This window comes from Mixophyes fleayi, chromosome 2 (genome assembly GCF_038048845.1).
Source record: "Mixophyes fleayi isolate aMixFle1 chromosome 2, aMixFle1.hap1, whole genome shotgun sequence".
Lineage (NCBI taxonomy): Eukaryota > Metazoa > Chordata > Amphibia > Anura > Limnodynastidae > Mixophyes > Mixophyes fleayi.
The window spans coordinates 328,597,321-328,741,315 of record NC_134403.1 but is presented as its reverse complement, the minus strand read 5'-3'; the positions used below and the strand labels follow the sequence as shown (position 1 = coordinate 328,741,315).

The following is a 143,995-nucleotide window of genomic DNA, read 5'->3' as shown; positions in this document are numbered from 1 at the left end:
CCCCACTGTAAAGCTGGGTACACACTGCAGGAAATTTTTCCCTATGTGATTAACAATTTCACACTGAAAGTCCCGATCTACACACTGTGCAAGTTTTACACAATTTACCTTCAGATCTGTGCTCTCCATCTGTCAAAACCATCGGCTGAAAAAATCATGACTCTGTAAACTCTATGGAGATCTGCCTACACTGCTGGTAGTGAGTGCGTACACACTGCAGAATGTGCCTTACATCGTTCCATCGTTTATCAAATCAAACGATACTAAAACATGAACGCTGCAGCGTACACATTAATGTAATACTGGACCTAACAGTTGTTTATTGTGTGATTGTCATGATAATCAGGTGAAAAACCTGTATTGTGTACCTAGCTTAAGACTACTACCCCCAACTGTCAGGATTGGATGGGTCCCATGACTGGGACACACTTGGTCAGGAGATGAGCTAAGTGGCAGGGATGTGGCTAGCCATTCTGCTGTCTCAAATGACGACCTTCTCACCCTTTATACAGAGTACTAAAAAAGTTTATATGGGTCGTGCACTTTAAAAGATATTGTTATTTAGAAACATTATTATCTTTACCAACAAGATAATTACCACAAAGTTATAGAGAACATTTGCATCAAGTAAAGTGCTATTTTCTTAGTTCATTCCCTTCATTACCAAACAGCTCATTTTTAATAATGTCAGCAGAAGTAGCAGATGGAGAGCTTTCTACAGTAGCCTATTTCATCATGGATGGGATGTGTGCTGTTGGGCTTTTGGACAGGCTGCAACGTTGCTAAAAGATTTTTCAAAACTGCATGAAAAGTCCACTTTAATTGCAGGATTTGACAGTAAATTACTCCAAAGTAACTGCCACCCCCCAAAGATAGAAGGTACTCAGGGGAGGACTGGCAAACTTTAGCCTGGGGGGCAAGACTTGAATTAGCAGCCTTTTAGGAACATTTAAAAGGGAAAAAAAATGCAGGTGGCCCAGTGACTCAGCCCAAGGTAACTCTGAGAGCCCACTGTGGGACCAGCCCGGGGGGGCAAATGCCCCCCTGCCCCCAAGCCCAGCCTGCCCCTACTCACAATGTAACAGCACTCTATGAAGAATAATTAATTAAATCATTTTCTTGAGCATTCCTATGATTCTGCTCTAATTCTGGGGTCTTCTGAGTACCAGAGTATGTCCTGTGTTCTGCAACGGTGGTATGTGGCTAAGTGCCCTAACTGCTGCTGTAAGTGCAGGAGTCTCTCAGAGTTATCATTGTCTGAGAGCGCCCCATTTCTTGTTTCACAGTAAACTTTGAACAGCTGAAAGAGATCACTCTAGAACAGTGGTTCCCAAACTGTGCGCCTAGGCTCCCTGCGGTGCCTCGGCGATCTCACAGGGGTGCCTCGGTCAGGCCTAGTGGTAAGCAAGACGGGGGACTACTTGGTAATTATTTTGGCTTAGGGGTGCCTTGACAAAATTAGTGAGACCCTAAGGGTGCCTTGAACTGAAAAAGTTTGGGATCCACTGCTCTAGAACAATATAAGGGGTACTCTCTGCCAATGACAACCCAGGATGAGAGATTCTTGTCCTGGCAGGCTTAATATTTTTACAGCTGAAGCCAGGGACAGTATGTAATATATTCAGACAGCCAAAAACCAGGTTTATTCTATGTATAGGTTGTCTGATAGTGGTTTTGTTTAGTGGCCACAAGAGATGTATTTTCATGGTATACTAGTCTAGAAATTACCAAATAAGAAACTACTTATTTCAGTTTTCTTAAGCAGTTGCTGTTTTATGCCAACATAAAAACAGCATAACACAAACCTTATATATTTCAGTGGCTGTTGTTAGTGGCTTCCTGACACTAACAACACCCACAAGTCCTAGCTATCACCCGGCTGCTTGTCAGCATCGGAAGCCCCGCCCATCAGATCCCACAATCCTTTTATTTGGGCGGTCTTAACAGTTTTATAGGCCCCCAGGCAAAGCAGTGCACTGGAGGCTTATAATACTTACTTATAACACTTAGTAATTGTACAGTACATTTAGTAAGTGTACGTTGTTTTCGTTAAAGTCAAGATATGTATTTGCAACAGCCATATCACATGTACAGATAACAGCTGAAACTGAGGTGAGTAGTCCACCTAAACGTTTAAAGAGAGTTTGAAGGTTTTGAATAAATCTTCCAGAATAATATACTGAAAAATTGAAAAGCCTACATGTGCCATGAATTACTGCATCAACTCATGAATACAGGTGTTGCTAATAAATACCATTTATTTATTATGGCAAAGTATATATAAGGCAATCCTTGTGCATACATCATCAACATTTATTTATATAGCGCCATCAAATTCCATAGCGTTTTACAATTAGGAACCAACAGTAATAAAACAATACTATGGTAATACAGACAGAGAGGTAAGAGGGCCCAGCTCGCAACTTACAATCTATGGGACATACACAGTATAACCCTCTGGTGAAGTTATCTAACGAAACATGATACTGAGGATCCTGACTTCATTCTACATTCCAAGAGGAGTTTGGCCAGTACCCAGTTTGGAATTCCTTTTTCATCTCCTTCCAAAACGAGTCATGCACCCACCAGAGTTTGCCCACAGACTATTGTGCTAGTGAGCAGCAGTGTAATTTTATGTGATCTGAAGACTATATTGGACATTCAAATAGAGGAGATCTCAAGTTGACATTGCACAGTAATACTGCTAAATGAATGTTATTTTTCCCCCATATTAATGTGTTACTCCATAGCTCTATTGGGCTATATATATTATTTCTGATTGTGAAGGTGTTGTTCTGAATAGATTGGTTTTATTATCATCCTGGTGATTGCAATGATTTTAGAGTTGTTGTTTTTTTTTTAATAATATACTACGAATCAATTTATATATATATATATATATATATATATATATATATATATATATATATATATATATATACACATACATACATACATACATACATACATACATACATACATACATACACACACACTCTATCTCTATACACTGGCAGTGTTCTATCTGTAATGTCAGTTTTTATATATTAGCTAAGACCAAAAATACTATTTAGAAAATAAGACAAATAAGATTTGTTGCTTTGACGTGTTGTGGTGAGGTTTCCTTCCAGCAGTCAAACAATTGTTTACAACCCAGAAATTATGTTTTCAATTTTCGTCGATTGTCGCCTTATCGCTATGTGGTCTAAGAGGTTACTTTTTTTGATACTAAATAACTATGTAAGAATTGGCAGCTTCACCTTGAGAGCTGTCTGTAGAACATTTTCGCCATCAAACTTCTTCTCTCTCTCTCTCTCTCTCTATAGATAGATATAGAGAGAAGAAGTTTGTTTTATAGAGATATATAGAATATATATATATATATATATATATATATATATATATATATATATATATATATCTCTACTGGGCAAATTAGCCACCAGAAAGTGATCTATTTTGTATACTAGCCAACACAAAGGTCTGTTTTATACATTAGCCTTAACAACGGTATATTAGGCTGCTTCGTATACTTATCACCAGCATGGGATCTGCTTTATATACTGTCCCTCATTCTGGACACTCTCAGCACCTCTCTGTCTCTCTTCAGCCTCCTGTCTGGCTGGACTCAGGCTGGCACCCTCTCCAGGACCCCCCTCTTTCTTGCTCCAATATGCCTCTCCTCACAGATGTCCTGCCTTCTATTTATGACCTCCTCTCTCCCAATTGTCGCTTGTGGGGTCCTCAGCTCCTCTCCACCCTCCTCCCAGCAGCCTACACTGTTGGGAAATGCAGGCAGTAAAGCAACCTCAGCGCCACCATTTTGGTAAAGCCCTGCAACATAAAGCAATAATATCCAATGCACAGCAAAACAGTGTCTCATCCCTGAGCAATACACATAATCAACTCTGCCTAATGATATAAACAGTGTTCAAGGTGGGTCGGTATACAATAGTATGAGAAACTGGTACTTCCCACTGCTGAGTCTAACTCACCACTTACTGATCAACTGTCTCCAATGCAGAAGCCACAGTGAGTGAGCTATTCACATAGGCTTCAGTGCCATTTGGTCTACAGCAGGGTTTCCCAACTCCAGTCCTCAAGGAGCATGTTTACCATATCTCCTTGCTGAATACCGGTGTATTCAGTACTGACTGACACATTCATTTGGATTTGAATACAGTCAGCAGGGGCAAACGCAGGATTCGTGGAGGGGTGTTTCCACGCCACGATATCAGTGGGCGCGTCAAGTATGTGTAGGGGCGTGGCTACAAACACACACCGGGTCAAACACACAGACATGTAAACTGTCCCATACACAGACAAGCACAGACTCACATATACAAAACACGCAGACATGTAAACTGCCACATACACAGACACACACAAACACACAGGATCAAACACACAGATATGTAAACTGCCATATACACAGATACGCACAGATACACCCAAACACACAGGATCAAACACACAGACATGTAAGCTGTCATATACACAGGTAAGCACAGACACACACCTACACGAACACACAGATATGTAAACTGCCATATACACAGATACGCACAGACACACACAAACACACAGGATCAAACGCACAGACATGTAAACTGCCATATACACAGATACGCACAGACACACACAAACACACAGGATCAAACACACAGACATGTAAACTGCCATATACACAGACTCACACATAAACACATTCATACCTCCTGCTGCTGCCTCCTGCATAACACCCATGCTGGCCGTGTGGGAGGAAGGGGCGGGGCCACACTGCCGGCAGAGAGCTGTGGGGTCTGGGGTCTGACTGGGAGACGATCCCAAGCTACAAGCAGTAGTGGCTGGTCCCGGGAGAGGGGTCAGCCACTGTAATCATACGACACCCCAGGTAGGAGAGGGGTTTCTGGGGACTAGGATTCCCACCTGGGTGCTCCCCTGGTCAGAACTACGCTCAAGTTATGTGCTATTTTTTAAAGCACTTGAAAGAAAATTACTTTCAATTTGAATCAGGCCCAATGTATCTATGATTTAATTGGTGTTTTGAAGGAGGAGGAATTGTGTTTTGGATAAACTGTATCTATGTATTCAGCTATTTGTGGTCACAACAGACATTGGATACAACACTATGAATTTTTTTCTGTTCTCTCCTTAATAATCATGCTTGGCAGCATGTAAGGATATTTCTAAATCTCCAAAGGCAGAGCTCTGACCCTTAAAATATTTAAATGTCCCATCTATAGCTGTCTGTCTGCGTGTCCGTGTCCCGTGTGTATGTGTGTATGTATGTATGTATGTATGTATGTATGTATGTATGTGTGTGACACGGGTCAGATGGATGACACAGAGCCCTAATTTTAGATGCTTTTTAACACTATTTAGTAAAAAGACTTAGTGCTAGCACTTAATATAACTTTGTATTTTACTAAATCGTGTTAATTTAAACCTATCAAAAACACTAAAGCTTTAACGGTCAAGAAGCCCCCAGGCCATTTAGTTACATTTACCATATCGCCACTTCTAAATTTCCATGCTTTGACTACAATAAAAAACGTTTAATAAATAATAAAACGTTTGCACAATATATCCAAAAAGATGTTTACACGCCAAACAGACACACACTAGATATGATAACAAACATAGCACCAAAATAGAGACATAACTACTACATAAAACTTCAGCTTGTACAATCATTCTGCTGAGCACGGTTGAGGATTATACCATGATTGATTACCAGTTGAGATATAATAAAATACATAGTCGCTAACTGACATTGTATGGTCCCTGCAATGTTTTGTCCCTGGTAGATTTCTGTTTTTCAATATTAAATTATCTACTAACTGCATGATAACATACCTATCAATCTGCATTTTATATGCAATTCTTACCATATATTCTTATTACCTTATTATACTATTATTGAGATCACTAGGTGTAATGATCTGCAACACTATTGACAAACCAGTGCTGCATCGGTACTGTGACGCCACCTCCCAGGGGCGCACGCAGGATTTTTAAGGTGGGGTTTACCCCCTGAAAAAAATATAGAGAGAGAGCTGCAGCGTATGCGGCCGCGCATGCGCAGTAGCTCCATTTCGGCGGCACTGTATTGTACAGCAGCCGCGGCGCTGTCAAAGCGCCTGCGGTGGTGCTGTACAATACAGCACCGCCGCGGACGCTTCTTTGACAGCGCCGCGTTGGCTGTACAGTACAGTGCTGCTATGTAGGGGCACTGTTTAGCCCCCGTTCTTCGCGGAGGGGTTTCTGGAGAACCAGAACACCCCATGCGTGCGCCCCTGCCTCCATTAGCTTTTAAAAAAACATCACTTTAAACACCCTCTGAAAACAGTCTTGGTCCCATTTTATGGGTACTTGTTAATTATATGGGCACCACAATTGACATAAGCGCTACTTGACACAGGGGATGAGCTCTACCCTGTGTCCTCTGTTGCTCTCTGGTATTTTTTTTTTCTGCATACATATGGTCAACATGAACCAGAGGCGGATCTAGGAAATTTTTGTACCCGGGGCGATTTAGGGGGGGGATTTAGGCCCCGCTCCCTTTCTGACTTCTGAGGCTGCCGGCGGCTGCACACTATGTGCAGGTCCGCTCAGCAGGGAGAGTGTGCTGCCTGGCCGCTCTGATTGTGTTTAAAACACAATCAGAGCGGCCGGGCAGCACACTGTCACTGCTGAACGAACCTGCACATAGTGTGCAGCCGTCAGCAGCAAGCCCCTGTTAGGGGGGGCGATCGCCCCGATCGCCCCCCCCCCCCTGGATCCGCCACTGACATGAACTCTGTACAGCTTCCATACCAGTGATTCTCCTTGCTCTCTCATGAAGCGGATCCTGTAGAGCTCATGCTCCATTTCAATGGCGCACTGATCAAGAGTGTGGTGCGCATATAACTAACAAACACCATTCTACGCATTTATAGTCTATATTCATGTCCTATCCAAATTGCATGTAAGCTAAACCTCCAGAATGTATCACCTAATATAAATCCTTTAGTACATAGTAAGCTAGATGAGGCAGCTATAGAGCAAAGTCTAATGTCATTACTGAACATAATAAAAGCAGTTAGTATCACGTTTATAACCAGTATATAATAACCTTCATTCTAATTTACATAACCACTCTATAATCACCATCATAATCATTCAGCCTCCACTATCACTTCTACACTGAAGACACCCAAATTGATATATCTTCCCCTGACTTCTCCCCTTCTGTTCTAATTTGTAGAACCAACTGTCTATCTGCTATCTCCATACGGATGTCCCAACGCTACCTAAAGCGCAGTGTCGAAGTCAGCAAATTGGATAAAGTCATTTCAATTAAAGTCTAGCAAACTTGGTTGTCTTTGTCTGAAAAGATGCGTACGGTTCGCATCGACGTACAAGGGCACGCTACGGCGTGAAAGGGCGTACGCATCCACTACACGTGGCAGCAACAGTAATTGGTCTTTTACCATACATTCGCACAAACACGCATACTTATAAAATAGTACACATTATTGGTAGTTGCAACACATAGTCAGTTATGTCGAAATATAGTAGTATTTATATGTTATATCAGAGTTACATGCATATTAGTGAAATACACAGAACGGGTTAAAGGAATAACATCATGAGTGGTATCATAATGAACCTTGTTATATATCCTACTGTTTGGTGCGCTCTGCGAGGGAATCGCAGAGTGCATACGCAAGTTATGAATGATAGGGAATTATGAACTACTTAAGACTAAGGAATTCTGGCGGGAAGAGCAGAGCATACCCCCTGCAGAGATGACCCCCTCCTTTGGATTCCTTAGGATGAACCAGCCAATGATTTACGACCCCTTGGACATTCCTGAGACCCGGACCAATAAATGCAAGCCATACCATCTTCATTGTATTACTGTATTTGATTGTGTATAAAAGCAGCAGCTTGTGATCCAGAGTGCAGACTTCTTGTCCCCAGACTTCAGGATTGAATGACTGCACTGGATCCAGAGCGCCTGCGATAAGTAACGGCTGTATTTACTATTACTTCGCTTAAGCATATTATTCTACTTATTGCGAATAAATCTTTGTGCGTTGGAAACACAAATCGAGGTTCGACAATCGTTATTGGTTAGCGACAATACGCACATAACAATTGGGGGCTCGTGAGCTTTGGAGGTTTCGTTGCCGATGATACGCAAGACCAACGGATTTCGGTTCCTCAACAAAGGGTGGAGACGCGTCATAAACGGGTAAGAACGCATGGTGTTCAAAACCTGAATTTTACTCTGTGTTGTGAAACCGAATGTCCGTTTTGCATTATCTAGGGCACGCTAACTAGAACCTAGGGACAAAAGAGAAAACTGTTTCTTTTTTCTGTCATTGTGCGTTTTAACTGTATTGCATTGTTTAGCGTATGTGTACTTCCTGCTGTGCGTACGCGAACTTCCGGTAAACTTGCCACGTGGTTAAACAATCGTTTTGATAGTTATTATACATGCATAGTATAATTACTTGTGAAAGCCTCTGAGACATTATTACTATTGTTGGGAACTTTTGATTTTCTGCGCAGAAAAGGTGTATAGTGTGTGATGTTGTAACGTAAATACACTGTTTTATTGTTGAGGTGCTCAGTTGCTGTCTGACGAGGCGGATTGCCCAACTGAAGGACGGTATACAGGGCAGGTATACCGAATGCGAAAACGAAGTTTTCGCAAAAGCGCTACCAATAGATCGCAAAGTTTGCTAATAATTAGTATTGGTAGGCAGTGCGATCCGGTCGCACCGTTAGTGCGAATTGGTGAAGCAGCTAGGAGGAATTATACTGGAAAGGCAGGTTGATTGTATCGACTTTGCGCTCCCAGCGATAATAAACTCAGCAGATTTTGTGGTTTAGCCAGGGTATTGAGGAGCTGATAGCCCTTGGGGCCCACAGTGATATTTCTGTATTAGGGAAAAGCGAGTGAACGCGGCTAAAGGAAATACGTTCACCGAGGATTATAGATCTCTAGCGGTGAGTATAGCAACAGAGTTGAAATTATTAGGTGGAAAGAACAGAGCATTGCGGTGTGTCTGTATTTCACATTTGGCCGGAAGGAACAGAGCATTGCGGTGTGTCTGTGTTCCGGGTAGAAGGTATATTGTTCAACATGGGTGCTAAGCATACGCTAGAGATGGTCAGTGTACTGCCTAAGGAAGGCCCTATTGGTTCAGCGAGGTTTCTCATGTGTAAGAAATATGGTGCATATGCAACTGTGTATTGTGACACGTGGGTCGGGATGACCAAAGCTTGTGATAGGCCTTTCCCAACAATAGGGAGTTTTAATGCAGAGGTACTGAATACTGTAAAAGATAAAATATGGTTGATCAAGTCAACGAAAAAGAGAAATAGACATAATGATTGTTTAAAATTGTGGCAAATGGAAGGTAACACGTGGCAGAGCAGCGAATACAAACCGGAAATAGGCGTGGCGAAAAGCGCGCGCAAGGCGGATGTAACCATTGAGAAGCGTGGCGAACTCAGCGCAAGCGCGCCCCCGCCACCTTATGTGGCGGGAGGGGTAAGTACAGCCGTTGTTAAAACTGAAAATAGAAAAATTACTAAGTTGTACCCTGTTTTAAATCAGTTTCAATCAAGTGTATCTGAAAACGAAGATGAACCCACTGTGATTTCGGCCATTGCCCATGCCGTTAATGTACTAGAGGCTCAGCGCAAGTATGAGAAAATGGCTGAGATAGGTGAGAGTAGCGTGATCACTAGGAGTGAAAGTGTTCTAAATCTAGGGCCTGTAAATCCTGTAGCGTCCCCTGAAGTTAGTGTACCAGAGGGTGTGTTCCCGGTCCGCACAATATCAGTTCCCAATGGGAAACCGGATAAGGATGGTGTAGTTCCTTTAAGAAATGTTACAATGCATTGTCCCTGGACTAGATCAGAATTACGTTCCATTATGACTGAATTCCCAGATCCTAGAAAAGAGTTAGCTAAATGTCAGAAATTTGTTAAAGACTTAGGGAATGCTCATGAACCAACCAGTAAGGATTGGCGGGTAGTGTTGAGGGCGTGTCTTCCTCCCAATACTAACATACAAAAATTTATTGGAGATTGTTTGTTGGAGGAAGATGACACCCTGACTGATGAGATTAACCAACGGAATATAGAACAAATTGTCAAACACTTAGCCATCTGTTTTCCAGTAGTGGTAAATTGGAGTAAGATTTTCACCATTAAACAAAAGGATAGTGAAACTGCCTCAGATTACTTTGCTAGAGCTATAACAGCGATTGCACGATTTACTGGGATATCCAACATAAGTGAGGACCCACATCACAGAGAGGTAGCTGTAGGGGTACTGATGGATGGCCTTAGGGAAAATTTAAAGACGAGAGTACAAACCACATTACCTAATTGGAGAGGCGTCACGGTAGACTTCCTTAGGGAGTCTGCTGTGGAGCATGACAAGAACCTTTTTAGAAAAAGGGAAGAGAAAAGTGATAGGTTAATGACGGTAAGTATACAGGCTCTAGAAGGGGTGCATACACGACCACCAGCATACAACCCATATAACAGGAAACCTAAAGTGATCAGGTGTTTCAACTGTAACGAGGAAGGACATTACAGGAGAGATTGTAATAAAGAAAGACTCAATACACATAGGGGTGGGTCACATAGATATCCTCCAAGAAAGGATTCACATAGACTAGAAGACTCACATCTACCCGCGCATATTACGGCAGCAAATGCTGCGCGGGAAATCAATAGTCAGCGCTAGGGGTCAGGTCATACCTGTAGTCTACAGCCAGTGAGGTTAACTGAGAGTCAGAGTGAAGAACCAACAATGATAGTTGACATAGCTGGCAGGAAACAAACTTTTCTTGTAGATACAGGGGCGGCCCGATCTGTGATAACCTCTCCTTTCAATCTACAGGTGACCAGCAAAACTATTCCAGCTATGGGGGTGACGGGAAAAGTGTTACATTATCCTCTAACTAAACCCGCCGAAGTTACTATCGGGCCTCTGCATACTAAGCATTCGTTTCTCTTGGCTGCAGCGGCTCCTACTAACTTGCTAGGGAGAGACTTGTTATGTAAAATGGGATGTGTCATATACTGTACTTCAGATGGTATGTTCCTAGATATACCCGAGAGGGTTGCACGTGAGGTACAGGACATATTGGACACCCCTCCAAGGTTAATGTTACACTCTCCTGTTATAGAACAAAGTCCATCTCAAGTAAAGGGGATGTTGCTGGAAATACCAGGTTCCCTATGGACCAGAGATGGACAGGACACTGGACTGATGGCAAACGTAGCCCCTGTCATGGTCAATCTAAAAAGTGGTAGGATAGCTCCAAAAATCCCACAGTATCCATTAAAACCGGAGGTGGAACTAGGGGTATATCCTGTTATTGAGAGGCTGTTACAACAAGGGATTTTAATTCGTACAGCCAGTACAGCAAATAGTCCCATTTTCCCTGTGAAGAAGAGTGGGGGGAGGGGCTATAGATTAGTCCAGGACTTAAGGGGAATTAACAAAGTTGTTGAGAGCCAATTCCCCGTAGTGCCGAATCCAGCTGTCATCCTCATGCAGATTCCACCGTCTGCCAGTCATTTTACTGTCATTGATCTATGTTCTGCTTTCTTTTCAGTCCCTCTTCACCCTGACTGCCAATACCTTTTTGCATTCTCCTACAGGGGAGTGCAATACACATGGACCAGACTACCCCAGGGGTTCATTGACAGCCCCAGTATTTTCTCCCAAGCCTTACATGACTGTTTGCAATCCTTTCAACCCCACAATGGGTCTGTTCTAATTCAATATGTGGACGATTTGTTGTTGTGCTCTGATTCTTTTATGTCATGTTTACATGATACTAAATTGTTGTTGCTTCATCTTTCACAAACAGGGCACAAGGTGGCAAAGGATAAATTACAGCCATGTCAGACTAAGGTCAAATACTTAGGACACTGCCTCACTAAGGGGCTAAGACACCTGACAACCGACAGAATTGAGGCCATACAACACATGACCCTGCCGCAGAGCCAGAAGCAGATTCGTACTTTCTTGGGGATGTGTGGATACTGTAGGTCCTGGATCCCAGGTTTTTCTATTCTGGCATTACCATTGCAGGAGCTAGTCTCTTCCTCAAAACCAGAACGTGTCGTACACACAGAAGAGTCGGAGCAAGCGTTCTTTAATCTTAAAGATAGTCTGACAAAAGCACCTGCATTGGGAATACCTGATTATGAAAAGCCTTTTGAGCTATTTTGTACAGAAGCTGATGGCTGTGCAGCAGGTGTCCTCACACAGAAACATGGTGACGCTAGCAGACCGGTAGCATACTACAGTGCACAATTAGACAATGTGGCAAGGTCACTCCCAACATGTCTCAGAAGTGTAGCAGCAACGGCCCTTCTAGTAAGTAAGAGTGAGGATGTAGTATTAGGACATAATTCAACCATCTATACACCCCATGCTGTATCAGCTCTGTTAAATTCAGCCCAAACCAGACATGTTTCTTCAGCTAGATTCACAAAGTGGGAACTAGCCCTGATGGCCCCCTCAAACATCACCATCAAACGATGTAGCACCCTAAATCCAGCTACATACCTTCCGTATGTGTCTCAAGAGACACAAAGGGTGGGAGGTGAGGAGACCCTGGTTGATGATGAGTTAGGCAAGAATACTGACACGCATGACTGTATGGAACACCTGAATCAGACCTTTACTGCAAGGCCCGACATACGTGACACCCCCTTAGAAAATGTAGATTTTATACAGACGGAAGTTGCCATAGACAGACAGAGACAGGAGAGCTATGTACTGGTTACGCTGTTGTAGACGATCAGGATGTGGTAGAAGCTGAACCCCTTGGTCCACCTCACTCAGCCCAGGTGGCGGAACTAGTAGCACTAAGGAGAGCGTGTGAATTGGCAGAGGGTAAATCAGCCAACATATATACTGACTCTAGGTACGCCTTCGGGGTAGTGCATGATTTTGGGGCCCTTTGGCGTCTTAGAAACTTTACGACAGCAGCAGGTACACCAGTGGCACACTCACAACACATAAAAGGACTTCTGACAGCGATACAGTTACCCAGAACAGTAGCCGTCATAAAGTGCAAAGCCCATACCTTTGAAGAAGACCCAGTGTCATTGGGCAACAACAGGGCAGACGAAGCTGCTAAATGGGCAGCAGGGCAACCTATGACTGTATCGACCGAGACTATGATGGTTTTTCAGACATTAGACACGCAGAAATTAATTGAAATGCAAGATTTGTGTTCCCTGCAGGAGAAGGCGGTCTGGAAGGCGAAGGGATGTGGTCAAGAGTCCTCAGGACTCTGGAGGGATGGACAAGGTAAGCCTGTAGCTCCCCGAACATACTATCCAAGCCTGGCTGAAGCAGCACACGGCCTGACTCACCTGGGTAAAGAAGGTATGTGCAAACTGGTGAGAGCATACTGGTGTGCTCCCGGATTTTCCTCTCAAGCTGGTAAGAAAGCAATGTCATGTCTTACTTGTTTGAGGAAAAATGTTGGGAAAACTGTTCCAACTGAGCCATCCCACATCCCTCCTACAGACGGACCTTTTCAGGTAATACAAATTGACTATATCCAACTACCACCGTGCAGGAATCTAAAGTATGTGTTAGTGTGTATTGATTTGTTTTCCGGTTGGGTAGAAGCATATCCGGCAGCCACTAATACTGCTGTGTTCACTGCAAAGAAAATTGTACAAGACTTTGTGTGTAGGTTCGGTATCCCTAGAATCATTGAAAGTGATAGGGGTACCCATTTTACTGGTGATGTCTTCCAAAATATGTGTAAACTCATGGGAATCAGTAGCAGACTTCACACCCCTTACCGACCACAAGCCAGTGGTAAGGTGGAGAGAGTAAACGGTACTATCAAGAACAAACTAGGTAAGATAATGGCTGAAACTGGGTTGGCATGGCCTGAGGCTTTGCCGTTGGTCCTCCACAGCATTCGAACCACTCCTAGACCTCCTCTTAATCTGTCCCCCTTTGAGATACTGTTCGGACGACAACCTCATTTGATCGTGAGTCCACAAGACGACTTAAAGTGTAATAATGAAGTGACTGTACAATATCTTATAAGAATGAGTAGACAGCTGAAACAACAACAACAAAAACTAAAAATGCTGTCACCTGGTATGCCAGAGACGAACTGTCATGATGTTGAACCTGGAGACTATGTTATGATCCGCAATTTCTTACGTTCAGGTTGTTTAACAGACCGTTGGGAAGGCCCGTACCAAGTGCTGCTGACCAGTACTACATCACTGAAGGTTGCAGAGAGAGACACTTGGGTCCATTCCACCCACTGCAGGAGAGTCCATAATCCGGAGAAAGTGCAAGACAAGGCTCAGACCGACGACATAGAGCTGTCACTTGTGAGCCTGTTCCGGGAGACCTAAAGCCTGCAGCTGAGACACCTGAACCAGAGACGTTGCCTCAGAACTATCTTTCCAGCGATGGAGTGGCGGTTTTTGTTTTTCTTTTGTTCCAGGATTTTCCTTGTTTTTACTTTTTCTAGGACATTCTATTTTTGTGAAGGAGGATGGAGGACGAAGGAGAGTTCTGGGAGTGATACGGATGAAATAGAGGCCGAAGAAAAGTTAATAGGATATCCTGAGCAGCCCATTATCAAACTTGGTCCAGGGGTTATGAAAAGGTCTGCTAGCTCAGGAACTCGGAGGCAGTGTGAGGGGCTATTGTCTGATGAGTATTGTATCTGCAAGTTCTGCAACTCCCTAGTTGACGAGAGATGCATCCAACGATGCCAGTCCCCCAGTACTCTGAATATAGGCGGGCATCCTTTGGAGGATTATCACTCCCTGGTGGGTAAGGTGCTAAACCAAACTGAGTGTTGGGTGTGCTCTCACGTGCCTCAAGGGCAGCATAACATAGGACTAGTGCCATTCCCGCTAAACATATCCGAAGTACTCGAATTAAGGGGTGGGAGGCCCATAGAAGGGAGGTACAATAACACTAGGTCCCCTAGTCTGACGCTTCGACAATACTCCATAGGCAGATCGTTGCTGTGCCTAAACATATCTCATGCAAAGCGCCTGGAGAATTGGGAGGCTGACCTATCAGATCAGACAATGGCTCGCCACACTCATTTTAGAGAGAGACTCACAAGGTCACTACTAGGCAGGAATGCTGATGGAAGTCACAAGTTAGGGCGTATAACCAAACATAAGAAGGTATCTATTGGAAAAGTCTCTACAGATAAATGTGAAAATATCATTAATGCCGACACGTGTCTAGAGCAGATGGAGACACTAGGCATGGGTAGTTTTATCAAAACTCTGTGTGATATAATTCATGGGCATACTGTTCCTTATGTTCTCCCTGATGATGTGTATTTTGTTTGTGGGAGGAAAGCTTATTCCTGGGTGACTCTGAGTTCCAAGGGCTTGTGTTTCTTAGCCAAACTGGTTCCTGAAATCATGACTATTACTCATGAAGAAATGGTAGATATTCACAAGACTACATCACCACCATACATACACACACAGTATGAACACCGTGGCAAGAGAAATATGATTCCTGGTGAGGAACCCATAGCTACAAAATTGATTAGTGAAACTGCTGGTTTCCAAGTTATGGTTGCTCTAGATCTCACCAGGACCGCTCGGGGAACATTAAACTTTAAATATATCCAAGACCTAGCTAAATTAATAGATAATATCACCGAGATGTATGATGACACTTTCAGGTATACTGGAAGGGAGCTACAAGCGTACAAGAAGGAGTTGGTGCAACATAGACTGGTACTAAATTATCTCACCTCTATTACTGGTGGGTACTGTGTGACACTGGCCACCCAGTTCGGTGTCAAATGTTGCACGTACATTACTAATAATACGGAAGACCCTAAAGAGGTTATAGACCGGAAGATGGATGAAATTTTGCAGCTGAAATGGGAATTTCGAAAGAGCCATAATTCTTCGTTATATGAGGTCGGGGAAAAGGTGGCGGGTTGGTTCTCATGGTTGAACCCAGCAAAATGGTTCTCCGGTCTGGGGGAGTGGGTACAGGAAATGGTTGCTAGTGTAGGTAAGCTCCTTCTCCTTATACTGGGTGTCATCTTAGCAATTGGTTTAGTTGTCAAATGTGTTCCTACTGTGTTGAAGTGTGGAAAACGGTCTCATGGGAGTAACACTGAGAAAGAGACTGAAAGGGTGGTACCAGATACCGAGATCATGGTCTGTGAAGAAGTATTATATAATCCTGAACTTGAAACGGTGATTGGGTGATAGTTTATTACACTATCAAAGGGTGGAACTGTCGAAGTCAGCAAATTGGATAAAGTCATTTCAATTAAAGTCTAGCAAACTTGGTTGTCTTTGTCTGAAAAGATGCGTACGGTTCGCATCGACGTACAAGGGCACGCTACGGCGTGAAAGGGCGTACGCATCCACTACACGTGGCAGCAACAGTAATTGGTCTTTTACCATACATTCGCACAAACACGCATACTTATAAAATAGTACACATTATTGGTAGTTGCAACACATAGTCAGTTATGTCGAAATATAGTAGTATTTATATGTTATATCAGAGTTACATGCATATTAGTGAAATACACAGAACGGGTTAAAGGAATAACATCATGAGTGGTATCATAATGAACCTTGTTATATATCCTACTGTTTGGTGCGCTCTGCGAGGGAATCGCAGAGTGCATACGCAAGTTATGAATGATAGGGAATTATGAACTACTTAAGACTAAGGAATTCTGGCGGGAAGAGCAGAGCATACCCCCTGCAGAGATGACCCCCTCCTTTGGATTCCTTAGGATGAACCAGCCAATGATTGACGACCCCTTGGACATTCCTGAGACCCGGACCAATAGATGCAAGCCATACCATCTTCATTGTATTACTGTATTTGATTGTGTATAAAAGCAGCAGCTTGTGATCCAGAGTGCAGACTTCTTGTCCCCAGACTTCAGGATTGAATGACTGCACTGGATCCAGAGCGCCTGCGATAAGTAACGGCTGTATTTACTATTACTTCGCTTAAGCATATTATTCTACTTATTGCGAATAAATCTTTGTGCGTTGGAAACACAAATCGAGGTTCGACAATCGTTATTGGTTAGCGACAATACGCACATAACAGCAGCATGTCCAAAACAGAGCTTATTATCTTCCCTGCTGCCAGTGTCACCACCTGTCATCAAATCTCCGTCAATAACATCACAATTCCCTCAGTCTTCCAAGCCCGCTGCCTTAGGGTCACACTTGACTCTGCCCTCACATCCAGACTCTCTCCCAGTTTGGTCGACTCCACCTTAAAAACATTGCTAGAATACACCCTTTTTTACTCAACATGCTACCAAAACTCGTATCCATTCCCTCATCTCCCGTCTTGACTATTGCAACCTCCGGCTATCTGACATTCCCGACACACATATATCTCCACATCAATCCATCCTAAACACTGCTGCAAGACTGATCAACCTCTCACTGCTCCACATCTGCTGCACCACTTTGCAAATCCCTTCACTGGCTCCCTGTGTCCTCCAGAATCCAATTCAAATTACTCACCCTTACCTACAAAGCCCTCAACAACACTACCCCATAATATCAAAATACTCTCCCTCCCGTCCTCTTAGATCTACCTCTGACCTTCACCTTCTCTTGTCTCTGGTTACCACCTCTCACTCCCGCCTACAAGACTTCTCCCCACTTATGGAATTCCCAACCAAGCCCAATCAGACTTTCCCACAGCCTTCAAATCTTTAGACGCTCTCTGAAAACCCATCTTGTTTTTATAGCTTGCCTTATTCGGGTGTGATACATATGTTCGATAGTTACATGATCGACACTTATATGTTCGACACCATAATATATTATTATTATCATTTATTTGTTAGGCGCCACAAGATTTCCGCAGCGCCGTACACAAAGCAAACAGTAGACTATACAGGGTATAACAGTTCAGAACAATAAACAAAAATACCAATGCTTCAGAAACTCCAGTTAGGTTAATGCAGTAGAGGCGGAGTAGAAGAACAGGTGTGGAGACAAGAGGGAAGAGGGCCCTGCTCATTCGAACTTACATCCTAATGGTGGGTGAACGAAACAAACACAATTGGAGGAAGTTGAAGTGTGGGGAGAGGGACCGGGAGGAGAGAGGGTAGAACGTTTGGAGGAGATGCAGGTTAGGTAGAAGGTTGGTAGGCTTTAAGGAACAGGTGAGTTTTGAGTGCTCGTTTGAAGGAGCACAGATTAGGAGAGAGACGGATGGAGCGCGGGAGGTCATTCCAGTGGAGGGGGGCGGCACGGGAGAAGTCTTGGATTCTGGAGTGGGAAGTGGTGATAAGAGTGGAGGAGAGGCGGCGGTCATTAGCTGAGCGTAGGGAGCGGGCAGGAGTGTGAATGGAGATGAGGTTAGAGATGTAAGGGGCCGTAGACTGAGAGAGAGCCTTGTACGTGGTGATAATATATAGATAGGGTTAGATGGTTAACAATAATAATAGACAATATTATTAGGTTGTCAGTTTGAATGTAGACAGTATTATTAGGTCGACAACAATATCCCTAACCCTAACCATATAATACTGTCTACATTTCAATTGTTAACCTAATAATATCTATTTGATTTGTCTCTACAATTTTTTACATGCTAGTAGGAATTAAAAGTCTTATGTATTTTAAAACAAGTCTGATTGGAAGCGACAGACCTAAATACCACACAATCCCCCGCTAATCACTATTTCTTTTGAATCCATAACATATGGGGAAACGCGTCATGTGGCTTATTCAGTGGGACTCTGATCTAACTCTGCAGTGCCTACACGCTATGAAAAGTAAAACTTCTGGGTTGCAATTGTATTAATTATTGACACGTATGTTTGTTTTCTTCAATCTGGAATCACCTGTAAATTGATGCACTCTCTCCTATATCACAGCACCCAGTTTACCGTAAGCAGGTGAGCCAACTTCCAGGCACAGAATATGCTGTACGGAGATCCCTGCCTCTCAATTCAGATGCAATAGGATTATTTTAATTTTCAATAGTTGCTGATTTTACGGAAACATTTACATCAGGTGCAGTTATTACATTGAAAACAGTGAACAAACTTTTATACAACGTGCAGAGATTTCTGCCTTTGAATTTGAAAGCAGTAGGAGGAAATCCTTATAGAGATATTTTAGACAGATATCAAATTTATGGAAACTCCTATATTGGGTGGTAAGCAATCTTCTAAAATACATGCAATCCACCCGTAGACTTTGCTCTGTTAGACTGAGCTAAATATTCTAACAAGGATCAGGATTACACTGTTAGCCAACATGTGATACGTGTGGACTTTAAGACACTGTTCACTTTATGATTATTTCAGTGATATATTTTTAAGTGTCAGTTACAACCATGTATATTTAATTGAAGGTGTGCACATATATCTATATATTCTTGCATTGTGAGACATATCTGGTTAGCAATTCTGCCTCACAGCGCTAGGGTCATGAGTTCAATTCCCGACCATGGCCTTATCTGTGTGGAGTTTGTATGTTCTCCCCGTGTTTGCGTGGGTTTCCTCTGGGTGCTCTGGTTTCCTCCCACACTCCAAAAACATACTAGTAGGTTCATTGGCTGCTATCAAAATTGACCCTAGTCTGTCTCTGTGTTAGGGAATTTAGACTGTAAGCTCCAATAGAGCAGGGACTGATGTGAGTGAGTTCACTGTACAGCGCTGCGTAACTAGTGGCGCTATATAAATAAATGGTGATGATGATGATATCTTTAATTTTATGAATAAACCAGTATTTGGATTTTAATTTTTTTTTTTCTCTCATTAGTGAATAAATGTTTAAGAGTCTTTAAACACCTCTTAATAATTATTTTAATATTGTTGACGTAATGAATGTATAACCGTCAACCGCATACCGCCTTATCCCCAGAATGACACTACTTGCACTAATACACCTTCACAACTGTCCCAATCTCCACTCTGAGCCACAAACGCTCCTCCTGTTTCAGCTGTGCCCTCTTCCACTTAGAATGTAAGCTCTCTAATGAGCAGGGTCCTCCATACCCTTTGTTTTCATGTCTGCATTTATTTTGTCTACGTTGTTTGTTCTTGTTTTATGTATGTCCTAATTTGCCTACTGTACGGTGCTGTGGAGCACTGTGGGTCCTTACAAATCTACGATAATAATATACCTCAGTCTTACTTCATTTTGAACTATTGCATCATCATCATTTATTTATATAGCTCCAGCAAATTCCGTAGCGTTTTACAGTTGGGAACAAACAGTAATAAAACAATACTGGGTAATACAGACAGACATAGAGGTAAGAGGGCCGTGCTCGCACGCTTACAATCGTTGGGACAATGGGAGTTTGATACACAAGGGTAAGTGCTACAGCATATTTTCTCTCTCACCACTCGCTGCAAGAGTGCAGTGGTCGTGAAGCTCTCTCTTTAACCACAACCATGAACATCATTAACAAACCTTTCTGAGATGATCTCCACCCACCTGTCATTCCAAGGTTTCGGTCATCCTTTGTGTCAAGAAAAAAATAGAAAATGTAGGGCTGCAGTGCAAATGCAGGCTATTTTACTACTGATCCCGGTACCGCAACATGGGGTGCGCATAGAAATTCGCGATATTGCGCTACCGTAATGACGCTTTATATGTGCAGCTGCGCGGAATCGCGGCCGCGAATCGTAATTGAATATGCCCCCATATGCGTAATTTTGTGAATTTATACCTGTTTTTATGGATATGCACATGATTTAGCTGTCAAGATGGCATCTATTGCTTGCTGAATGCGGTGCTAGCTGCAATATTGTGCCTGATTTTTCACCACGTTATAAAACAAGTTTTAAAGGAGAGAACTGACAGAAACGGAAGTTAAATTACCTGGTACTGTTAATAAAAACACAATTCTATATACTCCAGCTGTCATTTCAATTATTTGCAGTTGAATGAGAATTTGGTTTAGTGCAGCAAAAACCATATTATTAATTATATAAGTGCTACTAGAAACATTTACTCTGCCCACCTGTCATTCCAAGGATTCAGGTTATCTTGAGCAAATGGGAAACTGTCACTGACTACCGAATGCCCTTACTGCAGCCCCAGAGGCCCACCACTGCCTACCAGCTGATTAAGGACATGATTGATGAGGAAGGCAGTGCTTGGGGTGATGGAGAACACCGCGGAGCTGCATCGGACGAGCTCATCCTCTTTGTTAAATGCAGCAGTGGTCATACTCAAGATCAGTGTTACTCAAACCCAGTCCTCGGGACCCCACACTGTGCATGATTTCCAGGTGACAATGGAAATAGTTATACCACCTGTGGATCTGTGTTAGTCAGCAATGAATACACCATACTTCTTGCCAACTTTATGTTGGTCACATCCAGGAGTTCCTGGAGGGCAGGAGGGGCGGGGATTTGCACATTGCACCATTTTGGCCATGCCCCCAGTGACGTAATACTTGTTTTGGGTTTTTACAGCTGTAAAAAGACCCAAAACAGGCATTAGTCGCGTCGGGGCCAAAATGACGCAATTTCCAGAGAATTGCGTCATGCTGACTCTAACCTGCCCACTTCATTAGTGACATTGGCAGATGTGGGAGAATTACCAGCTCTCCCAGGATTCCTACCTGGAATTCGGGAGAATCCCAGACATTCCAGGAGAGTTGGCATGTATGGAATACACCTGCGCTAAAGCAAGGAGATATGGAAAACATACACTGTTACGGGTCCCGAGGACCAGGTTTAAGAAACGCTGCACAAGATAACCGAATTGACAGACAGATGGAGTTCATGTTTCAATTGGTGCCTGCATAATTAACAAGTGCATATATGTCATCTGTTCTTTTCTTCTGGTTTAACGGGTTAACTAATATCTAATAAGTCATGCAGAATTCACATTATAACAAAATTTAGTAAACATGTAAATGTTTGGATTTGGGGCCCTAATATCTGCTTGCTGTGTGCTCAGATGCCCAACAGCAAAGTATCACTGGAAAATATATTCCAATATTGTCAGCCATGCAATAAAACAGGGTTCGTGTAGTGCTGTGTTATTTAATCGAGAAGAGTGCACCTGTTACCACTGAGCCATTATGTGACACCACCGAGCAAGAAATGACCAGAAATAATCATATAATTGAATTCAATATGGCGACCACAAGTAGGAGCTGTGAGACCCATGAACTGTGAAACCCGACCCAGCCCGGCGCTGAGAGGGAATCGGTGCCCTCCTTACCTCCCACCAGGCGGTGAGAGATGGGGAGCGGGCAGTGGGCAGCGGAGGGCGGGGAGCGAGGGCTGCGCTGTGCGACATAACAGTTATTACCGTTATTGCTTATTGCCGCTTTCCTCCTACTCTCATTGGTCAGCTGCTCGTCCCGAAAGACACGCCCCTTTACGTTCTCTCGCTAGCGCTCCACACTGTACGGATTTGGGAATCATTCATGTCCTGGCCCCGCCCACTCGCTGTCTGCAGCCTGTAGCTGGGGGCCGCTCATTGACCATCCTGGCCCCGCCCCCCCTCTGGTGTCTGCGCCTTGTCCGTACGGCTTGTTGTTTGGGGGGAAGGGAGAGAGCGAGAAGGAAGCAGCCGACTTCTTACTAAACGTCTGCGATCATGGGGAACTGTCACACGGTGGGGCCCAATGAGGCGCTGGTGGTATCGGGTAAGTGCACGGCCTGATGGTTTGGTAAACATGTCATGATGGGAAGACTGTTATTTCCAGCCTTCCCTCCTGGAGCCACCCACCTCCCTAAGGAGTGACATTTACAGTGTGCTGGTGCTAAATGTCAATGTAAATACACCTATAGTGTCACGTGGTGCTGTCCAAACCATGACTTACGCTCATTAGTTCTCACTGATCCAAGTCTTGTGTATATATAGTGTATTTGTTTGTTTAGTACACACTCATTAATATTATTTGTGGCTCCATGTGTTGCAATACTGAAAGCCTGGGGACGGGAGAGGTGGTTTAATGGCTCCTCTTACATTACTCCCACTATCTGCATCCTAGGCTTTTTCATGCAATCGCTTTTAAATGTCTGCAGCATCCTGTGATGTGTATTTTTTTGGGTTTAAATTCCCACATGGATCAATGATGTGGTGGTTTATTTACACCTTAGACAGCTGTGTGTGTGTGTGTGTGTATGTATCAGGATTGCAGGGAGTGGCAGTCCTTAGGGCTGGTTCATTGCAGAATAATCAACATATTCCCAAGTAGATCCAAGGATTGACCCTTCCAATGCTGGGCTATATTTGCTTCCAGTTTGTATTGTAGCTCCACCTAGTACTAATATGGGTAAAATAGGGTTGTGTGATCTCAGAGGCGTTGTCAGGGAGGAAAATAAGCAGATGGGATGGAGATGCATTATTGTCATCTTTAAATCAGAATTTGTAATCTGTAAAGGGCTGCACAGTGTGCTGGTATAAACAACTTGGTTCTATAGCTTTTTCAACATTTATATTAAATTGAAAACCCTGGTTCTCAACTTGGCGTATGTAAGACCATTTCAAGGGGTGCGTTAATTTGTTAAACATAACCCAAAATAAATATATTTGTAGAGAATACTACAGATAGAAAACTAATCGGGAGAGGATATTTCTATAACATTTACATTAATAAAGAGTGACTTGGAATAAATTTGCTCTGATTGTATAAATGTACAAAGTTATGGGTTACTTAGAATAAACAAACCCCCTTTTTTAGGTGGTGGTTGGTAATCATTTACCATCACACAGATTTACATGTTAAAAATAAGTGAGAAGCCGTTATGTAGTTGTTTTAGCATATTCTGTTAGTCACAATTGGAACACCAATAACTGTTATTATAGTGTTAGCAAAGTAAGAGCATGATTTATATTCAAATGTAGATTACTCTGTAGTAACAGATAAGCATTTATCTCAGTAATGCATTGTGACACCTAGCTATGGTGATATTACTTGGGGTGTGGCATGGCAGATTTCTGAAGATATGTCCTTTAATTCTCTTAGCCGTGGTGATGTCACTAGTGTTCTATACCATCGTCACATTGAAGAGGAGCCATGATTTTCTTTCATAATTGTCCATTCTCGATCCTACAAAATACCCCAAAAAAATATGTTTGTTTTTATAGTGAGGATTTGTCACAAAAGTTATTTGCCACAATCTTTTTGTTTCTTTTGTTAAGTCGCCTTGTAACAAACTGCTTGGCTTGGGCTACAGTCAGTTTTGTGTCTTGATTACCATGAACCCTCCTGGCATTTGCAAATATGTTATTTTGTACCATGGTCATTCTCTGAAATGTGTGTTTTGTAACCAAATTTGAGATTCGCTATGCTCAATGTCAGTCATGGACTTGTCCTTGGTTTTTACATCTTCACTCAGCTGCAACTGGATATAGTTATGTATTATTTAGTCAACAAAAGGTGGTTTCCATTTAACTATTTAAATGGGTTAGAAAGTAGTTACCTGTGGTCTAAGTATTCTAGTTGACTGTGCAGCCTATGTGGCTTCAGTGCTTGTTTTTGTTTTTATACAAATGTACATCTAATGATTTGCCAGATCAATGGACATGTAAAACATTGTTTTCATGTGAGGATATAATGGGTGCATGACATTGAAAGACAGTCCACCCATGAACACCTTATATTACATAATGCTTTGTCCCTTCTTGCATTGAAAAACATATTTAGTTTGCGTGTCTGACCCTGGTGAGCACATCCGCTCCCGCTATATCATCATCATCATTATCACCATCATCATGACCATTTATTTATATAGCGCCACTGATTCCGCAGCGCTGTACAGAGAACTCATTCACATCAGTCCCTGCCCCATTGGAGCTTACTGTCTAAATTCCCTAACATACACACACAGAAAGAAAATATTGAAGTTAGCCACACTTTGTTTTGCCATTGTGATAAACTTCCATACCTCTAAATTGCCAATTGATTCTGTCACTCAGTACTCTGACCAGAAGACAGGATCGGTCCATCTATGGCTGGTCATGTGAAGCTGAATGACCATGCCACTTCTAGCTGCCACTGGGACCTGTTGGTGCGGGCTGATGGCACTCCTCTTCTGACTTCATTTTCCAAAGTTCCTCTAAGGATTTCAACAGCTTTCAATCAGATTTATATTTGCTTTGGGCCCACACATAATATATGATCTGGCCTTTTGACCGTGTGTCTCCAACATTACTTAGAAACCTATTTCCACAGAAAAAATATATAAATCAAGGACGGCTTTTATCTTGTAACTCCTACCGGTCCTTGTTGATTACTAGAGCTGAAATCATTCAACCAGTGTAAAGGAAATGGCAGTTTCCATCTAGAGCCCTCTGTAGGTGTCATATGGTAACTACAGTCCTCTGTAAACTGTCCCTACAAGTCTCTCTAGATTTCTGTAACTGCATTTACTGTGCCAGTGTAGGGGTAAGCGGATATATCCCCAACTGGGCATAATTATTCCTATACCTCTATATACCTCAAGGGATATATCACTGGCCACTTGTAATAATTATTTTGATATGATAGATTTCACAAGAGTTTGTCAGACTAGTTCACTTCATTCATAGTCCTGTCTGGATTTAAGATTGCTGATGCTTTAGCTAGTATTTTCCACTTCATTTTCATATTTCAATTTAAATTAATAGGTGCATCTCTAGACTATTGTATTAGTAGCATAACAGAGTGTGGTGGTAACAGAGCAACAACACATTTCGCTAGTTGTAGCTTTTTAAGGCAAGCCTTCTATATGTGTGGGTGCGCCTCTCGGGCTATGTAATATATGAATATACTGAGCAACCAAAGATTTAGGGGATGACATACTTTGTGCGGTTGTATAAACTTTGTCTAAATGAATGTTCCATTTAATCCCTAGCACCATGGTTTCCCCAAAGTTAATAGTTAAGGATTGTAAGTTATATGCTGGAAACATAATGGTGTACGTGATGCATTTTCTCTCATTTGAATTTTGATGAGATTGAAAGGTTTCCCCTTCTCCTGCACCTTCATTGTGGAGTCAAGGCAAAATCAATGTTGTTCGGATGTGTTTTATTTTTGTTTTTTTATTCCCATTTTTTCCGATTTATAAATCGCAGTTTATCTTTATCCTGGTAGTTTACCTGATCATTCTGTGTTTAAGTAGTGCTACAGGGAACAACATAGTACGAATTCTGTTGATGTGCTGTCATGATACAAAGAGATACTTCATTAGGAGTTACGACTCTGCAGCAATGCCACAGTGATCGTGTCTTTCAGCACATTCTACAAAGTTCAGACTATAGATATTGTTGCACTTTTTCCTGTTTTCTGTATCAGTGCCCTGTGTCTGCAAAGCTTACTAGTGCTAAAGGAATTCTAAAGACCCCTACAGGAAAGCCGGCAAGTTTTCCCCACTCCAGTCTGCTTAATGTGGATACTGATTACAGTCATGGCTAACGGTTTTGAGACTGACACAAATATTATTTTTCACAAAGTCTGCTGCCTCAGTTTTTATGATGGCAATTTGCATATACTCCAGAATGTGATGAAGAGTGATCAAATGAATTGCAATTAATTTCAAAGTCCCTTATTGCTATGACAATGAACTTTATCCCAAAAACAACATTTCCACTGCATTTCAGCCCTGTCACAAAAGGACCAGCTGACATTAGGTCAGTGATTCTCTCGTTAACACAGGTGAGAGTGTTGATGAGGACAAGGCTGGAGATCATTCTGACATTGTGATTGATTCAGAATAACAGACTGGAAGCTTTAAAAGGAGGGTGTTGTTTGAAATCCATGTTCTTCGTCTGTCAACCATGGTTATCTGCATGGAAACACGTGCAGTCATCATTACTTTGCACAAAAGGGCTTCACAGGTATTGCTGCTAGTAAGATTGCACCTAAATCAACCATTTATCGGATCATCAAGAACTTCAAGGAGAAAGATTCAATAGTTGTGAAGAAGGCTTCATGGCGCCCAAGAACATCCAGCAAGCGCCAGGACTGTCTCCTAAAGTTGATTCAGCTGCGGTATTGGGACACCACCAGTGCAGAGCTTGCTCAGGAATGGCAGCAGGCAGGTGTGAGTGCATCTGTACACACAGTGAGACAAAGACTTTTGGAGGATGGCCTGGTGTCAAGAAGGCCAGCAAAGAAGCACACTTCTCTCCAGGAAAAACATCAGGGACAGACTCATATTCTGCAAAAAGTACATGGATTGGACTGCTGAGGACTGGGGTAAAGTCATTTTCTCTGATGAATCCTATTTCAGATTGTTTGGGGTATCTGGAAAAACGCTTGTCCGGAGAAGGAAAGGTGAGCGCTACCATCCGTTCTGTGTCATGCCAACAGTAAAGTATCCTAAGACTATTCATGTGTGGGGCTGCTTCTCAGCCAAGGGAGTGGGCTTACTCACAATTTTGCCTAAGAACACAGCCATAAATTAAGAATGGTAAAAAAAAAATCCTCTAAGAGCAACTTCTCCCAACCATCTGAGAAGTTTGGTGATGAACAATGCCTTTTCCAGCATGATTGAGCACCTTGCCATAAGGCAAAAGTGGTAACTAAGTGGCTCGGGGATCAAAACATTGAAATTTTGGGTCCATGGCCAGGAAAATCCCAAGACCTTAACCCCATTGAGAACTTGTGGTCAATCTTCAAGAGGCAGGTGGACAAACACAAACCCACAAATTCTGACAAACTTCAAGCATTGATTAGGCAAGAATAAGCGGCCATCAGTCAGTATGTGGCCCAGAAGGTGATTGACAGCATGCCAGGGCGAATTGCAGAGGTCTTCAAAAAGAAGGGTCAACACTGCAAATATTGACTCTTTGCATAAACTTAATGTAATTGTCAATAAAAGCCTTTGACACTTATGAAACGCTTGTAATATTACTTCAGTATACCATAGCAACATGTGACAAAAAGGTCTAAAAACACTGAAGCAGCAACCTTTGTGAAAACCAATACTTGTGTCATTCTTAAAACTTTTGACCACGACCGTAGATCTTGTTTTATTGTGTTTACTTCTAAATGAATGGTATTAGTTTTGATAACTAGTAAAGATGGCAACCTTTGCCATAGGGGAGTGTAACAGAGTTCTACCAATTTCTAGGCAAGCTAGCACCAAATACATCCGTATTACCTGCTTTCTAGCGGAAGATTGGTCATCTCCACTCTAATTCTTGTCAACCCTTACAGACAATTAGGCATCGGTCCCATGTCTGTAAGTTCTATCTGCTAATGTGTTGATGTAGTAATTTCAGCTGTGCCTTGCAGAGGGGTCAACGCTTACTGTACCAGAGTTCATTGTTCCATTTCAAATTTGGCTTTTCATTTTTTTTCTGCCCATATGTGAAATACTTTTGTAAAGGTTTGGCTATCTTTTATATAATCTATTGTTTGCATCATATATAGCCATAATTTGCCCTGTGTGCCTCAATTGTGTGTGTGTATGTGTATGTGTATATATATATATATATATATATATATATATATATATATATATATATATATATATATATATATATATATATATTATATTATATTATACCTTTTATGTAGCACCTTTTTGTTTTTATGTTTATATATGCTATAGTTAGCAGAACATAAACATGTGACTTGTTCTGTGAGTTAACGTAAGCCTTGCCACATCGGTTCTTGCATATATTACAGGAAAATAAGTCATGTGCTCCAGTGGTTTTTCTGAGTCCACTTCCTTTATTAAGAATCTCTTTCATAAATATGTTTTGCTTGTAAACACAAATGTAGGTATATTTATTTTCAGTACTTCCTTGTTCATTGTTTGAGGTTTCAAACACTAGCTCTTGCAGGTCTGAAATACTGATTGGAATGTCACATTTCTTCATTTTATTGGGTATAATTCATTTTCTTAAAACAACAATTACACTTTTATTTTTTAAGTAATTCCTCTAATAGTTCTGCAGAATAAGACCTCAGGGATGCAAACAATCAACGTCTCTTCTTGTGTTACAGGACCACCTAACCTAAAATATATTTTACCTTATGTTAAAAAGAGCTACTGAAATATATATATATATATATATATATATATATATATATATATATATATATATATATATATATAATAAATTTATTTTAATGTAATATTTGTATTTTTTGTTCCGGGGGGATGGGATTTGTAAGATCTTGTGGAGACAAGAGAAATATGATCTAACATATGCTACAATGGGTGAATGAACCTAGTATACAGCAATCTCCAGCTCTCTACACTTGTAGTTCCAGCAGGCTGGCGCTGGGTTCTGCATGCTTCCAGTGTCTGTGGTACCTGTTATTCCAGTTGAAAGGTTAGCGTCCTCTGATCGCAGTTACCAGCATGCTTGATGAACTGGTAAAAACAAATCCGTTGATTATTAGGCTTGTTTTGGGGTAAAAACTAAAAATTCTTTTATTCTATGTAGTGACGCTGCAGGACTGCTCGGGACAACGGCATGCTAAATGTGCTACATTGCGCACTCTGTTAGCTAGCTCCTGCTTTGTGTAACTAGTTTGAAATTGCGCAGCGTTAAAACAGGACATTTAGAATGGTAACGTTGGGCGCAGGGCGTTTCAGGAGTTGAATGTTATGATCCTGGTGGATACTAACCTTTCTACTTGTGTCGATGATTAAAGGATGTCTCCAACCAATTGTAAAAATGTAGTTTAGCATGAAATTGTAAGATAAAGAACATGTATCTCCTCTAATCTGACAGATCCCGCATGGCCTGTATCAGGCAGGCTTTGATCTCTTTCAAAATACTAGTGACACGACAAAGCATTTTTTCATGTGAGTACTTAATTTCTCTAGCATCAACCAGCGCTCAGCGCCAAAAGGGTTAACTCCCGGTGCTAGGCGCCGGGAGGGTAACTATGTGTACCAAATGTAAATATATACTATTTATATAAAATAAAAACACATTTAAAATAAAATTTTGCACAAGGCACACTTTGCTGACCATATATATGCGCTCCCCCAATAGATGAACAATGAACTAGTCACATTGTGCTACCTGTAAACTCCACCTTAGATTAACCCTAATATATTGAATATTAATTTAATCTGTGATGTGCCAGTTTTATTGTAAAACTGTAAAAAAAATTATTTTATGAGTAACCTACATAAAGGCAACTTTCGCAATATCAATAACCAATTCTTGCAAGGCATTTTAAATCGAAGTTGTTTTCCTTTGTCCAAGCTCTTATATTCTCTCTGTTAAAATGTAGACAACAAACCTTTTAGCTTAGGTTAGAAGAAGGATATTCATACCTATGGTAATGCAATATTTCTGCACACTTTTATGTTTCTTTGTGTGTGTTTCTGTAACTTAATGGATGATGGACACTGGCTGGGGACAACAACAGAAGGTTGAGTCATATAGACCGGTCAGCCTCAACATTAACACAATCTGCCTAATGTTGTGTAGGTTCCCCTCATGCCCCCAAGCTAGCTCTGACCCATCAAGGCATGGACAAGACCTCTTAAGGTGTCCTCTGGTATCTGGCACCAAAACGTTAGCAGAAGATCCTTTAAGTTCTGTAAGTTGCGAGATGGGTTCTCCATTACTCGGACTTGTTATTCCAGCACATCCCACAGATGCTCGATCGGATTGAATTCTGGGGAATTTGGAGGCCAAGTCAACATCTTCAACTCTCTTGTCATATTCCTCAATCCATTTCTAAACAATTTGTGCAGTCTTGCAGGGCGCATTATTCTGCTGAAAGAGGCCATTGACCTCAAGGAATACCGTTGAAACCTAGGGGTGTACTTGGTCTGCAACAATGTTTCGGTAGGTGGTACATGTCAAAGTAACATCCACCGCCTTCTTCCCATAGTGCATCTTGATGACGTCTCTTCCCCAAGTAAATGACGCACACGCACAAGGCCGTGCACATGATGTAAAAGCAAACGTGGTTCATTAGACCAGGCTATCTACTTTCATTGCTCCATGGTCCCTATCTGGCGCTCACGTGCACATTAAGGTGCTTTCAGTGGTGGACAGGAGCCAGCGCAGGCACACTGACCGGTCTGCGGCTATGCAGCAAGCTGCAATGTGTGTTCTGACACCTTTCTGTCATAGACAGCATTAGCTTTTTGGCATTTTGTGCTACAGTAGCTCTTCTGTGGGATTGTATCACACTGGCTAGCCGTCGCTCCCCATATGCATCAATGTGTCTTGGGCACTCATGACCCTGTCGCCGATTCACCGGCTGTCCTTCTTTGGGCCACTTTTTGTGGGTACTAACCAGTGCATACCGGGAACATTCCAAAAGATCTGCCGTATTGGAGATGCTCTGACTCAGTGTAGCCATCATAATTTGGCCCTTGTCAAGGTCGCTCAGATCCATACACTTGCCCATATTTTCTGCTTCCAACGCATCAACTTCAAGAACTGACTGTTCACTTGCTGCCTAAAATATCCCACCCCTAGACAGGTGCCATTGTAACAAGACAATCAATGTTATCACTTCACTTGTCAGTGGTTTTAATGTGGTGGCTGATCAGTGTACATATTTCAATTTAAATAGTGATATTTGATCAATTTGGAACACCCTTAACAATGACATATCCTATAGGTATTGGCAAACTTATCAGTTACATAACAAAATGTAAACTTTATACATTTTGTGGAAAAAAGTGGAATTCATGAAGTACTGTATTTGCTTAGCAGACCTTTACAGATCTAATTTTGATATTTCTGCTGTAAGGACATGACATTTATATAGAACTCTGGTTTTATTTGGTAAACCAATTAAATTGGATATATTTAGAAACCATTACAAAATTACTACTTTTTACATCAGTGGTTTTGATGTTTTACAAATGGAGCTTCAAGTTGCCCAATAAACCATTATTGATGTTGTAAGTCCGTTATTGGGTAAATAAAGTGTTGTAAGTGTCTCATTAAATAAAATCATTGCCACATTTGAAACTTTCTGAGCTACCATTATTGCCAGTTGCTTCTCCATTTTCACTACCTTCATGAACTTCTGAATAAAGAAGGTTTGCCCAGACTGAGACAAGCTTGTTTACTTTCATGTCAGTCTGTGTATTGGTTGGGTGTGGGTATTTATAAACATAGTATACAAAAATTCAAAGGCTCCTAAGCATTTGAGTGATACAATCTCCCTAAGTAGTAGTTCATTTCATGGTTTTAAAAGACCTAGCAATGCATTTCCAAACATAGATCACTTTCTTGCAGATGTTTGAGGAAGAAGAGTCTTGCCGCCATGTTTAAGGCGAGGTGTTATGCTTGTCAGATTTATTATTAATAACGAAAGTTATTAATATTATTATAGTACCTTTCAAACATCAAGGGGTATATTGGCTAAATTGCGGTTTTGGAAAAGTGGAGATGTTGCCTATAGCAACCTATCAGATTCTAGCTGTCATTTTGTAGAATGCACTAAATGATATCTAGAATCTGGTTGCTAAAGTGGAGATGTTGCCTATTTCAAACCCGCAGTTTAGTAAATATACCTCCAAGTCTTTAGGTGTTGCTTGTTTTGTAATAGATGCAGAAGCCACATTGTCATCACTAACATTTCTTCCCTTGAATTGTGGATGAAGGAGACTTGCAGCAGCATGAATTGATTAACTGACAGATAATTTTGTTGCCAAACACCTTCATTTTCCTTCATTTATACTTGTAAGGGGAGATTCTCAACAACATCTGATTTTATCTAATAAGCAATAATTGACATAATATTCTCTAGCCCTTCCCATATATTGGTCTCTGCAGGATGCTACTTTTGTTTGAATGTATCTGTTTACATGTATTGCAGTACACAATGCTTTGTTGTACTTTTCTTTTCCACAAATTGCATTACACATCCATATTCTGATTGTAAATGATGACTCAAACAGTATTTGGTTGGCAACTGGTATGACGATCATGTAAAGGTAGACTTATTGGGTAGAAAGGGTCTTCTCGGCCATCAAATTCTATATTTTAAAGCTTTCTGCCAATATGCATTTTGAGTTACTGACAATAGCCTTCCAGAATATTTATATTGCTCTAGCAAGAGCTTGGTCAATTTTCCACTCTTAGAAGCAATGTTTCAGTGTTATGTCTGTAAAGGTTGAAATGAGGACAGGAGGTTAATTTACTTGCTGTTATGTTAACTGTATGCCACTTCCGGTGTGTGCTAGGTAATGGTGCTGTGGTTTCCTCTTCTCTGCCCAGATGCACACAATGAAAGTTTGGAGAGAAAAAAAATAGATCATAATTATAAACCCGTTTTTTAATAGCCATAATCAGATTATGCTTTTTTTTCAGTCAGGAAATACATTTTATTTCCTCTTTTTATAGAATACAGTGATTAATGAAGTGATTTGATTTATGGTTTGCATGGTTGAGTGAGAAACCACACTCTTCCTTTTTAGACTATTTAATTTTAATGCAGGTTTCATTTAAAAGGCTGATGGTGAGCAGGCTGCTTATTGAACATATATGGACCAATAGGTTATACTGGGTGAAAGTTGAGATCATTAATATTTCTAAGCCTTCAACTGCTTATGGGTTTTGTAGATGTGAGTGTAGGAAGACTGAAGTGACAACTGTGAGGAGTGAAACATAACGTGTTTACACAGTGTAATATACATAGCAAGAATGCAGAACGGAGAACAGGAACTTCCCAGCATGCCTAGCCCCATGACCTCACTTCCTGCCAGGCTCTGGCAGGACATACATTTACAGGTTTGAATAGATATCATTCGTTATACCAGACTAATTATAGAAGAGTTCTCTGTCAAATTTTTCATTTTAAGGTGTTTGACTATGGTTTGAGAACCTTATTGTATTAAATCTTCCTCTGCTACATGTTGGGGGTGTCCTCTATATTGAAATGGGTTGGTAAAGAATAACCAAGAGCTCAGGTCATCAGAATGGGCAGGGGATGTGCTGGTCTTGTTGGAGGCTGTCGCCTGTCCACAATTCTGTCTTATGTTAGTGAGGACCTGGCTGCATGTGACACGGACAATGTCATGATCAATGGAGGCAAGCTGAGAATCCTAGACTGAGCGTTATAGGAGGCAATTCAATTAGAGGGAAGTTACAACTTATTTTTTCGCGTGTGCCAAGCTGTAACGAGCCCTGCTGTAATCTTGCGTAAAATTAATGGGGCCCCAACATCACAGAGTAGTAGGTTCCTGTTAAACTAATCACAGAGTTCATAAATCCAATTTGGGTTTTTTTCCAAATGATTTTTTACAAAAAAAACATTAAATGTATCCAAGAATATATATCTGCTCTATTGTAAATCTTTCTTCCCTCTTCAATAATCAAATGGCAGCATCCTGCAGCTATGTCTGACCTTCTTGAGAAGTTGGCTTAAAGGTCATCAGAGATGGACCTCCCCTTTTATATAAACCAGTGTATCCCAAACCTGGTCCTCAGGACCCCTAACAGTGCATGTTTTCCATATCTCCTTGCTGGAGCACAGGTGTAATCATTGCTGACTGACACATTGTAACAGATCCACATGTGTTATAATTATTTTACTTGTGATGCTGTTAGACCTGGAAAACCTGCAGTTATGTGTCCCTGAGGACTGGATTTGTAAACACGGATATAAACCAGTTCAGGACTGATGTGAATAAACCGAGCAGAGGAGTAGAATTGGAGCTCTATTCTCTAATCCATGGGACTTTGGTTGCCTGCCTTTATCGGCTGTGCCCACACGTCATTCCCCCTGTACAGCAGAACCCCTACTAAATAGCCACTGCCTAGTGTAGTGTTTTCTTGCATTTGACAGAGGACAGAGCCATGGTGGTGACTGGGACACTAAAATGAAGGTTACTTCGTAGTTCATGATTGAAGACATAATGGGAACAATTGAGACGTCACCTATGCTATGTTCCATATTCCTCCTCCAGTTGAGTCAGCTGGTCAGCATAAGGGACCCTTAGCAATAATCTAGCTTGTCTTGCTGGTAAACTAGCCCTGCTAAATAGTGCATTGTTACAATAAAGAATTGACAAAATAAACATTTTGATTGGCAGACTTGGATTTGGCATTGTAATACTCTACCTACTGATACTCTTCCAGGCTAAGCAAGACATATTGTTTGGTCTTCTAAATTCCCTATACATGTACATTTTATTTTCATTTATTTTGTTTCTTCCAGTTAAAAGCTTATAGAAATGCCCTAGTTTGCAAATGGCTTTGTTATTTTATGTCTGATGGGCTATACTTTGTATCCATCCTCGAACGCTTATTTGCATGGCTCTTGCTGGGTAAATTACATTTGAGCATTAGTAAAAGTCCATTTTGTATAGAGCACTAAGTGATATTGGTTACACGCAATATAGTTTAGCAGATGCACTGCTGTACCTGCAGTTCCTATATTAATTAAAACATTTCTGCAGGACTAAACTCAAATTATAAAAGGTTGCTAAATTTTTTATTTTTTTTTTATAACTTTATTTATAAAGTACCAACACATATGTATGCATACAATGTAGAAAGCCAAAGTAGGTCAAAATAGGTGACAGTAATTACATCTGGGAGGGCTGTTTGTCAATTTTTTTTAATGTCCTTTCCATAGATGGCAAAACATGTATTTTTTTTTTTTTTTTTTAAAAAGGCAACTTCACTTTGTGAAAAACTATATCCCATACGTTCTCACCGTGCCATATGAATCTGGTTGTATTTATTTATTTTTGTTATCTTTAGGGAGAGGACACTTCCCTATTTCAATGATCCTTACAGCCAGTCAAATATTTAATTTACTACAGGAAATAGTTACTGATACAGTGTAACATGGCTGTTTTACCTTGGTGGGGGGAGGGCTGTACTTTCCCCCGATCTCTGTTCCTGACACCTTGTACCCACAGGTGTTATCCAGAGCGGATGTAAATGATGCTATGCACCATTATTGGTAGTGTCACCGTGTTGGTATCTCTTGGCGCTAGTCATGTCATTCAGAAAAACCGATTAGTGAATAAACTAAAAGCAGCCCATGTGCTGGAAATCACAAAAGTGGTAACGACACCCACCCCCCTTAATGTTAAATGTAGATAGTTCAAACTTTTAGCATTTGTGAATTTCAGATTTAAAAAGTAAATTTTAAGAGGATGAGGTCAGTTTAGCTAGAACAAAAATCAACTAATGTTTTGTAGGACTCTAAAATTCAAAGAATTTTCAAAAGAGATGTAAATATTGAAACTTTACCTTTGTTAACGAGTGTCTGTAAATTTTCCCTATTATTGACAGCATATAGGTCATGGAATCTCTGGTTAATGAGTATTTGTAACTGTGTAATTACATTTTTTGTTTAAAAGTAATATCGCTATCTAATATCTAATCTCACACCCTATAAACCCAATTGTGTATTGGAAATGAAAGTATGCCTTTTCTTATTGACAGTGTATCCACAAATGAACAAGCCCATAGTATTTGAGGATGTACTGATTCTGTGGCACAGGAGCAGATTTTAGAAGGGAAATAAAGTTAGACAGGAAGCCAAGGACTTAACCTAGTCCCGTATATTGTGATTCTGTGACTGCCCAAGAGACGAGCAAAGGATCACTGTCCAGTTTGTGTGTGGCAAAGTTGGACGAGATCTTGCTGTTCACTTGTAGGGGCAGCAGCAAATTGTTTCTGGCGTTAGTGGGTCCTATTAGTATGGACAGAAGATAACCACTTACTTAGGCCAATGGCAATCATCTTCTACCTGCATTCATAGTGCCTGACAAACCAATACTAGAAGATTGTCCATACATCCAATTTGTTTCTCTGTGGTCAAACTCAATTAAAGCATCCATTCAGGTTCCATTGATTTCTTAGTACTTAATGTATTAATGTATAGTACTTAGTTATCACTTCGAGGAGTTGAAGAGTTGGTCATCTGCTTCTCTTGTAAAAGTAGGAATGCAAAGGAGATAAAGGGATTTGTTTTAGTGCAGTTGTATATGTTTATATTACTCGTGTTACTCCTTTAACAGTATGAAGCGTTCTATTGGATTGCCAATAGGAAATGTTTTTTTTTATTTTGGGGGGTTCTTTTAATGATGTGGAATTTGTAACGGTAACAACTGAACTTTATTTGTCATTCTGAAATGCAAAGCAAGTTACAACATAATGTAAAACTGGTAAGTGGAATACCCAAAGAGCAATTATTAACTTAGTGCTTAATAACGTTCAACAGCAGTTGGGGGTAGAAACCAAACCAGTGTTGGTCTTTCTAAACACATGTGACGTCCAAACAAAATGAATGGCCACAAATGTAAATCGGGTAATTGATGAAAGCCAATCAGCTCGGGTGTTATTTTTCCAAGAAGCAATAAACTAAATGTGTTTTCTGAATGGTGTTTCTGGCTTCTTAGTGGGGAAATGTACATTGGGGATTAGCCTTTTGGCAGGTTCATGGCAGTTGGGTATTTTGAGTCTAGTTTGCTTGGTTCTGTAAAGTAGACTTGGCAATATTTATTATCATTCTATCCTGACCAACAACATAAAATACCAACAACATAAAATAAACAATCCATTCTTATCTCTGAGAGCGCACCGTTTAATAATCATGGGGAAAATAAAGCCCTGTGTGACATGGCCATTATAAATACATTGTACAGATGGCTAGATCATATGTAGGAAGAGCTAAAAATAATGTATTTACCAATGTCATCAAGTCTTTTTTACTTTTTGGTTTTATTTTAATATTTTTATGCGGTAACTTTGCATAGTACACCTTGAGGACAGGTATGTTTTGGCATGCATTTATTATAAGCATGTGGAGGTCACTGTTGGCTTCCCCAGTGCATTAATTGTGGTAAACGCATGTGGATAGAGTAAGAAGCATTCAGAAACATGCAATGCATCTGAAAGCTAGTAGTAATGTCAGTGGGTATGATAACATTGGAAGCAATGGGTTCTATTTTCTAACCCATTTACATGCATTGTACTAGCAAAATAATAATAATAATTGAAAATAATGCAGGAAATTACTGAGTATGAGCCCTTAATGTGATTTATTTTGTATTTGTGTTTCTCATTTTGCTTGTTCCATTTTGCAGGTGGCTGCTGTGGCTCTGATTCTAAGCAGTATGTGTACGGAGGATGGGCCTGGGCATGGTGGTGCATTTCTGACACTAAACGGTAAGTGACCTTCATCTACCTATATGAAGTATAGAGATGTATAGTTGTGTGTTTGTGTGTAGTTTCTTGCACGCCATTCAAGCTGCCTAATTGTCATTGTTAATCACTTTAATGGTGCAGACGTCATACAGTTGACTTGATAATGCACAAGAGAGTATTGTATAAAAAGTTACTTCTCCTTAAGGCTGAATTCTTACAGTATAAATAAATGCTATAGTCTCTTCACAAAAGGCCATGACTCTTTTCAAAATCTGTTTTATTGCACCATTAAAATGATTTTCCCAAATGTCACTGCATGTGTTGGTCCATTTCCTCACCAAATGGAATATGTTGCTGTATGTTTCATTTATGTACATGAACAGCTTAGTCCATTGCTCTGTAAGGGCTCCGTACAGTTGAGCAGTAAACTAATTGAAAGCATAGCCAAAACTACACTGAATGTGAGTTCATTTAACGTCTCCAGGCTTCTCTGCAGCAGTCTATGTACTTAGTGACCATTCCCAAGCCTTAGCACTCTGCTCATCAGTCAGAATTGACGTCAAGCAAATACGACGTCCATTAGCCTATGGTGTTGTAATAACAAAACATTAGGACATTCAGTGCATAAAAGTTCCCATGGAAAACAAATAATTAACAGTCCATAATCACAGTTCTGTTCTTATAATAGGGTGATTATTTCTGTGCCATAGATGTAATCTCCTTCAAAGTGATTGAACCCTTCCCATCACCATCCGTGGGAAATAGTACAAATGGATTCCTACCAGAGATCCTGATGTTCTCAGCATATAGGATATCCAGCGGAATCCTCTGGATGTCAGGCAAATCTTTGGAATATCCCCACTTTTCCACCTTATTCAAGTCCTCCAAAAGTTAAGGCTCTGCGGAGTCTCCTGTGTGTGTGTGTCTGTCTCTGCGCTGTCACTCCTCTGTCTCTGCGCTGTCACTCCTCTGTCTCTGCGCTGTCACTCCTCTGTCTCTGCGCTGTCACTCCTCTGTCTCTGCGCTGTCACTCCTCTGTCTCTGCGCTGTCACTCCTCTGTCTCTGCGCTGTCACTCCTCTGTCTCTGCTCTGTGACACCTCGAGCTGCGTCAATACGACGTTCATTAGCCTATGGTGTTGGACTTTTCACGCCAAAGAATGTTAAATGCTCAAAATAAGCGCCCATGTGTGTAAGGACTAAAGGAGTTATTAAGGCTGTAGATGATAGAGCAACCAGTTTATTATTGACCTTTTAGAATATATAAGTTCAGTGCAACCAGTTTCTCGTGTTAACAGATTTAAATAAAAAGTTTTCATTCATAAGCTAGGTCAGGGATGGATAAAACTGTCCTATCTGTTGCTGAAGAACACCATGGTAGATGTGCCATTTAAGCGCCAATGCTTGCCCACTTGTGACCAAGTGCTTCATTACAAGGATACACTCCAATACACAGCTCATCTAATGGCATCTAAATTGGCATACAACTTTTCAATAGTAACTGATTTGTAGGAGTATTAAACCCTTAATTTGCCTGTTCTGTCTGATTACTAAAGAAGCGGACAGAGCCAACTACTGTGGGAAATCCTATTTTGAATGTGGTCCACAGTGGAAGGTACAGTAACCCTTGATTATCTGTGCTGTTGTCTGGTTAAAGAATAAATCAGCGGTTGACTTCTCCTTTAATCAGAAAGCTACATGTTGAGTATGCAAGAAATGGCCATTGCCCAAACTTAAGGGGGAAAAATTGTAAGAACTGGTGAATTTTAAACGAGCATAGTTGATCTATATATGATGCTCAGTGTATATATCTAATTTCATACAGTAAAGTTATTTTGAATCTTTAGCACGCTGGGGCAATTGGGAAAACTAGTGCACAGAAACATGGTGTTTGTAACCCATAGCAACCGATTGGTATCTTTTCTTCTGCAGTTTTCTGATTGATGTGGGTTACATCACCTTTTTTCCTTTTGAGACCGTTTTCCATTAATTGTAACCTTTTCAGTAGAGGTAAAAAATTACTGCTACCAAACCAATTATTTGTAGGCAAATTTATGTCATTAGAAAAATTCCGCCACAAAACATGAGTGCAGCATTTGCACAGTTGAGATTTGCTGGTGTTGGAGTAATCCTCTGTTTTCCTATTAACTTCCTGCATGCTATGAATTATTCTGCTTCATTTTGGTGCCTAGTTGTCTAGCTTCTGTATTTCTAATGTGTGTACCTCTACTCTGCTCAGTTGTGTCGTAATCTTCCTTTCTGTTGTCTACATGCAGTGGAGGCACCCATTTTGTGGGCTGAACATCACCGAGGTACAAAATGGCTGACTCCGCTTTGTGTTGACGATAGTACACCTCATGAGATCCTTTCTACAACACTTATATATTACATAGCCATGAATGAATATTAATAGCTGAACATGGCATGTGTAGTCTTAAGGGGGATTTATAGAGCAATATTGCGTGTGGTTCAGTGGATCAACACTGGAGCCTGCAAGACCTAATCACTCAATTACATCATCACACCTATACATACCCATTCAGATTTATTCACCCTATGCTATGCATTTGGATTTATCTATTTTACTTATTTACTGCTTGTATATAAGTGCTCTATAAACTTGACCGACCCTGAATTGTTAAGTATAGGTTATAGAGCTACTTATCAGTGTACACAGTTTATAGGGGTTTATTCTTTCTTTAAAACCTCCTCCACTGATGTATCTATACTCTGTGGTAGATTTTGTCTTCCATTAATTGAAGTACCAAAGGCAAAATCTCTTCAAATAAGATGTAATATTAGGGTACCGCTTTTTCTAATAGCTACGACAATGCAACATCTTTCCCCCCAAAGTGGTACAATGCAATTTTAGATTTAAATGGGGATAATGGAAGCAGGCCTTGATGATCCGAGATGGGAATTTTCGACTTCAGAATCCAGTAGTAATAGTTTCAACCAGTGAGGTTGAGGCGTATCCTGAGAAGAGGTTGTATTATATTGGGCATGTAAGCTCTGTCCCACCCAACTAATTAAACCTATACAGTTTCTAAAGAGAAAGTAAATCCACTCTTTTCTGTTAATATCTAACTGGATTATTTATATTTCACAGCATATACCCACCAAGCTCTTTCCCCTCTTCTGCAGCAGGTTGTATGTGAGGAGGGAAGGGACTTCTCTGACTAAATAAGCAGACAGTGACTGACAGCCAGGCAGACTTGCTCTGCAGAAATACAGTGCGGAATGGTTCATTCATTCACCAGTGCATCGCAAGCCAGCTATCGCACAGCAACTTATTTTCAGCTTTTTGACCTGTATAAGATCCCATCAGGACATTGTCTAAAAAATGTAGGAGAAATTGCAGTTAACAGATATGAATCATAAAGGTTCATGGTAATTTCTGGGGGGTTTAGTCCTTTAATAGTGCAGCTTGGTTAAAGAAGCAGTCCCATATAGGTTTATTTTTTTTCTCTTTAAATAACGAGGTAAGTAACTTTTGAGGATGCATCTACTAGTCTTTTATTTTTATTTTTTTTGCAGTCGTTTTATAAATTGTCTCCTTTTCAAAATCTCTCTGGAAGTTGCAAAGTATGACGGCCAGTTACACAAGCGGATACAGGTTATCCGCATGTTATGTGAAGGCAGCAGTAGGAGGAGAAAGATTTTACATTTCACAGAGGGCAGTGGCAAAGCCTCTCTGCTCACTACATCATGTGACTGTGGTTGCCTTGGTAGTCGCATGACACTGTACAGAATTGTGAATCATCGAGAGCAGCCTGACGAAACAAACCAAGGATACATAGGAAATACCAAGATTCTTATAGCCTGCCATAGTGATTTTTGTTTAATTTTTCATGTGATTGCTGCTTTATGGAATGTTCCATAATAAGTTAAAATCTAGAACAAGAGGCGACTCTTAAAAATAGCTTATTGGAGCAACAGCAGCAAAGGCACATACATAGGTGCTTGGAGTAAACTGTTCTGGCAAGAAACCATTTATGAGCATAATAAGTAAACTAGTCTGGTTACTCCACCATCAACGCATTGTTTCTGTAGGGTTAGAGTATTTGTGTTTAAGCAGTAAATGGGAGACATGTGTATATGGAACACGCTGTCCAAAAAACAAACTAAGCCTTCAATTGATAAAGGATAGTACCTATGTATCGTATGGAATATAAAATCACCAAAATCCTCCAGCAAATCTGGGTAATCCACAGAAACCAAATGTAGCCATATTCCCACAGCTATATGTTTTTATAGCCCCTCTTTCTGCATCAAGCAAAATAGGGAACACGTGTAAAGGAAGAGAGTTTGCATTATCAGAAATTAAATTAACATACCATTACAATATCGATACAAATAATTATAAGGAAAATAAAATAAAAACATAAAATAGTTTGTGTGTCCTGTGAAAATACGCTATGTCATATATTGAACACAAATGTAACCAAAGTCTGTTATTCCCTTTTTAAGTAACAGAAAGTAGTTAAACAGTGTATGGATAGAGAAAGTGCAGTTATATTACGTAGTATGAAAACAGGCTGCCAGGATCAATATCGAATATATAAATCTTTAATATAGTTTTTATTTTTGAAATCTATCTACTAAATTAAAGTCAATCAAAACAAAGGTTATAGAATAGAAGTTTAAGGAATAATCTTTAAATCCTTTTGTTGCGTGGGGATACAGACGGTATCCTTGTTTGTGTGTGTGTGTATGTGTATATATATATATATATATATATATATATATATATATACTATTATACTCACCCATGCCGTTTGTAAGAAGCGCACCAGCGTCTTTGAAGAAAAGTGTATGTGTAACCCAGTATTTTGCAAGCATTAAATCTCAAAGAAAGGCTGATGTTGCACCATGTCCCAATAACTGTTTTAATCCCATATGGGACAACTCCCTCATCTGGCAACATCTGTGGCTTTCAAATATATGATGCATTGATCATTATTATTAACATTGCTCAGAATGTCAGAAGTTTACCAGTGTGCACATGCAATGTGTGTTTTTGTAAACTCGCTGGTTTACTGTAAGAAGACATACTACGTTTCCTTCATACTGCTATTAATAATTTCCAGTGTGCGAAGTGTCGTACAATTGCCATGACAACCACAGTCACATGACATGATGTATTGCGTAGTAAGGTTTTGGATTGCTCCTCTTCTCAACATGCAGTCTGTCCCCTCTCTCCATCACGAACATTGAATCGGAGCTCTCGGGTATCCCTCTCTCTGCTTCAGGGTCGAAATCCAAATGTGTTCCAGCTCTGTGAATCTTGAAACTGGACTATATACTGTGCTAAATATAGCATGTGGCCAAATGGTGAGGTGTGCTGGAGGACATTGAGACAGTCACTTTCATCAATATTATGATGGACAAAACCAGAATGTATCTGCACAAACGCTAATACATCAGCATTCCTGGCCAACCTGTGGCTCTCCAGGTGTTGTCAAACTACAAACCCCAGCATGCTTTGTCAGTAGATAGACTGTCAATAGCTGGCAAGGTATGCTGGGATTTGAAGTTTCACAATATCTGGAGAACCACAGGTTGACCAAACCTGCATCAGTGTGATCCAACAGCCTTCCCCGTTTAGTGTGTTGTAATTAGCATAGTATACTTTGTTTGCAGTCTGTCAGAGTAAGTCAATGGTTGTCACATTCATTCTTCTCAATGGTAGCATGGAACCGTATATGAAGAGGTCACTGTGAAGTGGTACAGGGCAATTCCATCGGTAACGAAACTTGATGTGAACAAATCATAACCCAAGAGCCCACAATGAAGCCCATGTAAAATTGTATTATTTTATGAATTATCCTTAATAAATCGGCCTTCTTTCAAAATCGGAAACGGAATCGCCATATGTGAGACATGTCGTTACGAGTTCGTGTACAAACATTCTATATTCAATTAATTCCTATATTTGCGCCATTTTATAGCTTGATGGTGGCATTTGAGGGATACATGTGTATTCTTTTTCTAGGTATAACAACTTGTCTAATCTGGACACATTTTTAATACAGTAACAATCACCATGCTGTGGTAACGGAAACATCAAGTTGTTATAGGTAGAGTGTATTGATTATAATTTATTTTCTGCTCTTTTACAAAATTAGTTGAGCACAATTTTGCAAACAAATGTTTTGGAACTGATAAACATGTACTTGTAACGCTTATGAATACAAATTAGACCTATGATACAAATTTGGATTTAAATAGACAATCGTATACAAAAGTTTTTTTCTGTTCGACATGCGATTGATTGTCACACAGAAGGCGTAATATATGTGCTTGAATGTCCCTGTCACCTTTCGTATATTGGACGGATCAAACGAGCACTGAAAGGTCGCATTGCAGAACACATCAACAACCTAAAGACAACATGAAGGGGATTAAAGACCCTCAGTGTGTCTAACCCCCTCTCCTCACTAACCACAGTGGAAATCCTAAAGACCTGAAATTCATGGACGTTCAACGTAGGAAACTATATGGAAAATATTTCATGAGCCGAGGCCAGGTGGATATACCAACTGAAAAGTTTGGCACCATATGGCTTAAATGTAGACTTTGATTTGTACTCATTTTTAGCTCTCTAGCCCGGTTCCATTCCCTTATCATATATACTTCTACAAGCAGTCATACACAGGAATTTTTTACCTGTATGACATCAAATTATATGTGGCTTATTTGTATCTGTTTATATTTATTTATTTTTATCTCTAAAAATAAAATAAGGAAAATTAAAAATATGTAAATAAAATTAAATACCTTTTACCTTCCCACGTTATTAATCTTATGGCTATCAGATGCACTGGCCACATTTTAAGTTTCTTTTTAACTTCTTTTATCCATATTTAATAAAGACAATATTGTTCCACTAATAGCTTGCGGAGAGATGCTATACATAGCCACTCCATTACTACACTGTTATCCTTGACAAAATCCCTAGTGGTCAAAACGTGTAAGAGCATTATCTCATCACTACAATCTATTGCCCATCGGCAGCTTCTGTGTTCCAGACACGTGGTCAAAACACTGAGGTAGCACAGAGAATTGCTGACTGAGCTGCAAGATCAGTAGGGACACCAAGAAGTCGTCTATCCTCTTCACCAACGGGAAGTGGTAGGGCGATGTTGGGGTAAGATCTGTTGCACGTTTCAGTATGGTATTTGATGTCCAGTCCAGAGCTGCTCCGCACTTATACTCCGCAAAGAGCTATTAGCATCCAAAGTACCAGTTTTGTGGAATGTCTGCTTCTTTTGTTTTGGTTTATTGAATTAACATTTTATCCACATTTCCTTCTTTCCCATATTGCTTGTTCTTCTTATTTTTATTTTCATTATATTTTTGTTTTTATTGCCACACTGCTTGTTATCCAATACATGCACAGCCTCACATTATATAAAACATTTCATTTTATCTTCATGTCGCTTGCGCTCCCTATACATTATCTATTGCAACTTTTCTTAAGAGGAGCAGCATAATATCAAGAGTGCTTATTCCTTCACTCTAAATCGTATACAAAAGTCCAAAGCAATAGTACTGTGACAGGATGCACCGCCTACGCCACCCTGCGACCGGGCTTACTTTGCCACCGCTCCCTTTCGTTATCCCAAATGCGCCCTCTTGCTGCATTAGGAGGGGCTTACAAAGGCTGCCACCCATGGACTCCTTACCGGCATCCAGAACCTGGTTTCTTCTGGGTAACTGATGCTGCTAGCGTATCTCGTTGCTGGTGTACCTGGGCTGGTACTCCTGACCTCTTACTATTGATCAGGGAAGCTGTGGATGGAATCCCCATGGCCCATCGCACTGACCAGGGCAGCATGTGTAGCAGGCAGAGTGGTGGTACTGGAAAGCTTGGGTCCAAACCTCAGAGACAGCCGGAGAACGGATTAGATTTAGGGTCTAATCTGCAGGTCACAGGAATACAGCAATACTGAAGATGTTTTCAAGCAGGTCTTTGAAGCAAGTGATGTTTATTTGCTATCACACTGGTTGGAGGTACCAATGATCAGGTCAGATGAAACAAGAAGAAGAACAAGTTTCCAATACAAGCTAGTGCCTTTTATACAGCTCAGACACAGGCTATTTTTCGCTTCAGGATATAACCTGTTTACACAAACTTGGATTTACATGCATTGCAAAGCTAATAATATTTACACTTCGCTATGAAATTCTTAAAAACCTTGCTGTGATATCCTGCGTATTATTTCAGAGCCAGGATATATACTAGCAAGTCAAACAGAACAACAAAAACCCAAAACAAGCCACTTCCCCACATCACAATACACCAAAGGCTTGGTAAACAAATGCTAATTGTATCAGATATAAACAGCAGACATAATGCATTTCCTCTAGAGAGGCTAAACACATTTTCTACCCTGGTCTCAGAAATGACGATTTCCTATCTCAAAATATACACAATATTAAAAATAAGCGCATTGCCAATTTTATATAAATCAGTGCCCCACATTTTTTCCTTTAAAATAAATTCATACCATAAGTTATTTATATGTGATCCAGTCACAAGTACGTACTACAAATGGGTTCATTCAAAACAAAATGTAGAGTAATCAAAAAGGTGTAATCATTCATGAAAATATTTTTGTTCTCCTGTTCCAGAGGCTTAGTATCAATGTTCCCCAATATTGGGATGTTGCAAAAACTTCAACACTTGAGTTGCATTCACCTATTCATCCTCTGTTTATTTCCCAATAAACTTCCCCCAGTATCTTGCTTTCTAACTCATTCACTGGTAAGCACCTGAGATAAAACTTCCACACAGACCATTAGCTCCATACTCAAATGAAAACAAATTCACAGGGACTCTTGTTATAAGATTTGTTTCCTTTCTCTTATCCTTGTACGTCCATAGTTTCATTGTGCTTGTCCAAAAATTAGTGTATTTTCACAGCAAGTGATGAGGAATATGGTCTGTAGACCAACAGTGGGTTTGATCTGTTTGTGGTAAGGAAAATATTCCTTCCCCTCTCTCATTCAACATGGCACAGTTTTCATCACTCTGCTCTAACAAATATCTGTGAGATTCCGTTACCGGCGCATATGGCAATTCCGTTACCGGCGCATATGGCGATTCCGTTACCACAAATTACAGCCTAAGGAGAAATCTTAAAACCATCTCCTTTTAAAAATGAGTTTTCATTTAGAAACCTTTGAGATTTCTAAAACATTGAGGTAATATGTCAACATTTTAATGAATCATTTTTGTACCTTTTTTGGTAACTAAATCATTTTTACTGTTTGTATGTTTTTATTCAATCATATCATGTAAAGCGAATTATTTTCAGCTGCCTAACCCCATATCCTTTATAGGAATGTTTATATAAGCCTAAGGTGTTAATTTTGATAAAACACATTTTCTTTGCTTGATATGCAAACAAATAAAAGCGATTATATATATTTTTTTTTTTCTGTGCACATTGGTAGTTTAAAGAGCCGTGATATGAAGTACTTTACACAAATCCAAAATTAATTTCCTCTATTAGCAAAATATAGCACTTCCACTGATTAACAAGGCCGAATTCTAGTATCTTCTTTTTTAGTTTTTGTGTTCATGTTTTCATGGAATTGCCTTATATGGGCTTAAACACTTTGATCAAACTGTTAAATGAGAACAAAATTTGTTTTTCAAATGGTGACCCAGTTTAGTGGTATTTGTGGTATTGTTGCATTTCCTTAGTTTTACCTTTTTATATGCACGTTTTCAGTTATCGGCAGTGTAGCAGTTTGTGTTTGTAGGTTTACTGTAAAATAGAGTTGGAACACTATTGGGCGTATTGCTCATTTTGGTATAAAAAATTTAATCACACAAGCAAAACTTGATTAAAAAGCAAGCTGTGCATTTTAATGAAATCCCCACCTCATACACATTTAGTTACTGTAGAGCGTTTTTACATGTATGTGTGGGATATTAAAGCACATGGCAACAATTGCTTAAAGTAACATTTGTAACTTCAGTTATGCATTGAGATAGAATTTGAAGGCAGATAAGAACCACTTGGCCCATCTAGGCTGCCCATTGTTCTCAGAGCCACCAACCTGTAGCCTCAGTTTATACCATGGACAATGAATAGATTCACAAGGTGTCACTAAGTGAAAGAGGGAAGTGACACTTTGTGGTTTCACACATGCTATATAGATATGATTTTCCACTTCCTGCACTTCATATATTTTGCTTCTCTCCTTTCATTCCTGTCTTACCCGTTACTTTCAGCAACTGCAGTGGCCATATATTCTTATTAGAATAACTCCTCTCAAAAAAATGTAATTTTGTTTGAGGATGGCGTTAAATTAAAAACAGAAGCATACTAACCATGTAGGAGCTGTTCTGTGGATCCACCAGCGTCCCTGATGCCAGTGACAGGACCATACCCCACACCTCTCGCTGCTGCCTCAAGCAGGTTAATGGGAGTCCATGCACCTTCCCTTCCAGCTTCCCATGTATAAATGTGGGGCAGACAGAGAAGGGGTGGTAACACCAGCCCGGCCTGGTTTATGTCAGGCCACGCAGTAAGTGTAGCAAACATTGCAGCATAGCTCTGTTACAACCATTAAGGGCCCCTGTGGATCCCACGGATGACACCAGCATGGTAAGAATATTTTGGGAAGAGATAAAGGTAAAAGCAAAAGCATAGATTTCCAACGTTAGTCATTGCACACACTTTTATTACTTAGAAGTGTGTGACACTTGGCGCTGAGGGTAGTATTAATAAAGAAATTGTTGATTACACCTTTGTGACCAATGCCTGTGATAACACACCTTCCAGCTACAATCTGACACCTTGCATGCCTGCTCCTACAGCAGCATAATCAGACTAACTTCACTACACCCCTCTTTTTCCTTTTGGTGAAATTGGTTTGTGTGTTGCTCTCTGGTAACTGCTCTGTGTATTTGCTGTCCTCCTACCCTCATTTAATGCTGCTCAGACTGTCATTGGAGGTTATGACCATCCTATGTCGCTGCGAGAATATTGAGACATCGGAGGGGGTCCCTCTGTACGTAACAGGGGTTGCACAGGTAATAAACTTCCAGCTTCCTAACTCTGCTCCTCAGTTTCTTTATTTGTTTTGTTGTAAGCAGCAACAGCGGCCAGAGGACTCTCCACTAACACCTCTAATGACCATACTATTTCTCCCAGTTTTAAGCTTCCAACTTTCCTTCCCATGTGATCTTCCCCCTCTTCCTGTACAGCCAGCCGTCACATTTGGGCGTAATGTGAAGCTCTAGCAATAAAAATAAAATATTTAAAGATTTGTTAAACCCTAGAACCATTGACGTAGAGATGCCAACAACCTGAAATGTTTCCAAAGGTTTATGCTGACTGGAGGGTTTTGTTTTTACAACGGATTTTCCATTAAAGGACAACTAAACCAAGAAATTGAAATGCTTGTATATGAAACATGAAGGTAAGAAGCCTTGTTCAGTCAAATGGTGGCTGTTCACTGCGCTGTGTTAGTGTGATGGAGTAGTCTCTCCCTCTTCCATCATCAACCACCAAAGCCATTACTCTCTCATTTATTTCTGTCACATTCTTTAGCTCTATAATAGACAGGATTTAATACTTAATGATGTCCAAAGGTGGGATTATTTGTTCTTTAATTTGCATGTCCCGGACAGGATGTTGTGAGAGAATCTTGGTCATGATTGGTCATCACTTTAACCAATTAGAACCATTTTTCAACTATGTTGGCAACATTTACTGAGGCTTACATACCTCATAGATACTACCAAAACCAGTGTAATTAGGATTCTCATTTGTCTCCCTTTATTGCTACTTTGAATTCTCTTCTTTTATTGATCAAAAATGAAAAAAAAAACCTATATGATTTTCTCTAATATGTTATATGTTATTTCTCTCTGATTTATAGGTTTTATAGTAAAAATTACAATGAATTGTACCAGCTTTTTAGTCAGTTTGTTGCTGGTGTATTTAATTGTAGAATGAGGAAACGGGTTGTTTTATGAGAACTGATGGACACAATCTGAGCTGAGCATTGCGTACCATGTGACTATGGCATTGAAGGGGGAGGATATATATGGGAAGTATAAAGTTGATGTTGACCAACTGGAAAATGTGCAAATGTTTTACCTTTTTTGACAGGATTTCCCTAGAGATAATGACGCTACAGCCCAGGTGCGAGGACGTAGAGACTGCCGAGGGGGTAGCTTTAACTGTCACTGGTGTGGCCCAGGTACTGTAACTCACAGCACATGATTTTGGAAATGCATGTCTTCGGGATTTGGATACCAACTGATGCCATGACAAGTTGGCATATCAGGTCTGTGTTTACAGACTCTTCCAGAGCATTCATAGCGTGTACACTAAAACTTGTCACAGAAATGTTGCTGACCTCTTTCAGAACTGATCTTGCTAAAACTGCATTGGACATAGGAGCATTATTGGAAAGCTTTAACCATGAAATGTAATTAAAGTTGCTCCATTCAAAATGCATCTTACATGTGTGTTTACCGCGTGTCTATGTATCGGTGAGCCTACAGTGGGCGCTAGAACACTGGTAAAAATAATCAGATGAGTTTTGCATTTGTTATGTATTTTTACTAGTGTATATAAGAATAACCACTTGCAGGACAGCAGAACGGACCATCTGTTTTCCTAAATAGAATGGTACTGTTTAATATAAAAAAAAAAAATACAAAGTGGGTAGTATAGGTAAAATATGTTTTTTGGGTTCTTTTTACATTTTTCTTTTTTTTTTTTTAAATTTAAGATGGAGAACTCCCATCATGCTAGAAAGTAAACTGATCCCACTCAACTAGTTCAGGGAAATTTTTATTTTACAACCACTTGCGGAAACTTTAATGGCCTAAATTTTAATCATTGTTCTTGGGCAAAAACAAGTCCTTTCATATGACCTTGTCACTAACTTGTCCTTAAACAGATCATATTTGAATAATCTATTATTTGTTCTTACCCCAAGTCTTTTAGTGTTTTAATTGTTCTTGATGTCCATTAACCTAAAGTCAAAACTATACGTAAATGATCTGTTACTGAAGAATATTGTTCTGTACTATATCTTACTTGTGTTTATATTTACTGTTGGATGGTTTGAGAGGTTAAGGAATAGAAGCAGAGTGCCTTTTAATTATTCTGAGCAGAAAGAGTGCTCCTTTTTTACCCTGGTTCTAAAAATTGTAAAATAAGTAAATGAATGTTCTATACCTACATTGCTGCACACAGTGGGTGCAGCTATTTTGAGAATGTAGCTTCCACCATGTCCTTTTTGTTGAAGTTTATGTGGACATCTAAATATGTACTTTACAGCCATGTCTTTTCCTGATCGTTCTCTGGAAATAATGTAACAAATATGTGCAGTGACGGAGAATCTTGAAGTCTTCAATAGACTTTATCAGTAACAAGAAAAAAAAAAATCTAGCTTTTTTTTATCTTAAATTTTATTTTAGATACATGTTTTCCACTGAACAAAGTTGTATGCAAATGACTGACACAATGTACTATTTAAAGGTGCCCTCTATCTCTTAACCTTGAAATGTGCCCATTAGTAAATGTACAGCATATGTGTGTGTGTTCATCTCATAATGGTCTGTCTTTTTCATTCCACAGGATTCCTATGTACAGATTTTCTGTGTCAAAGCCTGTTTATATTTACATGTTACACTACATAAATAATATGTACAATAACATGTTATCTTTGTATGGTGGAGAACTTAAAGGAGATGCATGCTGCTTTTTTTTTTTTTAAAAAAAGAATATATTTTAATTCAAAGCATCCAATTGATAAGATGTTTTGTTATCTTTTATGATGTTGTTTTTCTACCACCTTGCATGTAATTTGATCAGCTAGCCTGCAGCCTTACAATCACAGGGCGACGGAGGCTAGTACAGCAGCTCTGGCCACACGTTTCTGCCCGAAGACAGCAGACAAGTTGATGATAAATTGCATCTTGTTAAAATGAATGTTTTCCCGTGAAAAAGGAATCCCTTTTTTTTTTTCCCAAGGGCTGCTATACTTAAAATATACATTGGTCCAATATTTTTATTCTTTATTATCCTTTAATTTACTACAACACCATGTTACTCAGCACTATATAATACAGGGGAGTATAATACAATTAAAGAACATAAAATGACACGGAACAGACGGTAAGGCTGGCCCTGCCCAAATGAGCTTGCAATCTAAAAGGCGTTTTGGAACCTTCATGTAAATGTTTTCATGCTATGATAAACCTTTTAGAGGTCAAACAGGCTCTTTATTCTCAGACCTTGTTCAGACCTGATGGGGAAATTGTGTAAACGAATGCAAGCTTTAAGCTGGGTACACACTACAGAAATTTCGACCAACTTTTTATCCCGAGCGATTTTACATGCAATCGATGTTCCGAGCGCTCGGTCCATGGACTGCATACACACTAGCCTTGTTTAGGACGATAAAGGGAAGAGCAGACGTCCCTTTAGCGACTATTTACAGCCATGTTGTCGCGAGCAATGACTAATTTTGTACTCACTGTTGTGGATCGGTCGGAAGTTTATACACACTACACAGCGGAAACGAGATTGGACCGAAAATATTAAACGGTACGACCAACCAAATGAGGCGATAATCGTCCATTTGGGCAGACTTTCGACCACCCGACTTTTGAAAGAGCGGTCGTATGTCGGCTGATTTAGCCGATTATTGGTTGAAAACTGTTTAGTGTGTACCCAGCTTTAGACATGTTTTAGTGATATGTCCTTATGTGTGCCGTAATTTTACCAATTCCATCTGTGGTACTGGTAGCTGGTGTTACTATACGAGATATTGGTTGTGCCACGTTCTAGACTTTCAGATGCTACATTGAATTTTTTAGCATGCAGTTATGGGATCAAGGCTGTAAAGGTTATTAATGTGCTTTTTAGACAGAGCACTTACAATGTGCAAACAGCCCTTAGCTTTTTAAAGGCTTCCTGTAGTGCCCTTCAATAGGTTTATAGGGAAGATTTCCTTACAGATACTGAAAATGTCACACATAGATTTGTGAATGCAATTAGTAGAGCCTTTATGTACAATAATCATTTTTTTTTATATTTATATTGCATCTTTCTCCCAATAAGACTCAAAACACTTTACATTGTTGCAGAGGGAGAGGCAGAGATCTCAAGCTCGCTCAGCTGCTATTGTATGGAATCTCTGACATCAGTCCCTGCCTCATCGGAGCTTACAAGCCAAGTTCCCTATATCTCACACACACTGGGGTCCAGTTTTGATGGAAGCCAATTAAGTTACCAGTATATGTTTGGACTTTTAAAACCATGCAAACATGGGGATAACATACAAACGCCACACAACAATGTATATTCTAAGTTTAGTGGTCCTTAAGAAAACTTTATTACTGGGCTTTCCTATGTGCTTTGCACTAGTTTTTACTTTCACATCATTTCTTTCCATGCATGTACAGTTTGTGTTTTGGTATTATTATTATTATTATTATTATTATTATTATTATTGTTATTATGATTGTAGATTTGTAAGGAGTCCTAATGCTCCGCAGCGCTGTACATTATGGAAAACAGTACAAACATAAAACAAGGAAATGCATAAATCAGAGCCATACAAGGCAGACAAAATAAATGCAGACATGACAACAAATGCTATGGGGGACTCTGCTCATTACTGAGCTTACAGGGGAGATTGGGAAAATTGTGAGGGTGTATTAGTGTGAATAGTATCATCAGGGATAAGGTAAGCTTAAAAAAAAAAGAGATGGGTTTTTAGAGAACGTCGAAAGATTTGAAGGCTGTGGGGAAAACTGGGCATGGGGAGCAACACAGGAGAAGTTTTGTAGGTGGGAGTGACAGGTGGTTACCAGAGATGAGACAAGGCGCAGGTCAAAGGTAGATCTAAGAGGGTGGGAGGGAGAGTATTTTGATAGGGGATTTGAGATGGATGAAGGGGCGGTGGTGTTGAGAGCTCTGTAGGTAAGGGTGAGTAATTTGAGTTGGTTTCTGCAGGATACAGGGAGCCAGTGTACAGATTTGCAAAGTGCTGCTTTATCTTCTATATGTGAGGGTGTGGCCTATTTTCATACTGCAAGGGAAGCCCAAATCCGTGTATATATTCACTATATTGTACATTAGTGTTGTAAAATGTTCAAAATGATTTGCATACATTGAGGTTTTAATAAGTGATGTTGCTCATCTATTTACTACAAGTACATACAAGAGAAGTGTGCCCTACAGATCAGAAGTACAAATCTAGTTATGGGATTCATGAGGAAGTTATATATTCCATTAAAAATAAATTGTTCCTTTAAGCTTTGAATTAAATTTAATGAATTTTGATTATGAAATTGTTAAAATGTGAAGCGCAGAAGCAACCATGCGAGCGCTCTTCTCTTTTATGCACTATCAGAGTTCTGCCGCGTTTTTTCCATTGTATAAAAAACAAAACCTTTCACTGACTAGATGATTCCATGGGAAAATGTACATTGAGAATGCTGCCTGCATTTATCAGGAATGAACCTCCACGGAATGGCTGCAGCCATTTTGTGTTCTGAACCAATATTCAGGAGAATGAAGCCTGTCTGGTTACTAGGACCCAGTGACATCACTCCATGCCTCACTGATATCTTTAGTCCTTATATAACTGATAGGGTGACTATATTGCTCAAGCCCATAAAATGGCTGCCACCACTTTGTGTAGGTGACAGGCTCTCTTTATTGCCCCACAGACTTTAGACAACCCTATTGAAATAGACATTGGTAAATCATTTTAATACTGAAGTGAACAATACAATTCTGTTCCGTTTTGAAATGTCCATTGTAAATGTCTCCCTCACCACCTGTAGGTATGTGAAGGGTTTATTATACTGGCAGATTATTTTGTGCTATTTTACTGCTTTATTACTTCATATCCTAAGATTTATTAAAAAGTATTGTGTTCTGTTAGCTGCTGATTATAGTATGAATATTTTATATTCTTCTCAGTAGTTATTATTTTTTTTATTTTTTTAGGTTAAAATCATGACTGAAAGGGAGCTCTTGGCTGTGGCATGTGAACAGTTTCTTGGAAAAAATGCCCATGAGATTAAGAATGTTGTCCTTCAAACCCTGGAGGGGCATTTGCGATCTATTCTCGGTACATGATGCAGAATATTGTTTTGTGGTTTGTTTGGTGTTTTTTTTGTATTGGTTTTTTGTTAAATACAGAACTGCAGACACAGAAAAGAAATAAATTCAAGTTTTAAGCATACTGGTCCGCTCTCCCAGAAGGGTAGATGTTCTCCTGGGTTCCATGCGGAGGCGGGGCTTGATGTGATTTGTGTCACCGGTCATTGTAGTGAATCGCAGCAGGGGGCGTGGCCAACGTGACACAATTGCGTTACTACTTCCTTCTCCCATACTAGCAACCTGACCTCCCCTCCATGATCTCCCAGTGGGGTGGTACTAAAATTTGCCATGTATGCTTTTAAATTGTACATAGGGGGGCATGATTAGAAGTAAATCTTAAAGAGCTACTACCAAGATTTGCATCTCGAAAGGACTAAGGAAATTGACTAGGTTGATGTATTGCCGCTATTGTTATGGAATATTTATGGCGCACATGTTCTAAGTATAAAGCTCCTGTAGCTGCCATGGGGTTCTCAAACGTAAGATTGGTGAGAGGGGATGTGTACAATGACAGTTTATTACATGGAGTACAGTATTTTGCAGGTGTGGTAAACGGGTTTGTTTATGGAGTAGTCAGTTATGATTTGATTTAAGGTTTTATTTAATTTAGGTAATCCTGAGCCTCTTCTTGTGTCTGTGTTTGTGTCTCTTCCCCGCTCATGTCTTATTTATAACCCGCCTTTAATGAGGTTTTAATAAATCACACTTGACACATACGAAGCACAGAGCAATTTCAATTTTCTTAATTTGTATGTGCTGTGACTTCACACAGCCTCTGGCAAATATATATATATATATATCTAAAAGTAAATGAGAGGAGGCGCACAATAGTGTAATATGGCAAGTCAATGGAGCCAGGTGAACCAAACCAGAAAAAGAACTAAACCACCAGAAATGAGTGAGAGCTTCCCACCAAGTGGGTATCGCCTATATCTGAGATGGATAAATAAAACTCATAGACTAGAGAGTCACACACGGCCAAATGGCATTCAGAAGGTAGAAAAACAGGTCACACCAATATAGATGTACTCGTACCGGAAGCCAATGGTTTAATGGCTTATCTGCAGGATGTCACGTAGGCTGTGAGGATGTATTCAATCTTCAGCCACCCTTGGCTATCCCATAGGTTACCTGTTCTTGCAGCTTTCACTACCTGAGGTTGCTGGTGGCTTACTTACAGATCATTTGGATCCTGGAATATTGGTGCCCTTCCTTAGCACCATATGCAGCCTTGGAAACAATTTGTTAGTTGCACCGTTTCTATGTGTCAGCAACTGAACCAGCAGGTTCAGTTGCTGACACATAGAAACGGTGCAACTAACAAATTGTTTCCAAGGCTGCATATGGTGCTAAGGAAGGGCACCAATATTCCAGGATCCAAATGATCTGTAAGTAAGCCACCAGCAACCTCAGGTAGTGAAAGCTGCAAGAACAGGTAACCTATGGGATAGCCAAGGGTGGCTGAAGATTGAATACATCCTCACAGCCTACGTGACATCCTGCAGATAAGCCATTAAACCATTGGCTTCCGGTACGAGTACATCTATATTGGTGTGACCTGTTTTTCTACCTTCTGAATGCCATTTGGCCGTGTGTGACTCTCTAGTCTATGAGTTTTATTTATCCATCTCAGATATAGGCGATACCCACTTGGTGGGAAGCTCTCACTCATTTCTGGTGGTTTAGTTCTTTTTCTGGTTTGGTTCACCTGGCTCCATTGACTTGCCATATTACACTATTGTGCGCCTCCTCTCATTTACTTTTAGATTTTTTCCTGCTACACCGCTTGCTACGGAGGATTGGCAGCCGCCCGCACGGGGGAAGTGTTACATAAGAAGGAACAATTACAAGATTTTGGACTATAATATTTACATACTGGTGTTAGTATCTTAGCGCCTTCTGTATCAAATCTGTGATATATATATATATATATATATATATATATATATATATATATATATATATATATATAATGATTTTCATCTCTTTTAATAATGGTCTTTTTTGTGTAGGTTATCTGACTTCAGTTTGTTGTATCTAGATGGGCTATTGGCCATTGGTTGTGCTATTGGCTAGCCCTCTCCTAGATCTGCCATATATAGCGAGGCACTATAGTAGAGGACTCCTTTCTCTCTGTGTCAGGTGTTGCACTGTGTTGTTTGATGTACAGTACTATAATGTGTGTGTTTCATCCAGGTACCCTGACTGTGGAACAGATTTATCAGGACAGAGATCAGTTTGCGAAATTGGTACGGGAAGTAGCAGCTCCTGATGTTGGACGCATGGGTATTGAAATTTTAAGCTTTACCATCAAGGTAAATGGTGATGGAATGATGCATAAAACATGAATAAAAAGTTTACTTTTCCATACAAACCCAGTGCATAATCTATTTGTATTAAGACATCATATACAGGATTCTCACTATGCACTGGTATATTGTTGTTCATTTAGGATGTGTACGACAAGGTTGAGTACTTGAGCTCCCTGGGTAAGACACAAACTGCTGTCGTTCAGAGAGATGCTGATATTGGCGTCGCTGAAGCAGAACGAGATGCGGGCATTAGGGTAGGTAATGCAGCAGAGAACAGAAAGTACTATCCTACTTTGTTGTGTACAAGTTACATGTAACGATTCATTGTGATTCCCCTCACAGGAAGCTTTGTGCAAGAGAGAAATGCTAGATACCAAGTATTTAGCTGACACTAAAATGGCAGATTCCAAACGTGAATTTGAGATGCAGAAGGCATCTTATACCCAGGAAGTAAATACTAAGGTGAGTATGGAAACTGGTTACTATATTTTATTATCTTCCCAGTATGCTCTGGTTCATCCAAACTATGGGTCAAAAGCAGGACTATGTTATATCTAATTAGAACTATGCTGGTCTGAGTTGTGGGACTATGAATAAGTTAGAAGGGCCATTATTCTTTTTATAATACTGTAAGTCCCCTTATAAAGGTAGACTAACATTGAATGATGTATTTGCGTAAGGATGTCTGGTACATGGCAAGTCAGTGCTAGCTCCTCCCACATGGCCATACCGCTCCGATCAATGGGCCATACCGCTCCGATCAATGGGCCATACCGCTCCTCCCACATGGCCATACCGCTCCGATCAATGGGCCATACCGCAAAGTTGGTGAATTGTGAGAGGATTATTACACCTGGATAAAGGTGCCCATAGATGTATGGCCAAAAAATTGTCCGTGTATGTACTCTAGCTGGCTCTTTCTATAGGTGAGGAGAGTTTTAAGGGACATGAACAAAAACAATGATTCTGTAGCCAGCCTAAACAGCACATTGACTTATTTTTCCGTTTAGTAACAGCAGGGCCAGTGCAAGGTTTCGTGGTACCCTAAGCAAAGCTTCAGTCTGCCACCCCTCCTCCCCCAAAGCCCACTTCCTAGCCTCTCACACACTTTTTTTGTACAATGAAAATAGTAGTTCTTCCCTCCCCCTGGCTGGGCAGGCTGCAGTCCATGGAAATCAAGACTGTGTTGGTACAGAAATCACTTTTCAATAATTCTAACCATTGCTAAATATATTTTTGGTATTTCAGGTCAAAAGCTAATTAGGCAGTTATCCCATGTCCAACCTTGTCCTTCCTGCTTTGTGTCAGATTTCTTTTTGTTTTTATCATCATGCGCTATTTATATAGCGCCACTAATTCCGCAGCACCGTACAGAGAACTCGCTCACACCAGTCCCTGCCCCAATAGCTGGTAACACTCGTTTTAAATGTCTGCCGATATGTAATTAGATAGGTGTCCCTTTCTTTGATTAAATGTGTTGCTTTAACTTATTACTAAGATTAAGGGCAATGTGCGGCCCTTTGAAGGCTAGAGGGTCATCATTACAGCCCCTGAAGTATTTGGTTTCCCATCACTGCTTTTAAGCCTTTCTGGAAAGAACCGCAAGCATTGGTGTATAGCAGTTTAAGTATAGATTCAGAACATTGTAATTAGATTGACAAATGCACTTTAAGGACTTAAGTAAAGTAAAGAAATGTTAAGTACTATTAAATTTGTAGACTAGGTCAACTGGTTGTTTCTTTTTCAACTGCCAAATACTTTGTTTCTGCAATATACCCTTTCTTGAGGGCACAAATGACCTTTGTATAACCCAATTTTATTTGGGAATTCTGTATGGGTTAGTACAGCATCTGCAGTGGATTTTTTTTCTTATTAATATTTGTATTGTGTGTTTTATACTCTGAGACTTATGCATTTCCCCTCTTGTAGAAAGCAGAGGCTCAGCTGGCTTATGAGTTGCAGGCAGCTAAAGAGCAGCAGAAGATTCGTCAGGAGGAGATTGAGATAGAGGTGGTACAACGTAAGAAGCAGATTGATATTGAGGAGAAAGAGATTCTCCGTATGGACAAGGAGCTGATTGCCACGGTCAGGAGGCCAGCAGAAGCTGAGGCTTACCGGATGCAGCAGATCGCTGAAGGAGAGAAGTAAGCGCTCGTGTCACAAAACAGACTTTCCATAAACAGCCTGGGTTTGTTTACTTAGAACATTGCTGGATTCAATTGACAAAGATCCAAGTTGTTGTATTTCAGAGCAGAGTCAGAATGAACTGCCTTTCTGTGGAGTCATCACAGCTTTCTACACAGATGGGGCACATTAGATGCTCTGTGCAGTACATTTGTTGCTGGAATTTGACAATGTATTTATACAGTGTTCTGCTTAGATGCATCTATTGAACAGATGTCTTATTGGCCTCATATAGAAGGTGCAATTTTGCACTCTGGCAAGACCATGTTGCGTTGCAGGGGGTCAAATATAAAATGTGCAGACAGAATTCGAGTTGGGAGGGCTGTGCCTTCTAGCTCACTCTCTGCGTGAAAATAAAGCTGACCAGTATTTGTGTGCTACATGCAAACACAGTATTTTGCCTGTATGCAAGAAAAGGGGACATCTGCGCCCCCTGTATAGCTATATGGTTTGTCCCAGGTACAAATTTGCACCCTTTGGTTGGAATTATTCTAAGTTGGGCCCTATATGCTCCATTTACAGTGTACATGTCACCAAACTTAGTACCTCAGGTCTCAATGATGTCAGTAGCTTCTTAATATAATAATATATAGATGACAGGCTGTGATCTTGTGAATATTGATTCTGTCCGCAAAATGGCCGCCTCTGCGTTTAGGTGACAAATGCACTTTAAACAGCGGCTCAATAACCTGATGAAACTTAAATAAGTAATTTTGCTCGATAGTATCAGACCTCATCATATACTCCATTTATGCATCTCATTTACTCCCGTTTCTCCATCTGTGACACCCCCTGTCCAGCTCTCTGGATCACTGGAGTAAAATAACTATTACTCAATGGTCAAGTTCAGCTTACTGTGGTCTATATACAAAGAATGGTACATTTTAAGGTCATGCATATTTCAAGGAGACACATACCCTGAAACTGATTTGCACATATGTCATTTTTGTTTGTTTGTGTGATCAATATATAGGGTGAAGCAAGTGTTGATTGCTCAAGCGGAGGCTGAGAAAATTCGTAAAGTGGGAGAGGCAGAAGCGTTGGTCATTGAAGCTATTGGCAAAGCAGAAGCTGAGAGAATGAAGTTGAAAGCAGGAGCCTACCAACATTACGGGGAAGCTGCTAAAATTGCTCTGGTTTTGGAGTGTCTGCCTGAGGTAATCCGTTATTAAATGCTTAACGGTTTTTTTTTCCCACCATGTGTTAATACAATCCACATTAAGCAAATAGCCAAATACTGTCTAAGAGCATATTGTACATTAGAGGTTCTTGCAGAGGAACTCTACCCATTATATGTATTGAGCCTAATGCGAGATCATTTAGTTTTGTGGATAGGGCAGCTGGTCATTCCCAGCACTAATGTCCAGACAACTTCTAAAGCTGGAGCAGGTATCTGTACCCGACCCATGAGCTTGATTTATTTGCCTGCATGAAGTGTCTGTCAGAGCAGTATTGCCAGGCTGGGGAGCAAGGCATGATGGGAGGAGTCGTTGTTTCATTGAGAGCAGCCTGCAGAGCTCAGTGATGAAAGTGTTATTATTGGCGTAGATTTGTGAGGTGCCACACTGTGTGTAGCGTGAAATACACACTTTCCAGCTTCAGCATTCTGCATTCTATGTGTGGCAGCAGACCACACATAGAATGCAGGTCACTGGAAAAGATCTGGGGGTAAATTTGTCAAACTGCAGGTTTGAAACAGTGAAGATGTTGCCTACAGCAACCAATCAGATTCTAGTTATTTATTTAGTACATTCTACAAAATGACAGCTAGAATCTGATTGGTTGCTATAGGCAACATCTCCGCAACTTGATGAATTTACTCCCTGGATTCCAACAGTCCAGTGTAAATGATTTTTTATGCAATGGTCATCTTGATTGGAGTTATTTAACCCTTTTTACTGTTTTTGGGTTTTTTTTCTTTTAATTTTTTTGGGGAAAACTCTTGTCCATTTTGAATCATTAATATAAGTATATTACAGATTAGACATTTAACGGTTAAGCAATTAATAATAAAATAATAAGGTTAACCTAGTTTGAACTCACTGCATTATTAATCTATAACGTAATGTGTAGGAAACACAATCAGTCATAAATGTAGGTCATGGAGAGCCATAATTTTACTGTACACAACATATTGCATAATGTTTAATTTGTTGACGTAGTACCCTCATTTGTAAATGTCTTATTTTGTCCTCAGATTGCTTCTAAAGTGTCTGCACCCCTGGCCAAAGTAGATGAAATTCTCATTCTCAGCGGGGACAACCATAAAGTAACTGGGGAAATGAACCGATTGCTTGCTGAAATTCCTGCTTCTGTTCAAACCCTCACTGGTGTGGATCTGAGCAAGGTTAGTGTCCCCAGAGGTCTCTGTCTGCCGCTACAAACAGACGCAGTAATGACATTTAGTCTTACCACAGTGATGTGATCAGCTCTGATGTTGACTTGCTGTTTTGAATCACTGTTGTTAGGATGCGGTAATAACACCATGTGACTTTTTTATTGGCTTATTTAATAACACTGAAAGACATTTATAAAATAAAGGTTATCTGTCAAAACATGAGTAAATTTTCCAGCCGAATTCTGTCCGCTCAAGGTCCTATTTTTGTCTTTACTTTCTCTTTGTGCGTGTCTGACTTAAATAAACAATGGAGGAAGACTATATAAAATGTTCTCATTTTGGAACCTTTCACCTAGATTTTATGATGGTGCTTATAAGTTGGTTTACAGAGCTCCACAATGTGATTTAAGCAGTAGTCAATAAAAAAAATGATTAAATATAATTTGCATGCAATGATAAACCATTACAATGCGATTAGTACTATGTTCTTGTATTCTTTAGAAAGAGAGTTAGAAAGGAAACCATAGAGGAGAAATTCCCAGTAGATCATTCTAAAGCATGTTGTATTTTGGTTGCTTAAAGTGGACCTGCCACCTATACACACTGGAGGCAGCTAGTAGTATTTATGGGAATGTAGCCTATGAGAACCAGTGTCTCATGAATGTAATATTACTCAGGCAGCGGCTCGGTGATGTCACTAGTTCCTAGCCAATTGATAGGCTGCGTAAAATTCCATTGGTTGTCCTCTAATGACATGGTGCAAATAGTACATGACAACGTATTTCTGTTTCTATTTAGTCCACACAATTCTCTATTATGTGGACAACATTCGTGTGCAGCCATTTTTTACCCAAGAGTAGTTGAAATTTTTGTAAGGGCATCGCCATGCTGCCAACAAAGTACAACAAAAATTTCTGTACTACGTATAGTTAAAGACAAATAATTAGTGTGTGTGTATCTGATATCAGCAGTTTTCCCTTCATGTGTTTCTGTTGCTCTCTGTACTCCCGCAGATACCGCTGCTCCAGAAAGCCACGGGCATGCTGACATAAGGATGAGCAGAAGCCGGCCACCCTTCATTCACTTGCGTGAAATGCCTTCAGACATGTTAGGACTCTGTTTCGTACAGAAAAGACGATTTCAGTTACATTTTTAAAAATCTGGTGCCTTAGATCTCAGGACCAGAACCACAACTTATCATATCATTTTAAGTTCTTTTTAGTTGTGTCAAAAGATTATTTTTTTAGCCGGATCATTTTTGTTATGTGGTGATTTAATTTTGTTTCTACTAGACAAGCTGTTTGCTAGGCAGAGTTCTGGTTTGGCTGGAGTCGCTGCCTCGTGCCTTCAGGCTTCTCACCCTACTATCAGTGCTGCCAAAATGCTGCTTTTCATTTTTAATGCAAGGACTCCAGCCTATTTTATACATAAGAAGTACATGGCACGCATCCACTGTGTGTGTATTGGGGCTGCTACAAAGCTCTGTAAAGGAAATGACCCATGTATAGTCACATTAAAGATACCTAGCCTTGGTTTACAATTCTTCAGCATCACACAGAAATACTATGCAGTCCATGTCATTTGTGTGTGTCGGTAGCTTGGATTGCTGAATATTGGTCATTTTGTAAGCAAAATGCATGTAGCGCAGGACCATTCACACATCCACACACTGCTTACTACTGGTGCTCGCGCTTGGTCTTTAGCCTCTAGACCTTACATTCTTGGATATGTCAATTAATGCCTCCCTACAAGTAGAGTTCCTGTTCATTTCGTACGTTTTAGGAATTTGATTTTTTTTTAAGTTCATTAACACTTTGAGTGTACGTATAATATGTCCCTCCTGTTTATACAATGATATACATTTGTCTGGCATCTATACATTATTACTCTATTATGTATTTAGAGTTGATATTTACTAAATGGTTGATGTTGTCCCATGAGACTTTACTATTATTAATCAAATGTCAATATGGGCTTTGAAATAACCTCCCCCAGATCTAGTAAGCAAAGATATATAGTCTTTTCTGCAAATAGTGATATTACCTTAGTGAATAGAACTATTACCGAGTCTTTCTGCTTGCATCAGAAACTGCTAAGTAGCATTTAATGATCTCCAGCTGCAGTAGAATTCCACCCCATAACGTTACTTGGTTCTGTAACGCTTCCCCTCCTTGTCCCTCCTTGTCCTTGCTTGTCCTTGCCACAAACAGGACTTGGTGGGCATTGTGCATGAATAGGGCGTTCAACATATAATGTAACAAGGATTTCATCCACCCCATTGAGACTGCTGGAAAAGCATAATTTCATACGTCAATGTTAGCAGCTATGGACCAATTTATAATCCTAATAATTCATGCTTAAGTGTCATGTATTATGCTGTTGAAATTGTGCTTTTCCCTGGTTTCTCTGTGATTATGTAGATCATACTGGCCCAGTCTCCCAGAATTTCCGGGAGATACCTGAATCCCAGGACAATCTTGCGCATCCTGCTCACTTCCTAGTGAAGTGCGCTGGATCGGGGCCTCCATGATGGAATTCGTCATGCCAACCAACCCAATAACCCCAGCAAAATAATGATGCAATTCCCCGCACCCTCAGTAATTGCACTTCACCTCCGCTTCTGTTTCTCATGGAGGGGAGCCAAAGTAAATATATGATGTAGGTTAGTCAGCAACAGATAATCTGTGTTCATCTTCCTTCTCGGCATAAGGTTACAAAGCTCAGGACAGGCTTCATGTAATATGTTTTTACAAGAGTTTATTGTTGCTGTAACCATTTAGTTGGCAAACTACCATAGATAGATACTCGCACACACAAAATGCCCCTGAACACACTCTAGCCAATGACCCGTTTTATTGACATGCTGTAAGGATCATGTAGACTGTTCTCTAGATATGGAATACTTAAGATACGTTTGTGGGAAAATGTTTAATTTCCAGAAGATGCCTTAGACTTGTGGTTCTCTAACCTGTCTTCCTGTAACTGATGGTAGTTGTCTGTCTCGCCTGTGTCACAGGTTGGATCTTGTAGTTCCTTAAGGAAAACCACTGCCTTTAAACTGTCAGAGGCAGGATTTGGCAATTAACCACACTGGTACTTCTGTTGCAGCTTATGTCCATTACTAGTGGAAATCTTAGTTCTCCGTTTTGTAGTTCAGTGTCCCTGTAGTTCTCAGTTGTCTCTTGAATTTTTTGTTTTGTTTTTTTGCGGGATGTACCACTTTTCACAAGGACAAGTAGTAGTAATCTTCAGATCCTGCACAATCAGACTCCCTACTGGGGAACAATTTCTGATACATGTGTCCGACAGCCGTTTGTAATTCTTCTAAGCAGCTGGGATTTTACACAACCATATCAGAGGGTGTCTGTTGTTTGTTTAGAACGGTCTGTAAATTTCAAAGGTTTTAAAACAATAGTCTGAAAAAGAGATGTTCCAATTAAAACCTTGTCTAACTATAATCCAAACAGCCTGTTATAGCAGGAATGAGCATTTATTAAAGTCCACCAATGCACAGAGGAGGCAGCCATTTTGTTCCCTGGACCAATGTTCATGAGCTTGCATTCTTATTTCACTATAAATCATTGACATCACTGAGAAGCCTCATGTTTTGGTGGTATAACCAGTTCCTAGTCAGGTTTGATAGGCTGCATTCTCATGAACATCCAGCACACAATAGCTACCGCCGTTTGCTGACTACAGCAGGGCTTTAAATAGCCTGATGTTCAGTAAACACACAGATTTGAAATCCTGTCAATTTAATAGACATCCGTGCAAACAAGTCACCTTTGTTGGCCATGTACACAAACCGTCGACATTCAGCTTCCATAAGGACCTATCCACTTCTATTCAAATATTAAATGAAGTCAAATTATGTATGATTTAATAAATGCAGATGTTTTTTGTTTTTTTATTATTGATGTATATCCTCAGAATAGAGTACTTATATTATATGAACTATACTAATTCTGTGTTTACCAAGTTTAATGTCAGTTCCACAATTTTATTTCATACATATATAATATATATATATATATTTTCGTTGTGAAGTATATCCCTTGAACCAGATTTATCTGGGAAGTATGTGAATTTTTATAGCATAACTCTGATTTCTCCATGCATATTTTACTATCCCCTCTGTCATATCTGAGAACTCTAATAAAAACTGAACCTGAGACCTTTTTATTATGAAGCTTTTCCATAACCGTCTCATAGCTCTTAGACACGGCTCAATATTCTCTTGAACCAATGGTGCCTCAATGATGTCACGGTTTCTTAGTGAATTGATAGGCTGCTTTCTACGAATACTGCTTCAGCCCATTAAAGGCTGCCTGTTCTGCACGCAAGTCCACTTCAAAACCCATAACCATCCTCACCTGACATAGAACTGGTTCTGTTACAAAACAGAGACCATAAAATATTTAATAAATGCACCACATAAAATATGCTCGTGGAAAAGGAAGATGTTGGCTACTAACATTTACAAATATAATGCAACTATTGTTATGGAAATGATTCTAGGTTTAACTGTGTCTGCAAAGGACTACATTTATGAAGCCTACAGCCGTTCCTATAATTACCATTACCACAGTCTATTGCACATAGGGAGCATAAGAATATAGTGGCAAATGATGTGGGGTTTATCATGATTATTTTCACTACTACAATGACATATTACGCAACGCTTTACAGAGAATTTGTTCATTCACAACACTCCCTGTCCCAGTGAAGTTCCTGGTTATGGCAGAAAGATACTGACCACTCAAAAGGCTCATAACATAGTTCTCATTTAAAAGACGTTGGTTTTAAGGGTGCTCTTACTAGTTTTTTGTTTTGTTTTTTATTCAAATTTTTGTTTATTGCTCTACATGAAGACTTATTCTTTGAAAAATCTTTAATTTTTGTGAATATTTTTACCTGCATTAAGAACTCTATTAAAGCATAGGACAATTGTCTTTTCAGATGTCTTATGTTAAAGGATGTGTCCATACCGTCTTATTTTTATTTTTTATTTTATTTTATTTAAAACCAAACCCACCTCCCTCTCTCCTACCTCCCACAAGGGTTCATTCCTATGCCTGACACCCCAGAGATGTCTGCATACACCACAATGTGTCAATAAAGCTGATTGCACCAGACAACCATCCAATCAGCTTTACAGACAGACTAATTACACTGCTCAGCCCTGAGAAGAGATTGTTAACCAGTAACGCGAGGGTTAGTTTCTCCAGAATCTAAGTTTTGTTTTCTGGTGGAATGTACATTATGTTTTGGCGAGTAGCCATCTAGTTTACTGTCGCATACATTTTCTGTACATATATTATGACATTACAAAACTCTAGTTTCTGTACTTTTTGACATCTAAATTGTTTGGGGTTTTTATTATTGAAAGAAATATAAAAGTTGGGTTTTTTTTGTGAAGCAAAAATATTTCCTATAATAGAATATATTTAAAAAGTGCTTCATGTTTAGTTTGATATGCTTACGTCTAAAATGTAAATAGTCTTTGCTATTCTATAAGGAATTAAGCAATGCTTCAACATTAATGACAATGTTTGATTCAGACGGCACAAACTCTAGAATGGGTTTATGCTGATTAGATACCCTAGTACAAAAATATTAATTTCAAATTCTGTACATGTTATCTGAGAATGGAATTGAGATACATTTTTTTTGTATTCTGATAATGTAGATAAATAAAAATGGCTTACAGCAGGGTTTCCCAAACCCAGTCCTCGGGGCTCCCCAACACTGCAGGTTTTCTGGATCACATGTGACATAATTAGGACCACCTGTGGATCTGTTACAATGTGTAAGTCAGTAATGACTACACTTGTGCTCCAGCAAGGAGATATGGAAAACCTGCACTGTTAGGGAGCCCTGAGGACTGGGTTTGAGAAACCCTGGCTTACAGGTTCATATCCTTGTGGAAAAAAACCCTCTGGCCTTTGTTATTAAATCGTAAATCCCTCATGTGTGCAATTTGTATGTTCTCCCCTTTGTTTGTGTGGGTCTCGTTTGGGTGCTCTGGTTTCCTCCCATGGTCCAAAAACATACTGGTAGGTTAATTAGCTGCTGAAATAAATTAACCTGTGAGATTATGGTAGGAAATTTAGACTCCATTGGGGCAGGGGTTCATGTGAATGATTCTCTCTGTACAGCTCTGCGCTATAGAGGGAAATTACCTTGAAATAATATATCAATTTAAGAAAATCTGTTTTAAAGCAGGTTTCAATATGCTGTGTATAAATGAATATAATTGAGCTTTGCAATCATAGATTTGAACAGCTTACATGAGTTTTATTGCATTTGATTTTTTTACAATAATGCTCTCCAAGTGTTCCCACTGCCTACACATATTGGCGATGGCCATTATGTTTCTTTTTAGAATGAAAATTGAAAGAATTCATAAGGCTGCAAGTTAAGTTTTGGTAGATAAAACACAATGGCTTCCTCTATGCACCTCATGCCTCAGTGATGTCCCTAGTGATGTGATGGGCTGCATTCTTAGGAATAATGGCTTCCTCCACTGTGTGTAAACAATGGGTATACAGAGATGTAGTCTTTATTTTGGACCCCTCAGGTGTCCATAAAGAGTTTTAACCACTGATTGGAAACCCCTGTGCAAAAACACTAAATACAGTCCAAAAGTTTTATTTTATAAATCAAATATTTTAAACCGTTCAAATAGTGTTTGATCATACACTAAAATTGTAATTTAACCATAGATTTGAAGTGGCCCATTTTCATTATACATGTATCACTGTGCCTTAACAGCCTTGCTGCATCTCTGGTCCAGTTTTCCATGTATTAATGTCAAGATAAATGGCCTAAGGAAGTAGGTATCTGGTTTAAAGATGATTTGGGGGTGATAAAATGTTAAATTCATGTGTTGGTCTCCCATAATGTGTAAAACTGTTACTCCCACATGACCTGGAGTTTGCTCAGGCCATAAAATCCACTCCATAGTTCCATGCAGGTCCAAAATAAGGTAAAAGTTATAAAACATACTCCAAATTGTTCAATTAATTTAATTCCTCCAAACTATCTCACAATATGTATTTTTGTTAATAATTTAAAGATATTAGAGTAGAGGGAAAACTAGTACACATGCGAGCCCTCATAATGGGGGACATTTATTAAAATGGGAATTTATTAAAATGGGAAACAGTGATCTAAACCATTTCACTGTATACTAACTCCAGTCCTCAGGGACCCCTAACAGTGCAGGTTTTCCAGGTCACAAGTGAAATAATTACACCACCTGTGGATCTTTCAAAATGTCAGTCAGTAATGAATACACCTGTGCTCCAGCAAAGAGATATGGAAAACATGCACTGTTAGGGGTCCCTGAGGACTGGAGTTAGGATATACTAGTTTAGATGGTCATTTTTCTAGTACAGGTTAGAGCATGAAAACAAACATCTTGATTACTAGGGGCAATACCTATTTGTTTTCCACAAGTCTTTATAAATGTGCCATGGTATTTTTCTTTGGGTGGATACAAAGCAGCAAGACATATTTAAGCAGCCAACCACACAGAGGCGCACTAGATCACTGTATATAAATATATGGACATTATTCAGGCTGAGGGAGAGATGCTACCCTGTGCTGGGGTAAGAATTGATAGATTTGTCATGTGACCTCAGGGAAAAGGTTTTTGGTAGCCTGATCTGTCAAATATACTATCCTTTGTATAATAAGGACGCTGATATTCAATGACTGTTACGTGATTCCACATTATCTGCATGTGAAATGTATGCTTGGCATACCCCATATGAACCTTTATGTTGTGATTTTGCAAGTATTTCATATATATATAAAAAAAATAAAATCCCATGCTACTGAATTCTTTTTTTCTGTCTTCTTTTAAAGTCTGTGTTAACAAAAAAAAGTTGTTGCATTTGTTGTTTATAGTGTGCCACAAGATCAAATATTTCTCTAGTGTCGTACATAATAGTTACAGTGGATCATATTGGGTAAAACAGTGCAGAACAATAAATGAATAATTTCAGGACTCCAAAAGCTTCAGGCATGGCTAATACAGTTAAGTTGGAGCATAAGAATAGGTAGAGATACTGGAGGGAAGAGGGCCCTGCTCGTAAGAGCTTACATCCTAAAGGGAGGGCAAACAGACAGGAGGCACAATGAGCAGTCAGAGGAAGGGATTTAGTGCAAGAGGAGCAAGTAACTGGACAGGGGAAGAGATAGGTGATTAGCTCAAGCATGGAGAGATGATTAGGTGGATGGCTGGTAGGTTTTGAAGAAAAGATGAATTTTAATGGCCGTTTGAAAGTGCACAAATTAGGGGACAGTCGGATGGCGCGTGGGAGGCCGGTTCACTGGAGGGGGACAGCTCAGCAGAAATCTTGGAATCGGGAGTGGGATGAGGTGATCGAAGTGGAGGAGAGGCGACAGTCATTGGCCGATCGCAGGGAGTGATCAAGGTGGAATGAAGATCTAGAAGGAGGGAAGACAATAAGCTCGGTTTTGGCAATGTTCATTTTGAGACAACCTGAGGACATCCATGAGAAGATGCACGAGAGATTAAGGGTGGGGGGGAGGGGGGTTATCGGGAGAAGACATGTACAGTCATGGCCAAAAGTTTTGAGAAGGACACAAATAATATTTTTCAAAGTCTGTTGCCTCACTTTTTATGATGGCATTTTGCATATACTCCAGAATGTCATGAAAAATTATCAGACCATTGCCATGACAATGAACTTTATCCCAAAAACAACATTTCCACTGCATTCAAGTCCTGCCACAAAAGGACCAGCTGACATCAGATGATTCTCTTACACAGTTGAGAGTGTTGATGAGGACAAGGCTGAAGATCACTGTCATGCTGAGTTAGAATCACATACTGGAAGCTTTAAAAGGAGGGTGGTGCTTGAAATCATTGTTCTTTCTCTGTTTAACCACGGTTATCTGCTAAGAGACACGTGCAGTCATCATTGCCTGTGAAGCCCTTTCTGTGCAAAGCAAAGATATTGCTGCTAGTAAGATTGCACCTAAATCAACCATTTATCGGATCATCAAGAACTTCAAGAAGAGGTTCAATAGTTGTGAACAAGGCTTCAGGGCCGCCAAGAACATCCAGCAAGTGCCAGGACCGTCTTCTAAAGTTGATTCAGCTGCGGGATTGGGGCACCACCAGTGCAGAACTTGCTCAGGAATGGCAGCAAGCAGGTGTGAGTGCATCTGCACACAGAGTGAGGCGAAGACTTTTGGAGGATGGTCTGGTGTCAAGAAGGCCAGCAAAGAAGCCCACTTCTCCAGGAAAAACATCAGGGAGAGACTGACATTCTGCAAAAGGTACAGGTATTGGACTGCTGAGGACTGGGGTAAAGTCATTTTCTCTGATGAATCCCCTTTCAGATTGTTTGGGACATCTGGAATAACGCTTGTCTGAAGAAAGAAAGGTGAGCGCTATCATCAGTCCTGAGTCATTCCAACAAGAAATGGGCTCACTCACAATTTTGCCTAACAATACAGCCATGAAAAAAAGAATGGTACCAAAACATCCTCCATGAGCAACTTCTCCCAACCATCCAAGAACAGTTTGGTGACGAACAATGCCTTTTCCAGCATGATGGAGCATCTTGTCATAAGGTAAAAGTGATAACTAAGTGGCTCGGGGATCAACACATCAAAATTTTGGCTCCATGGCCAGGAATCTCCCCAGACCTTAATCCCATTGAGAACTGGTCAATCCTCAAGAGGCCAGGCCTCATCTGGATAGTTGGGAGTTTGAGAATCATCTCAGCAGTGTAACATACAACAAGCCCTCCCACTCCAGCTGTGTTGTGGGTGGAATTGGTCAGACATTGACTATGTCCGGTATGTGCTGAGTTCCATGACAGAGAAGGTGATTGAGATTGGGATGCCTCTTTCACAAAGACCTAGGCTGTGATCTGAGCTGACTCAATGAACTAATCTTGTTATTGGGCTGATAGTCTTCCCTTTAGTAGCAATATTATATTTCATGTATTTCCATGCCAGTTCTGGTAATGAACTTCTTGTTTTGCACTGCATTTAATCCTTATCCAGCTGATTCATCTTAACATATTAGCTCATACGTGGGTGGCCAAACAAAAACCCACAAATTCTGACAAACTCCAAGCATTGATTAGGCAAAAATGGGCGGCCATCATTCAGTATATGGCCCAGAAGTTGATTGACAGCATGCCAGAGCGATTTGCAGAGGTCTTCAAACAGAAGGGTCAAATATTGACTCTTTGCATAAACTTAATGTAATTGTCAATAAAAGCCTTTGACATCTATGAAATGCTTATAATTTTACTTCAGTCTACCCTAGCAACATCTGACAAAAAGGTCTAAAAACACTGAAGCAGCAAATTTTGTAAAACCAATACTTGTGTTGTTCTCAAAACTTTTGGCCATGACTGTAGAGTTGAATGTTATTGTCGTAAGGGTGATACTGGAAACTGAGGTGATCTCGCCTCCCGGGGTGAGATCACCCCAGGAGGTAGTACATAGCAAAAAGAGTAGATGGCCAAGAACAGATCTGAGGGACACCTATAGGGAGGGCAGAGGGGGTGAGTGTCTGCAGGCAACAGTGAAGCATGGTGGAGGTTACTTGCAGTTTGAGGCTGCATTTCAGCAAATGGAGTTGGGGATTTGGTCAGAATTAATGTTTGCCCTCAATGCTGAGAAATACAGGCAGGTACTTATCCATCATGCAATACTATCAGGGAGGTGTCTGGTTGGCTCCAAATGTATTCTGCAGCAGAACAAGGATCCCAAACATACAGCCAATGTTGTAAAGAATGATCTTCATCCTAAAGATGGACGAGGAGTCCTGGAAGTGATGATATGGGCCGAAATAGCCCTGATCTTAACCTCATTGAATCTGGGATTATCTGAAGAGACAGAAGGATTTGAACAAGCCTACATCCAGAGAAGTTTTGTGGTTAGTTCTCTAAGATGTCTGGAACAACCTCCCTGTCGAATTCCTTCAATATCTGTGTGCAAGTGTACCTAGAAGAATTGATGCTGTCTTGAAGGCAAAGGGTGGTCACACCAAATTTTGATTTAGATGTCTGTTATGTTCATTCACTTTGCATTTTGTTAATTGAAAAAAAATAAACTATTAACACTTCTATTTTTAAAAGCATTCTTACTTTGCAGCATTTTGGTCACACCTGTCTAAAACTTTTGACTCCATCAAAAGCACTGTATATTTCAGAAAAATGTGTTTGTGTGAAGAAACAAAGAAAAGGTTGTTGCTGATTTACACAGTCAATCCCAGAAATCTAAGAATACACAATGATCTTTACTTTAGGGATTTCAGTGCATCACAATTTAAAAGATCAGTGGACTTCCAACTTTGTGGAAACAGTTTGGGGAAGGCCCTTTTCTATACCAACATGACTGTGCCCCAGTGCACAAAGCAAGGACTACAAGGACATGGTTTGATGAGTTAGGTGTGGAAGAACTTGACTGGCCTGCACAGAGCCCTGACCTCAACCCAATCAAACACCTTTGGGCAGAGCTGTAACTAGAAATTTTAGTGCCCTGGGCGAGAGAGCACTGATTCCCCCCCTACCCCACCCCCCAACCCTATCTTGTTAGGTGTAGGTGCCCTTTCCCAGCTATGACAAACGCTCTGTATTTAGCCCTGGGAGGTCACACTGCCATAATTACAGCCCAATTTGTATAATAAATAACCAAGATTATAATTTTTTTTCTAACAATAACTGTTAGTTATTACAATCGCAAGCCTGCACAACCAGTGGCTCATCTCTGACTGTTCCACAATTGTATCACATACTGTAATTACAAGTGTATTATGATTACAATGGGACAGTCCTGTATTTAGCATTCTATGTTTGTCCCGCTGGTGGGAACATTGGACAAGGGAAAATGCTAATGGGCAGCCTAGCGCTTTACAAAATCAGGGCAATAAACATTTGGGACTTGACACATCATCAGCGGAATCCACGGGGACTCGTAAGTACATTCCATTCACGCTAACCCCCCTTTCATCTAATATCAAGTCCACAGACCTCTCCTGTATTCCGTTATTTCACCTATTTTTCTCTTACTATCAGCGGTTCTACAGCAATTGTCTAAATCGGCAGCTAAATTCCATTTTGGATTGTTATTGAAATAGACGTACAAGCTTTGCATATCACTGTCAAGAATTATGTCAATACTGCAGTATTCATTTTATTTTTAATTTCTTGATTTTAATTGGTATACATTGTATGACTCACAGTTGTTTATATGATCTGGGATTTATTTTGATTTTTTGTTATTAAATTGTGTACTTTTCTTCAGCTTTAGATACTTTTGTTTCATTTATCGATTGATATTGTATCAATTGATATACACTCGTCTGAAGTCCCTCCCAGCACTGTATGTTTCTTTGCAATAAACCTTTGATGTTTAAGGTGAAAAGAAAAAACTATCACCAACGAAAACTCCCATTTTTACTGGTAACAGGCCTTTTCATCCTTTAATAAATCTGCTCTTTAGTACATCAACTTCAATGAGGAATCACTGTCTAAAGAGAACATGTGCTAATGGGGTTATGAGAATTATATATAATGTATGCAAAAATGATTAGAATGTGAAGACTGTGCTTACCTGCCATACTCAAGTTCGTCCACACTCTTCCGATCGACAGCCACCAGGACTCAGCAGAAGAGGAGGAAGAAGGTAAGAGAAGAAGGTAGGTGTGAGGGGCACAGGGGAAAAGTGGGTGTTGGGGGGCATATGGTAGAAGGTGGGGAGATAGATAAAGCAAAGGGCGAGCAAAGAAATACAGGGAGGGGACAGAGTTGCACAAAATAAAAGACAGACACATCCGCTAGATGACTGCTTTCCCTACACTGTCTCTTAATATCCTCCAATCCAAATTATTTAACCTCACCCATAAAATTTTACGTAGAAGACTAAACTCATGAATGGGAATTGCTTATATAAAAGAGTCATCTATCATTAATTGTTGGGCAGCACGGTGGCTTAGTGGCTAGCACTTCTGCCTCACATTACTGGGGTCATGAGTTTGATTCCCGACCATGGCCTTATCTGTGTGGAGTCTGTAGGTACTGATGATCACATTCTAATCACTATGTTTGCGTGGGTTTCCTCCCACATTCCAAAAACATACTAGTAGGTTAATTGGCTGCTATCAAATTTACCATAGTCTCTCTCTGTGTGTGTGTGTGTGTGTGTGGTAGGGAATTTAGACTGTAAGCTCCAATGGGACAGGGTCTGATGTGAGTGAGTTCTCTGTACAGCGCTGCGGAATTAGTGGTGCTCTATAAATAGCTGATGATTGATTGTAGAACTCTTATTTTATTCCTAAAATACTATTATAGGTTACTTAAGTAATTAATTTCTCAGAACCCCTCATCTGTTTGGAGAAAGAGCAACACTGTGCAGATATGACACTGTAGAGATACGTTTTAGTGACTGCTGCTGTACAGAATGTTTTGATGATGAAACTGGTCATATTCTATTTTGTATGTGGGACAGACTGCTCCATTTCATGTGGTCTTCCCATAGTGACTGCAGAGGTCAGGCCTCAGTGTCATAAATCTCCAGAATTACAGAGCTATATATCTGCCTAGAACAAAGTAATTTTATTTAACAGTGACCTCTCTTCCACGCTTCATAAACTCAGACACTGGTATTCTCTGATTGCATTATAACGTTATTGGTCTCTCACCAGACATGATGATAATGGATGGGTTACCTCTCTCTCTGCCAATCTTGTCTGGGGATATTGCTGATACAAGGAAGAAGCTGGAAGATACAAGTCAATGTAAGAACTAACTAAGAAAAGTACATACGCACACAAAAAGGAGGGGGGGGAGAGATGTGGTGATAGATAAATAAAGACAGACAGGCAGACACACGGTGAGGGAGATTTGAGGGCAGATGGTGACTCTGGCAGGAGGGAAGATAATGAACTCTGTTTTGGACATTTTGAGCTTTAAGTAGCGTTGGGACAGTTGCTTACACGAGATAGTACAGGAGAGAAGTTAGGGGAAGAGATATAGATTTGGGTGTTATCGGGGTAGAGGTGGTATTGGAGGCCAAATGAGCTAATTAGTGCCTCAAGAGAAGTGGTGTACAATGAAAAAAGTAAAGACCAAGAACAGAGACTTATGTGACCCCAACAGATGTGGGAGTGGAGGGAAGGATGTGCCAGAGGTAGAAACACTAAAGGAGCAGTTTGATAGCTGGGAAGAGAACCAGAAAAGAATTGTCACAAAGGTAAATGGAGGGAAGGGTGTGTAGGAGAAGAGGGTGATCAACAGTATCAAAAGCAGCAGAGAGGTCCAGGAGAATGAGTATGGAGAAATTACCCTTAGATGTTGCAGTAAGTAGATCATTGATCACTTTTGTGAGTACAGTTTCAGTGAAATGTTGAGGGCAGAAGCCTGATTGCAGAGAGTCAAGAATAGAATGAGAGGAGAAAAAGTGACACAGGTGTTTGTACACTAATCGCTCAAGTAGTTTGGAGGCAAAGGGGAGAAGAGAAATAGGGCGGTACTTGGAGAGAGAGGCTGGATCGAGAGATGGTTTCTTTAGAATAGGTGAGATGAGGGAATGTTTAAAGGTGGCTGGAAATGTGCCAGTGGAGAGAGACAGGTTGAAGAGGTGTGTTAGAGGTGGACATGCAGTGGAGGAGAGGGAGCAGAGAAGTCGGGAGGGAATATGGTCGAGTGGACAGGTTGTAGGGTGAGATAATAAAATGAGTGCAGAGACTTCGTCTTCAGTTACTGGAGAGAATGAATTAAGGGAGGATTGTGGAGTATAGGTACAGGTGGGTAGAGAGTGGAATTTGACATGAGAAAATATCTTGTTGAATGGTGTAAATTTTGTCTTTGAAATAGGTGGCAAAATCATGGGCAGTGAGGGAGGGAGGAGGAGGTGCAGGTGGGCAGAGAAGTGAGTTGAAGGTGGCAAAGAGGCTACGTGGGTTAGAAGACTGGGTGGATATCAAAGAGTTGAAGAATGTTTGTTTGGCAATTGAAAGGGCAGTGCTGTAAGATGGAACAATGAATTTATAGTGGAGGAAATCGGGATAGGAACAAGATTTCATCCAGTGGAACTCTGCAGTGCAGGAGCACTTTTGCAGGCAGCGGACCTGTTTGTGCCATGGCTGGGGTGTGGATCGTCGGAGACTATATGTAGTAGCTGGAGCAACATTGTCTAGCGCTGAAGTAATTGTTTTGTTATAGAAAGAGGCAGCCTGATTGGGACAGGACAATGCAGTAATTTGACAAAATAGTTGTTTTAGTGAAAATGAGAAGTGGATTATGTTAAGAGTACTTAGGTTTCATTGTATACGTGTGTATTTTGGTGCAGGAGGAAGGGCATAAGATGAGGTGAGGCTGAAGGAAAGGAAGTTTTGGTTGGAGATTGGGAAGGCTAAATTGGATAAACTAGAGCAGTAGCAGAAGAAGACAAAGTTAAGGGAGTGCCTATCAGTGGGTGGGAGATGAGGTCCATTGGGAGAGAGCAAAGGAGGAAGTAAGTGAGAAGTTTAGTTGCAGAAGAGAAAGTGGGATTATCAATAGGAATGTTGACATTGCCTAGTATGAGTGTAGGCAAATCAAAGGATAGGAAATAAGTGAGCCAGGCCGCAAAGTTGTCAGGGAATTGGGAAACTGGACCTGGGGGACGATAAATGACAGCAACACGAAAGTGAAGAGGATAAAATAGATGGATAGTGTGGACTTCAATGGAAGAGAATGAGAGGGAGGGTTCAGAGGGTATGACTTGGAAGGTGCAGCTTGGAGAGAGTAGAATGCCTACTCCACCACTTCGTCTGTTTCTGGGTCTGGGAGTGTGGCCGAGGGAGAGTCCCCAGGAGACAGTTGCAAGAGATGTACTGTCAGAGGTGGTGAGAAGTTTCTGTAATGGCCAAGACATTGAGGAATTTATAAATTAATAGATCATGGATGATTGTAAGTTTGTTACAAACAGATCTGGCATTCAGGGCTGCCCTTCTTATAGTTGAGCATAGTAAACAATCTTGGCCTGCCACTTATATTGGGCAGAACACTCACCAAAAATTGGGATTGTCCCACTAGAATCACAACATTTCACAGACTCTCCTGCTCTCTCCTACCTGTATTTGTCACTTTCAGCACCTGTGGCTGCAGGTTTCTTTAGTTGCAGCTTGTCTGGATCCTGGAATGTTGAGGGCCCTATTTGGAAAAAAAATGGGTACATTTAGAAAATTCAAACCAGCCCCGGCGTTAAATCAATAGGACCCACAATTAATACTTAGGCCCAACAATAAAGTAATAGTATTCCCATTTAATAAACCTATTTCCCTCCCTCCAGACAGCCCCAGCAATAAATTAATCGCATTTTTATATAATAAATATACCTATTTCCTGCAACTGTCACTGCCATTAAATAATTCATATTCACATTTAATAAATAGACCTCATGCTCCTCAAACTCAGCCCCACATTCAATTAATAGCCCCCAAACCACCCATCTTAAATTAATAGTCCCCACAATAAAATTAAATTGCCCTACCTTCACCCTACAAAAAAAAGCACCCATTATTTAGCCACCACCTACCACACACACATTACTTTGCCAGAAGCCCGCTGTGCCATCACACACACATTACTGCGCCCCTTCATCACCATGCTGTGCATTCTTATGATCACACTGCACCCTCCATGCTGCTTTTGCCTCCCTTCTCCTGGCCCCCCTTCATCACCCTGTGCCATGCTGCTTTTGCTCCACTAGACACTCTGCCAAGCTGCTTTGGCCCCCCTTCACTCTCTGCCATGCTGTCTGTGCTCCCCCTTCACTCTCTGCCATGCTGTCTGTGCTCCCCCTTCACTCTCTGCCATGCTGTCTGTGCTCCCCCTTCACACTCTGCCACGCTGTCTGTGCTCCCCCTTCACTCTCTGCCACGCTGTCTGTGCTCCCCCGTCACTCTCTGCCACGCTGTTTGTGCTCCCCCTTCACTCTCTGCCACGCTGTCTGTGCTCCCCCTTCACTCTCTGCCACGCTGTCTGTGCTCCTCCTTCACTCTCTGCCATGATGTCTGTGCTCCCCCTTCACTCTCTGCCATGATGTCTGTGCTCCCCCTTCACTCTCTGCCACGCTGTCTGTGCTCCCCCTTCACTCTGCCATGATGTCTGTGCTCCCCCTTCACTCTCTGCCATACTCCCCCTTCACTCTGCTCCCCCCTTGCTTCCGTTCCTTCACTTACCTTTTCTATCGGCTTATTTCTTCTCTTCTTTCTTCTCTTCTGTCTTATGTTTTCTTACCAACTCCTCTCTGCGCCGGTCCTCACTGAACATCGGGCGTGATGATGTCACGACCGACATTCAGTGTGAACAGAGCAGAGAGGAGTTGGGGAGCACCGCGGTCACGTGAGTATTCTTTCTTTTTGGTTTATTTGTTTCCCGCTCCCCCCACCAACGAAGAGGGGAGCGATCAGGGTCGGGGCTTACTGGGGGATAGCCCGGTCCCACGACGGGCCAGTCCGACCCTGAGAGTAAGCCTCTGCTACCCTTATATAACTTTTTCAGCATCCACAGCATTCTGAATTGCCCTGCCCTCCGATGGAGCTATCTATATGTATAGCAAGACAATGTCATGTGATACCTGGGTTACATTAGAAGTTGGTACTCATAGCTTTATTGTGATAATATTGTCACCTGGTTTATGTTGTTAACTGATTGAATGCTGGGCATGTTCGCCTTACTCGCACTGTCACCATTTTACCAATTGTTACATATTATTCCATTTACCACCACACACACATCATAAATAACACTGGTCAACACTCATTTTATTGCCAATCATAATAGAGTGATTTTGGGGTAACTTTGTGGTGCTGATTCCAAATATGACATTGGTTTTGCTAAATTGGCTCTCACTTTTTAGATAATTGGTACCCCACTGAAAAACATTAACATTCAAAAAATTGAATGGTCAGGCAGAGCCTACTTACAAATCACATTGAAATTGACTTAAAGATGTAAATGTAAGGCTGGGTAGACACTTGTCAAAGATATTTTATTTTGGATGAAAACAATTTATTAATATGAAAATATTTACATTGTTTTATCTTATTTTAGTATATCATTAATATTTGATGTGGTGTTATGTCAAATGGATCCTTGCGTGTGAGCTGATGAGAAGGATATGAACAGGAATGAAGGAGTTAATTCAAAGAACAGATGTTTCTAATCAGAGATGGTGAACAAAGAGTTGCAAGAATTTCTCCAAAATCTCCATTGCATCCAGGTGAGCTAAAAGGATCAAGACACACCTATACACCTTCTCAGCCAATTGTAATATGACATTTGTAAATTGTAGTATAACCTACTTTTGCTGGTACTAAAAGTAATTCTCTGGAATGTGAATGGACAGAGTTTTCAGAGACTGAAAATGAGAGTGATATTATCACAGCGCAAGCTTTTCTTTTGTAAATAAACAATGATATAATTTTATTCTTAAAGTTTCTTTTGCTGAATAAATTAAATTATTACTTCAACACACTATCCAAAAATTCTCCTGATATGATATCCTTAACAATTTTACCAATGACTGAAAACAAAAAATAAGTCCTGATCAGCATGCCGATTCATGTGTACACGTTAAACACATTTTACAAGAATTACCTTAAAATCTGTGCTCCTCATCTGTCATAACCATCGGCTGCAAAAAAATTATGACTCTGCACTCTTCATAGAGATCTATCGCCACTGCCAGTCATGAGTGCAAACAGTACACACTGTAGAATCGGCATGACATCGTTCCATCTTTGAATGAGATTTTTAGCTCAGTTTAAAAATGAAATGAAACGATACGATGTGCTTTGGAACGATAATTGTTTGGAGCGTACCCACATTTTTAAAGTTTATGAGCATGTTTTGCACTAGTTCTTCATAATTGTCTGCTATGTGGTCAGGGCCGCCATCAGGGGGGTACGGGGGGTACTGTTGTACCGGGCCCGGGCTCACCAGGGGGCCCGGTACAACAGCTCAGCAAGGACTTACCTGGGGCCCGCCGCTGGTCTCCGCTATTCTGTCTTCAGCCTGGCTGTCACCGTGACAGCCAGGCACCAGGATCCGATCGCAGGGGTGGAGGAATCATTCCCCCTGCGATCATGTGATCTGTCACAGGCAGAGCACATGATCGCAGGGGGAATGAATCCTCCACCCCTGCGATCAGGCTGAAGACAGAATAGCGGAGACCAGCGGCGGGCCCCAGGTAAGTATGTGTTGCTCATGGGGGGGGGGGCCCGGGTGGCCCGTACTGGGCCCGATTTTTTCTGAAGGCGGCCCTGTATGTGGTTACCCAAGACGTTCTTGACAACTGAGACATAACTGCACCAGGCAGAACCTCCAACGCCATTCATAAATTTTGTGAAATTAGAAACCTGGTGACTTTACAAATTTGAGGGCCATCAAAGATTCTAGCTTTTAGTTTTTCCATACTTAGACCAGGGAACAATCTACAAATGTATTTGAAGCAATCGCCATCTTTGTCCAAGGCCTTAATAAATTGTTTCATTAACCGATACACGTTTTATTGTTAATTGACATTATTCTTACTTGAAACACTCATATATATATATATATATATATATATATATATATATATATATATATATATATATATACACACATAGTCACTACAACCACTCTGTATACAGCTTGACTTATTTACCCTAATTACATGTATACAAATATGTTACATGAACTAGAAACAAGATAAACACAATAGACAACGCAAACTGCTCAACTGCCAGCTGACTGCTGGATGGGTGACTGATCACTTATATACTGAGGGATAATGTTCTAAAATGATCACGGTGTGAACACCTAGAATATTCGTGTGTCTCACTTTCTAGAATGTTCTAGTAGATTCCCATATGCATGTGTTAAAACTAAATTCCCTATTAAAAGAGGGTATCTATTATCTCAAGAACTAGGGCAAATCTGAAAAAAACTACTTTCATGATTGAATTCAGCAACCACAAGATACCCTAACTTTGTCCAAATATCAGTAGCCACGAAAAAAAAATTTTTTTTGTTGGGTTGTATAATTTGACCTTTGGTTCCTCCTCAACAATATCCTCACTGTCTTTCTATTACACAAAACTGCACCACTTGCAGGTCAGACACCCCCCCCCCCCCCCTATACACGCATCTAAAGTACTTTTATTCTACTAATTACTTCACTCTTGGACAAGGCCCACCAACTATACTTTTTTTACCCCATCGCAAGCACACCTTGTCCTATCAGGAGTCGCCCTGTTTTTATCCCAATGCAAGATACTTAAATCTTATCTTTAAATATGTTTGGGCTCAATTCCCCCAGCAAGCATACTGTGGCTCTCCATAACTTTAAACAAGACCGTTCTTTCATCCTTCTTTCCCAGTCTAGAATGACTCAAGAATCCAGAAAGCGAACAATCCTCATAAAATCTCAGAATTTATACAATGCATGGCAAATTCTAAAGGAGTAGAGTTCACTCATTTTCCAGCCATACCTAACTTTTACTGTCTTATTACCCTCTTGCTGATCATGCTGTAGTAGTGCTAGAATTCAATATCCTTTAATCTCCTTTTTCTCATTTGTGAAGAGACTCAATGAGTCACTTCCTCATAAACATGAGCAAGTCTCACTAAATATTACAATTGGAGATTTCCTACATACTAGACACATTCCACATCTTTTCTCACTGAAAAATCTCCAAAACAGTCAAATAACTTAATAGCTCATCTGCCCCATGTCTAGATGGCTGAAGAGCCATTTACCATGAAAACATTGCAGGATTATTACTTGCTACATTCAGAAGATTGTTTAACATCATCCTACAGCAATCAAAATTTGATCAGGCTACCACTCATCCAGGGATCACAATGCTTGTAGCAACTATAAACAGTGAACACTAAAATTGTTTGAAAAAATATGAAAGCAATTCAGCAAGTTATTCTCATCATTATGGCACTTAGATGAAGTTGGTAGGTACCCGCTCACCGTGCTCTTAACAAGACTAAGAGCACCATTGCTGCATATATGCTGCATAGAAGCAAGCCATGTCTGCCCTAATGGTAGCACTTAATGCAGAAAAGACCTTTGATAGGGCCATGCTACCCTATCGGTCATGGGAGTAGGAGCACTTTATCACAACCTTTCAGCAGCAGTACTGGTCAATGGCTTTAAATCAACGACCTTCCACATACTCAAAAGCACCAGACATGGCTTGCCCTCTGCCCACCCTCATCTTTGCTCTTATGATGGAACCTTTATCCTCTACAATACAAAACAATACAGACATAACTGGCATATAGCTGGCTCCATCGAAGATAAGATATATCTTAATGTAGATAATGTTCTGCTGGTGATCTCCAGGCCCCACACTTTTATCCATAATCTACTGTGAGAACTACAAACATAGGACATAATATCCAACTACAATATGAATCCAGTAAAATCTGAAATATTTGAACAAAACTAAAAATTGCTCAGAGATAAATACAAATTTTGATGTCAACCACATACAATATAATAATAATAACTGGCCATCTTCCTGATCAGTAATTGTAACCAACTTAAGTCCATTAAATTCCCACCCTTGATAGAGACCATCAAATCGGCCTTATACAAATGGTATCAATTAATGATTTCAAGGGCAGCCTGGTTACGACTATAAGGACGAAGTTCTCCCAATGCTTTTATATCTCTTCCAATTTCGGTCCCTGTCAGGGTACTTAATAAATGGCAAGAACTAGTCTCTAAATGTATCTGGTCAGGCAGAAAACCAAGGATTTGTCTCAATATTGGACTGCAATACCAGTACCTATGGCCTCCAATCCCACTTTGGACCAACCTCATGTTCATTCCAGGCAAACATCCAATAATCTTTGTTAGATGGGTCAAAAATGATATTACATTTCTTGCAGACCTAGCTCCTCTGCGCTTCTTCCCTACATTCACAGAACTAATTTCCAGATTCCCTTTGCCCCACACTTGTTTTTATCTAATACTTTTAATAGACATTTTCATAACTCCATAAACACATCTAACCTTATAACACAACAATCCTACCCTTTAGAAGCCCTGTACTTGCGTATGTCTTCCTCAATTTCAGCTCTTTACCAACTTATGCTGAAGCTTACCCAAGCAATCAAAGATCCACATGAGAGCAAGTGGGAAGGAGACATTGGGGAGATCCTAGACCCAGAACAGTGGACATTAACTAGAAACATTTAAAAAAAGCTCCATATGCGTTTGCATTTAAGAAAATACATATAAAATATTTTATCAATGGTATCTTGTTCTGAAATTATTACACAAGATCGTCCTGAGCACATCCATCTTCTGTTGAAGATAATGTGAAAAAAAGCACTCTGTCCTACATCTGGTGGATCTGCCCAAATATAGCTCCATTAGGGAAACAAGTCTCATAGAAAGAATAACAAAAATACGCATACCTGACTCTCTTACTATCTAAAGAAAGAATTACAAAAATTTGCTTACTTGAGTCTCTCTTACTCTCTATTGCCCTGAAACATCCCAAACATCACTATATTAGAAAAGACCAGTGTTATGATACTAGGACTGCCCCTTTAACGCTGATGAGCATGAATTACTGACTGTTTTAATCATCTCTTCACCTGTGGTGGACATGAGTCATTGCACATGTGCCTCATTAATTTAGGGTGTGTTTTTCTCCTGACCTGATTGGACCTTTGGAGTTTAAAACCCACTCCTGTTCTATGCAATCTTTGTCAGTGATGGAAGTTACTTTGGACACCTGAACAGCGTGCTCTCTGAGAGTCTTCAGTTATCAATTTCTATCTCAACTCTGACTCTGTACCTTAGTAAACAACATTACTACTCCAACTCAGTTTTTTGGCATCCAGCTTACTTTGAATTTTTCTGTGAGTACTGCAGCTTAAACATAGAATTGCTTATATGAAACAATTGTCTGCTGGCTAGGAAGGAAATCTTTCTATGTCACTCTGCCTGCTGATACAGAGGGGCTCTGGGCTTGTCTCTGGTAGTACCAGCAGTCTTTGACATCACTGGCTTGCCTCCAACACTCAGTAGGCCACTGGCTGCTGGTCCTCCCAATTAGAGTCCTTAACAGAACTCAGCTGGGCTCAGCCTCAGACTAGAGATGACATAACACCTCTCTGTGTTACCACTAATCTCCAGTACTGAAGACACGTGTGGGGAATCACCAATCAACCTGCCACTGGAAGAACCTGCTCAGTGCACTCGTCAAGGTCCTGAGTATCAATTGTGTCCAACATTAAAAATCCAGCTCCAGGACTATACTAGGAAGTATAGCTGTTATTTATGTTCAAACAGTGGCAGCACATTCATGTATTTTATTGTACGCTACGCACTGTTCAACCAGTACAACACATCTGTGTACCTGTACCTTAGACCACACTATAAGCTGTTATTATTATTATTAATTTTTATTTATAGGGCGCCACTAGGTGTCCGTAGCGCCGTACAGGGACAAACAAAATTACAATACGAGGTGAGACGGCACAGTACAGTAAACTATAAGCACAGTAACTCAGTGAGCTCAAAGCACAGCCAGGGGGGAGGGGAGAGGGGAAGGTCCGCATACGACGGAGCCCAAGAGGGAGGGCACGGATGACAGGAAAACCCCCAGAGGGGAGAGGAGGGAGCGGGAGGGGATGGGGGGGAAGAGGGTCCTCGAGGAGGAGGGCTAGGTAGCTGGAGAGCAGAGTTAAAAGTGGTGAGGACAGGAGGAGAGATGACCCTGCTCAAAGGAGCAAACAATCTAAGGGGTGGGGTAGACAGACAGAGAGACACAGGGGAGACACGCTGTTCAAACAGTGTCAACACCACGTGTACCTCATTGCGTGCTATGTGCTGCTCAATCTACCAACACATCTGGGTACCTTATTGCACGCTACACGCTGTTTAGCCAGTGCCAACACATCTATGTGCCTAAGTATACACTACATGCTGTTCAACCAGCGGCAACACCTTTGTATACCTTATGACACTCTATGTGCTGCTCATACAATACCAACACCTCCCTGTACCTTTTTGTGCACTATGCACTGCCCAGGTAGTGTCTATAAACTCTGTGTACTTCCTTGCACGTTACCAAACTCCCACACTTCGTGTACTCAACTGTACCCTCAGCATTTTGCCTTTAGTGTGAAACAACTACTGTATTCTGGTGGGACAACCTTTTATTTGTATTGCATCCGTACATCTTCCAGTGTGTTCCACTGCAGATAAAAAAACTTACATTCTCACAGTCTTAGTTGCGCTTGTCTTCAGGTGATCAGGACTATTGGATATCCTCCATTACTAAGATTGTGAGTACTATTGTCTATCAAAACTGCTATTATACTATTTGAAGTACTACAGATTGCCATTGTCTCTGAAGATCTTTCTTATACAGCTGTTTGAGACTTCCATAGCTAGAGACCTTGTTCTGTATTCATTAGCCATTTACAAGCTGTGTTTCCTCTGTATCTGATCATGTTACTCTAGTTGTTTTCTACATATTCAAAATAATTTAACAGTTGTTTGAACTCCTCCCCTGCCTCTATCTTGCCTTGAATTCCCTAACACCCAGATCCTCTTATCCCTCCATTACATTATTATCAGAATATGGGACGTTTACCACCAAGGGAGGAACACGGCATCGCCAAGCACCATAGTAACATTTGGGTGATGGCACAGCAAGCCCTGTCTGCTCCCAAAAGCTTCTGCTCTGCTCTTATATACATGCGAGAGTCTCCAGGTGGCAGTGCACCTCTACATGATGTATATTATTAGTGTAATGCATAGCATCCCAAATAAATTCACAAGCACCTCTACATGAAGTATATTATTAGTGTAATGCATAGCATCCCAAACAAATTCACAAGCACCTGGATAGCCTGGACTTCACATTTTGGGGCCACCCTCCTCTTTGAATTTAGCTGTTGTTCCTCGCTATGAATACCTAACCAACAGGGTGATTGTTGGTGACCTCCTTCAACACCTAATATCGTACTTGCCAACTCTCCAGGAAAATCCGGGAGACTCCCGAAATTAGGGTCAGTCTCCCGGGCTCCCGCGAGAGCTGGCATTTCTCCTGCATTCCGGGAATCCCTAGTTAAAATTACGCGATTCACCGAGAATGACGTGTTTTGTGGCGCCCCGCCTCCTCCCACCATTAGTCACGCCCCTCTCCCGGATGTCGCCTACTGAAAGTAGGCAAGTATGCCTAATATTCATCTTGATTCCCCTTCGTTACCCTTCCTATAAGGTGGTATGCCATGCCACCACTTCTCCTACTGCCTTCATTGTAAACTTATTAAATTCCGTTCGCTTACATTCCCATTACATTATTCATAATGTCACTTCTAAATTTCCACTTTCAACCTCTGATCCAGAGAATTTCCATTACTTAGAAACCTGCCAACCAATCATTCACATATCACAGTTGAATGAGCTAGGCACCTGTGTAGGGTCCCTTCTTGTTTTCCTCATTAATTTTTTTTTTTTAGTAGAAACACTTATTTCAGGTACATTATTTACCTTTGTATTACACAGCTATTTATGATGTGTTTTTATCATTGACCAGCAGATGGCACACGATGTAGTTGACAAAAATTCGGCTGTGTTTTTAAGTAGTCCACAGGGTTTATATCATATTCATTTATTTTCACCTGTAGGTTGTGCACACATCTAGGTTAATTACAAGTGAACTCTGCTGGCAAATTATATTGACTTGTGGAAAGCAGGGTAAGCTACAGAATGAATTTATTCATTGTAAAGAACACCTTCAGAACAGAACACTTTAGATGTATTATAAAAGATGCATTACTTACTGGTTCAAAGACACACAAATACACCGCAGCAGACTTTTTGAATACAAATTATCATGAAATACAGCTTGCTATACATGGCTACAGACAGGGCTGCCAAGAGGAATTCAGGGCCCCGGTACAACAAATTCATGCCCCCCCCCCCCCCCCCTTATAGTGGAGCAAGCAAAAAAAAAATTGCGCCGCGCCGCCAAATCTTTCAGCGGTATGGTCTCACAACTGGGGGCGTGGCACTTCGCCATTGGGGCGTGCCTAGCACAATAAAATCACTAGGTCCTGAATTCCGCGGACCGTGACATTTGTACAAGCATTTCTGACTTTCAGGACATCTAGCACCCTTGTGTAGTATAGGAAGAATGCAGTGTGTACAGAAAGAGTTCAGTCTTGGCCTGCGCCCACTGGGCTCACCAAACACTCACCAAATATTGGCATTGTCCCTACTAGAATCACAACATTTCACACACTATGCTGCTCTGTCCTACCTGTTCTTCTCACTTTTACCACATGTGGCTGCTGGTTTCTTTAGTTGCGGCTTGTCTGGATCCCGGAGTGTTGGAGGACCTATTTGGGAAAAAAATGGCTACATTTAGAAAATTACAGCCAGCCCCACTGTTAAATCAATAACATCCATGATTAATAATTAGGCCTTCCTCCAGCCCCAACATTAAAATAGTATTCCCATTACCCCGCTAACAAAATAGCAGCCATTAATTAGCCACCATCTACCTCACACACACTACATTGGCAAAAGCTGCGTGCCATCACACACACATTACTGTGCCCCTTTATCATCACCACGCTATGCCCCCTTATGATCACACTGCGCCCTCCATGCTGCCTTTGCCCCTTTATTTAACCCCCTATGCCATGCTGCTTGTCCCTTGTTTTTTAACCCCTCTGTGCCATGCTGCTTGGCCCTCTTTTTTTGAACCCCCTGTGCCATGCTGCTATTGTCCCTCCTTTCTTTAACCCCCTGTGCCATGCTGCTTGTCTTGTCCCTATTTTCTTTAACCCCTCTGTGCCATGCTGCTTGTCCCTCTTTATTTAACCCCTCTGTGTCATGCTGTTATTGTCCCTCTTATTTAACCCCTCTGTGTCATGCTGCTATTGTCCCTCTTTTTTTTTAACCCCTCTGTGTCATGCTGCTATTGTCCCTTTTTTAACCCCCCTGTGTCATGCTGCTATTGCCCCCCCCCCCCCGTTTTTTAACCCCCCTGTGTCATGCTGCTATTGCCCCCCCCCCCCGTTTTTTAACCCCTCTGTGTCATGCTGCTAATGCCCTCCCCCAAAAAAAAATGTCGGCGCTAGGGCCCGCGCCGGGCCCCCTGACATGCCTGGGCCCGGGTAATTAGTACCCGCTCCCCCCCCTCTCGGCGGCCCTGGCTACAGACACCACAAGTAGCCGCACAGATATTAAACGATAGATGCTATTAGAAATTCAAGTAGCTGCAAGGTTCCATAGTAGTCTTGTGCATTATGCTTATGTGCAAAAAAAATGCCATTACAGTAATGATAACATCACCAATTTTTGCTTGCCTGTGAGCTGCAAGACAAAATGAGCGTAGATCATCCTAAACATCATGTGGAAACATAACACTTGATGCTACTACGGAACTTTCGCCTAATTGAATTGCTCCCTTTGACTTTATATATATATATACAAGTTAACCCGTGCATGATACTCATGCATTCTAGTCAAATCAAGCTATTTAAGGTGTTAAAAAGGTTCTTGTCATGCATTTGGGCCATAGCCCAGACCTCAACCACCAACCACTCCCATTGTCACCCCCGGCAACCACCAACCACTCCCAACTGTCACTTCTCCTTCAAGAAATATATATATATTTTTTTAAAATCTTTATAAACACTTTTAACAATTAACAAATTAAATTAACAAATTAAAAACATCTTAGTATACCAAATTTCAGCCCTTTCTGAATTTTTTTCCCCACACACACTAAGGGGCATATTCAATTCAGATCCGATCCGCGGTAACGCGCGTTACCACGGAAAATGCGCAGTACTGCCGGTAATACGGTACCGCAATAACGCAGATTTTCGTATGCAGCCCTATGGGCTGCGAACAAAAATCCACGTTATTGCGGTACTGCGGTTTAGGTTCGCGGCCGTTCCGGCGCGATCCCATGGATCGGGATCGGAATTGAATATGCCCCTAAGAATTTAGTAGGTCAGTGTATAACTCCACCCAGCAGGTGGCGCTGCAGCTTAGTTTTATTTTTTTCCACACACACACAGACAGACTAACACACGACACTAGACATTTATATTATATATATATATATATATATATATATATATATATATATATATATATATATATATAATAATCTTTATTAATTTTCCCATAATGCAAAACACAATAATAAACAAAAGAAGGAAAAACAAAATAACTCAACAATTCAGGGACATAATGATTTTGAATTTTCAGTGATTTTCTCAGGCGAGTTTAAAATTGCTGATTTATTAACCAGCAACTTGATGTAAAATCGCCGTTTTCAAAATTGCCACAAATCGCAGTCCCGTTTTTTCCCCACTCTACCTATACAAATCAGCAAATGTATGAAGCTGCAATTTTGCAAACTCGTCCAAGTTTGAAATCATTAACGCCTGATACAACACGCTGCTTTCTATAGGCGAGATTGGCAAACACATCACTGTTACACTGCAGGGCAATGTTGGTTACATGTACATGTGTAGATGAATTTGACTTTGTAAAAACATTTCTGTTTCTTTATTTAACTCAAACATTTTTATTTATAAAATGCAGACAGGTTATTATTTCGCCAGTTTCTAATTATTTTGATGTTAAACCTTTTTTTTTTCATTTTTGTTTAGACTGTCTTTTTTTTTCCCCTAAAACAAATGAAAGCTGCTGGGATTTATAATGGTTTTCTGTTTGGGGTTGTTCTTCTTTTTTTTTTTTTCAATAATTGAAATTTTTGTTTTTGTTACTTGTCTTTGTTTTTATTTTTTTGCTGTTCTAGACAAAGTTTCTATAGCCATCATTTTAGAGAATAGCTAAACTGTCACTAAACTAAACATGGAGGTCATGGACATTTAACACCATTTCTAAACATGACATATCTCCATTTTCAGGACGTGCAAGTTTAATTTACCTGCGGTACATCAGGTATTGCCCATTACACTCATTCAGCATAATGGGAAAAAGTCGAGTTTACACGTGTTTTACCTCTCACATACCTCCCAACAGTTCAAAAAAATATGTATTGCACAGAGAGACCCCCCCATTCCCAGCCATATATTGTGCAGATATGCCTACTAAAATAGACATATTTCCAGTAGCAGTATTAAACCAAAAAGAGGAAATTTGGAAAGGCAATACACTACAGAATATCACCTAACAGGCATCATGAAACAAATGTCCCGTACAATGTTATGTTATGAAGGGTCTCTGCTGCTAGGGGTACTCCCTCATTTCATTGTCTACATACACACGTGATCACATACTGTATCTGGGCATTATGTTTGCTTTTGGTAGAAATACCTGTCCATTAATCTAGATGCATAAACCTTCACTTGGGGAATTCCAACACACACACACAAATATATATATATATATATATATATATATATATATATATATATATATATATATATATATATATATATATATTTAGAGATGTTCACTGACCCCTGTGTTTTGGATCTGGATCAACTTCGTGTTTTGGTTTTGGATCCCTATTTTTCTCTAAAACCACATAATTTTGCTTTTATTTTTTCCCCCTACATTATTGTTAACCTCAATAACACTAGTTTCAAGTCATTTGCAATCAATTTTGACCATCTCACAGGTCACAATATTATTTTCGTACACTTTCAACCAAAGAGTGCAGCTACCTGGCTGGATTCTAGTACATCTAGGAAGCATTGACACATAGCAGTGGCAGAAAAGAAAAGTGGGGCAAGATGGAATTGTCCTTGGATCATGAAACCAGTTATGGTTCATTTGATCGCTCCACCCGTTTCTTGGATAACTGTGGTAATTCTACAACTAATACATGGCGGTGAGCGCTGACCTCACTGGATGTGTGCTTTTATCAGATGCAGACCAATCCAGGGTGCCAGACAATGCACTAAAAAGAGTAATTGTAATTCACAGCAAAAGCAAGTTCATCACTGAGCTTTGAATCAGCCCCAATTCCCACAAACTGCAGATTACAAACACTTGATGAAACAGCAGCAAAGTGGAAGGTAATACGTATACATGTTTATTTAGACAATCATGCTTACATTACTTCTGCAAGCAACGTTGTTCTTTGTTAATAAAACTGTTGTCTTTATACCGTTCAAAAAATTATAAATAATCCTCCACCATTCTTTGGATGTTGATAGTAGGATCAGGTGGAGTTACAGCAGAGGTGTCACTAATTCTGGTCAATTCTTTTACAGTAGACAAGACCAGATGTCAAAATGTTGTGCTGAGTCATCTGCATCATCAATGGGTGTCTAAGATTTTTGCTAAACACACAACAGTATATAGCACATGTAGGTAACATTGGCACACAGCGGTAGCTGAAAGGAAAAGTGGTGCAAGATGGAATTGTCCTTGGGCCCTCCCACCCCCCCTTATGTTGGATCTTAAAAAAGACATGCACAGTTTAACAAACCAAGCACTTCAGCGACAAGGAGTGCCACTTTTGTGGCTGATGTGCTTGGTTTATTTGGACCCCCACAAAACAAGCTAACAATGGCCTTAAGGTACCTAAGGTAACAGTGCTGTTAATGAACTCTACTGTGGAAAGATGTTGTTATCATCCTCAGCCTCATCCTCACCCTCATCAGTTTGTACATCATCCTCACACATTATTAATTCATCACCGCTGGAATCCACCATTACAGAAGTCTCAGTATTTTGGTGTAATTGACGGGAAAGGCCTTCCTCGTAGAACCTGAAGTTTATTTTTATGAACATCATCTTTTCCACAATTTGAGGAAGTAGCCTCCTACGCTGATCGCTGACAAAGTTCCGGGCTGTGCTGAAAACTCTTTCCGAGTACACACTGGGGGGTGGGCAGGTTAGTCAGCGCAAAGCGAGTTGGTACATGGGCCTCCAAATTCCCTTTTTTTTCCTCCCAGTATGTAAAGGGACTGTCTGATTTGTCTATTTCTATGCTGTTGTGAAAATAATCCTCCACCATCCTTTGGATGTTGATAGTAGGATCAGGTGGAGTTACGGCAGAGGTGTCACATTTTTTGGTCAATTCTTTTAGACTAGACCAGATGTCAAAATGTTGTGCTGAGCAATCGGCTTTCCCAAGAGACCCAGGGATGATGCAAAGTTTTTCCTAGCAGCAGTTGAGAGAGAAACTGAAGGAGGAGACGCTGTCCTGTCACGTAACACTTGAGCTGTCATCTTGCTCACCAGGAGCTCCTTGCATCTTTTCAGATCTGGGTCAGTTGGAAACAAAGAGAAGACATAGCTCTTAAACCTAGGATCAAGCACAATCGCCAAACTGTAGTGATCCGATTTCAAGATTTTGATAACTCTTGGATCCTGGCGAAGCGAATAAAGTACTTGATCTACAAGTCCGGCATACTTAGCGTAATTGCTTTGTTTAATCTCCTCCTTCAGTTTCTCAAGCTGCTTTTCCTAAAGTCTAATTAAGGGATTCACTTGACTCAAGCTAATAGTGTCAGAACTCACTTCACAGGTGACTACTTCGAATGGTTTCAGCACCTTGCACAACACGAAAAGAATTCTCCACTGCGCTTGAGTAAAATACATCCCCTCTCCTTTCCCAATGTCATGGCTTGTGGAGGAGGCATGGATGGCTTCACGTTGTTCCTCCATCCGCAGAAGCATATACAGGGTGGAATTCCACCTTGTCACCACCTCTTGCTTCAGATGGTGGCAGGGCAAATTAAATTGCTCTTGTAGCTGCTGCAATCTAGTACATGCTGTTGCAGCATCTCCTGCACGTCCCTGTCATTTTTTAAAAAGCTCTGCACCACCAAGTTTATTGTATGAGAAAACAGGGAATGTGATTGAATTCACCCATCTGTAATGCTCTCACAATATTGGTGGCGTTATCAGAAATAACATTTCCTGAGGAGAGTCCAAGCGGGATAAGCCATGTTCCAATCACATCCCTTAGTTTTTGCAACATATTGTCAGCTGTATGCCTCTTATTGAAGCTGGTGATACACAGAGTAGCCTGCCTCTGACAAATGTGACGTACTTGGGTACATGCTGCTGCTGTTCCTGCTGGTGAAGGTGAATCACCAACCCAGTGGGCTGTCACAGTCATATAATCTTTAGTTTGCCCAGTTCCACTTGTCCACATATCTGTGGTTAAGTGTACAGTGGGTAGAATGGCATTTTGTAGCCCAAAAATTTAATTTTTACGAACCTTCTGGTAGAGGTGAGGAATAGCTTTTCTAGTGAAATGGTGTCATGATGGAATTTGGTAACGGGGACACAAGACCTCAAGTAACTGTTTAAAACCAGCTGCATTAATAGTGGATATTGGACACAGATCTAATATTAGCATAGTCGCCATGGTGTCTGTGATCCGCTTTCTGACTGGGTGACAGCTTTCATACTTGCTTCCTCTTGCAAAGAATTGTTTAACAGTCAATTGTTGTAAACTACTAGTAGTCTTCTTCTTGGTCTGCTTCTGGGATGAAGATTCACCCCCAGTAGCAGCAGCAGCAGTGGGCCTAACGCTCAAGAATTATTCTAACGAATCCAGGATAGTGGAGGAGTCATCTAGACTTAGCAACTTGGATGTAGGACTAATTCCTATCGCTACTGAGGATATTGATGAGGACGGTGTTGTGGGTGTAGATTGCAGTTGTTGGGATCTAGCTGACAGAAGGGACCTAGCTGATGATGGACTGCTTGTTGCTATTTTTTTAGCATAGGTTTCCAATTTTCCCAACAGCTTACCATGAACTCGCTTCAAATGGCGCGTGGATGAGGTTCCTAGATGGTTAAGGTCCCTACATCGACTGACTGTGGCTTTACATACGCTACAAATGTCTAGACAACTGTTGTCAGGATTTGGGTAAAAATAATTCCACACATAAGAGGTGGATTTTTTGGTCTTATGCCCAGGCATGACAATGGCCTTCTTCTTGTCACGTGCAAGAACTGCTTCCACCGGTGCAGGACTTACACGAACAACATCATCCTCATTAACATCCTCATTAGCGCCCTCGTTGGCTACACAAATATCCCCCTCTTCCTGTTGCAATTCCAAAGTGGCATCCTCAATTTGTGTATCACCGGCTACACTTGGGCTGTTCAGGCACACATCTGCAGAAATGCTGAAAGGGGCCTTCTTTATGGGTACAGTATCAGAATGGTCAGAATTACACATAGCACTCGTGGATAGACTCTCCTCAGGAATTTATGTCATTTCTGAATATGAACATACATTTTGCTCTAATGCCTTACTGTTTTCTTCCAGCTCAGCTTTTACACGTAAAAATTATTTGGACACCACTTTTGGAGTCCGAATGACAAGGTCTTGCTTGGTCACGAGTGACCTTGCAAGAAGATGCCTCAGTGACAGTTATAGATCTCGCACTCATAGAGAAAGGCGAAGGCCTCATTCTTTCCTTTCCACTCCGTGTGTAGAATGGCATGTTGGCAATTTTATTTTTTTCTACAGATAACTTTGCCTGGATGACAGGTCTTTTTTTTTCTTGACCAAGGTGAAAGGTGTTTTTTACATTTTTGTATCCCTGACTTCCAAACACTATGTACTTTAACATAGTCTTTACCAGATGACGCAGAGGGATTACTATCATCATAACTGGTGCCAGCAGCTGCTTGGTGCTCCTGGTCTTCTGTGTACTGCTGTGAATCCATTTTGATAACACTGTACAATTTGACTGCAAATTCAGAAGACCAAGCCTGCCAGCACTAGTATTTCTATTTCAGAAATGTCAATTAGCAATGGAGCTCTCCTCTTTGTGTGTTTCCTATATAACACCATACAATTTGACTGCAAATTCAGAAGACCAAGCTTGCCAGACCTAGTATTTCTATTTCAGCAATGACAATTAGCAATGGAGCAATGGAGCTCTCCTCTTTGTGTGTTATCTATATAACACCGTACAATGTGACAGCAAATATAGGAGGCCAAGACAGCCAGACCTATTAATTCTATTTCAGCAATGACAATTAGCAATGGACCAATGGAGCTCTCTTGAATGTCACTGTAGACTTTGAAGAACACTGTTACCCCTCCTCTTTCTTTTCTACCTATGACGTTGCCCAACTGCCAAGAACTGTGCTACCCCTTCTGTGTCCCTCTGTGAAATGGCGCTGGATGGCCGTGGAGTGCGGGAAAGTATTGAGCCAGCTCGGCTCAGTACTCGTATCTGCTAGGTTCGGGTGTGTTCGGTTCTGGAGGAACCGAGCCTGAACATCTCTAATATATCTATCTATCTACTTAGATATATCTTTTTTTAGCCCTCTAAGAATTGTGAGCAATTTTATTTTTGCCCCTGAGACAAGAATGGTATTTCCAAATTCTTTGTATACTACATACCGTAAGTGCTATAGACCAGTGCTGCTCAATGTTTTATGAAATGCCCCATGGGTCAGGGACCCTACCATTGCGCTGGGACCCTAAAATGTGTGCTTCATATCAGAATATATTACAATATATTACATACCTGACAATCAGAATAAAACAGAATAAAACAGATTCTGGGTCCCCACTCAGGGACCTGTCCCACTAGTTGTGGACTGCTGCTATAGGCTACATAATACCTATGCCACCTGATTTTTCCCCAAAAGAAACTGTCAGTTTGGTCATCTAGAATGTAATGCAGATTTCCAAGGATTTCCCTTCTTTACCATGTTTAAATAATACTCACATTTTGTAAATGGATGTACATTGCCTTACTCATTTAATGTTTTATCGTGGGGATCAGGTTTGTTTGATTTTTTTTTAATTGCCCGGAGACCCTTTTTTTTTTTGCCAAAATGAAAGAAATAATGAAACCTGGTTAGCTTTCGCCTAGGGAGTTATGTTTGCGGTTATTAGGTTATTAGGACTCACAAGCAGGGCCGGATTAAGGGAATGGAGGCCCCTGGGCTAAGGGGGCCTCCATTCCCCCGTGAGGCCCCCCCCCCCCCCGTGATCGGAGCTGATTGCGCCCCCCCATCCGCCCCCCCCACTTACCTCCTTCTCCGGCGCGCTGTGCTCTCTTTACTGAGGTGATCTCGTGCGAGTGAGACTCACGAGATCTCCTCAGTAAGGAGACTACAGCGCGCCGGAGAAGGACTGCAGGGAAAGAGCTCAGCAGCACTGATTGCGCCGGGGGTTCCCCGACCAATCAATACTGCTGCTGAGCACTTTCAAGGGCCCCCTGGATGCCATAGGCCCCTGGGCTGTAGCCCAGTTAGCCCTATGGTTAATCCGGCCCTGCTCACAAGTGCCGATGCACTGTATTAATGATCGTCTGTGTTAATACCTGTTGTACATGGATGTCGCTGTGAGTCATTTGGTCCATGTTTTCCATCAGGTAACCTGTCTTATTATCAGTTATCTAATGGATACTAAGTAACCCACAACAGAACTTTATCCAAGTGTAGTGGGGGAAAAATGATCCCCAGATGAGTAAAGGACATCAAGGGAGCTGTAATAAACCTGTATGAATGTTCCCTTAATGTAGAGGTCACATACACACTTTTGGTTGACTTTTTAAAAAGTTTACCACAAATAAGACAAACAAAACCAGGTGTCATAATCAAAAGTTTAACAGGAGGATCTGTGTCCAGAAAGGGAACAGTTTTACTGTATCGGAATTAAATAATGTATAATGTGATGCATATTGTACAACAGACATTGGCTTCTTATAGTTCCATCTGTTGTTTTGCAGCTGTGGTTCCCTCATCTGGCGACTGATAAGAGTCTGTCCCCAGTCAGCATCTCGTCATATAAAGACCTGTTTCTTATCACAATATTTCTTCTCTCAGACAGCCCTGAACACACCCAAATTACAGAGCTCTGTGTACTTGTAAACACAGCTAAATGCTCGAGAGATAAGATGGGAATGAATTCTGAATGCTTCTAGTCAGGGGCAGGCTGGGCTGGGGGGCAGGTGGGGGGGTTTCTGCTCCCCCGGGCTGGTCCCATAGAGGGCTATCTTGGGCTAGGTCACTGGGACACCTGCATTGTTTTTCCTTTAAATTGTTCCTAATAGGCTGCTGAGTCGAGTTTTGGCCCCACGGGCTAAAATTTGCCAGCAGTAACTTGCTCCTAGTCCTGCCAAACACCTGAATATTTATTTATTTTATGCCTGTATTAGAGTAATACACCTTTTTATGAGTATCACTTGCAATTTAATAAGAAAGTACTATACACTGTATAATCTGGAGATATGGATAAAGACAGCAATACACAGTTGTCTATATTGGGTGGAAGGGGATAACATACATTAATGTACATACTGGTAGTCACCAGCCCTCACCGAATTCAGTACATCCCCCAACAGCAATAACAGGTCAGTGCTTGAGATTAACTCTCCTGCATAGGTGGACTTTTCTTATACTAGGTGGGGTTGGTGAAACCACATCCCTGTGAACATTAAATGTAAAAATGAACATCATGATTCAGTGGGAGGAACAGGATTCCCATGGGAGCCCATATTTGCTATTCATTGTGGGGACACTTGAATAAGGAGGGGTCCTCTAATGGGGGCATTATGCTTTCAACTTCCTCTGAAGTGGTCAGTGATAACACACATTTACATGTTTATAATGGGATATTATGGAAAGGAATAATAAGCTAACATTTCACAATGAGCCAAAGGGGGTGTTTATTCCTGCGAGGCAATAGCTATAACTATTTCTACTCCAGAAACCTGGTTAAATTGGCAACATGACTAATTATACTGAGTGGTCAACTTATTAGGTACATACAGCTGAAAGTGTATTGCTTCCAAATTTGCACTGACAACTACAGGCAATGATAGCGGTGGGGATTGGGTGAGACTGGCCCATCAGAGGACCTGTGCAGCATCAGACTGGCCCACCAGGATACCAGAAAAATCACCGGTGGGCCCCACTGCCTTACAGCCACACCCCCTTTTAAAAGTGGGCGGAACTGCCCCTGGGGACCCGTTGTCCGCACTAGGGAGCACGCTGTCCTCCCCGGCGTCCCCGCTGCTTCAAATGCGATCCCAGCTGCGATCGCATTTGAAAGATGACTGGCTGTCACTGAGAGGTGCGATCATGTGACCCACCCCCTCCCCCTGTCAGCTGATTGCCTGATGCTCCCAGCGGCGGGAGCATCAGAGAGCAGAGAGGCTTCTACAATCAACATATGGGTAAGTAGCTTTCAGCCACTTGTTTATATTTTTTGTGCTATCACTGTGTATATATATATATATATATATATATATATATATATTTATATATATATATTGGACGGCACTATTGCAGGCATAATATGAATTGGGGACACTATAGCGTGACATTTGTGAATTTTTGGTGCTACTGTATGGCATAACATGGCACTACTGTGTGGGATAACATTGGGGGCACTCCTGTGTGACATAATATTGTTTGGGGGCACTACTGTGTGGCATAATATTGTTTGGGGGCACTACTGTGTGGCATAGGGGGGCTGACTATACTAAACTATAGTTGGGCTGCCGTTCTATACTAAACTACAAGGAGGGGGGGCTGCACAGAGAACACTATAGGGAGGGGGTGATGGGACCTTTAATTTAATGCTGGGGCTGAGTGTGGAGAGGAGGGCTATCTATTAAATGTGAATATTATTTAATGCTGAGAATGGTTGTGGGAAATGCATGTATTAAATGTAAATGCTATTAATTTATTGCTGGGGCTGTTTGGAGGGAGGGTGTCAGGTTTATTTATTAAATGGGAATACTATTTAATGTTGGGGCTGGAGGAAGGCCTAAGTATTAATTGTGGGTCCTATTTATTTAATGCCGGGGCTGGTTGGAATTTTTTGAAATGTACCCATTATTTTTTTCAAATAGGGCCCTCAACATTCCAGGATCCAGACAAGCCGCAACTAAAGAAACCAGCAGCCACAGGTGGTAAAAGTGACAAGAACAGGTAGGACAGTCTGTCAAATGTTTTGAGTCTAGTGCAGGCTTGGCTAACCTGTGGCACTCCAGGTGTTGTGAAACTATAAGTCTCAGCATAACCTTCCAGCAATAAGCTACTATATATTGGCAAAGCATGCTGGGGCTTGTACTTTCACAACACCTAGAGTACCACAGGTTAGTCAAGCCTAGTCTAGTGGGACAATCCCGATTTTTGGTGACTGTTACTCTTTGTATACACACTACATTCTTTATATACTACACTATGGTGCTAGCTGTCCTTTGTGAGCTGACCACTCCCCCCCTAGTGTCTGGCCACACCTCTATGATGGCTGACCACACCCCCTCTGGTGGGCCCCTAGCGTTGCAGTCCCCTGGTGGGCCCTTCATGCCCCAGTCCGACACCGGACCTGTGTATCATCTGGTGGGCACTGACAGGTTTGGTGGCCCACACTGCGACAGATTGGCTGTAAAGCTGAAACCAGCTAGAGCATAGGCAGGACGTGATTACTTCTGTCGGTTCCCTGAGAGCCGTTTCAATCACCTCTCCTGGACTGAACTCTGGTTGGCTGTATAGATGTCAGGAACTTGTTCATAGTGATTAAAGAGCAGGGTAGTGAGTTAAAACTACAGCAGATATTGACATGTTCTGATATATTATTTCAGATAAGCCTAACCTAAAATATGTGCTCACATTTCTATCCCAGTCACTGTTTGGAGATGCCTTAGCAGTGCACTGAAATGAGGACAATTTATAGACTTTTCTCTTGTAGGCCATGACACTGAATGGTTGATCGTCAAACCATACTCCATCAGTGCATTCTGATTGGTCTCTTTCATGATCACTGTTGTTGACCACAAAACTGCCCTGTGCTGAATGTTATATGGGTGGTGGTCCATTCCTTTATAATGAGGGTTGTTTTGGGCGATAGTCCTGGGTCCTGGGCATTAACAGGGACTAGACCTTTCCCATATCATCTCAATGGTATATGACGTTGACAAGAAGTCAAGCGAGAGTGGATGAATTTTAAGAGACCTTAAGTTCTGGGGGATTTATTGCAACTACAATACAGGGATGAAAAGATACCTGGAAGCTCTATCTTTTATATTTATGATGTGTTTTTAAATTGAGAGAAAAACACCAGAGGGATCCCCAAACCCCCCAAACCATGGAAGGACCTACACACCAGGGAGCAGCTGCAGAATGTCCATGAGAACCTCCTTAAACAGCACTATACAAAAGACAAATTGGGCAATTTATTTATAACTGGTAAAAGGGCAAGGGGTGTATTACAAATACAAAATGTGACAAATGTACTCTCTCTGGTTATAGTTAGGACAGTATACTAGCAGACATACCTTGAAAGTGGTTGATGCCTGATACATGTATTTGCAAATATAAGCAACTAACAGTTCTGATTTTATTATTGTTCTAGAAGCAGGTCTATTGTTCTCACTGTTAGCTGAGTGCACTATACCATAACATACACTATATGGACAAAGTATTTGGCCACACCTGTTAATTATTGAATTGAGGTTTTAATCAGACCCGTTGTCAGAGGTGTATAACGTCAAGCACCAGCCATGCAGTCTCCATTTGCAAACATTTGTGATACAAAATGGGTTGTTCTGAAGAGCTCAGTGACTTCAAGCGTGGTACTGTGATAGGATGCCACCTATGCAATAAGATGGTTTGTGGAATTTCATCCCTGCTGGATATTCCACGGTCAACTGTAAGTGATATTATTAGAAAGTGGAAGCGTTTAGGAACAGCAGCAACTCAGCCATGAAGCGGAAGACCAGGTAACATCACAGAGCGGGGTCAATGACCGCCCATGATGTGTAAAAGTCGCCAGCGCTCTGCTGAATTCATAGCTTAATTGTTCCGAACTACCACTGGCATTAATATAAGCACAAAAAGATGTCCCGAGCAGCTGTATGCAAGCCTCACATCACCAAGACCAATGCCAAGCATCGGATGAAGTGATGTAAAGCACACTGACACTGGACTGTGGAGCAGTGGAAACATGTTCTGTTCATTGACGAATCACACTTCTCTGTTTGGCAGTCAGATGAGCTAGTCTGGGTTTGCCGGATGCCGGGAGAACGTTACCTGTCTGACTGCATTATGCCAACTGTGAAGTTTGGTGGAGAAGGGATAATGGTATGGGGCTGTTTTTCAGGGTTTGGGCTAAGCCCCTTATCAACAGTGAAGGGCAATCTTAATGCTTCAGCATACCAAGTCATTTTGGACAATGCTATGCTTCCAACTTTGTGGCAACAGTTTGGGGAAGGCCCTTTTCTATTCCAACATGACTGCCCCAGTGCACAAAGCAAGGACTACAAAGACATGGTTTGATGAGTTTGATGTGGAAGAACTTGACTGGTCCGCACAGAGCCCTGACCTCAACCGCATCGAACACCTTTGGGATGAACTGGAACGGAGATTGTGAGCCAGGCCTTCTAGTCCAACATTAGTGTCTGACCTCATAAATGCTCTACAGAATGAATAGGCACAAATTCCAACAGAAACACTCCAACATTCTGTGGAAAGCCTTCCAAGAAGAGTGGAAGCTGTTATCACTGCAAAAGAGGGACCAACTCCGTATTTAAGTATATGTATTTGAATACAATGTTATTACAGTCCCTGTTGGTGTAATGATCAAACGTCTGAATACTTTTGTCCATATAGTGTACTTGAGGCTACATTCTTCCACAGTAGTAGAATTTTGAAGGTTAGAAGAACAACATAATATATCTTAAATCACCAACAGTAAAAGAATATAATTTTAGCAAACATAAAAGCAATTATTCTGCTGGTGTTTTTCAGGCATGTTTGGTTGAACTCTAAGAAATTTGGTTCTAGAACCTGGTCGAACCCGATGTCAGTAAGCTGGGCCTTCTCTCCTTTGTGACCTCCTTGCTGGATGTTTCACAGTATCATCTTGCAAGTGACGTCAGCACCTTTCATCTGCACGTAGGTAAAAGCCTTGGTTTGAAATTGAGCAGCATGGTGGCTTAGTGGTTAGCACTTCTGCCTCAGCACTGGGGTCATGAATTCAATTCCCGACCATGGCCGTATCTGTGTGGAGTTTATATGTTCTCCCTGTGTTTAAGTGGTTTCCCTCCCACACACCAGACTGTAAGCTTCAATGGGACTGATGTGAGTTCTCCGTAGAACGCTGCAGAATTAGTGGCGCTATATCAATAGACGATGAAGAGGTTGATAGTGTCACTCCAGCAACTGCATTCAGCAATAGGAGAATGGGTAGCATCAGAACTGTGTTCATCAGCCAATAATATAATACTATATGATAATACTATATGATAATACTATCTAGTTAGTTGGTACTTGAAGTGATCCAGGGGTAGCTTTTAAGAGGCAGTAAGGACATTATCCACATAATACCACAGCATATAGTACAGTAAGATACCCTTTCAAATAGAACCAGCAACGTGGTTATTGTTTTGTTATGTTCACACAGCACATAGGACAAGGGATCTTATCATCTGAAACCAGTAGAGATTACATATCAAACAATAGTGTTTCAGTAAATTATATCTGCACACAACAAAGCAGCACAACATTGGGTATTGTGACTGCTTGAAGTGCATGTACCTTATTTACACAGCTGTTTTCATATCTGTTACACCAGCTGGTATGTTTATTATCCAATGTCTTTCTACTTGTTTTTGTTTTACTTTTCTCATCTGTTTTATGTGCATTAGACTAGAGTGCTCTAAGCACATTACTGTATTCAATCGTCCTCTCCACATTATATAGAAACAGCAGCACTCCCAAATGTAGGTAACATATCTTCATATATTAATTAGTTAAATAGCAGAGTTTAAGGCGACGTTACCGAGGGAAACTCTTCTTTTTTTGAGCCACATGAAACAAAAAAGATATGCAAACTGTTCAAACTAGTGCTACATAATGATGTTAAAACAACATAAAAGCAGATTAACCATAGTAATACATTACATAATATTTGCACAATAAACATTCACAAAACAAAAGTCTGTAAGGAAAAACACTTTTTTTCCAATTTAATACAACAAGTATATTTTAAATAAATGTTACATAAGCCAGTAAAAACAATTTGATACAAATAGCCTAAACTTAACACCATGATTCATATTCAGTATTGTACGTTTCTTTCTTTCTGATTTTCACATCATTTAGATTGAGCATTTATTGTAACAATTCCAGCACTCACTAACAGTTACCATAGAAAATGTCCTGAGTGATTAGGATCGATTTGTAAACTTGTGCGTGAACTTTGAGAGATCCGTCAATTTGGTGCTTGATCCAAGTAGCCAGAGCCAGGAGTAGGTTGGCAAATTTTAGCCTGGGTGCAAGACTTGACTCGGCAGCCTATTAGGAACATTTTAAATGAAAAAAAAAATGCAGGTGGCCCAGTGACCCAGCCCAAGGTAGCCTACTGTGGGACTGTCCCGGGGACCAGATGCCCCCCTGCCCCCCAGCCCAGCCTGCCACTGGCCAGAGCCGACGCTAAATACTAGAGATGTTCACTGACCCCTGTGTATTGGTTTTGGGTTTAAATCTGGATTAACTTCGTGTTTTGGCTTTGGTTTTGGCAAAACCGCCCACGCGTCTTTTGGTTTTGGTTTTGGTTTTGGATTTATTTATTTATTTATTTTTATTTTTTTTTATTTTTTTATAAAATCTTTATTTTTTTGCTAAAATCACATAATTTGGCCCATATGCTGGGTGGACTAACAGGGGCATTTGTCCATGATTTACAAGCACACACAATTCACTGGCACTGCCCACACCAAGCACACATAACTTCCATGTACATTATTATTCATTACCTCATTGCCTACATCAGGGGTGTAGGAACAACAATTTTCATGGGGGGCAAAAGGCCAAGGACTGCTATAGGGCATGGAGCCCCTTTTTCTTGCGTTAGGTATCTTGTTTTACGACAGTTGTAACAGTGACTGTATATATACAAAGACTCCTAATCCTATGTTATTTTTCGTCAGTGTTTCAGGGGTTGGCCAAAAATGTATTTAAACATTATTAAATAAATATTATTATTAATATCAATTACCAATTAGTAGAATAACTGTTAGAAAGATAGATAAATTCAATTGTTCATCTTAAAAATTTACATTTTGCATAGTTATTAACATAGTTTTTATTCAGATTTCGTTGACAGCATAATCTCATTTGATTGGAAGTATTTCTAAATCTATAGTCACTGCCTCACTGGTTATTATGGTATGTGCTATAAATTTCAATTGCTATATCTCATGTTTGTTACTGGACGCTCCGCACAAATTTCATGGTAAAAGTAAAGTGAATAGTTAATCATCATCAATACAGGTTATTTATTACATGTTTATAAACGGGACACTTAGGGTTTTTTAAATAAACAAATCAATCTGTATTAAATCTATACTAAGGCAATATTTATTAAAAACATTTGGTAGTTATACTAAGACAATCTATAATTTAATAAAGTTTCACAAGTATAGAACAGATACCGTGACTTCAGAAAGTAGTATGACGGCTTTTGTGTAGAAGTTCATGGGGGGTAAAACACAGTGTTTGCTCACCCAACAGAGATCATGGGGAGTGGGGAGGGGGCAACCGGCCCTTCTGCCCCCTGGTTCCTACACCCCTGGCCCAGGGCCATCTTAACAACATTTTGGGCCCCCGGGCAAAGCAGTGCACCGGGGCCCCTATATATACATATATATATATATATATATATATATAAAAATTATTATATATATGTGCCCTGCAGCCCAGGGGGGCCCGTCGGAGGCAGCACAAAAAAAAAAAAAACCTGAAAAAAAAAAAGAAGACAATACTTACCTTGCGGTCAGCTGGTGATCCGGCTCCCTCCATGGTCTCCTCCTCCGTCGTGCTCCGCAATGGATGTCGGACGGGCGTGATGACACCACGTCCAATATGCACTGCGAGCGCAGCACGGAGGAGGAGACCATGGAGGGAGCCGGATCGCCAGCTGACCGCAAGGTAACTATTGTCTTCTTTTTTTTTCAGTTTTTTTTTTGCTGCCTCCGACGGGCCCCCCTGGGCTGCAGGGCCCCCGGGCACCTGCCCATTGTGCCCAATGGGAAAGACGGCCCTGCCCTGGCTTACATGCAAAACTACACCAATCTGATCCCATATACACCTGAATTAAACACAACAATGCAAGTTTCTCCGTTCGCTAGCTTAAAACCAAATGAAAATGATGCCTGTGTGCCTGAGCCATGAGCCCAGCTGGATAACCACAGAATCCGTTCTGATGGTATTTACAGTGCGCTGCACACAGCATCAGATCTCGTTACTGTACGGATTAATGTATCACTGTGAAAGATGCTGTAACTATACGCGCAGCAGATTTATCAACCACCCGAAAGACCACGTATGCAGCTTCACTACTATGTTGGCAAGCACTGAGGCTACGTCCATTCATCATCATCAACAACATTTATTTATATAGTGCCAGCAGATTCCATAGTGCTTTACAATTGGGAGCAAACAGTAACAATACAACAATACTGGGTAATACAGACAGACAGAGCGGGCTCTGCGTGTAAGCTTACAGTCTATGGGACAATGGTTTGATACATAAGGTCCATTGTGCAGTGACACAGGTGGTGTTTATACCATCCAGGAGTAAGTACCCTTAGAAGGACTACAGTGGTGGAACGGAGAATGCGCTAAGGTTTGTCACTACAGTAATCAGGGTTTAGGTATCCATTAGACATGTAGTATTTCCATGTTGTGTATGTAACTACAGACATGAGCTATATCAACTGAAAGTTTGCTGTGTTCTTGTCTCTCCCCAGATACGTCTATGTTTCAGCTACTGCTCCCTGTGTTATCACAGAGCCCATGAGTGGATGTGCTGACTGGTAATGAGTGTTCAAAGCAATGTCACTCTGCTGGAGACTGATAAGTCCATAGAGCATCAGCAACTTTCTGTAATCGAACGTCTCTGAGTAGGTGTGATGGGCTGACCCACCCAGTGAATGTGAGGAACGCCAGGTTACAGGGCTCAATCTCCTGCATGAACTGTCTGAAATATTTTACTGCTGCAAAGTGTGAGCTGGAGGAGTTACAGTGGTCATATAACCTTTACCTGCAACCATTATGTTCTTTTGTGCTGGAGGAGGAGGAGTTCAATAAAGTGTTTTCCTGTTTTGAACTGAGATGCCCTAAAGCCCAATATTTCATTGCATGCACCACACCACTGCACTGGAGTCTGCCCACATGTGACTGTGTAAAACACCCGTGTATTCGGGGGGAGTCCTCTGATATTGGTTGCCCGTACTCACCAGATAGCCGGGGCAGAATGTACTGACTGTAGTATTTGCAATATGGCTTACAGACCGAACCTTCACATCTATATGAGTTGTATACAAGGTAATGTAACCCTACTGTAATGTAAATTGCAAGGATATTATGGGAGGAATTCAATCCTGTATATAAACATATATATATATATATATATATATATATATATATATATATATATACACACACACACACACAGTATATATATCTGTGTTGCCCCCCTCTTTAATGTACTAGTAGAAGAGAAATATTACAAAGTGTGCTATTACTTATAGCAGACAGTTATTGGACGGGGGGAACAGCACGTCTCTGCTATTTTCACTATATATTACTCAGTAATTCTCTCAGAAATTATTATTATTATTATCATCTTTAATTAATAAGGTGCCACAAAGGGTCCGCAGTGCCGTACATAACATAACAAAAACAGTGAGCCATGATACAACATGATACAGAAAGAACAAAATATGAAGAACAAAAATATATATATATATATATATATATATATATATATACACTCACACACGCACACACACACACACACACACAGGTAACATGGTAATGCAAATCAAATTATTTCTGGGACAATGAGCGAAAGTGATAGTAGAAATCAGCGAGACGTAGGCCAAAGCTAAGAAAACATGGCTAGGGATGCAGGCCAAGAGGTACAGGGGGCGATGGAATAGTAGAAGGAGCACACAAGGAAAGAGGGCCCTGCTCCTGAGAGCTTACATCCTAAAGGAAGGGGGAGACACAAATAGGGTGGTACTAACTGGGGGAGAGAGCCAGGACAAGGGAGTTAGGAGGAAGACTGATAGACTTGAATAAGGGCACGCTTGAAGCTTTTCAGAGTAGATGCTAACCTGATGGAACGTGGAAGATCGTTCCACAGCTGGGGAGCAGCTTCATGTTATCTGTTATTCTCTAATGAACATACTTCAATTAACGAACACTTTATTAATAAAGGACAAGTTCAGAATATGTTGCAGAACAATACATGACATCTTTTCATCAGATGTATTGAAGGTAAATTTATTTTTTGAAATAAATACATATAACATTGCAAGAGAATGTAATTTCATGAGTAGGCAAAGTCAGGGTTAGATTGACAGGGCCAAGTGGCCAAGCCAGACAATGTCTTTGAGGTCCCTCTGAAGCAATGGACACTAGAGAAATATGCTCTTTACCATGTACTAAAGCAGGTGCGAAACCCACTGGCCACAGTGTAAGGTCTGTGCCTGGTAAGTGTGTGCGTACTCCAGTAAGAGGTTCTGTAAATGAATTTCACTAATTCCTACAATCTCCCTGTAAAATATAACAATAAGGTATCTGCATCTGGGACTCAACTGCTCCAGTCCTACATGCAGATGATAGGATCAGTATATAGGCTGCTGCTGGTGGTGGTATAATGATGGGGGGCCCCTTACCACCAATTGAGTATCATTTAAATGCCACACCCTACCTGAGTATTGCTGCTGACCATATACATCCCTTTATGGCCACATTATGCCCATCTTCTAATGGCTACTTCCAGCAGGATAACGCATCATGTCACAAAGCACATGTCATCTCAAGCTGGTCCTATGGACAGAACAATGAGATCAGTGTACTCCAGTGTACTCCAGTCACCAGATCTCATCCAATAGAGCAGCTTTGGGATGTAGTGGAACAGGAGAGTTGCAGCATAAATGTGCAGCTAACAGATCTGCAGCAACTGTGTCATGTCCCCTAAGAATGACTAAGAATCTCTAACAAATGTATCCAGCACCTTGTTGAATCCATGCCATGAATTATTCAGCCTGCTTTGGTGGCAAAGTGGGGTCCTACCCATACTTGCCAACTCTCCCGGAATATCCAGGAGACTCCCGAAATCTGGGTCAGTCTCCCGGGCTCCCGGGAGAGAGGGCAATTCTCCCGATTCCCGGGCAACGGTGGAAATTGAATGGGGGAGGCGGGGCTTATCGGCGTCACAGGCGCGTCATTGTGGCCCCGCCCCCTTGTTTTATTGGATGGGGAAAGTGGTGCCAGCTTTGGGGACGGGGCTAACAGCACAATACTTCAAGCCCCGCCCCCACATGCCCACCTGACCCCTGGACCTCCCGGAACTTAACCTGCCAATGTTGGCAACTATGGTCCTACCCAATACTAGAAAGGTGGCCACTGAGTGTATATATGTGTTACACAGGCCACAGTAACACATTTTAAGTAAAATAAAAATGTGTCCCTGAGCACACAAGTCCACATTACCACAGTCTGACACACATACAGTATTCACCGTAGCTTTCTTGCTGCGCTGTGTGGGACTGACCCGCCATACCCTGCAGGAACAACTGAACCAGAGGATGCGACTTCCTGTTTCTTAAAACACAGGTATTATGATGATGATTGTTGTACTCAGGAGCTGCTGCAGCTATGATTGGAGCTCAGGGAAAGGACCTCAACTGATCATTCACATTGGGTAAGGTAAATGAAGCATCTTTAGTGTATAATCAGTGACGTAGGTAGAATGATTAGCAACAAACATGACTATGGACAAGATCCATTGAATATTTTCGTTATATTTCCTAGAACAGGAAATAACAGGAACATTTATTAATATAAGGAAACGTATTAAGTATGTAAATAATAACCAGTGTACGAGTCCAGGTCCATTCATGTGGCTTCTGCAGGGAAAGTAGGAAAGTAATACCTGCAGGATCCTTGAAGGCATTGATGTAGTGCAGAGAGGACCGATATAGAGAGGGACATTTATGGAAATTGGTACAAGGGAAAAATGTAGTGTTGCCATAACAACACCCTAACTGCTTTTATTTTATAAACTGCTCTAGACAGAGTAGAAACATCTGATTGGCTGCTCTGGAAAAAAAAAACATTTTTTTTCCTTTGAACCAGTTCTCAGAAGTTCTCAAACATATCCCCGGTACCAAGGTAGATTCCATACTGACATTACTTTTACTGCAAAAAACAATTTGGAAAACAAGTTGGAAGAGAATAATTGATAAAATATTTACATACATCAAATGATGCAAGTAGTATTTAGGAGAGTGGTGGGCAGCTGACAGCCCCCAAAGGGGTCACGTGTGGCCGTCAGGACCAGAGCAATTTTCTCTTTTTGGTGGTTTTCCCTACTGATTTCAGTGCAGTACAGTAACATTGGCAGGGGAAGGCTGGCAAATTTTAGCCCGGGTGGCAAGACTAGACTCAGTCTATTAGGAAAATTTTAAAGGTAAAAAAAAGATGCGGGTGGCCCAGTGACCCAGCCCAAGGTAGCCCACGATGGGATCAGCCTGGTGGGCAGATGCCCCCCCTGCCCACTAGCCCAGCCTGCCCCTGACCACTGGTATGTAGCAGCCTTCTCACAGCGTTACTTACAGTTCAGACTCAGTGGGCACTTTATGCTGGTGCTCTGATCTCAATATGTGAACAGATGATTCTCCATAAAGGTCCCGTGTGCCCCTCTTATGTGATCTAGCGCCACTGATCTAGAATGTGAGAAATCCTCTCGCAGAGCACCCTATTTACTGTCTATATTACACACTTACAGTGCAGGAATTCACCAACCTCCCCTATCTATGTACAAAACATTGTATTGTCTCAAATATCCCTCATCAAACACATATTAACATATCTTTCATTTCATACCAAAAATACCCACAAAACTGGATTCTTTACTTCTTTAATATCTCCTGCCCCCAAATCAACTCCAAGAACAGTTATATATTTATTATGCATTTATAGTCATTATAAATGTATCATTTATATTAACTCCCAGCCTGAAGGAAAATAGAAATGTATATTATAATAGAATGGCACTGACACCAAGGGCTAGATTTACTAAGCTGCAGGTTTGAAAAAGTGGGGATGTTGCCTATAGAAACCAATCAGATTCTAGCTTTCATTTATTTAGTACCTTCTACAAAATGACAACTAGATTCTGATTGGTTTCTATAGGCAACATCCCCACTTTTTCAAACCCGCAGCTTAGTAAATCTAGCCCCAAGTGTTACTTTTCTCAATCTCCAACTTGTTACAAGCACTCATTACAAAAAATAATAAGTACAATTAGGTAATCTATGGACTCGCTTACAATGCATGTATATAAACTGATATGAATGATTTAACATTGTCTGTATATAACAGCGTAATATGTTAGCGCTCTATAGAAGGTAAATAATAATAATGCATTGTATATACTTCTCACACCCGAACATATTTGTATCCACCCAAGCTGAACACATCCTGTTGCAATGAATATTCTTTATCAGTTAATGCTGACACAGTTAGAAAGGGGCTGTCCTAACACAAGCTCCTGGATGATATGTTAATGAGTTTAGGTCTTTATAAATGAGTAACCCAGACCCCAGTGGCCATGTCACAGATCTCCCCTCGCCGGCTGTAGGATGACACTGGAACCATTCCTTCCACACTCCTAATGTAACTCTCTGCTTGTATTAGGTAAGATCGTGGTAACAGAGGATTCTGGGAGACCATTGTCATGATATTATTACATTCGCTCAATATCTTAACTGTAAAACAGTGTTGTATGTTTTGCTTTGTATTTGCTAGAATTGCAGTACACATGGTATTGTTATTACTAGATGATGTAGTTGTATTGTCTTCTTTAGGATTTACTCAACATGCATTACATTATTGTGTATTATTTTGAAAACTTATAAAGCATGAATATTTTGATGCATGACCCCCAAGAAAAACAAACAAAACATAAAACCATAAATGTTGCTATAGCCGATAAAATATATATATATATATCCTAATATCAAGTAGAAAACAAACTTCTATTATGTTTGCTGTTATATTAACACACACTGATTTGAAATATTACCTTTAACCTAGATACAATATTTGTCTGTGAGATTGGTTTTTAAAATTGTTTGCAAAAAATGCATTTCTCTATGGGTGCAGCAGCGTGCCCAGTGTGTAATTTAGAGATGTAATCAGACCCCGGTAGATTTAATCCCAACGCTTCTTGGTATTGGTGAGAATTGTTGTGGGGATCTCGCCACATAGACGTGGGTATTAGATACAGAAAATCTGGGGCCAGGACTGATCATTTCAGTTTTGTTAACTCTCTAAATTCTTTCTTCACAGATTTATTGTTGGTGGTTTCCGAAAAAAAGAATAAGGCAAAACCAGATATTTTGGGGCTGTGTGTGGGATATCATCATATACTGTAAGTTTGTTATACGGCACTACAGTATAGATGATGTACTATACATCAACCCTCATGTACAACAGACAGTCAAGATTGGATAGTCACCGTGACAAGGGGACAACGCGTCATCATTTTAAAAGTCATGTCTTAGCCAAGGTTGTTATTTTTAGGCAGTAAATAACTAGTCAGCTGTAAATTATGTACTCAGCACATCTTTCCTTTCTCTGACTCAGTCTTACAAATGGGTAACAACTTGCGGATGAAGCATTATATATATTTTTCTACACTAGAATATCTTCACCATCCTCGTTGGCAGCACCAGAACAATGGTAGGAGTTGGCAATGAAACCGTTACCATTACTGACTTTAGTAATGGTAAGGGTTCTATTGCTGCTCTGAAATTCATCGGGAAGACCAGCGGAAGAGACAACCAATTGCAACGCTGAATAAACAACCTTTAAGTGTTATTAGTAATATGCAAATATATAGAACAGGAATCTGTCAGTCTTCTTTCAATCTCATGTATCTAATAAAGTCTTCAATTTATTATGTCTGCGTTATGCTTTATGTACTTGATCATTAAGAGGGTAGGTTATTGACTTACTGTCTCAGGGCTCCACAATCCTGTTTAGGAGTTACAATTATTACAAAACTAGAAGCAATTATTATATATATGACTTTATCCGGCATGCTGCTCTGTTTTATCTATCCAGTGGTTTCCCAGAATGGTACTTGTGGCTATCAGCCACGTTATAGTGAATAGAGAAGGGTGCAAGAGACCACAATAGTACAAACGTAATGTATGTATTGAAATGCCCATGTGGCTATGGATATGTTACACTAATCGTAAGACTTGCTGAACATAAAGGTTATTAACCTATAAAGTTAAATTAAGAAAACTATCTTGCCAGGGTTTTATCACTATAAACATGAAGCACCTCAGCTCTGTAAGTGTTACAAACTGTGAAATTAGCACGAAGATGGGGCAATATTACCCTCTTAATGCAAATAATAATAATAACAATAATATATAAATAGAAACTTAGGTTTTACGTTTTTTTGTTCTGGATGACTTCCAATGGATAGATATTAATAATCTTCCATACTTGAGTGCAGTTCAATTGTATTAATAATATAAGTTAATTGAATTAAATAGATTTGTTTTCTAATAAACTAGGCAAATGGTTTATTTCTTGAATGATTAATAAATGATTTAGGTAAAAGGACCTGGACATAGGTTAAAAAAAAAGATCAAAATAAAGTAAACATTATATATAATTTTCACTACATTTAATATTACAACATTTTCATCACATATTTAATACTAGTTTGAAATAATTCACAATTAAAAACATATTTAATTCATTTTTAATGTTAATTTATTAAAAATAACTTCACATCAATGGAAAATAAGGGTTCCTTCATTATATGTAGGATTTATTTAATAAGAGATCACAGGAAAAGCAATATTTGGTACAATTTTAAATATATAAAAAAATGAATATAAAATGTCTGAAAATGATGAAAAAGATACATGATAATGAGACCTTTTAAATCCATGGTGATGAATTAAATACTTTCCTTTAAATAGGAATGCAATTATTATGGCTATGTTTAAGTATATATTTCTATGTATATCTAGAAGTGTTAATTAATCTATGTCACATATACAATGAAGAAAGGGCTAAGCCCCCGATATATAGGGTCTTCATTTGGGCATTTGGAATAAAGATACTTCCATGTGAGATACTTGCATTCACTGAGCTGTGTTTCAGTTTCTTAAAGTTTAAAATATTCGTATTTATATAATTGCTGGGCCCTATGATGGTGATTCTTTCAAAGGTGGGCAGCGGATGGATATTGGGGAATTGGTAAGTTATTGTACAGTGCATCTTGTACTGCAGAGACCAGGCAACTATTTATTTGTTTATAAACATGTATATATCCCCAGCATACTCTGCAATACGTTATCTTTTTACACTTACTTGATAGGAGTCCGTGGGATTCACCTGCACACAAGTAGATATGTTAAGAAGAACTACGGAGGCACTAGATTAATTTTGAACTGGGATATATGATACAATTGTGTTCCATTTTTATGTACAACTCTTCCACCAAAATAAAACAAACCGGTAATTTATTGAGTATTAAAATCCAATTTAAAATGATTATAGCTGTGAAAAACTAGGGCAACTAATCCCTGTTTTAAAAGAAGAATACTAGTAGGACTTCACAAAGAGATCCCATCTGTATATTAGTGGTTAGTCCAATCCTCTGTAATGTTTCCTGGAGAGAGTCTTGTAGTCTAGAGAACTAGAAATACAAAATGTGGCCACCGACATCCATTGCCTTTCTATATTATCTCCTATTTAGAAGACACCACAAATTGGCTGCAACACCATATCTTCCTTACATCCCAATCTCCTCCAACAACGATTTCTCCCTATGCATTCAGACTGTGCAGCAAATTGTAATCAGTAGTTGACAGACTCTGATGTACGTGATCAGCAGCTAGTTAGGGTGGAGCATATACCAGCTTCCATCACTCATGGCTTTGATAAGCCGTAGCTTGCAACACCCCATGCTTATCTAGCGCTTTTTGATATATGCAAAATATATACTGTTTTCTTGTTTTGATACTTAATATGCAAACACACATAATTTGTTTTCCCATTTAACAGCTGCTGTGGCTTAGACCGTTAGAATGGACCTGTCACACCGAGGCATTACAGAGATAATGGAGCAGACCGCATCTAAACAGCAGTTACGTTTCCTGTGTGTTAAAGCTGTATATTCTGTGTTCATGAGAGTGTGACCCCATCCCCTGTACTGCCAGGGGCATGTCCGCCATCCCCCCATACTGCCAGGGGCATATCCGCCATTCCCCATATATGCCCACTCACCAGAGAACGGCATTGACCCTTTCTCCATATTGCTTCTCATTATTATCACTGTTACCATGGTTTCTTCAGTGATAAGATAAACTGTATGGGCCCTGGAATGTTATGTCTGTGGTGCCTGCACCCCTCACAGTACTAATAGGATATGAAAATGTTGCATAACTTTGTTTCCCAGGTCATACCACCTTCACTTTAAAACTATCACATTCCATTCCGATCACATTTTTCTTACCGCCACATCTAAATCTCTACTTCGACTACAGAGTATACAAATACATTTTTTAGAAGGGACAAGGTGGCCACTTTCATCTCCTGGTCTCCAGATTCGGAACTCGCAATTGTTGTTCTTCTTATCTTGTACATTTGATCTATGCTAGTTAGCTAGGAATCAATATTTGCTGTAACTTACCCAGGCACCGTTTCACGTTCATGAATGCTCCGACCACATCTGCACTCTCTGTGTAGATACATCAGAGTCAAAATCCCTTCACTGTATTTGAGTTGCACGCATCTTAAAATACAAAAATAAGGCCACAAATTTGGACATGGGTTTAGGGGACACTGGTATAGATGGGGTTAAAGTCCTTACTCAAGGAGTCAGTGGTTAGAGCTGAAGTGACTAAAACACTTGAACAATATCTTGAGACTAATCATCCCTCTGAAACATCCCAAGCAGATGGTTTGAAGGTTCACAAGTCAGGCAGGGTGTTTTGTTTTTTTTTATTTCTTAATCAATTTCACTCAACACTGGTATTAACAATATATATTGCTTCTCTCTCTCAGCTACTTACAGATCTTTTACAAACAAATCCCTAATTGTATCCTCTTATTATTTATATTCTTATTTACATCAATTGACTTAATTTTTCATTTAATTTAGTTTTTTGTTCTTTTTCTTTTCCCCCGCTATTATTTTCCTTATCTCCCTCCTACTTGATACTGTCATATTAGGACTATTGTGTATGTATAGTCTTATTTCAGTGCTAAACATGGTCTAAATTAACAATTGTTCACACATTTGCTTTACTCACAGGTGTAATTAAAGACCACTAACTTCTATATGCTTATTGATCAATATAAAACAGTTGGCCTAATCATCCAATCAATTACTTTACATTACTTCTGCTATTTAAAGAGCCTTCCTGGTACACATACCTATACACTGAACCTTTCCCTAAGAAACCCACACTTAGGAAAAGGTAAAATGTGTAGGTTATCAGGACTCTTAACGACTTTCATCTCACTGGATATTCACTAATTAACCCGATAGAACCGCTGGACACTCATTGCTAATGTGAAGCATAAGGAACTCGCTTGCAGCAGTTACTACAGTGTGAGCGTTTGCCATTCAGAGTATTGGTACTATCACAGCAGCTGCACTTCACTATGGACAAGACCATTTCCAGAATCATGGCACCACCCCCACGATAACCACCAGGGATACAGAGTGCGCCTCACATGTATAGTTTATACAAGAGGATATGCAGGGTGAGTGCATCATTTTCTTTTCTCTTCGTTCCTGCACTTTATGCAGAAGGTAATCTGGACTCTAAGGGCTAGATTTACTAAGCTGCGGGTTTGAAAAAGTGGGGATGTTGCCTATAGCAACCAATCAGATTCTAGCTTTCATTTATTTAGTACCTTCTACAAAATGACAGCTAGAATCTGATTGGTTGCCATAGGCAACATCCCCACTTTCTCAAACCCGCAGCTTAGTAAATCTAGCCCTAAGGCTGCTTCTCATACAGAGAACTCAGTGCTCACCTTTTACCCTTAAATATCTGTTATGGAGCCTCCCATCAAACTCCTCCAAAGTTTCTTGCTTTCTCAATACAAGCTTTAGTCGTCTGGGACTTCAGCTGAAACTGGTCTCTCCGGGTTTCCCCCTCACCCACATTTTTATCTAACACAGACTTGCCTCCAGACTTGACTTTAACAGACTTTTTGGGGCAGATTAAAATTCTGCACGATGTGCCTGATGTCACTGCGATGTCCGGCTGCGAATATCTGATTAATACGGTACTGAAAACATTGCTTATTTTTACTCGCACCTCATTGAAGTGTGAGCAAAAAAAGGGTAGATTGTAGGACACTGCAGCAGAGTATCTCCGCAGATTGTGTTGGAGGTACACTGAATCGGTCCTTGGATCAGGGTGGGCATTACAGGTTTCACACCATATGGTTCTATACCATTCCCTACTAATCTTTCCATACCTGTATCACAGTACTTTCGGAATTTTCATTTGCAACATTTTCTAATAACTCATCCAAGTCTAAGAAAGCTGCCACACACCTTGTAAGCAGCAAGAGGTCTCCTGGCTGGAAGCACCACAATTGACCTGACTACCTGATAGGTCCTCACTTACCCATAAGATGACGTGGGGTAAAGCTATGGAAAGTATTCAGTACAAACTGTTGAGCCAATCTTGTAAATTTAAGTTGTGCTGCCCTGGTCAGACTTCAGAACATGCAAGAGCCATCTCCTAACATTTCTCCCTTCTCTCATGTTGTGTATGTTATGTATTCTTCCTTATATCTAAGCTGTATAATACTTACTCAGCTGACAGATGTTCAGATTGCGCTACTGTAAGTTTTAGGCCAGGGTTATGACTATTACACCTAACCTACCTGATGCCTATGGCCACACTCATCTAATCTGTTGCTTGCATGCTTTTTAACGGTTATACTTATTGAAAATGTAATAAAATATAAATTAAATTTCTTTGTCCAACTCATGTTAGACTGATAGAAGCTAATTGCTGATTGGCAGATGTGGTTTTCGTGCTTTCAGATTTACACCTGTGACCAATGTCAGTAAATAACCCTTAGAGTGATCACAGGTTAGTCAGTGATTGGTTGGCTTCTCACCAGTCGTAACACAGAACTACTGTTTTTGCTGCATGTACACGATTACATAATGTGATCTGCTGCTTCCTTCTCTTGCAGGACCGCAGGTCACTTGTTTCCTCTACAGACCGGCAGTAACCAACACTACATAGACAACCTTGCCTACCTCGATATAACAATTCATACTCCCACATCAGCATCTAGCTTTCACTGGTATCCAGGATACATTGTTCTAACGCATTACTGTTAAATACAATATTGTTAATAATTGCACAATTAATAGTAAGTGCCTATACGGTAACTGTCATGGAGACGATGATAAGAGGAAAATACAAACAACTACAATCACTGCACTGAATAAATCTCTGCACAGGACAAGCATTTATTAAGGCTGTACAGTGTTGTCCACTTGACATCTCAGGATATAAATCAGTGAGAATTTAACGCATAAATCCGGTGAACACACCACATTCCCAGCTGTGGGTGTAAAATTATACAAAGACATTATTTGTACAAAAAAAACTAGTTTACTGCCCACTGTCCTTTAATGGAAACCCTGTGCATCACACAGCCCAAACCATTTTGTGAACACCGTTCCCCACATGTAGATTACATAGGAGCAGAAAAGCTTGTAGTCCGCTCAGGGTTTCTTAATGTAAGCAGCAATCCGCTGCACTCGCTCAGCAGTATAATCACCATGTTCCCAGTCCAGTCTAAAAAGCCAAGACGGCTCAATTGAAAACAGTGAAAGTATAAAACGACCAGTTGCCGGTCACTTCTTAAACTTCACCGAAAGGCGTAGCTGGACATCACAGAAGAAGATGTTCATCAGATCGCGTCCGGCCTCATTCGCAATCCTGCCAATCAGCTCCCCACCAGCGCCAATGACGAGTTTCTGTGCAGAGATAAATATATAGTTACAGAACTCCATGGTGACCAATACTCCTAACATGTACAGTAGACAGCGCGTTGTCAACTATATTTCAACACTGATATAGTCACAGGATGTTTACGAAGCCCATTCAATTAAACCACAAATAAGGATAAATAGTAATAATACTAATAAGACCAATAATGGTTTTGCCTTACACAGTCACACAACCCCTTCCCCACCAGCTGCAATGGTTATTATTTACTGTTCTCTATACTTCTACTGGAAGCTCATTAGCTTTCATGTCACTGAATGTAATTTGTTTATAACAGGATCCCTTCAATGTATAGTTCTGTATAATATATGCACTTTACAAAGGATAATGATAATAGAATAATAACCATGTCCAGGTAACTGATAGTAAGATACAGAGTGTGGGAGCAGCAAAACATTTTATCTATTTTAATGCAACCACTTTATTAGTCTCACTAACATAGTAATTACAATAAACTACTCACCACATGGTTTTCCTTTGGCACAAGCAATGTCTGCTTAATAACCAGTTCCCCACCTGCACCTTCCTCCCAAAATTCTGTGACCTGCAATGAAAGAGTAACAGCAATAAGGTGACAGTTCCCAATGTGACATCTCATTGCAGGTTCTAGCAATAGATAGATCTGTATACATTTGCTAAAAGTGTGCTGTGTAAAGTATATGTCTAATAACAAATACCATAGTTTTTTTTTTTGCCATTAGCAATGTGAAATATCTAGATAAAAGGTAAAGCTATATCAAAATAACGTCAAACTAATGAGGGAAAACCTTATATTTGGTGTGAAGAACATAGCGCACAAGACTCAGTTTTGTTGTTGGAATGAATATATGTATATTGTAGAGCTGCAGGTGAAATGCAAGTAGCTTTTCTTCCTCATTTGTCACAGCATTGCTTTTATCTAGACTGCAAAATAATGCGCAACTGTGCTTTCACCAATTAAATTATAGTGTTGTCTATAGCAATGATAGGCAAAATGATACCAATGATGGCCAAACAGACGCCCTCATAACATGTCAGCAGGCATATTAACCAAGTGTTAACACCAAGGTACAACGAACCTGACAATAAAGCAGTAAGAGCTGGCTGGCGCAGGTGAAGATTCGGTGAGCCTCATAGGGCCCTAGGCCCGCCTGTTGCCCAAGACAATTTTACAATATGGGTACAATAAGAACATATGGAGGTTACAGAATATTTTATTATCTTACTGATAAATCACCTACAGAATAATACCATTATAATAACTGTAGCAGTTTACCTGGGTGATATTGTAAGGTATCTCTTTAGGCAAATACTCCAGTAGCTTCTCTCTGATAATATTGTTGCACATTTCCTGCGGTGATTGGGTGGTAATGACCTCACTATGGAATTCCCATTCTCCGGGTTTGGCCAGGCTCATCAGATACTTCTGAAACGAGAGAAAAACAGCGATCAATGAAATGCTGTGTCTGAGCTTAACTGGCCCGAATCATGCCACAGACGGCTCCAAGGCAGGATGGCAAGTGGGCATTTGCCCCCAGGCTATATGAGGGCTGCAAAGCGCTGTTATACAGACACACACACACAGTCTGCTTCCAGTCCCCAGTAACTTACTCTAAGGGCTAGATTTACTAAGCTGCGGGTTTGAAAAAGTGGGGATGTTGCCTATAGCAACCAATCAGATTCTAGCTGTCATTTTGTAGAAAGCACTAAATAAATGAAAGCTAGAATCTGATTGGTTGCTATAGGCAACATCCCCACTTTTTCAAACCCGCAGCTTAGTAAATCTAGCCCTAAGTCTGTCCCTGTTTGCCAGTCTTTTAAAAGGAAGAATGCAGAGTATACATAGGAAATTTAGGAGACAATGTTATTTCAAACAAGCAAAGGCAACAGAGTATATCTATTGTACTCTATTATATGCTGTGTGTGCACATACACATAGCTGTATGCCCAAAAAGTACATACATGTGCAAGGATGGAAGTTCAATTCTATATGCGAGTCCTAGCTGGGTGCTCTGGTTGCATGGCTAAAAATTGCCTACTTGTGGTCCTTTGGCCTCCAATAAAGGTCTATTTTACCCCATAATGTGATGAACCAACAGAGGGCAGTAGGGTGACAAAAGAGGCTGTAATTTTAGGTGTCTGGTACATCATTTAATATTTCTATGACATTGCTTTCCTATGCATACAACTTGAGTGCAGAGTGCTTTGTTTGCACATGAAAACATGCATAGCATCTACTAAATATATTGACATTTCCAAGCAGGCATAGAAATAATGTCTGCTTATGCTCTGAAAAAGCCCCCCCCACCTTGGTAATTGAAGGCACAGTGGTTAGCACTGCTGCTCCGCTGCACTAGGGCATGGCATCTGATTCTGAGCAGGGTGTTTATCTGGGATCCTGCAAGGTTTCCCTCCCACAGCGAGATCACAGATCATTAAAATAATGGGCTTTTTACTAAAATGGTCTTGAATATGACTGTGTAGCTGTGGTAGGGAAATGAGCACTGGGACAGGGACCTACATGAATGACTCATCTCTGACTGCTCAGTACTGCACAACAGGTTAGTGCTATATAAATGATAATTATGTTTATCAGTTTAACTCTATTCAATGGTAATCTTTGTGTGTATACATGCAATATGCAGACATAAGCAGGTTGTGCTGGGTTTGAACATTGTTACATGTGGAAACGTACCCCTACCCCCCCCCCCCCGTGCAAATATGGGTCGAGTGGAGAGGATTGGTAACAATTAATAAATCGGTAAGAATCATTAAACAGTGTGCTTTACCTTTAGTGTCTCAATTTCATCTCCATTTAAGGCTGAAAGCATGAAAACCTCTTGGAAATGAGGCCACCCAATCTTGTCCTTTAGGTCTCTGTGCACTGGTCCTTGTTCAGCATTAGAACCTGGAATGACTCCCGAGAACTGATCCTGCTCTATATCGCCCTCTGGCTGCACTCTGCTCCTCTGCCATTCTGTGTTCTCTTCTATATTCAGTGATGGGTCACCTTCCGCTGTTCTAAGTTGGTGGTCTGGTTTAACATTTTTGCCTGAAGTTCTTGAAGATTTTACCATGGCTTTCTTCCCATTTACTAATCCTTCAGTCAGTTTACCCGTTACTTCCAGCAAAATGCTTTTTTGTTTTACCAGGTCAATCTAAAACAAAATCAGAATGTAGCAATATGTGAACATAACTACAGAACATAATTCTCAAACATTACAACCGACAAGCAAGCATTCAGCTCCACAAACTCCTGGCTGCCCCTATAGAGACCTGAAACTGCAACACGAACATTGTTTACTGTTGTAATGTAAAGGCTTGTTCATATGCATTAGAGAATTGGTTTCCACTGCAATTCCTAAAACCCACACTGCATAAGGCCATCGTGACTGGACAACAGACGGATTCAGAAGACTTTAAAAATACTTAGGTCAGGGCTGGATAAAATCTGGTCTCCAAGGCAACTAGAAAATACAACTTGGTAACTAGTGCACAGGGGGAGCCCAGCCGTTCTGGGTCTCCCTGTAACCCTTCCGTCCTGTCTCACAAGGAAAACAGGGTCAAAATCTCATTATGCGAGATTACACTTAGAAGCTCTAGCCTGTTGCAGTGCTATTTAATGTCCTCCTGCTGCCTGGTCGGCCCTGGGAACCACCTCAAAAGCAGCAAGGGTGGGTCATTTCTTATGGCGAAGGATACTAATCTAAGCAAACAAATTATTGAATCCCCCCTTTTTTTTTTTCTTTACTATTTTCCGATATATATTAATGGTGCATACATCATCGACATTATTGATCTAATAAACCTCATCTGTTTCTTCCTCCTATTGATGTATAATGTCAATGTGCAAATAGGACACAGACAGTATAAGCCAACATTTTAGACTTTAGACTCTGATGTTTTTCTGTACTTACTTTGTTTAGCACAAGTATGCTGGGGATATGGGAGTACTGCGACAGACAACTGAGAACCTCCGAGTGCAAAGATTTTCTCATCCACTTATCCGAAACATCCACCAGAACCACCACTGAAATAAGAGGAGGGCAGACAAGATCAGCAGAACACACTGAACGGAAGGCTTTCTCCTTTGCCCTGTTTATTGTTTAAGCTTGTAGTCAGACAACTAGGGAGGAGACAGAGGGACTAAAACAAGGATTAAATACAATAAATAAAATAGTCTTAAATGTACACCATACTCAAACAGATCTCCATCCCTGCAGAATATACAGCGTGTGGGTAGGGGTGAGACAACGTGGCAGGACTCAGGCAGCAGAGTGTTCGCATGTGACGGTCATGGGCACACTCACTGCCTGCGTCTTTCCTCTCGATGCCAGTACCATCAGCTGCACTGGAAGGAGGATGCAGGTAGAGGCACCTCCACAGCCCAGAATACTGTGCTGGGGAGCTCCCCAATGCCCGCTGCACCCAACCCCACCCTACAGCCCCAGATCGACAGCAGTGGATGGGCCTCTGATGATGAATCCAGGTGGCGCAGTCACCGGAGCCAAAGCACCAAACTGGAGCCCAGAGGGCTGCAGCAGCAGTAGGGAGAATGCTGCCGCAGGGTCTGGCCAGCATCAGTCTGGAGGACACATTGTCTTGGTTAGCGGCGTTAGACTCTGGAGCTGGTCTCCTGGAAGATACTTTGGATGGGAGATGTAAAGTATAAATCTCCCAGACCAGATTTCGTGGTGCCAGGATATAAGGGGGGCAAACCCCCTGCCACTCAGTATAGTATTAACAGGTGTGAAAAGGTGCTGGATGGTTCATGTGTAAGATTAGTGTATCGACCTGGACTGGTTAAAGGGACAAAGGGCTGGATTTACATGTGTGTAAAGTCTGTATATAAAAGGGCAGCAAAGCTCCATGTATAACACATTCTGTATGTATCCCCCACGTGTGTATCATCACTACCTCCTAGTGATGTGTAAGAGACTTTAAGAGCTACTGAGCCATAACCACTACTCTTCCTAAAGAATCTGCAGCAAGCGACCTACAAATAAGAGCTATCAGCCTAATCCGTCTCCTGGCTGTTCTTAGACAATGCTCTGTCTACTACCCTGATCCTGAGTAAACAGGTCAGCAGTAGCCAGCCATAGTCACCGGCAAAGAGGTGCTGCAGCAGATACACACAGCACTCAGAGGTACCGGTGAATGAGCCTGGTGGTGACTCGGAGACTACTCTCCTACAACTGGTGCACAGAGTGTCTGGTGTCCAAGTCACAGCAGTAAGAGTTGTCAGTAACGGCAGGTTACCAACGGTAGGAGGAACCCCAATACTTGTTACACCTGATAGTATGAGCATGTTGTGGGGGAAAGCGTGTGTGGTGCCGGGCATCTGGCCCTGGTGTACGGAGGTGAGGAGGGGAACTGAGGCACATGCTAAGACTCAAAGATAGGGAATGGAAAGGGGTGCACAGAGTAGTGATGCCAGGATCCTGCCAAACTGGTGGAGAAACACAGTGTCGTCAGACGCACCATTCTACTGTAAGATGTTCATAGAGCCACCTTAGTTGTGCATCAGACTCTGATGATCCTAACAAACAGACTGTTGCTATTCAAGTTATGATACATAAATGATTTCTTAAGATGTACTGGCCAAGAGCAATGTCGATAGCCTGACTCAATATATCATCACAGTAACGTATGTGAAGAATGAAACAACTCATTTATTTATTTGCAATTCTAATCTAGCTCCAGCAGACATCTGCAGAACAGGCAGCCCCTTTTATAATAAACAGTAGACACATAAAGCCAGGACTACAACAGAATACCTCAGGGGTATTGCAGTCTGTAGCTACAGTTTGTACCAGCAGATATTGCCTTCATTAATCTCCGTATCTTGTATTCTCAGGCAGAATATAAAGTGGTCGATTCTACTTTCAAAGCCACTCTGCACTTGGTGTGTACCAGTATGATCATGTTCTCTGTCACAGGAGATGTGAAGCACTCGGACTCTGTGACCTTCTCACAATGTGCAAATAAGTGAATGTTCTTACCTACGTCAGCCAACTTCATGGACTCCCAGGGGTCCAACTGAAGGGATTGTTCCAGGCGATGCCTAAACATTGGACGACAATGAGCACACTTGAACAAAATGTATGGCTTCATCCTCCTCTATAGAGGTACAGCTAGAGAAAAAGAGTTTATTCAGGTACTCAATGTATTCCCAGATATCCCTGTAACATCTACAACCACAGTTAATTTTCTGCAGACCTTTACCATCCCTTCAACATAGGAAATACCCCCTGAACCAGGCGCCCCTCAGTCTGTGTGAGCTCTATGGGAGCAGAATCTCTCTCCCGATGCTGCAGCTCACTTCCCATAGGTCTACAGGCTTCTGGTAAAGGAGGGTGGGAAAGATAAGATATCAGGGGAAAGGACAAAGTGGACCAGACTTTTAAAAATGTTTTAACTTAATAATCTAAAATAAGTGGGAGTACTGGATTTTGTCTCAACCAGTCCCCTGCTATAGCACCGTTCCTCCTGTATAATGTATATACTATTTTATTTATGCACATTAGCGTTCTAAAACATCTGCGCTCACACTGTTGTAAATCATCCAAGTATCCCTCCATTTTCATCTATCCCTACAACATTCAATTGATGTGTTTAGACAAAGGACATTTACTACAGCCTACGATTTCATATCAGTAATCCCAGACAGAACAGCAGGTGAGATGTGTGATATTTTTTCCCATGAAATGAATTATTTATTTTTACTATTTTGTCATTAACGCCATTATTATTATTATTATTATTATTATTATTATTAACAGGTGACATTAACTGAATAGATCCTTTTTCCCTGTGTGTTCTTTTGTGAATGTATATTCCACACAGGCATTGTAAGTATCCTGCAGCGTTGTGTGTAGTAGAGCACTGCAGACCTACAACTGTATTCATCAGCACATGGATCTCCAGATCCGTACCTTGTTGATTCGGGAGTACGCACAGAAGATTAACGAGCATTGTAAAACAAAGGCCCCCTGTGCTCGGTATGCCTGCCTTCATGAATCAGGCCCAGAATGTCATTTATATCAGAAATGCAGAATCCATTATATAGGAACCAGGAAATAATCCAACTTTATTACATTATATTTCTACACACACACAATCATAAATACAAAGACCAGATGGGTGATGCTAAAGAAAATACACATCTACAAATTCAGCTGAGGTCTCCATGGACATAGTACTAAACTAATCAATGTAGTAAAATCTTAGTAGTAAACATTGTTTGAATTGATAGAGAAAGCTAGTTACATTTAAATTATTTACAAAAAGCAGTCTTATAGCCAGCTGTGTGGCCTTCAGATGCTCGTTCTCTGGAAACGGCAGTAAATAAAATGCTAGGGCAGCACAAAAGTACAGTATATAAAGTTTAATTATATATAGTTAAATTGCATTCATTTTTCCGGCACACAGGTCCCCTACAGTGTTGAACTCAAAAACATGCTTCTCTGGCACTCTAAATATATAGTCTTCATTTAAAAGAAGTCCAATTGGTAGCTATACACCAGCTACCGACCTCCCTCAACAAATTATAACCAAGCTAACACAGTATTCCATAGTATATTTAGTGCACACTTTGGTAATGAAAGAGTTAAGACATTAAGCTCTCCATCCTGAAAGACTGCACTGAAAATCTGCTGTTCAGTGCAACCCTGCACCATAGTAAAATATTTTTCGTGTAGATAAATGAGTAACTGTATGAATCTACAATTACACTGGTCTTTAAATATATTGAGTGGTTTGGGAGCAAAGGAATATCAGATCTCTTGGAAATTTAGGATAATTAGGATAGACAACATACTTTCTACCTTTAAATTTAAAGTAACAGAACAAAAAACAAAGTAGTGAGCAGATTTAAAAATTGTTCTGTGTTTATTAAATATATGTACAGCTCAGATGAGGAGTGGAGTTTGGTGATAGGGGGTACCAGAGATGCCACCTCTTGTCTCTGGTTCCAGCAGGTACATAGAGTATATTTAACCACAACCAGACTGCACAAGATGGGACAACGCACCATCTCTGATGGCCGCAAGTGCGGAGTAGCCACAGGCACTTTTTGGGGTGGAGTGTAGGATCGCATCTCCTCCACGTTCTGTCACCCCCCCCCCCCCCCCCCCTTTGTGCCCTAAGGTTGGTCTGTTCGGCATTTTACTAGAATAAAATCTAGGTAAGCCACACTTCAAATACATATTTACTCTGCCCTCCCTGGCTAAGGTTATTCTTGCTAGGGGATGGATGGCGTCCAAGCCACCCAGTGTTCTCCACTGGACCACTCTGGTTACTAAAGTGTGGACGCAGGAACAGTTCATGTATGAAAGCAGAAAGGCCATGCATAAGTATCACAAGGTATGGCACATAGAGTTACAATTTGTTACTCACCCTCATCAAGATGATGTAGTAGGGTTAGGGAGTTACCGGGGAGCAAGGTTAGGGAGTCACCGGGGAGCAAGGTTAGGGAGTCACCGGGGAGCAAGGTTAGGGAGTCACCGGGGAGCAAGCTAGCTCTCAACACTGCGTCGCTCTACTAGGGGTGACTTAAAGCGGAGATCATTTAATTCAGCCATGAAGTGTGTCCAGAACATCCGTGAGACACTTCCTGGCGAAGACATGACAGAAATCTCGGCTCATATTTTTTTTCCATAAAGGTGCGAGGGAAAATGAGCAAAGATTTCTACTGTAATTGCCGGCAATGTGTGTGGCGCAATGTCCACGCGCCACAATGCGTGGCGCGATATCCATGCGCCCCATCGCGGGCAACTGAATTTCCTCTCCGACTGAACTTTTAAAATCAATTGTCCCTATATGACATGCCACTGATGCACCCTGGTGCCAGTAGTCACACAGAGAGCCTGCATTGAGTATCTTGTTAAAATAAAGTGCGACAGAAGAGCAGAGCCCTGGATGAAGGTACCCTGTGGTTGCATGTGACAGAGCAGGAACTGTAGCTAGTTTAGCTCTTCTTAGAGGTTGTTGGTTTTTTTTTAACTTAACATTAACCTACATTTTCAAGCTACATGCCAAGATAATCTGGAACTCACTTTTTTGCTTTTGCAGCATTGACCATGCCAGGAGTGTCCAGCAGAATCTAGACATAGGAAGACATCAATCATGTGTTGAACAAGCATTGATTTTTTTTTTTTAGATTTTACAGACTATCCATACACATCGTGTACCATCATATTCTGCAGCGAAGCCACAGTATAAACCTTGTTCATTTATTTCTTCACCCCACAAAGAAATACTACACAACAGACTTGGGGACCATTTAAAACCCAAACACTGACAGTTCAAGTGTGCCGCAAATAAATTAATTCTAACACATAAAGATCAGCCATTGCTGCCAAATATAGCCAAGGATTTAGGTAAGGCCATTCAGTCATTAAACAACGCACAATGTGCCAGCAACTACCACCCACCAAACCACCCAGCCTTACTGTAGCTTAAACTTAGGCGACAACTGCACTATAAAAAATAGCTTCTCAGAGAGTACATTAAAATGGTTTAGACAAAGGTGGTTGTTATTAAATATAAGTCACATTATATGAACAATGTAGACATGCTATCCAAACATTGACTGCTCCTGTCCTTTGGTTCTTAGGTCTAGGCCCTACTTCTTATTTATTCTATCCAAGTTTACGCAAACAGACAAATTTGCTTTTGGGTTTAAATTGTCTGATTAGGTTCGACTGACAAGTACTTACCATCTGTGTGTCTCCCTCAGTGAGGATACCTTGTGTTTTGCACCGTGTGGTGTGAACTTTGCTGGACACAGGAAACACCTGTATACACATACACCAGTGTTAATATTTTTGTACAGGAAGAAAAGCAATTATTTGATTTTTGTTTTTTTAATATTTATAAAAAAAAAAAAAAAAAAAAAAAAAAAGGAGTAGCCAGTATAATAGTTGACAATGTATATAGTAAAACAACCCCACGTGTGAATAGCTTTATCCATAGTCAATAATGGTGTAGTCTCCAGGAAACATGGTTGTGAAGGGCACTACAATGCTGCAGGTTGCAATAAAGGTCAATGAGCACAAGAGTACAGTCTGACGAAATAAACAGTCATGGCCCAAAGTTTTGAGAATGACAAGTATTGGTTTTCTGCTTCAGTGTTTTTAGACCTTTTTGTCAGATGTTGCTATGGTATACTGTGAAGTTAAATTACAAGCATTTCATAAATGTTAAAGGCTTTTATTGACAATTACATTAAGTTTATGCAAAGAGTCAATATTTGCAGTGTTGACCCTTCTTTTTGAAGACCTCTGCAATTTGCCCTGGCATGTTGTCAATCAACTTCTGGGCCACATACTGACTGATGGTCGCCCATTCTTGCCTAATCAATGCATGGAGTTTGTCAGAATTTGTAGTTTTTTGTTTGTCCACGAGTTCTCAATGGGATTAAGGTCTGGAGAGTTTCCTGGCCATGGACCCAAAATTTCTATGTTTTGATCTCCGAGCCACTTAGTTTTCACTTTTGCCTTATGGCAAGGTGCTCCATCATGCTGGAAAAGTCATTGTTCGTCACCAAATTATTCTTGGATGTTTGGGAGAAGTTGCTCTTGGAGGATGTTTTGGTACCATTCTTTATTCATGGCTGTGTTTTTAGGCAAAATTGAGAATAAGCCAACTACGTTGGCTGAGAAGCAACCGCACACATGAATGGTCTTATGATGCTTTACTGTTGGCATGACACAGGACTGATGGTAGCGCTCATCTTTCCTTCTCCAGACAATCGTTTTTCCAGATGCCCCAAAAAATCTGAAAGGGGGTTCATCAGATAAAATTACTTTACCCCAGTCCTCAGCAGTCCAATCCCTTTACTTTTTGCAGAATATGAGTCTGTCCCTGATGTTTTTCCTGGAGAGAAGTGGGCTTCTTTGCTGACCTTCTTGACACCAGACCATCCTCCAAAAGTCTTTGTCTCACTGTGCGTACAGATGCACTCACACCTGCTTGCTGTCATTCCTGAGCAAAATCTGCACTGGTGGTGCCCCGATCTCGCAGATGAATCAACTTTAGGAGACGGTCCTGGCAATTGCTGGACATTCTTGGACACCCTGACGCCTTCTTCACAACTTTTGAACCTCTCTCCTTGAAGTTCTTGATGATCCGATAAATGATTGATTTAGGTGCAATCCTACTAGCAGCAATATCCTTGCCTGTGAAGCCCTTTTTGTGCAAAGTAATGATGACTGCACGTGTTTCCTTGCAGGTAACCATGGTTAACAGAAGAAGGACAATGATTTCAAGCACCACCCTCCTTTTAAAGCTTTCAGTCTGTTATTCTAACTCAATCAGCATGACAGAGTGATCTCCAGCCTTGTTCTCGTCAACACTCTCACCTGTGTTAACGAGAGATTCACTGACCTGATGCCAGCCGGTCCTTTTGTGGCAGGGCTGAAATGCAGTGGAAATGTTGTTTTTGGAATAAAGTTCATTGCCATGGCAAAGAGGGACTTCATGTGATCACTCTTCATGACATTCTGGAGTATATGCAAATTGCCATCATAAACTCTGAGGCAGCAGACTTTGTGAAAAATAATGTGTCATTCTCAAAACTTTTGGCCATGACTGTATGGTGATGTGTATATCCATGATGCAGGAAAAAAGTGAAACAAGTTCTCAATTACCCGATGTAAATGGACCAAATACACAGCAAACATCTACAACAGAAATTACTTTAAATTCCCTTTTATTTGTAACTGTGAAAACTGCTATATTGCTATAATGTTGGTAGGCCAATAATGATTTCAGATAGACTGTGTTTAATAGGGACACAATATAAAATACAAGTTGCCTTACTTAAGAGAGTAACTAACAACATTAACAAATATACATGTAAAAGTTTCTATACCCCAACATAATTTGAGTGATTTGCATGGTAATCACAATTGCTCTGAAGATGAATGCAAGTAATTGTTCTCTGTTATCCAAGATTTTCTGCATCACAACTAACTTTATACACATATTGTATGTTCATCTATGTAAGTGTCATTAGTAGATCTTTTAAATAAATATCTCTGTATTTCAGGTCTAGTGGCCTTTAACATTAACCATACTTATAATAGGATATATTTTGACATGAAGTGTCTTATAGCTTTATGGAAGGATATCGTTTACCTTTCTGCCAAGAAGCTGGTTTGATAAAGTTGATTTTCCCACGTTTGGAGCACCAATAATGGCAATTCTTAGGATTTTGGGGTTCTCTGGTAGGTCCGGAATTTGTTTTAATAAACTGTCCCGTTCATCTGCCAAGATAAAAGGACATATATGGTTTTATGTGCAAAGACGAGCTGAAAATGCCCAATTGGTAAAAGTGCTGCTCAATAGGATTTATAATCAGCTCCTGAAGAACAGCAATATGGGGTCAGGAGTCTGATTACACACAAGTAAGAGGAGTTAAACAGAGCTCTATGGATGCAAGCATGCTTGTAAAACTAGATAGATTTTTTTTATTTTTTTTTGTGATAAAGCACGGCATGCACTGGAGTCTCACACAGCTTAACGGAATCATCTCACTGTTTATTGGCAGTTTCAACGATGGTTACAGCAGACATATCCAGTAAAGCATCACAATTCTCCCAAAACCTTACGTCTGACTAAACAGTATTTCCCTCACTACTAGCCGGCCACTAACTGGCATCGGTGGCCCTGCCCACAAATACAAAGTGTTTTTATCCTCCACCCAAGTACTTCAAACAAATCACAGCAAACAAACCAATTAGACCCATGTGGATCACCTGTGTGTGTGTGTGTGTATGTGCTGAAAGAGGAGTCCAGGGAAAATGTAACCCTGTCTGCAGCCTGCCTGGGTTTCTACATCCTTCCCTATAGAAGAAGTGTGACAAATAAGCCTTTTTTGTCAAAAAAATAAAATGATATATCTATATCTATATATAATACATGGGAGGAAGGATTGACTAGGTAGGGGCTGTCCAAAAGTGGACAAAAATGTAAATAATGTCAGAGTTATGGAAAGTGTACAATATTAATCACACAGAACTTTACCTTTATTAAAGGAAACAGCTGGTGCCTGCTGGGCAAGACATTCATTTGCAGGCAAGTCCTGGCTCACCCCTAACAACTTCCCAATAACCGAGTCCTTCCCATACAGACAAGCTGTAAATACGTTAATCCTGTGCGGATTCTGCTTTCTCAGAAGTATAACACTTGCTGGAGGAGAAGGAAAAATGTAACAAAATGCAAATTATATGGAAATATATTAAACTATTAAAGAAAATAATACAAAACAAAATGGTTCTAGAATAAAAGAAATCTATAATATAACCTTTAGAAAGATGAATAGTTATTTATGGGCATTAAACAAACAAATAAGTCTGATTTAATGTAATTATATTTATGAAGCTGGAAAAGTAGATCATTTCTTAAAAAAAAAAATAAATTACTACTAATAATTCCTCTTAATGAATCCTCCACAGAGCACCCACCAGAGAGAGCACTCTTTCCTATCCAGGTAGAGAAGAACAATCTAAGCCCTCACCTCAGCATACATCCCCAGTGTTTCAATCTATATTGGTTCTGCTGTGGAGGATTCAGGAGGTTTTTTTACAGGCTCCACATAATGCTGATTTGATCCATCTAGCTATTGAATTAGTTGATCTTCTTGCATACTCTTCTGATCCTGGAACCACTTTGACAGAAATAATGGATCAAATATTAGCACCCCCTCATCTTCCAGAATGGTAAAGTATCCCGATGGATAGATGGCTATCAAAGGTTGTTTAAATGGTTAGATACCTAGTGGAAAGGTATTTTAATGATTAAAAGTTACACCCACAAACACCACGTTGTAATTCAGAATTGTTAGTGACAGTCTTGAGACTTTAAAGAATAGCTGCATCAGATGATGTCAAGGGACCCTGTAACATAAAAATAGAAGTTTGGACCACTAGCCTGCAAGATGTTACCGTTTGTCTTTTCCCGAGACATAATTGTTTTCCAGAACTTCAACTATCTATTTTACGTGACTGTTTTGATACTGAACTGTACCATTCAGAACACACTACAAGTATAGCTTTGGGTGACCAACTGGTAAAGTGTCATTGCTTCATGGAAAATTACTTTAGAATCCTTGTAATTGTTCTTGATGTGGACAAATCTATATTTGACCAATTGTTTGAATAAGTTCCTAGTTCAAGCCTCATTTTGATTAGTCGAGTTGTCTTCTGCTTAAAAAAAAAATAAATCTGTTACAGATGACATTTAAAGCCAGTGAAAGATTGTTTACAGCAAGCCTCTCCAGATTAGTGCTTCTCCTACCTTCCTGCTTGATCCTCACATGCCTTTTGAAGATTTTTAACCTCAAAGCCTTCAACACCTTTCAAACTGCCAACATTTCTTATGGTTTGAGGTTAACAGCTTTTGTTATTCTTTACAAGCCCCCACGGGTCATTAACTTCTCTAGACGCACCCATCTGAAGGAACTGGTGTCTGCCATTATCACCAACAGATCCAAAATGGATAATGGCTTTTACTTGGTTAGATTATAGTAAGAAATCTACCAGTTTAAGGCTGTTTACCTTTTTATCCAAAGACTCCTGAGATACAGGCTTGAAGTGGCCAAGAGTTTTGTGCCCACTTAGTTGCTGAAAAGGAGGCCATAAGGAGACACAATGCCTCAAATATCTCCCCCTTCAGATCAATGTACATTAATATGTTCTGTGCAATAAAGTTGGATTTCTTACAAGCAAAAAGAAAAAAAGAGTGAAGGGATCCAACCAGTTCCCTGTAATGTCCAACCTGGAGTTTCCTATCCAATAAGTCAATTTAAAGGGGAGTGGAGATACAATTGAAAAGTAATATACATAAAAAAGATTCCTACATCAACAAATAACATACACCAAAAATACAGAAGATGAAAATTTCCATCATCCATTTATCTATAAATAGCACCAACACCTACCCCTGTATAGCTGGGTACACACTACAGAAATTTCGACCAACTTTTTATGCCAATCGATTTTACATGCGATCGATGGTCCGATCGCTCGGTCCATGGACTGCATACACACTAGCCTTGTTTAGGACGATAAAGGGAAGAGCGGACGTCCCTTTAGCGACTTTTTACAACCATGTTGTTGTGAGCAATGACTGTAATTTCGTACTCACTGTTGTGGATCGGTCGGAAGTTTAAACACACTACACAGCTGAAACGAGATTGGAACGAAAATATTGAACGGTACGACCAACCAAATGAGGCGATAATCGTCCATTTGGGCAGACTTTCGACCATCGTGTCACTGCACACACTGACCCAACTTTTGAACGAGCGGTCGTATGTCGGCTGTTTGAGCCGATTATTGGACGAAACCAGTGTAGTGTGTACCCAGCTTATGAAACAGATAGAGGGGGATGATAATTCAGAAGATGACCAGATGCTCATACCAGGTAAGAGGAAAGAAAACAAATACAGTAAGAAGTGGATAAACCATAAAGGTGTGGTATTATCCATACCACTGAAAAAAGACGATGGGGCTGAAATACATCATTACCAGGAAAGTGGCATAAAAAGTAGCCCAAAGTAAGCAACAAAGAAGAGACATCCAAGAGTAGATTTGTGACATGAAGACATGATCAAAACAAGCTGGATCAACTTCATTGTATATAAAGGTGTGTTTGATGCTATAGCTTTCCCTCATCATTATATAAACAAACTGATACTACAGCCTGGTGCTATTATGGACCCATCTCCTGCACTTGCTAATCAGTAACTTTCTGCTTGCCTCCATTTCCATCTTACCATCATAACATGTAAAATTCGGTCCGGTCCTGACTAACTTATAGAAGTGGACAGGTCACTGCCTCCCACAAGATCACTTAAATACGTTGAGCTGCTGTGACCATTCCAATTATCTGATTGGCTAATAAACTGGGTACATAACATATGAGCAGCAGATGAAGAATGAATACAATAAGGTGCTTAGAGCCTAGTCAAACACCTTAACAAAGGTATATTTGTTTTCAATGACAGTTATGCATTCCACCATGAAACAGATTCTACATTAGTTGTGTAATACAACTGGGCTGGGCCTGTTTATGAAGTGTCCATGAATGACCGAATCAGTGCAAAAGATGCCTAAAAAGCAGTTATGAATTGTAATAACACATAGATAGAGAACATTTGTAAAACACTAAAAAAATGTATGTTACCTTTAGTGCTGGCAAAGATCAAAATACCATACTGAATGCACACTGCTTATGTGACCCCTGAATGTCAACACGTTTATTGTCCAAGCAGAAAACAATTATTCAATACAACCCTATTTATACAGTATGTAGCATAAATCAAGGCAATAGTTTGGTGACAAATGACACTGGACACATTTAATAAGCTCCTAATCTCCCAAAAACAACCATCGCAAATTTAAGTATCTCCTCTATTTATAACTAGGGGATCGCAGCAGGTATCGGTCCACTGTTATCGTAAGCAATAGCAGTCCCCCATTTTTCGTGATTTAACAAGTTAAAAATATGTGCCCAATGGCATGGTGTTAGCCATTGCAGCCTATGGGCAGAGCACTGAGGTAGAGGGATATTCGGATCCCTCACCGCATCTTACCTGCTCTCCCCTCTGATGACTGACACAAAGGTGGTTCTTTGTGACAGTAACCACAGAAAAGATAAAAGATCGGTGTTCGCCAGGACAGCAGTTCATTGTGACTGCTGTTTCAGCAGAACACTAAATAAATGGTCACGATCTTTTATTCCTTATTATTGCGATAAGGCATAAATATGATTGTGCCCAAAAAAATTTCCAAAAAACGGTTTTGTTAAATATGCCCCACTGTTTTAATAACATCTCATAACCAATAAGCAATTATGTCCTTCAAACATTTCACAGCAAAGGGCAGCCTGTTTTATTTTCACAAGTGAATCAACAACAAATTTATTGATTATAAACATCATGTCTGCAATAAACTGATATGTGTGGGACCACTGCATTACTTTAGATGTATGAATACATAGCCCACATAATCACCATGCGTTCCTTATGATGGTAAGGCAATTAAATGTATTTGACAGCCGCTATTACAGCTGCTACAAATACAAGACAGAGGGGACACACACCTAGAGGTTGTGGTTATTTATTGTTGGAGTTGGGGGAAAACTAATATACGTACTAATTTGTTATTGTAGAAGAGGCAGATACATAACCTGACACGTACATGTGCAGCACAGAATCAGTATGACAAAATATAGGGAACATGTGGCTTTCCAGTTGCTGCGGACTACAAATCCCAGCAGGCAGGTCATGCAAGGACTTGTAGTTTCACAACACGTAGTAGCCACAGATCCCCTACCACTGGCAGTCACTTAGAATAAAACATTAAATTGCCATCACTGACCTGCTCTCCTCTCGGCCAGTCCCCGGGCAGCCTCGGCCCGGACTGTCCTGAACACGGCAGCCCACATGATCTCCCCCAGCTCGCACTTGTTTCACGCCTGTGTCTACGGACTCGGCCACATTTTAGACAGCTAGATGCCTGGTTGATGACATCATTGCTGCGACACCGCGTCGCAGATAAAATACCGCCATCTTTAGTTCTGGCAAGACAGTGGTTTAAAGATATCTGTGCAGCTCTACTGATCAGAATATGGACATATATCACAACCCACTCTTTTTAAAAGACTTTTTCTCATTTTAAAAACGCGCTTTTATGTATAAAAACAGTGTTTCATTCTCTCTTGTAGATGTGTTAGTATTGATGATTTACTGTATTTCATTTGTGTTGCATTAACATTTGTAGTTGTAGCAGATTTTAAAATAATAACAGGATTCTTACAGCTTACCTACATCATAATTGTCATTGTTTTATATTTTCCAGGGACACTCTTGGGATTTAAAAGATTTGTGCATGTAAATTTGTGTTCTTGGAAATGTCCCTATTTTTCAATGCAGACCAGCTGCACTCTTCCCCTTATTTCAATATGTTAGAAGCTATTATTTCCATTTATTTTTATTCTCTGGCCTTTATACTTTAATGACTTTTTCAGTTTACCTGATTTAGGCTGAACATTACCAATTCTAATGGACTTTCCATCCAGCTAAAAGAATAATGTATTCATACATGTCTAAAAAGTTCCTAAAAGGGACAGGGAAGTGCGACATAGGGAAGGGGAGAATTGGGTGCACAAGAAAGACAATTTGAAATTTGATTTTCTAAAAAAAATATTCCAAATGTAATCTACAAAAGGCAGTGTAACCCTTACTTGCCTACTTTCCAGGACATAAAACTCCAAAATTTTGGAAGTTCTTCTGGATATCCAGGAGAGCATCCATCATCCAGCACTGTTCTAGTGAAGTAAGTGGGGCCTTGATGAAACGATTTCGATGGTCCCATCCCATTGCACAATGATGCAGATTATGGCTGTGCGCAGCAGGTGGGGGTTCAATGATGACGCAAATTGCATCAATTGACCCTTGAACTCGCCCTACAGTGACAAGACCACGATTTTTGCTGCAATATAATCACAACTAGCGATTATCATAGAACATGCCTTCTGAAACTGTGACAGAGAAATGTGTGTTTCCGTATGGTTTATGGCTTAATAAATAGGCCCCTGGCGACAGGATTGTAGCAAGGTACATACCTCATGTGATTGCTCAGATCCTACCCTGGGATAATTTACCTCTTAGGCCAGATACTTCACACTGCTGTCCAGTCCTCCAGCTTCATTGTGACAAATGTTTCTCATCCTTTTAAGCTTCATCATCACCATTTATTTATATAGCGCCACTAATTCCGCAGCGCTGTACAGAGAACCCACTCACATCAGTCCCTGCCCCATTGAGGCTTACAGTCTAAATTCCCTAACATACAGACAGACAGAGGGAGAGAGACAGACAGACACACTAGGGTCAATTTGTTAGCAGCCAATTAACCTGCCAGTATGTTTTTTGGAGTGTGGGAGGAAACCGGAGCACCCGGAGGAAACCCATGCAAACACGGGGAGAACATACAAATTCCACGCAGATAAGGCCATGGTTGGGAATTGAACTAATGACCCCAGTGCTGTAAGGCAGAAGTGCTAACCACTACGCCACCGTGCTGCCCATAAGCTTCACAGCTAAATTCATGGGGTTATCCATTGATGACAGATTATGTTGTTTTAGACAACAGCAGACTCACATTCAAAACATAACATTTGTTTTCTATCTTTTGAAATTTACGTTATTTGAACCCAAGATAAACAAGTAATATCTAAGAATTCAGAAAGGAACAGCAGATCCGAGAGATGCTGGAGCATCAGGACTCTCATTCAATGAATACTTCTTCTAGTCTGTTGCAAGCTGAGGGTCAAAAGAGGTATCAGATATACAACTTATTACCCAACAAATACGGTTTCCCAGAGAAGAAGGTGATCCACAATTACATAAAATTTAAGAAAGAATTTGATCTCATTATCACTTGGTATAATCGGAAATGGGCTGACATTAATCAGCTTCTGCGGGAAGCATTACCTGGGGAAGTTAGGACTAGATTGAATATTAAGGGAAGATAGCCTAATGCACCGCCCATTGATGATTAGTTGTCTATCTATAGGCAAAATATTTTGAACGCTATCACAGATGTCTGTCCTAGGAAATCTGATTGGTCTTAAGTTCATAATAGTAAACAAAAAAGGAGAACCTGTATATTACTTAGACTAAAACAGACATTTCAATACATACTGGTATCCTTCCTCGCAGTTGGATCACTAATCATTGTTCAGCCTTTCAGGATTAACAATGGCACAATTCAGAAACCAAATTAATAAACTTACAATTACAAAATATTTTATAAGGGAACAGAGGAAGAGGACAATTTAAGGGAAGTGGTGGAGGTAATTGTAAGGAGGATTTCTGCCTCAGAGTGACCATAATATCTGCCATAACTATGGACAAGTAGGGCATTTAAAATTACAATGTCCAAGTAGAGCAACAACTTCTTCAAAAGGTCTTTGTGTTAGGCAGGGTACACACTACTGAAAATTTCTCCCAATGCATTAACCATTTTACCAATGAAAGTAAAAAAGGTCCTGATCATCTTGCCGATTCATGTGTACACAATAAGCACGTTTTACAAGATTTACCTGCAGATCTGTGCTCTTCATCTGTCATAACCATCAGCTGAAAAGATTGTGACTCTGCACACTCCACAGAGATCTATGGACACTGCCATTCGTGACTGCATACACACTGCAGAATTGAAATGAAATCGTTCCATTATTGAGCGAGTTTTTTAGTTTGGTTTAAAAATAAAAACCAACGCTACAATGTGCTTTGGAACGATAATCGTTCATCGTTAGAGCGTACACACTAATGTGGGCTGAACTGTGGTTTATCGTGTGATTGGCCCACTAATTGGCTGAAAAACCTGTAGTGTGCCCCCAGCCTTACTTGCACTAAGGGCTTTAACAGGGGCCATGCAAGAAGCGCAACCGCCCAGGAGAAAATGCTGAGGGGGGGTGGAAGATAATGAATACTTTAGGTTTATTTGGTTACCATTAAGCGTAAGGGGTGTCAGTTTTTATTCTTGTTCCAGGCACTAACAATTTTAGTTGCAGCTATGCTTGTACTAGGAAAATATTGTTTCATAGACATAGGAGCCTCTAGGTCTGTATTGAAATCTCCTGAATACTCTCCTCTGAAACCATCACTGCTGTAGGTGTTTCCAAACAGCCTATATACATAATCCATCTTATCTCTCAACCATTCTCTGTGACCATTTGACTTATATCTGATAGTCATGCTTTTTGTTTACTTAGGTTAGGTACACACTACAGTGTTTTCAGGCGATTCTCAGATCAATCGATTGGCCGATATCACAGTTGTGTGTACCCTGGAACAATGAATGATTATCGTTCAAAAGCACATCGGTGAAATCAGTGATCGAAATTTTCAGGCTGACTTGAAAACCTCCTTCAGCAATGGAACGATGTTGTTCCAATCCTGCAGTGTGTATGCACTCACGATCAGGATCTCCATAGAGTTTAGAGTCATGAGGGTAAATTTATCAAGCTGCGGGATTGAAAAAGTGGAGATGTTGTCTATAGCCAGACAACAAAATAAATTTGTTAGGGATAAAATATAAATTACATTGAACTTACTATTCACAGACTACAGGTCAGGTAGAGGGATGGAAGAGCATCTTGAAAAACAAGGTTACTAATATTTGTACACAAATGGCGTTATCTTAAGCACTCCCACTCATGAGAGTAATATGCACTGAGAACACATTTTTTTTTAATCCCACATGAAATATTAATAAGAATCTATCTATCTAGCCTTGATCTTCAACTGACTTATGGACTGATTCTGAGTCGATTGCAAGACTAGGCAATGAAGCTTTAGCTGTTAATGGAGATCATCAATACATTCGATTAAAGAACCAGTCCAATAGTGTCATTCGATCCAGCTAGGTGATTTTTGCATTTGTGAAGTTATATCAGAGGAAGTCCTCCATGGAGCCTAGGTGGAAATGCCCATATCAGGAACTGCTTATGATTCATACAGCTGTCAGATCCGAAAGGTTGAATATCTGGATCCATGCATCACAGTGTCCTTCATCCTGTTCCTGGGCATAGATGACACTAACCTAATGTTCTCCACACCAGTTAAAGTGTCTGAAAACTATCAGTTCTAAGGGAGAGGCATTCACTAAAGACATGCTGGTACACAGGAAAGTTTGTATTTTGTGCAGTATGCTGCACATTTCACAGGGATCACATTAAAGTCCCTCTCCCACCTTCACCTGAATCACTCTGGCCTTTGAAACCTAGACATGAGTTGGATTTGCAACAACTCATAAAGAGGATTTGCCAGTACAATGAAATTGCCGGCTGTTGTTTGCCTCCTGGGGCTTTATAATCTATTATTACTATTGTTTTCTTTCAATTCCTATCGAACTACCCTGACATCAATATGTCAAAGCCCTTAATAAAACTAAATGTTGGATTTGTGCTTAAATGCCCTATCTTTCTAAATGAGGTATACCAATGATGCCTGCTCTGTTCACTGAGCCACTATTCTTATAGAGTAAGTAATCCGACTGTTTGTAGCAACATGGCATAAATAACAGATGGGCTAGAAAAGGGATCATTGGCTACAGCCAAAGATTTTTTTATCAAAACTGTGTAACTACAACCCAATAAAAAGGTTTTGGCAGCAAGTTAGATTGTTTGCCAACTCTAAACTGTCACCAGAGTGGGCCATTTTAGGTGTAACCATCTCAGAAGCCAAAATGACTAAAGGTAGTAAAAATTATTGACAATCCTATCGGTGGTAAGAAATGTATCTTACAACAGTGGATCCATCCGACCCCCTCCCCACTATTGATGTTCAAAGAGAGACTATTTTATTTTTAGAATGCATTGGATAGAGACTTATATGTCTATAGAACAGGAAGTTTTAAAGTTTTTTTCAGTATTGAGACATTACTGAGCACCTCTAGTGAACAGATTAAAATGTGTTTCCAATCCACATTTTGGTACATAGCAGACTTCATTTAATTGAACCACCAATACTCCCAACCTCCCATACTCCAATAACATACTAGTAGGTTAACTGGCTGCTGACAAAATTGACCCTAGTCTGTGTGTGAAATTTAGATCGTAAGCTCTAATGGGGGCAGGTACTGATGTGAATGACGAAAAATACCCTCTGTATGGTGCTGTTGAATCGGTGGAAGTATATAAATGTCACAAACTTACCTTACTCGCTCCCCAGCCGCTCTGTCGGTCCCGGAAGCAGCACTTCCAGATTCAGCTGTCACATGACCGCAAGTCGGGCGGGGAGTTTGAATCTCGGCTATTTAAAACCCACTCTGACACTCGGTGAGTGTCAGAGCAACTTACCTGGTTCCTGTTCTTTTGGATATTCCTTGTGCCTGCTCCCTGTGAAGTGTCTCTTGTGTACCAGTCCCTGCTAGTCCCACCTTCCTGGATCTCCTGCTCTCGTGTACCGACCCGGCTTGCTGAGCATTCTGATTGCCTGTGACTCTGACCCGGATTGTTGACGTTCCCACTCTCTAACTCTGTGTCTCAGCTATTCCTGTGTACTGACTTGGCTTGCTGATCATTGTCATTGCCTGTGACCCTGACCCGGATTGTCCGACTCCTCTTTTTCTCCACTTGTACCTCTGCCGCCAGTCTGTGTACCGAACCCGGATTCCTCCATGCTGCACCTACCCGTCTATCCGATTCTACGTGTACCGGCACCAGCTGTCATCCTACATCTCCTCTACTCACTGCTCCATCCGCGATACTACATCTTGAGGCGAGCCTGAGCACCATGACCTGCGTCTCCCGGCAGCGGCAGTGGTTTTTGGTGAACATCGGGGAGTTCGTTAGACTCAGCACCTCAGGTAAGCCGGCGCTAATCAAGATTAGTTCAGAATCCAGCTAATCCGTTACAATAAATAAATGGTGATGATGATGATAATCATATCATCACCATTTATTTATATAGCACAAGGAGGAGCATGTGAGCGAGAAGCCTACGCCACCTCACTACTTGTTTTCATGTCATTTCAACCCATATGAGTCTATCTACAGTTCGCTTAACTTTTCTTTATTTCCACCCTTTGTGTCTATGCATAAAGGAAAAAAGAAATACAGACTCTGTAATGGTTGTAACTCAATTGCTTATTATAGTTCTTTGTTCAGACCTGCATTCTATATATTTATTAATATTGATATGCTCAATCTTAAGTGTTCATCCAGTGTATTATAGAACATTGTAGCTGTTACAATAAAAGCAATAATAACTAGAAGTTGTCACTTTTCTGGCTTAATTGGAGCAAAAAACAATGGAACTCACAAAGATGAGAACCAGTCAATGTAATGTGTCCGCGACCAATCTAAATGCTACATTTTATAATAAGACCATGCAAGATTAGTATACTACTTTATTTGCAGAGCAAACGATTATTTAACAATATCAATAAACAAGATAGGAAGCTGTTATGTAGAATATATACTTCCTGCAATTAGGTATATTAATTCTCTTCCTAAAGGTAGGATTAATGATACGAGAAAATGTCCCCATGTATGGGGTCTCTAGCACTATTCAGGAAGTTAGATTATCCAAAATGTTAGAAAATGTTAGCAATGAAATGGCAAGTGCATTACAAAATATCAGTGTGGAAATGTCTGCATGTAGAACTGCGACCCTGCAGAATATAATGGTATTAGACTTTATGTTGGTGAGCATAGTGTATGTGCTCTAAATGGAAATAAATGATTTGTCAATATTATTGATAACTTACACAAAATATTCATACTGAACACGTTATAATTGTTCTTTCTTTGCAGTTGCAAATTTAAATTAATCTTTTAATTATGTTGATATTGGATGTTATGGTTCCACTGCTGACTTGAAAAGTTTTCAAAACATTATTTTGGGAAGAGATTCCTCCAGGGCTTAATTAATTTGTCAGCCAAGAAATGTTTGCCTGGCCACTATGGTCTGCCTATGACTTATATTTTTGTGGGAATGAATAGTTTGGGTTAAGCAATAATTTATTACAGCCTAACATCCAAAATGGACTTGAACTAGGCAAATTAAATTACAGAAGTATTTGGTTGGTTAGGAGCTCTTAGGACACAAATCTATATTTTTTTTTAACTCAAGGTTTTTATTAAATAAACAAGGGTGACAGCAAACATGAATACGAAAACAGAAGCAGAAGAACCAAATAGTGTCACAATCAACAATAGAATTGCCATTCGTAGGAAAACATGGGAACAATGAAAAACGGTTATTAAATCTAGCAATAACAATGCATTTCAAGAAGGT

At 40.5% G+C, this 143,995-nt stretch overlaps 2 protein-coding genes and 2 long non-coding RNA genes across 5 annotated transcripts in view; 2 read left to right on the top strand and 2 right to left on the bottom strand.

Annotated features, from left to right (window-relative positions):
- The first annotated feature begins 22,492 nt into the window (after positions 1 to 22,492).
- Positions 22,493 to 69,920, top strand: FLOT2 (flotillin 2). Of its 2 annotated transcripts, none has more exons than XM_075196834.1 (11): positions 22,493 to 22,684; positions 38,019 to 38,100; positions 49,041 to 49,131; positions 55,085 to 55,208; positions 57,437 to 57,555; positions 57,693 to 57,806; positions 57,895 to 58,014; positions 59,482 to 59,696; positions 60,710 to 60,893; positions 61,934 to 62,083; positions 63,088 to 69,920. In XM_075196834.1, the coding sequence occupies exons 1-11, from the start codon at positions 22,636 to 22,638 to the stop codon at positions 63,124 to 63,126; spliced, it is 1,287 nt and encodes a 428-aa protein (XP_075052935.1). In that variant the 5' UTR covers positions 22,493 to 22,635; the 3' UTR covers positions 63,127 to 69,920. The 2 variants fall into 2 exon arrangements, with proteins under 2 accessions (XP_075052935.1, XP_075052934.1); XM_075196833.1 differs by lacking the exon at positions 49,041 to 49,131 and adding an exon at positions 50,216 to 50,306 and having other exon boundaries at positions 22,498 to 22,684.
- Positions 69,921 to 111,732: 41,812 nt separating this feature from the next.
- On the top strand, positions 111,733 to 113,070 carry LOC142140465 (uncharacterized). The gene is made up of 2 exons (XR_012688498.1): positions 111,733 to 111,805; positions 112,460 to 113,070. It is a non-coding gene; the product is annotated as an uncharacterized LOC142140465 (long non-coding RNA).
- A 5,558-nt stretch (positions 113,071 to 118,628) lies between these two features.
- ERAL1 (Era like 12S mitochondrial rRNA chaperone 1) lies at positions 118,629 to 136,717 on the bottom strand. The gene is made up of 11 exons (XM_075196832.1): positions 136,563 to 136,717; positions 132,205 to 132,369; positions 131,317 to 131,444; positions 128,895 to 128,972; positions 128,232 to 128,278; positions 125,178 to 125,239; positions 123,093 to 123,205; positions 121,965 to 122,333; positions 120,452 to 120,601; positions 119,660 to 119,740; positions 118,629 to 119,165 (listed from the first exon to the last, which is right to left on the bottom strand). The coding sequence occupies exons 1-11, from the start codon at positions 136,627 to 136,629 to the stop codon at positions 119,043 to 119,045; spliced, it is 1,383 nt and encodes a 460-aa protein (XP_075052933.1). The 5' UTR covers positions 136,630 to 136,717; the 3' UTR covers positions 118,629 to 119,042.
- A 14-nt stretch (positions 136,718 to 136,731) lies between these two features.
- LOC142139330 (uncharacterized) overlaps positions 136,732 to 143,995 on the bottom strand; it is a 25,071-nt gene continuing 17,807 nt past the window's right edge. The window contains exon 3 of the long non-coding RNA XR_012688189.1: positions 136,732 to 136,761. This is a non-coding gene — a long non-coding RNA (uncharacterized LOC142139330). The remainder of the gene's footprint in view (positions 136,762 to 143,995) is intronic.

What these genes read in the sequence shown, in the direction of transcription:
- FLOT2 (XM_075196834.1), top strand. Translation starts at nt 22,636, where the DNA reads ATGGGGAACTGTCACACGGTGGGGCCCAATGAGGCGCTGGTGGTATCG. An exon ending in TGCATTTCTGACACTAAACG is followed by an intron (nt 38,101 to 49,040) that starts GTAAGTGACCTT and finishes AATGCTGCTCAG; the next exon opens with ACTGTCATTGGAGGTTATGA. An exon ending in AACGAGATGCGGGCATTAGG is followed by an intron (nt 57,807 to 57,894) that starts GTAGGTAATGCA and finishes TTCCCCTCACAG; the next exon opens with GAAGCTTTGTGCAAGAGAGA.
- ERAL1 (XM_075196832.1), bottom strand. Translation starts at nt 136,629, where the DNA reads ATGTGGGCTGCCGTGTTCAGGACAGTCCGGGCCGAGGCTGCCCGGGGA. An exon ending in ATGAAATTGAGACACTAAAG is followed by an intron (nt 120,602 to 121,964) that starts GTAAAGCACACT and finishes CTCTCGTTTCAG; the next exon opens with AAGTATCTGATGAGCCTGGC. An exon ending in TACCTTACAATATCACCCAG is followed by an intron (nt 119,741 to 120,451) that starts GTAAACTGCTAC and finishes CTTTCATTGCAG; the next exon opens with GTCACAGAATTTTGGGAGGA.